At 43.7% G+C, this 142688-nt stretch overlaps 5 protein-coding genes and 3 long non-coding RNA genes across 11 annotated transcripts; 5 read left to right on the top strand and 3 right to left on the bottom strand.

The window, feature by feature from the left end:
* Positions 1-3398: 3398 nt before the first annotated feature.
* LOC109573421 (uncharacterized) lies at positions 3399-5326 on the top strand. Its single transcript, XR_011562241.1, has 3 exons — positions 3399-3543; positions 4101-4249; positions 5082-5326. It is a non-coding gene; the product is annotated as an uncharacterized lncRNA (long non-coding RNA).
* An 11579-nt stretch (positions 5327-16905) lies between these two features.
* LOC109574157 (WAP four-disulfide core domain protein 18-like) lies at positions 16906-18964 on the bottom strand. Its single transcript, XM_019981963.2, has 3 exons — positions 18744-18964; positions 17976-18124; positions 16906-17148 (listed from the first exon to the last, which is right to left on the bottom strand). The coding sequence occupies exons 1-3, from the start codon at positions 18826-18828 to the stop codon at positions 17101-17103; spliced, it is 282 nt and encodes a 93-aa protein (XP_019837522.2). The 5' UTR covers positions 18829-18964; the 3' UTR covers positions 16906-17100.
* Positions 18965-28794: 9830 nt separating this feature from the next.
* Positions 28795-30834, bottom strand: LOC109574155 (WAP four-disulfide core domain protein 18-like). Its single transcript, XM_019981961.2, has 3 exons — positions 30631-30834; positions 29863-30011; positions 28795-29037 (listed from the first exon to the last, which is right to left on the bottom strand). The coding sequence occupies exons 1-3, from the start codon at positions 30713-30715 to the stop codon at positions 28990-28992; spliced, it is 282 nt and encodes a 93-aa protein (XP_019837520.2). The 5' UTR covers positions 30716-30834; the 3' UTR covers positions 28795-28989.
* An 8874-nt stretch (positions 30835-39708) lies between these two features.
* On the top strand, positions 39709-42375 carry LOC109574156 (WAP four-disulfide core domain protein 18-like). The gene is made up of 3 exons (XM_019981962.2): positions 39709-39793; positions 40657-40805; positions 42150-42375. The coding sequence occupies exons 1-3, from the start codon at positions 39709-39711 to the stop codon at positions 42195-42197; spliced, it is 282 nt and encodes a 93-aa protein (XP_019837521.1). The 3' UTR covers positions 42198-42375.
* Positions 42376-51759: 9384 nt separating this feature from the next.
* LOC109574154 (C-C motif chemokine 3-like) lies at positions 51760-88060 on the bottom strand. The gene is made up of 4 exons (XM_019981960.2): positions 87906-88060; positions 81960-82061; positions 52649-52763; positions 51760-52245 (listed from the first exon to the last, which is right to left on the bottom strand). Exons 1-4 carry the CDS (start codon positions 87970-87972, stop codon positions 52155-52157), a joined length of 375 nt encoding a protein of 124 aa, XP_019837519.1. The 5' UTR covers positions 87973-88060; the 3' UTR covers positions 51760-52154.
* LOC139177508 (uncharacterized) lies at positions 76012-77083 on the top strand. The gene is made up of 2 exons (XR_011561918.1): positions 76012-76470; positions 76687-77083. It is a non-coding gene; the product is annotated as an uncharacterized lncRNA (long non-coding RNA).
* LOC139177509 (uncharacterized) lies at positions 86992-91179 on the top strand. The gene is made up of 2 exons (XR_011561919.1): positions 86992-87203; positions 90376-91179. It is a non-coding gene; the product is annotated as an uncharacterized lncRNA (long non-coding RNA).
* A 6036-nt stretch (positions 91180-97215) lies between these two features.
* LOC109574336 (keratin-associated protein 5-1-like) lies at positions 97216-131238 on the top strand. 4 transcript variants are annotated; one of them, XM_019982318.2, is made up of 13 exons: positions 97216-97368; positions 101686-101787; positions 104157-104258; positions 105183-105284; positions 107909-108010; positions 108927-109028; positions 113314-113415; positions 114343-114444; positions 121399-121506; positions 127139-127240; positions 128437-128547; positions 130658-130794; positions 130970-131238. In XM_019982318.2, the coding sequence occupies exons 1-13, from the start codon at positions 97281-97283 to the stop codon at positions 131003-131005; spliced, it is 1296 nt and encodes a 431-aa protein (XP_019837877.2). In that variant the 5' UTR covers positions 97216-97280; the 3' UTR covers positions 131006-131238. The 4 variants fall into 4 exon arrangements, with proteins under 4 accessions (XP_019837877.2, XP_070628741.1, XP_070628744.1 ...); XM_070772640.1 differs by having other exon boundaries at positions 130655-130794; XM_070772643.1 differs by lacking the exons at positions 104157-104258; positions 105183-105284 and having other exon boundaries at positions 130655-130794.
* Positions 131239-142688: the final 11450 nt, after the last annotated feature.

Here is a 142688-nt window from a genome sequence, read left to right as displayed (position 1 = left end):
ACTTGGAGAGGAGCTAAAGCAGAGGATATGGGGGAAGGGTTTGTCTAGGGAAGCCCCCACGGGGTCCTGGCTCAGACACAGGAGGACATCTAGGAATTCCCAAGGTTTCCACTCAGTCTTCTCCTTTAATTGTTCATTTGTGTCTTACAAAGGCTGCAGACACCTGGTCTTTTCAAATGACAATATGTCATGAGAACTTAGCAAATCCCCAAATTTGTGACTGTCACTTGAGTCCTAGAAATCCACTTTTTATAGGAACATCATTTTGTTTTGTTTTCCACAAAGAAATCAAGATTTTAATCAGGTAGGTAAAATGCTCCTCGTTTTCAGGTTCATGAACAGCATCTGGGGAGGTTTTCTGGACCCCACCCTTGGAGATTGCACAGCAGTGAGTCTGGGGTGGGTTTGAAGTGTTCACAAGGCATCATTTCTTTGAGTTTCATTTCTTCATCTGGGACATGGAGATATTGGTGGAAGCAACCCCACAGGCTTGTGAGCCTTCATTGAGATGATGGGTATAAAGTATAAACTCAGGACCTACCAGACAATCATGTGCTTAACAAAGATCAAGTATTGTTATAATTCTTGGAGAAAGTCCCTCCTTCATAACCTTGCAACACCTGTTATTACAATGAGTAGTCAACAAGACATTGTAGACCATGATTATCCTTTGCTTCATACTGGGAACTTGACGTGCTAGAGTAGCAAGCAAATTATATTGTGTTATATAATTTCTGCCAATTAAGTTCTTTTACTGGAGTGAGAATTCTTTGCCTCATATTCCCAATTTGGATATATCCCAAGGGGAGTAAAGGACTACACAGCTTGAGATAGTCCATTAAAAATTTAAGGGAGGAGGGATAAATTAGGAGTTTGATAATTACTATTATATAGAAAATAGATAACAAAGACCTACTGTATAGCACAGGGAACTATGTTCCATATCTTGTAATAACCTATAATGGAAAAGCATTTGAAAAGAACAGATACGTATGTATATGTATAATGGCTTGCCTGATGGCTTAGTGGTAAAGAACCCACCTGCAAATGCAGGAGGCCCAGGTTCAATCCCTGGGTCAGGAAGATACCTGGATAAAGAAATGGCAACCCACTCCTGTAGTCTTTCTTGGGAAATCCCAAGGACAGAGAAGCAGTAGGCTACAATCCATGGGGTCACAAAGAGTTGGACAGCACCTAGAGACTAAAACAACAGCAATGTATAACTGAATCACTTTGCCGTGATTCAGCAAATTCATGCAACATTATAAATCACCTGTACTTAAGCCTTCCCTGATAGCTCAGTTGGTAAAGAATCCGCCTGCAATGCAGGAGACCCCAGTTCAATTCCGGGATAGGGAAGATCCGCTGGAGAAGGGATAGGCTCAGATCAGATCAGATCAGATCAGTCGCCCAGTCCTGTCCAACTCTTTGTGACCCCATGAATTGCAGCACGCCAGGCCTCCCTGTCCATCACCAACTCCTGGAGTTCACTCAGACTCACATCCATCGAGTCAGTGATGCCATCCAGCCATCTCATCCTCTGTTGTCCCCTTCTCCTCCTGCCCCCAATCCCTCCCAGCATGAGTCTTTTCCAATGAGTCAACTCTTCGCATGAGGTGGCCAAAGTACTGGAGTTTCAGCTTTAGCATCATTCCTTCCAAAGAAATCCCAGAGCTGATCTCCTTCAGAATGGACTGGTTGGATCTCCTTGCAGTCCAAGGGACTCTCAAGAGTCTTCTCCAACACCACAGTTCAAAAGCATCAATTCTTCAGCACTCAGCTTTCTTCACAGTCCAACTCTCACATCCATACATGACCATAGGAAAAACCCCAAACCTGCTAAATGTCTTAACAATTAAAGTCTGGCCAAATAAATTATAAACCATTCATAAAATGGAATTTTAGATAGTAGCTATTATTTTTTTTTAAAAGAGAAGATACTAACCTGGAAAGCTCTCCAAGACATCACATTAACTGAATAAAGCAAAATAATGCATATAACTTCATTTCTACAAAAATATTATGTGTTTATATACACACATAAATATATGCAAAAACATAGGAAAAGAGCTTTGAAAAATACAAAGCAAACTGGTAATATTGATTGCTTCCTGGAAGGTTACTCGGGATATATCTGTATTGTTGGAATTATTTACCACAATCGTGTGTTGTGTGAAAATGAACTTTGACAGATGATGTTAACTCAGGGATAGTCATCGTATCTCAGTCACTTTTGGGGAGATATTCTCGGCAAGCCCTCTCCTTGCCAACAGTGCTGCTCCAGAGAATGCTCCTGCAAGCTCTTTGGAGCTGTCCAGCCCTGGCCCCACGATTGAGGCCACAATACGTAGCAGCCTGGGGTCCAGCCAGCCATCATGGGTTTGGATCTGGGCTTGCCCTTTGCTTTGGTCTGTGCTGCGTGGCACCATTGATCTCCACCCTGGACTGAGCTCTCTCTCTAGGGACCCTGGTCCCTCCTTCAGACTAAGGAGTCATTCTTAGCATTCAAAAATGCTTTTGCCCTTTGAGTCTGCAGAGATTCTGAGATGCTAATGTGAGCTCACCGCCTGACATGGACAGGCTGAGCCCCCTCTTGGCTGACTTCGCCTTTCTCTGCCCAGGCCTCACCCACAGGAGGTCTTAAGGTGCTTGTCTGACCTCTGACCACCAAGGACAAAGCAGACTTTCTCTTCACTCCCACTGTCACTGGGGGTGTATCTGCACGCACCTTTCTCAGAGATTTCGTAATTGAGATGGGAAAGTGGGCTAGGCTCCTTACACAAGCCCCTGAGGACCCTTTTGTGTCTTTCTCCTGTAGTTCTGCTCATGTAGGGCACCCACACAACCTTCTCTCCAGAAACTTCTTGGTATGAAGCAGGGTAGCCTCAGAGACCACCAGACACCAAGATCGACCATGCCTCTCCACTCTCAAGGCCCCTGCCCAGCTCGTGGTCTTGAACATCCATCCCCTTAGATGAGTGACTTTTTCACGCTCACTGTGGTTCCACCCTCAGCCATGGGGGCAGCTCCAAAGCACACGTTCACCATCCTTGTGTAACTGGAGCAGCAGGAGACCCCAGATGGGCCCTTACAAACAACACCTAGCTTAAGCTCTTACTCTGATAATATAATGTACAAGGAGAAAATTCTTTTATTTGGCTATGGTTCCTAGAGGCACGGGGGAAATCAGGGCTAAGAAGTAATGGAGCAATGAATGAAGAGCTTAAACATGTTCCCGAGCTTTCCAGTTTAATATTCGCCTCTCCTAGAACCCATTACCTAGCCTGAGAAACCAGTTGTGAAATAGAACAAGGAAATTAGAACAAGGACACTCCCTTGAGAGCTTACATTTTAATACTCTTCCTGCTCTACTGCTTCCCACCCCACCCTCCTTTCTGGTGACAGTGAGAGTATAAATTATAGCTGGGCTCTGCCCCTTCACCACACCAGAAGCCAACATGAAGACAGGCACTATCTTTGTTCTGCTGGCTTTCATCATCATGGGGCTGGAGGTGACCTGGGCTCAGAAGTCTCCTGTCAAAGGTGAGGGTGCTGAGGGGACCCCAGCTGACCGCAGAGAAGGCTCAGAGCCCAGTGCTAAATGTGGGAATGGTTTGGCCTGGAAGCAACCACATCCCCTCATGCATTTCCCTTGATCTAAATGAGAGTTCACCCTGCGTTTCCCATTGTCCTTATCAGATTGGGTTGGGTCTGATTGGAAGTCAAGTGTAGTGTTCTCTCTATTAGGACTTTGCCCAGATGTGGGACTCCACAGGGAGCTATGGGACAAGCACATGTGGACTCACACACATGAACGGGGAGCTGGAGACCTCTGTGAGCAGAGACTTCTCTAAGATCTTCTTATAATCGGGAAAAAGAGGCTTATGACTGGGAAGGTTTCTTGTCCTCTGAGACCGTGCAGACTTTGGAGCAGGGAGAACTTTCTGCTAAGGCCAGACTGTGGGCTGAAGACTGAGAGTGGAGAAGTCAAGGCTGAGGGAGGAGTCTTGCCAGCGATGAGGGCTTCAGGGCTCCAGCAGCCTTTCTCAAGCCTGTCTTGGTGACTATTCCAGACTGCACAAAACCATCCTGTGTTTCAGGACGACAGAGACCTGGATTCTGCCCAGAGGTGCCCAGAGGTATTTTGGGAGCTTGTGTTGAAATGTGCTCCGGTGATGATTCCTGTCCCAGGGGAATGAAATGCTGCAGCCATGGGTGTGGTCATTCCTGCACAACTCCTGTCTTCCGAGTGAGTACAAATCAACCATGCACTGGCCAAGGATGCACATGACTCCCCAGGGCACTTTGCTGGTGAAGAGGGCTGCTCACATGTCCGCTGCATGTGAGAGTCTGGAAGATTCTGGGAGAAAGGGGCTAGAAATATGGCAAAAGGACAGCTGGTTGCACTATCTGAGGTCTTCTCTTAGAAGAGGAGCCCTATCCCAAGACAGCCCTGATGGGTTCAGTTGAGAAAAGTAGCTGTGACCCTAGAAGCACAGGTCACTCTTTACCAGGAGTTTCTCACTTTCCTTCTCCTCCCTCACCAAAGGGGCTTAATGCTTCCTGGAAAATAGGTCATCCTGGGAGGAGGAAGAAAGGGAAAGGGAACCCCAAGTATCTCCTGTGTTGGGTACACATTGTACTGGAATTGAAGTAAAAAGACAAGAACAACATGGGTCAGGAGACAGATCTCGATAAATAATTGCAACCTAGTGTGAGGAGTGCCCCAAAGAGAGTTCGCCTGAGATCTGTGGGATCAAAGAGAGGAGTTATTGACTTTGCCTGGGAGGAGAGAGATTGGGAAAGTTGTCAGAGAGTAGAGAACATCAAGGGAGAGCATAAAGGATGCATGAAGTCAGCAGGAGGAAGGCAGGGCAGCTGAGAGAGTGGGAGGAGTGTCGACCTGCCCCAGTAAGAGAAGAGAAAGCGATGGTGGTAGGAAGGGATTGTAATATCTCAGAGGGTGGTGGAGGGAAATCCATACCAGAGCCCAGAGAGGAATGAGCTTCCTGCTGAAGAGTTTGGTAAATTGCTGGATGCTTCTAAGCACAATTAATGTCATGATCAAATTTGTATTTTAGAAAGGTGGCTCTGGTGGCCATGGGAAAGTTGGACAGAAGGTTTATTGAGCATGCCTGGAGACCAGCCCCAGAAGATTTCTCACGAATCAATGAATTTGATGCTTGTCATAACTACAAGATTTTCACATCCATTCCAGACTCTTTTCTATGCCTGGAATTGTAGCCCTGGAAGATGAAGATCTAAAATGGTGGGATGTCTGCTTTCTAAAGAGCCTGTGTGGAAAATAAACTAAATTTGTGGCATAGTTTGGGCTGTGTCCTTCTTTCCATGTAGGCATTCTGGTGGCCCCTCTGTGGCTTAACAGGACCACATGTGTATACATGCGCCCATGAATACAGGACACTCAGGATACAAATAGACCAGAGGCAAGTCCCCCTCCCGCCACCCCCCACCTAATTTCAGTCCCCTCCCACTTAGTTTCATTCCTCCAGAGGAGCCTGGTGAGCCACAGTCCACAGGGTTGCAGTGAGTTAGTCACGACTGAGCAGCAAACACTTTCACTTTTATCTCTATGTACCTAGACAAGGTAGAAGGTCTGAGAATGTTTTTTCAAGTGCTCTGTGAATGATTTTGGTCGAGCATAAAAAATAAATAACTATGACTATGGAGCACATAGCAGGCCTGTTACAGCAGACTTCATTAAGACAAGACTTGGAAGGGACAGTGTGGGGATACCCTATTCTAAGGCAAGGCGCCAACATCTATCGGGACTTGATGCCTAATTCTAGGAGAGGGAACCTGATCCTTGGCATGTGGAACTTGGGCTGGCATGCGTTGGGAAATGCCAGCTCTTGTCTTGGAGTGATTTGGAGTCAGGATACAGTTATGAGAAAGGCTTTGTGGATGGAGCTTTGGATTCAGATTTTCCCTGAGGAAGAGGATAAAACTTGGTCTCCCAAAGATTCTGGCAAAAATGATAGTCTGGACGGTCTGCTTGTGAGCTTTCTCTCTTCCAGCTCTCTGTTCACTTCTTCCTACTGAATCCCCCTACTTTGCCTGCTCTTCCATATCTGTATGTCCTTGTCACCAACACTGCTCTTGCTTCTCATATAGCACATTGTAGAATCCCAATGCCCCATGGCCTCAGCAGTCTGTGCACCGGAATGAGGGGATATTAGCCCTGAAATCATCTTTCAGTGATGGAATGGCTGGCCATTCCCATTTCAAAGGATTCCATGCCCCTGTCTCCCTTGGTCATTCAGGGAAGTTCATGACCATACCACTAAAATGTTCTCAAACATTTATCTGCCATACTGAATGACCTTCCACTGCAAAGATATTTGAGGATGGCATCCTATAACTTCCTCTTAGGTTTCTCCCTTCCAGGTAGTCCAGATGTCCCTAGAAAGTTTTTTACTTTTTAGTAAACTTCTCATTTTTCTCACCGGCATTTATTTTTTCTTTTTTGGCAGGGGCTGGGGGTGTGTGCTCTGCAGCATGTGAGATCTTAGTTCCCCTACTACGGATTGAGCTTGTTCCTCCTGCACTGCAGGCACGAAGTCTTAACCATGGGACCACAAGGAAAGTCCCTCACCTGCATTTAAACTGCCTTTATATTTAAGAGAAACCCTCTGTTTCTCCCTCTGGAGACTGGCAAGGCCCAGATACTTCCTTCCTACTCCCTGAAAAATAGGGCTTGGAATTGTATTGCTTCTCTCTGATGATGTGGATCTACAGGGAATGGTACTGTGACTTAGGGATCAGTTCAGTTCAGTTCAGCTGCTCAGTCGTGTCTGACTCTTTGTGACCCCATGAATCACAGCACACCAGGGCTCCCTGTCCATCACCAACTCCCGGAGTTCACTCAAACTCATGTTCACTGAGTTGGTGATGCCATCCAGCCATCTCATCCTCTGTCATCCCTTACTCCTCCTGCCCCCAATCCCTCCCAGCAACAGGGTCTTTTCCAATGAGTCAGCTCTTCGCATGAGGTGGCCAAAGTACTGGAGTTTCAGCTTTAGCATCATTCCTTCCAAAGAACACCCAGGGCTGATCTCCTTTAGAATGGACTGGTTGGATCTCCTTGCAGTCCAAGGGACTCTCAAGAGTCTTCTCCAACACCGCAGTTCAGAAGCATTAATTCTTCAGTGCTCAGCTTTCTTCACAGTCCAACTCTCACATCCATACATGACCACTGGAAAAACCATAGCCTTGACTAGACGGACCTTTGTTGGCAAAGTAATGTCTCTGCTTTTCGATATGCTATCTAGGTTGGTCATAACTTTCCTTCCAAGGAGTAAGCGTCTTTTAATTTCATGGCTGCAGTCACCATCTGCAGTGATTTTGGAGCCCAAAAAAATAAAGTCTGACACTGTTTCCACTGTTTCCCCATCTATTTCCCATGAAATGATGGCACCAGATGCCATGATCTTCATTTTCTGAATGTTGAGCTTTAAGCCAACTTTTTCACTCTTCACTTTCACTTTCATCAAGAGGCTTTTTAGTTCCTCTTCACTTTCTGCCATAAGGGTGGTGTCATCTGCATATCTGAGGTTATTGATATTTCTCCTGTCCATCTTGATTCCAGCTTGTGCTTCTTCCAGTCCAGTGTTTCTCATGATGTACTCTGCATATAAGTTAAATAAGCAGGGTGACAATATACAGCCTTGATATACTCCTTTTCATATTTGGAACCAGTCTGTTGTTCCATGTCCAGTTCTAACTGTTGTTTCCTGACCTGCATATAGGTTTCTCAAGAGGCAGTTCAGGTGGTCTGGTGTTCCCATCTCTTTCAGAATTTTCCACAGTTGATTGTGATCCACACAGTCAAAGGCTTTGGCATAGTCAATAAAGCAGAAATAGATGTTTTTCTGGAACTCTCTTGCTTTTTCCATGATCCAGCAGATGTTGACAATTTGATCTCTGGTTCCCCTGCCTTTTCTAAATCCAGCTTGAACATCTGGAAGTTCACAGTTCACGTATTGCTGAAGCCTGGCTTGGAGAATTTTGAGCATTACTTTACTAGCATGTGAGATGAGTGCAATTGTGTGGTAGTTTGAACATTCCTTAGCATTGCCTTTCTTTAGGATTGGAATGAAAACTGACCTTTTCCAGTCCTGTGGCCACTGCTGAGTTTTCCAAATTTGCTGGCATATTGAGTGCAGCACTTTCACAGCATCATCTTTCAGGATTTGAAAGAGCTCAACTGGAATTCCATCACCTCCACTAGCTTTGTTTGTAGTGATGCTTTCGAAGGCCCACTTGACTTCACATTCCAGGATGTCTGGCTCTAGGTGAGTGATCACACCATCGTGACTATCTGGGTCGTGAAGATCTTTTTTGTACAGTTCTTCTGTGTATTTTTGCCATCTCTTCTTAATATCTTCTGCTTCTGTTAGGTCCCTACAATTTCTGTCCTTTATCGAGCCCATCTTTGCATGAAATGTTCCCTTGGTATCTCTAATTTTCTTGAAGAGATCTCTAGTCTTTCCCATTCTGTTGTTTTCCTCTATTTCTTTGCATTGATCACTGAGGAAGGCTTTCTTATCTCTCCTTGCTATTCTTTGGAACTCTGCATTCAGATGCTTATATCTTTCCTTTTCTCCTTTGCTTTTCGCTTCTCTTCTTTTCACAGCTATTTGTGAGGCCTCCTCAGACAGCCATTTTGCTTTTTTGCATTTCTTTTCCATGGGGATGGTCTTGATCCCTGTCTCCTGTACAATGTCATGAACCTCCGTCCATAGTTCATCAGGCACATCTATCAGATCTAGGCCCTTAAATCTATTTCTCACTTCCACTGTATAATCATAAGGGATTTGATTTAGGTCGTACCTGAATGGTCTAGTGGTTTTCCCTACTTTCTTCAATTTAAGTCTGAATTTGGCAATAAGGACTTCATGATCTGAGCCACAATCATCTCACGGTCTTGTTTTTGCTGACTGTATAGAGCTTCTCCATCTTTGGCTGCAAAGAATATAATCAGTCTGATTACTGTGTTGACCATCTAGTGATGTCCATGTGTAGAGTCTTCTCTTGTGTTGTTGGAAGAGGGATTTTGCTATGACCAGTGTGTTCTCTTGGCAAAACTCTATTAGCCTTTGCGCAGCTTCATTCCATATTCCAAGGCCAAATTTGCCTGTTACCCCAGGTGTTTCTTGACTTCCTACTTTTGCATTCCAGTCCCCTATAAAGAAAAGGACATCTTTTTTTGGGTGTTAGTTCTAAAAGGCCTTGTAGCTCTTCATAGAACCGTTCAACTTCAGCTTCTTCAGTGTTACTGGTTGGGGCATAGACTTGGATTACTGTGATATTGAATGGTTTGCCTTGGAAACGAACAGAGATCATTCTGTCTTTTTTGAGATTGCATCCAAGTACTGCATTTTGGACTCTTTTGTTGACCATGATGGCCACTCCATTTCTTCTAAGGGATTCCTGCCCACAGTAGTAGATACAATGGTCATCTGAGTTAAATTCACCCATTCCAGTCCATTTTAGTTCGCTGATTCCTAGAATGTCGACGTTTACTCTTGCCATCTCCTGTTTGACCACTTGATTCATGGACCTGACATTCCAGGTTCCTATGCAATATTGGTCTTTACAGCATCGGACCTTGCTTCTATCACCAGTCACGTCCACAGCTGGGTATTCTTTTTGCTTTGGCTCCATCCCTTCATTCTTTCTGGAGTTATTTCTCCACTGATCCCCAGTAGCATATTGGGCACCTACTGACCTGGGGAGTTCCTCTTTCAGTATCCTATCATTTTGCCTTTTCATACTGTTCATGGGGTTCTCAAGGCAGGAATACTGAAGTGTTTTGCCATTCCCTTCTCCAGTGGACCCCATTCTGTCAGACTTCTTCACCATGACCCACCCATTTTGTGTGGCCCCACATGGCATGGCTTAGTTTCATTGAGTTAGACAAGGCTGTGGTTCTAGTGTGATTAGATTGGCTAGTTTTCTGTGGTTATGGTTTCAGTGTGTCTGCCCTCTCATGCCCTCTCGTAACACCTACCATTTTACTTGGGTTTCTCTTACCTTGGACGAAGGATATCTCCTCACCACTGCCCCTCCCGACCTTGAACGTGGAGTAGCTCCTCTCAGCCTTCCTGCACCCATGCAGCCACTGCTCCTTGGACGTAGGGTTGCTCCTCCTGACTTAGGGATAGTCCAAAACAATTCACAGCAGCAGAAGTGCCAGCAACCAGATTGTGGCTGTGAGCTGAACTTGTTATGTCCTCTGCTACCTGCCTTACACTGTTTCTTAATCCATTCCTAAACCTGATTCACCAGTCTGTTTTTTCTATGAGCTGTGTAATAACAAAATTCCTGTTGTCTCAACTTAGGCAGAATTGCCTTCTTTTGTCTGTATCTAAAAGGGCTTAATGTGGGTGGAAACTGGTGTCAGGAGTGATAGAGGACAACTGTGCTCAGGGAAATGGAAGGAATCTGGGTTTCATGAATTGATCCAGTTAGAAGCCAAAGGCAATGAGAATGTTGTTAGTCTCCTAGGATGGAAATCTGGCATTCGATGATAAAACAGGTAATAACCTCCTATGTTAAATATTTCTAGGTATTTTATTCTTTTGTTTGCTATCGTAGATGGAATTGTTTGCTTAGTTTCTTTTATGGATTTTTCATTGCTGATGAATTGCATTGTGTACTGACCTGAACTTCACTGAATTTATTTTTTGCCTCTTGTAGAATCTTTGTAAATTCTTTATGATTTTCTGTGTATAGAATCATGTCATCTTCAAATAGAGGTAGTTTTACTTCTTTTTTTCCCAACTTTCATACCTTTTATTTCTTTTTCTTGCATGATTTCTGTGGTTAGAAGCTCCAGTTGAATAGCAACAGTGAAAGCAGGAAACCTTGTCTTTTCCTGGTCTTAGAAGGAAAGCTTTTAGTCTTTTACTATTGAATATGATGTTAGCTATGAATTTTTCATGAATTCCATCTATTGCGTTGAGAAAATTCACTTCTATTCCTAGTTTTCTTAGTATTTTTATCATTAAAGAGTGTTAGGTTTTGTCAAATCCTTTTTGTGTATCAGTTTAGATGTTGATGTGTTTTTTTCTTCCTTTATTCTATTAATGTTCTGCATTATATTTATTGATTTTCACCACCAATGCCTTCTTAAGATAAATCCTACCAGGTCATGATGTATAATCCTTTTGCTATGCTATTGAAATCACCTGGCTAGTTTTTTTTTTTTTAGGATTTTTGCACGTATTTTTATAAGGGATATTGGCCTTTAATTTTCTTTTCTTGTAATGTCTTTATCTGGCTTTGATATTAGCATAATATTGACTTCATAGAATGAATTAGGAAGTGTTTCCTCTTCTATTTTCTGGAAGACTCTAAGAATTGTTAAGAATTTTTATTTTTTTGCATTGCAGCTAGATAATATAGTTTATAATATCAGGAATAGGTTTTTAATTTCTTTGTGGCCTAGTACTTGTTTGATTTTTGTGAATGTCCTATAAACACTAAAAAAGAAAAAAAAATTGTCTTCTCTGTTGTTGAGTGTAAAGTTGTCTATTATCCATTAGTTTTGTTAGGTAGGTAGAATAGGGAAAAGGAGTCCAAAATGGCGGTGGCTAAAAGACAAGGAAGGTCAAAGGAAGGTCTGAGGACCAGAGTGAAGACTTCAGGCAGAACAAACAGCACTCCTGGCTAAGCCCAATTTGCATAGGGCAAGCCCAGGTGGAGAAAAAAACATATAAAAGGAGGAGCCAAAGCGCGCGCGCTCTCTCTCTCTCTCACTCCCCGTGCCCCGCCCCGCACCCCCCCCCCCCCCCCCCCCCCCCCCCCCGCTCACTCCTCCACTCTCTTCTCTTCGAGTCCTTGGGCTGGCATGCCCTCACACTTCAAGGATGGATTCTCCTGCTATCTTCTAAATAAAATAGAGCTGTAACACTGATTTGCCTAAGAGCTATAACACAGTTTGTCCAAGACCTGAGAGCTGTGACGTGCCGAGGGCTTTAATGTCCGTTGCTCCAATTCTTTGTTGTGACGAGACAAAGAACTGAGGAACATACACTCACGTGACAGTTTGAATTTGTTAATCTTTATGATTTAATTTGTCTTTTTTTTCATTATTTTTGTCTGTATTATTCATTAATTTCTGAGAGGGATTTGATAAAATGTCCAACTAAAATAATTTATTCATGTATTTCTTTTACTTTTATCAGTTATTTCTTTGTATATATGTCAAGTAATAATTTTAAGAGTATATGTGTTTGTGTTCACAATCATCTTCTTAATTTATCATTCCTTTTAACATTAAATAATATCCTTTTCCCTTTATATATTTGATATTAAAATATTTTTGCTAAATATCAAAATTGATAATTCAGCATTCTTTTAGTTCATATTTGTCTAGTAAAATTTCCATCTCTATAAGACATACTATTAGACCTTTTTCATATATTTCTTAAAGCAGTATTTTGCTTGACTTAAACTCATTTTATTCAGTTTGAGAGGTCTTCTGTATCAGGACCAGCCCAACAATGAACCAACCCGGGGGAGCAGTGCCACAGAAGAATAAGGAAAAATAAGACTCATTCGCAGGCAAAAGCCCGATCCTAATCCTTGCATGCCTTTTATTGCTAACATCTACTTCCTTGAGCTCTAGAGATATCTGTTTTTTACTATCTCAGATCGGGGGATAAAGATATACAATGCACAGTCCTCAATGTCAAACCTTCAGGCCATTCATGATTGTGTTTAGCACTTCAGCTAGTGACAACCTTTCTCAACAACTCCCTCAAGGCTCTGGTTGGAGAACAGTCACTAATGGTTTTCCATCAGTCACATCAGTACTTCAACATCTTGTTTTCAAGATGTTTTTCCACTATGTACTTTTTCCTGCTCCCAGCCCTTCGCCTGGGGGTGATGAGAAAGTCGTTCTTATTTTTCAAAGAAGCCCTGTTAACTATAGAACAGGCCTGTACTTAGCATATTGCCTACATTCTGATCAGAGAGTTTAACCTATTTATGTTTATGGCCCTAACTGTTAAACTAGGATTTATCCTGTCACCATATTTCTTGTTTCTTATTTATCATACTTTCTTACTGCGTTTTCTAGTTTGCTATTCTTTACTCTTTCCATTAACTAGGTTAAATTTTTCATCTAGTACTTTAAAATTCATACTTCTAATTTTATTCTTCAGGAATTTACCCCTGTTGATTTTTTCAGTCAGCCAGTTCAGTCGCTCAGTCGTGTCCGACTCTGAGACCCCATGAATTGCAGCACGCCAGGCCTCCCTGTCCATCACCAACGCCCAGAGTTCACTCAAACTTATGTCCATCGAGTCAGTGATGCCATCCAGCCATCTCATCCTCTGTCGTCCCCTTCTCCTCCTGCCCCCAATCCCTCCCAGCATCAGAGTCTTTTCCAATGAGTCAACTCTTTGCATGAGGTGGCCAAAGTACTGGAGTTTCAGCTTTAGCATCATTCCTTCCAATGAACACCTAGGACTGATCTCCTTTAGAATGGACTGGTTGGATCGCCTTACAGTCCAAGGGACTCTCAAGAGTCTTCTCCAACACCACAGTTCAAAAGCATCAATTCTTCGGTGCTCAGCCTTCTTCACAGTCCAACTCTCACATCCATACATGACCACAGGAAAAACCATAGCCTTGACTAGACGGACTTTGTTGGCAAAGTAGTCTCTGCTTTTGAATATGCGATCTAGGTTGGTCATAACTTTCCTTCCAAGGAGTAAGCGTCTTTTAATTTCATGGCTGCAGTCACCATTTGCAGTGATTTTGGAGCCCAGAAAAATAAAGTCTGACACTGTTTCCACTGTTTCCCCATCTATTTCCCATGAAGTGGTGGGACCGGATGCCATGATCTTCGTTTTCTGAATGTTGAGCTTTAAGCCAACTTTTTCACTCTCCACTTTCACTTTCATCAAGAGGCTTTTTAGTTCCTCTTCACTTTCTGCCATAAGGGTGGTGTCATCTGCATATCTGAGGTTATTGAGATTTCTCCCAGCAATCTTGATTCCAGCTTGTGCTTCTTCCAGCCCAGCATTTCTCATGATGTACTTTGCATATAAGTTAAATAAACAGGGTGACAATATACAGCCTTGACATACTCCTTTTCATATTTGGAACCAGTCTGTTGCTCCATGTCCAGTTCTAACTGTTGCTTCCTGACCTGCATATAGGTTTCTCAAGAGGCAGGTCAGGTGGTCTGGTGTTCCCATCTCTTTGAGAATTTTCCACAGTTTATTGTGATCCACACAGTCAAAGGCTTTGGCATAGTCAATAAAGCAGAAATAGATGCTTTTCTGGAACTCTCGCTTTTTTGATGATCCAGCAGATGTTGACAATTTGATCTCTGGTTCCCCTGCCTTTTCTAAATCCAGCTTGAACATCTGGAAGTTCACAGTTCACGTATTGCTGAAGCCTGGCTTGGAGAATTTTGAGCATTACTTTACTAGCGTATGAGATGAGTGCAACTGTGCAGTAGTTTGAACATTCCTTAGCATTGCCTTTCTTTAGGATTGAAATGAAAACTGACCTTTTCCAGTCCTGTGGCCACTGCTGAGTTTTCCAAATTTGCTGGCATATTGAGTGCAGCACTTTCACAGCATCATCTTTCAGGATTTGAAAGAGCTCAACTGGAATTCCATCACCTCCACTAGCTTTGTTTGTAGTGATGCTTTTGAAGGCCCACTTGACTTCACATTCCAGGATGTCTGGCTCTAGGTGAGTGATCACACCATCATGATTATCTGGGTCGTGAAGATCTTTTTTGTACAGTTCTTCTGTGTTGATTTTTTAAACATTATTAATGTTTGCACCTTTTCCAGAACAAGGGCATTACCTTAGCTTGCCCTCATTTCTCTTTGTGCTTGTGCCCCCAACCCCATCCTACTGAATCACCGTGTAGATAACTATAGAATTTTAGTTCTGGATGTTATGTTTGTACTTTAAAAAAATTTCTGTTTATTAGTACGCTGTAAACAGACTGGTTCCAAATAGGAAAACGAGTTCGTCAAGGCTGTATATTGTCACCCTGTTTATTTAACTTATATGCAGAGTACATCATGAGAAACGCTGGACTGGAAGAAACACAAGCTGGAATCAAGATTGCCGGGAGAAATCTCAATAACCTCAGATATGCAGATGACACCACCCTTATGGCAGAAAGTGAAGAGGAACTAAAAAGCCTCTTGATGAAAGTGAAAGTGGAGAGTGAAAAAGTTGGCTTAAAGCTCAACATTCAGAAAACGAAGATCATGGCATCCAGTCCCATCACTTCATGGGAAATAGATGGGGAAACAGTGGAAACAGTGTCAGACTTTATTTTTCTGGGCTCCAAAATCACTGCAGATGGTGACTGCAGCCATGAAATTAAAAGACGCTTACTCCTTGGAAGGAAAGTTATGACCAACCCAGATAGCATATTCAAAAGCAGAGACATTACTTTGCCAATAAAGGTCAATCTAGTCAAGGCAATGGTTTTTCCTGTGGTCACGTATGGATGTGAGAGTTGGACTGTGTAGAAGGCTGAGCACCGAAGAATTGATGCTTTTGAACTGTGGTGTTGGAGAAGACTCTGGAGAGTCCCTTGGTCCCTGCAAGGAGATCCAACCAGTCCTTTCTGAAGGAGAGCAGCCCTGGGATTTCTTTGGAAGGAATGATGCTAAAGCTGAAACTACAGTACTCTGGCCACCTCATGCGAGGAGTTGACTCATTGGAAAAGACTCTGATGCTGGGAGGGATTGGGGGCAGGAGGAGAAGGGGACAACAGAGGATGAGATGGCTGGTTGGCATCACTGACTCGATGGACCTGAGTCTGAGTGAACTCCGGGAGCTGGTGATGGACAGGGAGGCCTGGCGTGCTGCGATTCATGGGGTCGCAAAGAATCAGACACGACTGAACTGAACTGAACTGAACACTACCTGAAGGGGAGAAACATAAGTGGAAGTTGTAGGAGGCCATCCTCCAGTATCTTTGCCAGGGAAGGTCATACTTTGGCAATCAGAATGGCAGGTAAATGGTGAAATTGATTGGAAACTTTTTAGAGGTATACTCATGAACCAAAGGAGACTGGAAGGGTTTGGGATGAGGATGACCAGACAGTGACAGAAGATTTCAATGCTAATATTCCTTCATTCCTCTGCACAGACAGGTGAGGCCACATGACACTGGGCTTATGAGATGTACAAGAGCAGTGTTGGTGACAGCGAGACACAGATATGGAAGACCACATTTCACACTCATCAGGCTAACTGGAGGAATCTTGATGGAAAGAAGTAAACTGAGAACTCGATTCTCGGGAGAGATAAAGTCAACCCCATCCATCATTTTTGTCAGAATCTTTGGGAGACTAAGATTTAGCTTATGTCTCAGGGAAGTCTCAATGGAAGGTTACATCCTCAGAGTTCATCTCCTAACTGTATCCTAACTTCAAATCACTTGAAGATAGCAGCTGGCACTTTCCAATTCCTGTCACCCACATCCCAGGGAACAGGATGGCTCTCCCGGAGGTAGGCTTCCTGCTAGATGTCGGTGTGCTGCCTTAGAATGGGGTATCCCCACCCTTGCTCACACTCCTACTCCTCTGGAGTCTTGCCCTAATACAAGCCGCTGCAATAGGCCTACTACGTGCTACATACTCATTCATTTTGTTGTTTGACAAAGTCATCTTCACAGGACACTTGAGAAAATATTCTCGAGCCTTCTGCCCTGTCTAGAGACAGAGATGTGGAAAGAGGAAAGGAGCTAGCTGGGAGGAACTTGAGTCTGATCTATTGGTTTTCTGAGTGCCCTGTATTCATGCACCCACTGCAGAGCACACATATGGTCCTGCTAGCCAAAGAAGATCCACCAGAATGCCTAAATGGAAAGACAGACACAGCCCAAACTATGCCACAGATTTAGTTTATTTTGAACACAAGTGTTTTTAGAAAGCAGCCACTGCACCATTTTAGATCTTTATCCTCCAGGGCTACAATTCCAGGCAAAGGAAAGAGCAAGGAATGGATATGGAAGCCTTGTTATGCCAAGCATCGAATTTGTGGATTCATAAAAAATCTTCAGGTGCTGTTCTTCAGGCATGCTCAATCACTGTTCAGTCCAGCTTTCCCAAGGCCACCAGAGCCAACCTTCTAAAAATACAAATTTGATCATGACATTAACTGTGCTTAGAAACATCCAGCAGTTTACCAAACCCTTCATCAGGAGGCTCTCTCTCCTCACTGGACTCTGGCATGGATGGCCCTCCACCATCCCCCTGAGATGCTGCAACCCCTTCCTGCTACCACCACTTCCTCGTCTCCAATGGAAGACCCATACTCCTCCCACCTTCTCAACTGCCCTGCCTTCCTCCTGCTAACTTTCTGCACCCTGTATTCTCTCGCTCAATATGTTCTCTACTCTCTGACAACTTTCCCAATCTCTCTCCCTTGAGGTAAAGCCCATAACCCCTCTCTTTCTCCCACAGATTGTACGAGAAATCTGTACAAGGCACTGGTCACCCTACGTTTAGATTATTTATCTATGTCTGTCTCATTTATCCTGTTGTATCTGTCTTTTTGTTTCAATTCCTGAACAATGCATGCCTGACACAGGAGATACTCAATCCCTAGGGATTCCCTTTCCCTTCCTTCCTCCTCCCGGGGTGTTCCATTTTTCAGGAAGAGTTAAATCCCTTTGGTGAGGAAGGAGAAATAAAGTGAGAAAACCTTGGTTAAGAATGACCTGTGAATCTGTATCATGGATACTTGTCTCAACTGAACCGATCAGCATTGTCCTGGGACAGGGCTCCTCGTTTAGGATGAGGCCTCAGATAATGTGGGCCAGCTGTCTTTTGGCCATGTTTCCAACCCCCTTCTCTGGGAGTTTTCCAGACTCTCCCATGTGGTGGACATGTAAGCACAGTCCACTTGAGAGTTGGGTGCACCCCTTGGCCAGCTCTTGCCTGATTTGTACTCACTCTGAAGACAGCAGTTTTGCAGACATGACCACACCCATTGCTGCAGCATTTCATTCCCTCAGGACAGGAATCATCACCTGAGCACATTTCAACACAAATTCCCACAGTACCTTCGGGCAACTCTGGGCAGAATCCAAGTTCCTGTTGTCCTGAAACACAGGATGGTGTTTGGCGTGTGGCGCAGTCACTAAGACAGGCCTGAGGACAGACGCTGGAGGCCTGATGCCTCCATCACAGGCAGGACTGCTACCTCTTCCGTTGCTTCCTTTGTGCTCTGGACTCCTCCCTGAGCCTCCACTGCTCCTCTCCCATGGAGCCCATAGTCTGGGTCTTAGGAGAATGCTCCCCTTTCTCTGAAGGCTGCACGGGTCTCAGAAGATAAGAAACCTGCACAGTCATAACCCTCTTCCTCCCACTTTATAAGAAGATTCTAGAAAAGCCTCTGTTTACAGAGATCACCATCCCTTGCATCACACACTCGGTTTGTCCCCCAACTTCCTCTGGGGTCCCACTCACAAGGCCCAGGTCCTAACTAGAGAGAAAACGTACCCTTTACCCCCAATTTCTAAGCAGACCCAACCCAGTCTGATAGGGAGAATGGGACACACAGGATGAGTGCTCATTTAGATCAAAGAAAAGGCATCTAATCAATGCCAATCCCCACTCTGCTGTGGGGACCTGGTTGCTTCCAGGCAAAACCACCCTCAGGTCTAACACTGGGCTCTGAGCCTTCTCTGCTATCAGCTGGGGTCCCCTCAGCACCCTCACCTTCGACAAGAGACACCTGAGTCCTGGCCATCTCCAGCCCCATGACGAGGAAAGCCAGCAGAACAAAGACGGTGCCTGTCTTCATGATGGCCTCCGGTGTGGTGCAGGGGCAGAGCCCAGCCCCAATTTATACTCTCAGTGTCACCAGAAAAGAGGGTGATGTGAGAGGCTGTAGAACAGGAAGAGTATTAAAATGTAAGCTCTCCAGGGAGTGTCCCAGGATATTCTAGTTTCTTTGTTCTATTTCACAACTGTTTTCAAGGATTAGGGAATGGTTTCTTGGATATGCAAATACAAAACCGGAGAGTCTGGAAACTTTTTTACCCTTTCTTTCCTTGCTCCATCACAACTTGGCTCTGGTTTCTCTGGTGCCTTTAGGAACCACGGTCAAAGAAAAAAATTCTCTCCATGTAACTTAGAATTTCTCAGTGAGAGCTGAAATTTTGAAGCTAGGCATTATCAGGGCCCTTCTGGGGTCTCCAGCAGGTCCAGTTACACAAGGATGGTAAACGTGTGCTTTGGAGCCTCAGCTAGGCATGAGGGTGGAACCACAATGGTAGTGAAATCAGTCATCTAAGCTGATGGATGTTGCAAGATCACAAGCTGGCTGGAGCCCTGGTCTATCTTGATGACTGGTGGTCTCTGAGGCTACCCTGCTCCATACCAAGAAATTCCTGGAGAGAAGGCTGAGTGGGTGACTTACATGAGCAGAACTACAGGAGAAAGACACGAAAGCCTCCTCAGGGGTCTGTGGAAGGAGCCTGCCCACTTTCCCATCCCAATTACAAAATCTCTGAGAGAGGCATATGCAGGTAAAAGCTGAATGACCGTGGGAATGAAGAGAAAGCGACTTTATCGTTGATGGTCAGAGCTCAGGTAAGCACCTTAGGACCTCCTGTGGGGAAGCCCGCTACCCAAGAGCAGAGAAAGACTAAGCCAGCCAAGAAAGGAGGACTCAGCCTGTCCATCTCAGGCAGAGAGCTCACATTAGCATCTGGGAATCTCAGCATGTCTTTTAATTTCATGGCTGCAATCACAATCTGCAGTGATTTTGGAGACCAAAAAAGTAGTCTGACACTGTTTCCACTGTTTCCCCATCTATGTCCCATGAAGTGATGGGACCAGATGCCATGATCTTCATTTTCTGAATGTTGAGCTTTAAGCCAACTTTTTCACTCTCCGCTTTCACTTTCATCAAGAGGCTTTTGAGTTCCTCTTCACTTTCTGCCATAAGGGTGGTGTGCATATCTGCATAACCTGCATATCTGAGGTTATTGACTTTTCTCCCGGCAATCTTGATTCAAGCTTGTGCTCCTTCCAGCCCAGCTTTTCTCATGATGTACTCTGCATAGAAGTTAAATAAGCAGGGTGACAATATACAGCCTTGACGTACTCCTTTTCCTATTTGGAACCAGTCTGTTGTTCCATGTCCAGTTCTAACTGTTGCTTCCTGACCTGCATATAGGTTTCTCAAGAGGCAGGTCAGGTGGTCTGGTATTCCCATCTCTTTCTGAATTTTCCACAGTTTATTGTGATCCACACAGTCAAAGGCTTTGGCATAGTCAATAAAGCAGAAATAGATGTTTTTCTGGAACTCTCTTGCTTTTTCCATGATCCAGCAGATGTTGACAATTTGATCTCTGGTTCCCCTGCCTTTTCTAAATCCAGCTTGAACATCTGGAAGTTCACAGTTCACGTATTGCTGAAGCCTGGCTTGGAGAATTTTGAGCATTACTTTACTAGCGTGTGAGATGAGTGCAACTGTGCAGTAGTTTGAGCATTCTTTGGCGTTGCCTTTCTTTAGGATTGGAATGAAAACTGACCTTTTCCAGTCCTGTGGCCAGGAGTTTTCCAAATTTGCTGGCATATTGAGTGCAGCACTTTCACAGCATCATCTTTCAGGATTTGAAAGAGCTCAACTGGAATTCCATCACCTCCACTAGCTTTGTTTGTAGTGATGCTTTCGAAGGCCCACTTGACTTCACATTCCAGGATGTCTGGCTCTCGGTAAGTGATCACACCACCATGATTATCTGGGTCGTGAAGATCTTTTTTGTACAGTTCTTCTGTGTTGATTTTTTAAGCATTATTAATGTTTGCACCTTTTCCAGAACAAGGGAACCTTAGCTTGCCCTCATTTCTCTTTGTGCTTGTGCCCCCAACACCATCCTACTCAATCGCCACATAGATAACATATAGAATTTTAGTTCTGGGTTTTATGCTTGTACCTTAAAAAAATTTCCGTTTATTAGTAAGCTGTAAACTCACCCTTACTCCCCATAAATCTGAATCATCCTTCTGACTTTTTCTCCTTTCCTTGCTGAAATATTTATTCCAAGAATGTTTTCAAAAAAGGACTTTTTGGCCTTGGATGCCTGAGGATTATCTTAATTTTGTTTTCACACTTAAGTGATCACTTACCTGGATATAATATTCTATGCATAAATATTTTCTTTATGCTTTGAGAATATATTTTCATTACCTTGATGGTTAGAATTGCTGCTGAGAATTCTGAACTTCATCTGATTCTTTCATAGGCAGTCGTGGTTTTCTCTCTGAAACTTTTAGAACTTACTATTTATTTATTTTTTTTAAAATCATTATTGTATTTCTCTATGTGTGTCCATGTGTGACTATTTATTTTTCATTAATTTATTCTATTGACACTTTATGGACCACCAACCTAAGAAAGATGTACAACTTGAGAGTTGTGAGTTAAGTTTAATTTGGAACATAATAAGGACTGCGGCCTGGGAGACAGCACCTCAGATAGCTCTGAGAAACTGCTCCAGGGAAGTAGAGGGGGAAGGTCAATATATATGATTTTGGCAAAGGGGGCGTTCATGCAATCAAGCACTTACCTTACTTAAGGCTTTCTGCTCGTCACCAGGGGCTGATGTCACCATAAAGAGTGAGGAGATGCAAGGACTGAAATCATAAAATTCGGTTCCTGAAAATATCTAATTATCTAAAGAGCTATTCCACCAGTTTTCCTGGAGTACAAAGTGCTTCATTCCTGTTCTCCACCCTGAACTCCCTTCAGGGCCTGTTGAAGACCAACAGCTGCAGTGGCAGGGGATTCTTTCCCGGAAGAGGCAGTTGGCACATGCCCTTGAGTGTGTGCATATGTGTGCTCAGTCATGTCCAGCTGTTTGCGACCCCAGGGACCGTAGCCTGCCAGGCTCTTCTGTCTGTGGACTTTTCTAGGCAAGAATGTTGGAGTGGGTTGCTATTTTCTACTCCAGGGGATCTTCCTGACCCAAGAATCACACCCATGTCTCTTGAGTCTCCTGCACTGTGAGGCAGGTACTTTACCACCTGTGCTGGTTTGTAGTTGGCAGGACCTTCAAACTATCTTTGGGAGCTCAGCATTATTCCCATCCCCTCACCTCCACCCAAATCCTTGTCCACCCCAAATCCCAGACCTTGAAATGGAAAACCTGTGCTTTTGGAACTAGTCTGTAGACTCGCAAGGAAATCCTGCTGAGGAACTCAGTTGATTTGCTTCTCTAAGCTGAGTCCACCCTCCTGCAAGGCCAGTGAGTCTGGGTTTATGACTGATTGCTTGAGTGAGTGAGTGAATGTTGGCTCAGTCGTGTGTGACTCTCTGTGACCCCATGGAGTATTCTGTCCATGGAATTCTCCAGGCCAGAACACTGGGGTGGGTAGCCGTTCCCTTCTCCAGGGGATCTTTCCAACCCTGGGATCAAAGCCAGGTCTCCCACGTTGCAGGCAGATTCTTTACCAGCTGAGCCACCAGGGAAGCCCAATTGATTGCCAGTTACAAATTGGCACTTGCCAAGAGCATTGCCAGTGACTGAACAACAACAACCAGGGCATTTGCCATCTGCCTCTGCCTCTGAGGAGATGAACCCTGTGCTCCTGCAGCTGTTGACCCTCAATACCCGCTGGGGAAGTTCAGGGTGGAGTGAGGCACTCTGTGCTCCAGGGACTCCGGTGGAACAAATCTTTAGATAGTTAGATATTTTCAGGAACTGATTTCATGATCCCAACATTTGCATCTTTTCATATCTAAGTGCAGTGAAGTCGCTCAGTCGTGTCCGACTCTTTGAGACCCCATGGACTGTAGTCTATCAGGCTCCTCCATCCATGGGATTTTCCAGGCAATAGTACTGGAATGGGTTGCCATTTCCTTCTCCAGGGGATCTTCCCAACCCGGTGATCGAACCCAGGTCTCCCTCATTGTAGACAGATGCTTTACCATCTGAGCCACCTAGAAAAGGAGTAAATCCCTTCATGATGACATCAGCTCCTCGTGACCAGCAGAAAACCTTTTGTAAAATTTTGAGTGCTTAATTGCATTGAACTCCCCCTTCACCAAAATCATATATATTGACCTTCCCCCACTGTCTCTTTGGAGCAGTTTCTCAGAGCTGTCTGAGGTGTACCTCCTGGGCTGCAGTCCTCATTTTGTCCCAAATAAAACCTAACTCGAAACTCTCACACCTTGCATCTTTTTAGTCGACTCAGGGGAATGGGTGTGAGTGTAAGGAAGCAGGGGAAAGAGAGAGAACACCTTGTGAATCCCTCCAAATCAGATCTATTACTCACTAAAGTCGTGCAGAAAGGCAGCAGGCCCACAGGTGTTAAGGAGATGGTCAGGTCTATGACATCTGACATTTTAAAGTTCATTATCTCTAACCTAGTAAGGTCTCATGCTATGAACACTATGTCTTAATGTTCATTCTGGGCTCTTCATAAAACAGGACAAAGATGACAAAGATGCAACATGATCAAGATCTGGGACTAGGGAGCTGAGCAGCAGCTGGATGTTTAAAAGATTTGGCAGGGATGGGAAATGACTCTGGAATATGAAATTCCAGGAATAATTGAGTTTCAGCAAATTTAGGAGTCTGAACATGCAGGCATCTCATATGTCATTCTGGAAAAAAAAATAGGAATAAAACTTTGATGGTTGCAAGTATTGATGGGTGGGTTTTGCAGACTGAGTGTTACCAAACCCAAACTTGAGTCTTCTCCCTCGAATGCGGCCTGGATTGTTGTGAAGGAATGTGTAGTGTTTATTGTAAGGTGCCACACAAAGAATTCTGGGACAGCTAGTGCTCAAAAACCTGAACTTCTTGATGGGTTTCAGCAAAGCCTTTTAAAAGGCAAGGTGAGGAGAGCCCCAGGGTATGTGATTGACTCATGCACATTTCTCTGGTTGATGGTGAGGGTGTCACAGGCTTTAACATTGTCAATCCCAAGGTTCCTGTAGGCCTGGGGACTATTGCTCATGGTCATTAAGTGATCGATCTATTCCCTTTGGAGATGATTTTAGCTTGTGTAAAACAACTCAAGAAAGGTGCATCAGGTACTATCATCTGGGTACTCCATTGTTGTTTAGTCACTAATTTGTATCCAATTCAGAAGAGCTAAAGCAGAGGGGAGGATGGGGGGAAGGTTCTGTACCCAGAAGGCTCCCTAGGATCCTGCTCAATTACAGAACATCTTGGAATTCCCAAGGTCGTTCATTAATGCCTCATGGCTGCATAAATGAGGCATGCTGCTGCTACTAAGTCACTTCAGTCGTGTCCAACTCTGTGCGACCCCATAGACAGCAGCCCACCAGGCTCCCCCATCCCTGGGATTCTCCAGGCAAGAACACTGGAGTGGGTCGCCATTTCCTTCTCCAATGCATGAAAGTGAAAAGTGAAAGTGAAGTCGCTCAGTCGCATCCGACCCTCAGCGACCCCAGGGACTGCAGCCCACCAGGCTCCTCCATCCATGGGATTTTCCAGGCAAGAGTACTGGAATGGGGTGCCATTGCCTTCTCCAAAATGAGGCGTAAATGAACAATTAAATTCACTATCAACAATTAAATGAACTTAATTGTTCATTTATGCCTCATGGCTGCTGCAGACACCTGATGCATTCAAATGATAATATGTCACGAGAATTTAATAGACCCCCACATTTGTGATTGTCACTCCAGTCCCAGAAGTCCACTTTCTATTAGGGCATCATCTTGTTTTGTTTTTCACGAAGAAATAATGTTTTAACCAGACAGTTCAATCGCTCCTCATTTCCAGGTGCTTGAAAAGCATCTTGGGGATTTTTCAGGACCGCACCATTGCAGAAAAGGGGATCCCTTCAGGATCCTGAGAGTGGGCTCCTGTCTAACACTTGGAAATGAATTGAGACATATGCTGACAAAGCAAGAGACTTCATTGGAAAGGGGCACCCAGGTGGAGAACTGCAGGATGAAGAAACCAGAGAACTGCTCTGCCACGTGACTTGCAGTCTCAAATTTTGTGGTGATGGGGTGAGTTTCCAGATTGTCTCTGGCTAATCATTCCAACTCAGGGTGCTTCCTGATAGTGCAGGCATTGCTCAGCCAATGGATTCCAGTGAGGAGGATTTGGGGAGGTTGGCAGGACCTTTGGCCAGGCATCTCCTCCCTCCTTTTGACCTTTCCCGAAATCTTCATGTTGGTGGCAGCTTGTTAGCCCTGAGTTCCTTACCAGGCTCTCTTGTACGATAACTCATGGAAGTGGTTACTGCCTTTCCTGGCCAGGGCGGACGGTTTCAGTCAGTATTTCTCCTAACAACTTCTGCTGAGAGACTTCATACTCCAGATTCTTTCTGGGAATTGGGGTGGAGGTCTCTTTCTTCTAAAATTACTTCCTGCTGAGAATGGGCTTAGACCTGCCTAGCAGGGTAGAAGTCTCTCTCCCGCTGATTCAAAACGAGGTATTCTGGGTCCCAAACGAGCACTCATCCTTGTCGTAACAACGATTTGGCCTGAAACTGTTGGACCCTGTCAGATATTAACCTTGTAAGCAGTTGAAATAGACAAGGGCCCAAACAGGAGGCCTAAAAGGATGATTTTAGCTGGGTTCAGGAAAAGAAGGCAGAATTTGGGGTGAGGACTGCAAGGTGTGTGGGTTTCTTCTGATTGGCTGGCGGTGAGGTAACAGGGTGGTGCTCTAGGAATCTTGCACTCAGCCTGAAGTTATCCTCTTTCTGGTTGAAGGCCTTAGTTCCTGCAGAACTCAGATATTGTTATGGATGCTACCTGAGAAGGAATCGGGACCCTACCTCAAGACTGTACCACCCTTGACTGCTCCTTTCCTGTTTTTCCCCTCCCTTCCCTGATTAGAGAGTGTTTGAATCTGCCCAGTGGAACTCAGAGAACTCAGAGAAGATCAGGGAGGCTGAATGAAGCCTATACCCAACAAAAAACAGGGGACACAGAAAAGACTTGTCCTCTGGACCCCCAGAGAGTTCTGCTCAGTTTCAATTCAGAGTACTGGGAGGAGATGGCTCTGGCCACCTTCTGCTAAAATGGGGCATAGTTGTGCCCCAATTTGGAGAATTGACACTGAATTGGAAATATTGCTGAGTTGCAAATCTGGAATATGCATCTTGCATTATCTGGGCCTTATCAATTTCTATAGGGAGAAATAGAGCTTTCCCTTAGATATAAAGGCAGTTTAAATGCAAGTGAAAAAAATGAGAAGTTTACTAAAAAGCACAAACAACTTTCTAGAGATATGATGCAACCAGTCCATTCTAAAGGAGATCAGCCCTGGGTGTTCTTTGGAAGGTACCGGGGTCCAGCTCCAGTTGGATCCAGTGATTCCCTCAGGAGGACGGCGTTGGCGATTAGAATACCAAAGCAGAGATTTATTAGATGCTCAATAATAACTGGTTTACGCGGGAAATCAATAAAGTTTGTGACACCAAGCTTGCTCTGACCACGGAGGCCGCAGGCCCCCTCTCGAATAGCGGAAGGTGCCCCACCTTAGGCACCTTCTCGGGTGGGTCTTAGAAGCCAGGCAAATAAGTGGTCGCAGGGGACCCCCGCGCTCCAATTATTTTGGCGTGAAGGAAGAACAGAAGAGAAAAGGACGAAAAGGAAACAAGAAAGAACGACACAGGGAGACCAAACTTCGATGAGCAAGGCCAGTAGCTTTATTTTCAACAGGGGCTTTTATACCCTAAGTTGCACATAGAGGACAATAGGGGGTGTGAAATCATGCAAAGTCAGCAGTCTTTGATCCTTATTGAGACCAGGCTTTCTTTTCTGCAAATTTATCCTATACAAATGGTTTAGGTGATTTACATCATCTTCTGGCCAGAAGGCCTGTTAACATTTTATGACTCTGATAAAGGTTTGTCAACCATAAGACTTATTTTCTCTAAGAGTAATTATTTTAGAGTTTGGCTCCATCCTCCGAAGGTGTTAGATAAAGTTGCATTCCTATCGGGTAGAGGTGCAGTGGGCTTACAACAAAGGAAAGAATTTATTACCTTAAGGGTCTAAAGTTGTTAACACCAAGGCCACTACTTATTTTTTCTACATACCAACTATATTAATTAATACACTTCCAAGGATACAATACAGGGGATGTGGAAACTTGGCAGCAAGCATTGGCTCAACAATGAAATCTTCTACCAGTTCTATTCTGACAATTTCTAACTCTCTGAGAGGACAATCGTATGCGTAGCTGTAGGAGTCCGGGTAAACCTGTCAGGCAAATTAGAGAGCCATCTGAGGGGTTTGGATTTAAATACTCCAATTATGCCCAGGAAGCTAATTAGCTAGAGCTCTAAGTTGATTTCCTTCAGAGAAAAGGTGGTCGGGAATAGCTGTCAGAGGAGTTGGTGAAAGTCATGAAGCAGTAAAACAGACAGACTTTGGTTTTGGAGTAGACGCTCAGGCAGGCCCAAAGGGGCACCCCTCGAGTTCTGGCTCGCCTTGCCCACCAGAACTCTCCCACATAACCTTGTTATGGGCGGGGACTCCCATGCTGGCTCCCGGCAGGAAGGAATGATGCTAAAGCTGAAACTCCAGTTTGGCCACCTCATGCGAAGAGTTGACTCATTGGAAAAACTCTGATGCTGGGAGGGATTGGGGGCAGGAGAAAAGGGAACAACAGAGGATGAGATGGCTGGATGGCATCACTGACTCGATGGACATGACTTTGAGTGAACTGTGGGAGTTGGTGATGGACAGGGAGGCCTGGCGTGCTGTGATTCATGGGGTCGCAAAGAGTCGGACATGACTGAGCGACTGAACTGAACTGAACACTACCTGAAGGGGAGAAACATAAGTGGAAGTTGTAGGAGGCCATCCTCCAGTATCTTTCCCAGGGAAGGTCATTCTTTGGCAATCAGAATGGCAGGTAAATGGTGAAATTGATTGGAAACTTTTTAGGGGTATACTCATGGACCAAAGGAGACTGGAAGAGTTTGGGATGAGGATGACCAGACAGTGACAGAAGATTTCAATGCTAATATGCCTTCATTCCTCTGCACAGACAGATGAGGCCACATGACACTGGGCTTATGAGATATACAAGAGCAGTGTTGGTGACATAGTTTGGTGACATAGTTGGTGACAATGAAACACAGATATGGCAGACCACATTTCACACTCATCAGGCTAACTGGAGGAATCTTGATGGAAAGAAGTAAACTGAGAACTCGATTCTCAGGAGAGATAAAGTCAACCCCATCCATCATTTTTGTCAGAATCTTTGGGAGACTAAGATTTAGCTTATGTCTCAGGGAAGTTTCAATGGAAGGTTACATCCTCAGAGTTTATCTCCTAACTGTATCCTAACTTCAAATCACGTCAAGATAGCAGCTGGCACTTTCCAATTCCTGTCACCCACATCCCAGGGAACAGGATGGCTCTCCCGGAGGTAGGCTTCCTGCTAGATGTCGGTGTACTGCCTTAGAATGGGGTATCCCCACCCTTGCTCACACTCCTACTCCTCTGGAGTCTTGCCCTAATACAAGCTGCTGCAATAGGCCTACTACGTGCTACATACTGATTCATTTTGTTGTTTGACAAAGTCATCTTTACAGGACACTTGAGAAAATACTCTTGAGCCTCTGCCCTGTCTAGAGACAGAGATGTGGAAGGAGGAAAGGAGCTAGCTGGGAGGAACTTGAGTCTGATCTATTGGTTTTCTGAGTGCCCTGTATTCATGCACCCACTGCAGAGCACACATATGGTCCTGCTAGCCAAAGAAGATCCACCAGAATGCCTAAATGGAAAGACAGACACAGCCCAAACTATGCCACAGATTTAGTTTATTTTGAACACAAGTGTTTTTAGAAAGCAGCCACTGCACCATTTTAGATCTTTATCCTCCAGGGCTACAATTCCAGGCAAAGGAAAGAGCAAGGAATGGATATGGAAGCCTTGTTATGCCAAGCATTGAATTTGTGGATTCATAAAAAATCTTCAGGTGCTGTTCTTCAGGCATGCTCAATCACTGTTCAGTCCAGCTTTCCCAAGGCCACCAGAGCCAACCTTCTAAAAATACAAATTTGATCATGACATTAACTGTGCTTAGAAACATCCAGCACTTTACCAAACCCTTCAGCAGGAGGCTCTCTCTCCTCACTGGACTCTGGCATGGATGGCCCTCCACCATCCCCCTGAGATGCTGCAACCCCTTCCTGCCACCATCACTTCCTTGTCTCCAATGGAAGACCCATACTCCTCTCACCCTCTCAACTGCCCTGCCTTCCTCCTGCTAACTTTCTGCACCCTGTATTCTCTCACTCAATGTTCTCTACTCTCTGACAACTTTCCCAATCTCTCTCCCTTTAGGTAAAGCCCATAACCACTCTCTTTCTCCCACAGATTGTACGAGAAATCTGTACAAGGCACTGGTCACCCTACGTTTAGATTATTTATCTATGTCTGTCTCATTTATCCTGTTGTATCTGTCTTTTTGTTTCAATTCCTGAACAATGCATGCCTGACACAGGAGATACTCAATCCCTAGGGATTCCCTTTCCCTTCCTTCTTCCTCCCGGGATGTTCCATTTTCCAGGAAGAGTTAAATCCCTTTGGTGAGGAAGGAGAAATAAAGTGAGAAAACCTTGGTTAAGAATGACCTGTGAATCTGTATCATGGATACTTGTCTCAACTGAACCGATCAGCGTTGTCCTGGGACAGGGCTCCTCGTTTAGGATGAGGCCTCAGATAATGTGGGCCAGCTGTCTTTTGGCCATGTTTCCAACCCCCTTCTCTGGGAGTTTTCCAGACTCTCCCATGCGGTGGACATGTGAGCAAAGTCCACTTGAGAGTTGGGTGCACCCCTTGGCCAGCTCTTGCCTGATTTGTACTCACTTTGAAGACAGCAGCTTTGCAGACATGACCACACCCATTGCTGCAGCATTTCGCTCTCCCAGGACAGGAATAATCTCCTGAGCACAGTTCAACACAAATTCCCACAGTACCTTTGGGCACCTCTGGGCAGAATCCAGGTTTCCTTTGTCCTGAAACACAGGATGGTGTTTGGCGTGTGGCGCAGTCACTAAGACAGGCCTGAGGACAGACGCTGGAGGTCTGAAGCCTCCATCACAGGCAGGACTGCTGCCTCTTCTGTTGTTTCCTTTGTGCTCTGGACTCCTCCCCGAGCCTCCACTGCTCCTCTCCCATGGAGCCCACAGTCTGTGCCTTAGGAGAATGCTCCCCTTTCTCTGAAGGCTGCTCGGGTCTCAGAAGATAAGAAACCTGCACAGTCATAACCCTCTTCTTCCCACTTTATAAGAAGATTCTAGAAAAGCCTCTGCTTACAGAGATCACCATTCCCTGCCTCACACATTCCATTTGTCCCCCAACTTCCTCTGGGGTCCCACTCACAAGGCCCAGGTCCTAACTAGAGAGAAAACGTACCCTTTACCCCCAATTTCTAAGCAGACCCAACACAGTCTGATAGGGAGAATGGGACACACAGGATGAGTGCTCATTTAGATCAAAGAAAAGGCATCTAATCAATGCCAATCCCCACTCTGCTGTGGGGACCTGGTTGCTTCCAGGCAAAACCACCCTCAGGTCTAACACTGGGCTCTGAGCCTTCTCTGCTGTCAGCTAGGGTCCCCTCAGCACCCTCACCTTTGACAGGAGACTTCTGAGCCCAGGCCACCTCCAGCCCCATGACGAGGAAAGCCAGCAGAACAAAGACGGTGCCTGTCTTCATGTTGGCCTCTGGTGTGGTGCAGGGGCAGAGCCCAGCCCCAATTTATACTCTCAGTGTCACCAGAAAAGAGGGTGAGGTGAGAGGCAGTAGAACAGGAAGAGTATTAAAATGTAAGCTCTCCAGGGAGTGTCCCAGGATATTCTAGTTTCTTTGTTCTATTTCACAACTGTTTTCAAGGATTAGGGAATGGTTTCTTGGATATGCAAATACAAAACTGGAGAGTCTGGGAACATTTTTTAGCCTTTCTTTCCTTGCTGCATCACAACTTGGCTTTGGTCCCTGGTCCCTTTAGGAACCATGGTCAAAGAAAAGAATTCTCTCCATGTAACTTAGAATTGCACAGTGAGAGCTGAAATTTTGAAGCTAGGCATTGTGAGGGCCCATCTGGGGTCTCCAGCAGGTCCAGTTACACAAGGATGGTAAATGTGTGCTTTGGAGCCTCAGCTAGGCATGAGGGTGGAACCACAATGGTAGTGAAATCAGTCATCTAAGGGGATGGATGTTGCCAAATCACAAGCTGGCTGGAGCCCTTGAGATTTGAGAGACATGGTCTATCTTGATGGCTGGTGGTCTCTGAGGCTACCCTGCTCCATACCAAGAAATTCCTGGAGAGAAGGCTGAGTGGGTGACCTACATGAGCAGAACTACAGGAGAAAGACACGAAAGCCTCCTCAGGGGTCTGTGGAAGGAGCCTGCCCACTTTCCCATCCCAATTACAAAATCTCTGAGAGAGGCATATGCAGGTAAAAGCTGAATGACCGTGGAAATGAAGAGAAAGCGACTTTATCGTTGGTGATCAGAGCTCAGATAAGCACCTTAGGACCTCCTGTGGGGAAGCCTGCTACCCAAGAGCAGAGAAAGACTAAGCCAGCCAAGAAAGGAGGATTCAGCCTGTCCGTCTCAGGCAGAGAGCTCACATTAGCATCTGGGAATCTCAGCATGTTCAAAGGATACAAGCCCCCAGGAATGACTCCTTGGTCTGAAGGAGGGACCAGGGTTCCCAGGGAGCGAGCTCAGTGTGGGGTGGAGATCAATGGCCCCACCCAGCACAGCAAAGGGGAAGCCCTGATCCAAACCCAAGATGGCTGGCTGGACCCCAGGACGCTGTATACTGTAGCCCTGATTGTGGGGCCAGGGCTGGACAGCTCCAGACAGCTTGCAGGAGAGTTTGGAGCTACACTGTTGGCAAGAGAGGACTCTCGAATTCCTCTCAAAAAGTGAGCTGGACTTGATCACTGCCATTGAGTTAACATAATCTGTCAAACTTCCTTTTCACACAGCAAACACCTGATTGTGGTCAATAATTCCAACAATACAGATATATCCTGAGTAACCTTTCAGGAAGCAATCAATATTACCTATTTTAATCAATATTTAATCAATATTACCTATTACCTATCAATATTTGCTATGTATTTTTCCATGCCCTTTTCTTATGCTTTTATGTACACATATATGTATATATACAAATATATACTTTTTTGCAGAAATATTTATATGTATTGTTTTGCTTTATTCATGTAATGTTATGTCTTGGAGCATTTTCTAGGTTAGTAACCTCTTTTTCTTTTAAAAAATTCTGTTATATGAATGGTTTATAATTTATTTAACCAAACTTCAATTTTTGACATTTAGCAGATTTGGAGATTTCTTGGTTATCAAATAATTTGCCGTGAATGTGTATCATATACTTTATAATGCTTCTATATATAATATACAATATGTAAAGATAACTAAGACCACTACATGTAAACAGTGAAAGTGGTTAAGACAGACAATCTTAAGGGTTCTCATCACAAGCAGAAACATTTTCTTATATTTCTTCACTGTTGTATCTCTATGAGATGATAGATGTTCACTCAACTTACGGTGATAATCATTTCACAATGGATGTAAGTCACATCATTGAGTTTTATACCTTTAACATGTACAGTGCTATATGTCAATTATATATCAGTAAAGCTGAAAGGAAAAAAAGAGAGACCATACAATCTACACTTCCTTCCACAGCAAAGGAGACACAGATTTCTCACATACTGATCCAGTGCATTTGTAGCCTTGGTTCCCAAGTTAAATTTTTTAAAAATTTTATTTATTTATGTTTTTCTTGAAGTATAGTTGATTTACAATGCTGTGTTATTTTAGGTGTACAGCAAAGTGATTCAGTTATACGTGTATACAAATGTCTATTCTCTTTCAGTTTCTTTTCTATTATAGGTATTGGCTCAAATGGTAAAGAATCCACCGGCAATGCAGGAGACCAGGGTTTGATCCCTGGGTCAGGAAGGTTCCCTGGAGAAGGGATTAGCCACCCACTTCAGTATTCTTGCCTGGAGAATTCCATGGGCAGAGGAGCCTGGTAGGCTACAGTCCATGGGGTTGCAAAGAGTTGGACACGACTAAGTGACTAATACAGGTATTACAAGGCATGGAATAGAGTTCCCTGTGCTATACTGTAGGTCTTTGTTATTTATCTATTTTATATACAGTAGTGTGTATCTGTTAATCTTAACCTTCTAATTTATCCGTCCCCTCTTAAGTTTTTAATGGACTAGTTGAAGCTTCTAGTCCCATCCTCCCATTGGGATGCATCTGAATTGGGAATATGAGGCAGTGGAATACTCAGCACAGAAAAGGAATTTAACTACAGAAATTGTATAACACAATACAATTGGCTTGTTATTGCAGTACTTTGAGTTTCCAATATGAAGCAAAGCATAATTAAGGCCTGTAATGTCTTGCTGAATAGGCATTGTAAGAACAGATGCTGCAAGATTATTAAAGAGAGACTCTGTACAATAATAATGACAATACTTGACAGAATGACACAATGAAATTGTCTGGCAGGTCCTGTGCTTGTACTTTATATGAATCATCTCACTGAAGGCTCACAAGCCTGTGGAGTTGCTTCCATGGGCATCCCCATGTCACAGAGGAAGAAAGTGAAATTCAAAGAACATCATTCCTTGTAAACACTTCAAACCCAAGACAGAGCCACTCATGTGGCATTTCCAATGGCAGTGTTAGAGGAGCCACCCGATTTGGCCAGGCAAAACAGTAGTCCCTTGCATGAATTATCTTACAACAGGAGGTATTGGTAAGGAACTCAGAACTACAAGCTACCACTAACTGGAAGAATTCAGGAAAGGTCAAAAGGAGAGATGACATGCCAGTCCACATGTCCTGCTTACCTCCCAGAATCCTTTTCACTGGAATCCATCTTGGCTGTGCGAGGCACGCACCGCCAGGAAGGACTCTGAGTCAAAATGATTAGCCAGAGACAACCCAGAAACTAACCCCATTACCATAAAATCTGAGATTGGGAGCCAGTTCCCTGGGTTCCCTTGCCCTTCGGCTCTGTATCTGGGTGTCCTTTTCCAATAAAGACTCTTGCTTTGTCAGCATGTATGTCTCCTCAGATAATCCATTTCTGAATGTTAAATAAGAGCCCACTCTCAGACCCTGGAAGAGGTTTCCCTTCCTGCAACAAAATGGCGACTCTGGTGGGATCTCTTCTTCGCTACAACTGACATCCCGACCACTCGGGGTACTCGGAGACCAGCTCACCCACACTGGTGGACCAGACCCAGGGGCCACAGCTGGGGCCATTTTGTCCCTGGTCTCCTCCTGACGTGGATGGCTGGCCAGAGTGCCTTGACCAGGGAAGGAACAGGAGATTTTATTGACCTCTTTCCCCTTCTCTCTCTCTTCCTCTTTTCAATCCCTCCTATCCTCCTATTTTTTCTTCTGTCTTGGTCCTGGACACAGGAGTCTGGTTGAAGGGCCTCAGCCTGCTCTGAGGGTTGATACCTGATCACCTCTGGTGGGCAGGGAACTCTGACTCTGGTTCAGGTCTGGTATCTGGCCTGTAGTTTCTGGTAGGGTTGGGTTCCCATCCTCCCTTCTTGGAAGCCCAGGGGAAAGTCTCACAACACCTGGGCATCTGCAAGTGACCACCAGGTGTCTGTAAGGGCACCCCTTAGTCCCTCTACCACCCCCCTCTTCTTTCAACCTGGCCTCCTTTCCTCCCTTTCAAATCTTGAAGACCTGAGATATTTCCATATACTCTATTCATACTTGGATCTGAAGTTCATGTCTCTGAAGGAGGTTTCCTGAGAGACTGCAATCTTATATTTTAGGAAATGTTTGATGAGAACATCTGGATCTGTGTGTATTTTATACTTTGAGTTCTGTGTTGTGATTTGTGATAGCCATTCTGCCTTGTGACATGGGGTAACATTGTGTGGTCACCAATTTTGTTTAGACATAAGATAAAGTTGGTTTAGATAAAACTCTTAAAAACTGGTTTCAAAACTAGTTTTTTTTTCGTGCATATACAGTTAGTAAAACCAAGCTTGATCAAACGGCTTTCTGACCCTGAGGGAACAAGTCCTAGTAGATCGAGGAATGAAAAAGTACTAAAAAGAGTTATGTATGATCAGGATTTTCTAAGATTGGATTGAATTTAGCTGGGTAAATGGATTTTGTTAGGAATGGGCTAGAACAAGACTGAATTTGGTGTCTCCCTCCAAAGTATTCTAGAAATGCTGCTTTTGACAACAGATATTGTGTTTATTTGCCTCTGAATGATTTGCTTTGCTTTTGAGATCTCTTGTTACTTTCAATAAGGAATAAGTATTGTCTCACAGGGACTAAAGATCTTATTTGACCACATACTTTGAAAACTTTTTGACAAGTGTCCCAAATACCAAATTTCAATTAAAGTTCTTTCGATTTCCAAGTAAATTTGGGATAATTTAGAAGGCCTCTGAAGTATCTTGCATACAGGGCTGGATGAATCACAAGCAGGAACCAGTATTGCCAGGAAAAATCACTCTAAAGGCAGAAAGTGAAGAGGAACTAAAGAGCCTCTTGATGAGAATCAAAGAGGAGAGTGAAAAAGCTGGCTTGAAACTCAATATTAAAAAAAGTTAAGATCATGGCATCCAGTCTCATTCAGTTCAGTTCAGTTCAGTTCAGTTCAATCACTCAGTTGTGTCTGATTCTTTGCGACCCCATGAATCGCAGCATGCCAGGCCTCCCTGTCCATCACCAACTCCTGGAGTTCACTCAGACTCATGTCCATCGAGTCAGTGATGTCATCCAGCCATCTCATCCTCTGTTGTCCCCTTCTCCTCCTGCCCCCAATCCCTCCCAGCATCAGAGTCTTTTCCAATGAGTCAACTCTTTGCATGAGGTGGCCAAAGTACTGGAGTTTCAGCTTTAGCATCATTCCTTCCAAAGAAATCCCAGGGCTGATCTCCTTCAGAATGGACTGGTTGGATCTCCTTGCAGGGACCAAGGGACTCTCCAGAGTCTTCTCCAACACCACAGTTCAAAAGCATCAAGTCTTCGGTGCTCAGCCTTCTTCACAGTCCAACTCTCACATCCATACATGACCACAGGAAAAACCATAGCCTTGACTAGACGAACCTTTGTTGGCAAAGTAACGTCTCTGCTTTTGAATATGCTATCTAGGTTGGTCATAACTTTCCTTCCAAGGAGTAAGCGTCTTTTAATTTCATGGCTGCAGTCACCATCTGCAGTGATTTTGGAGCTCAAAAAATAAAGTCTGACACTGTTTCCACTGTTTCCCCATCTATTTGCCATGACCTGATGGGACCAGATGCCATGATCTTAGTTTTCTGAATGTTGGGTTTTAAGCCAACTTTTTCACTCTCCTCTTTCAATTTCATCAAGAGGCTTTTGAGTTCCTCTTCACTTTCTGCAATAAGGGTGGTATCATCTGCATATCTGAGGTTATTGATATTTCTCCTGGAAATCTTGATTCCAGCTTGTGCTTCTTCCAGCCCAGCATTTTTCATGATGTACTCTGCATATAAGTTAAATAAGCAGGGTGACAGTATACAGCCTTGATATACTCCTTTTCCTATTTGGAACCAGTCTGTTTTTCTATGTCCAGTTCTGACTGTTGCTTCCTGACCTGCATACAAATTTCTCAAGAGGCAGTTCAGGTGGTCTGGTATTCTCATCTCTTTCAGAATTTTCCACAGTTGATTGTGATCCACACAGTCAAAGGCTTTGGCATAGTCAATAAAGCAGAAATAGATGTTTTTCTGGAACTCTCTTGCTTTTTCCATGATCCAGAGGATGTTGACAATTTGATCTCTGGTTCCTCTGCCTTTTCTAAAACCAGCTTGAACATCTGGAAGTTCACGGTTCATGCATTGCTGAAGCCTGGCTTGGAGAATTTTGAGCATTACTTCACTAGCATGTGAGATGAGTGCAATTGTGCTGTAGTTTGAGCATTCTTTGGCATTGCCTTCCTTTGGGATTGGAATGAAAACCGACCTTTTCCAGTCCTGTGGCCACTGCTGAGTTTTCCAAATTTGCTGGCATATTGAGTGCAGCACTTTCACAGAGTCATCTTTCAGGATTTGAAAGAGCTCAACTGGAATTCCATCACCTCCACTAGCTTTGTTCGTAGTGATGCTTTCTAAGGCCCACTTGACTTCACATTCCAGGATGTCTGGCTCTAGGTGAGTGATCACACCATCATGACTATCTGGGTCGTGAAGATCTTTTTTGTACAGTTCTTCTGTGTATTCTTGCCACCTCTTCTTAATATCTTCTGCTTCTATTAGGTCCATACCATTTCTGTCCTTTATCGGCCCCATCTTTGCATGAAATGTTCCTTTGGTATCTCTAATTTTCTTGAAGAGATCTCTAGTCTTTCCCATTCTGTTGTTTTCCTCTATTTCTTTGCATTGATCGCTGAAGAAGGCTTTCTTATCTCTTCTTGCTATTCTCTGGAACTCTGCATTCAGATGCTTATATCTTTCCTTTTCTCCTTTGCTTTTCACTTCTCTTCTTTTCATAGCTATTTGTAAGGCCTCCCCAGACAGCCATTTTGCTTTTTTGCATCTTTTCCATGGGGATGGTCTTGATCCCTGTCTCCTGTACAATGTCACAAACCTCCATCCATAGTTCATCAGACACTCTATCTATCAGATCTAGGCCCTTAAATCTATTTCTCACTTCCACTGTATAATCATAAGGGATTTGATTTAGGTCATACCTGAATGGTCTAGTGGTTTTCCCTACTTTCTTCAGTTTAAGTCTGAATTTGGCAATAAGGAGTTCATGATCTGAACCACAGTCAGCTCCTGGTCTTGTTTTTATTTACTGTATAGAGCTTCTCCATCTTTGGCTGCAAAGAATATAATCAATCTGATTTTGGTGTTGACCATCTGGTGATGTCCATGTGTAGAGTCTTCTCTTGTGTTGTTGGAAGAGGGTGTTTGCTATGACCAGTGCATTTTCTTGGCAAAACTCTATTAGTCTTTGCCCTGCTTCATTCCGTATTCCAAGGCCAAATTTGCCTGTTACTCCAGGTGTTTCTTGACTTCCTACTTTTGCATTTCAGTCCCCTATAATGAAAAGGACATCTTTTTTGGGTGTTAGTTCTAAAAGGTCTTGTAGGTCTTCATAGAACCATTCAACTTCAGCTTCTTCAGCGTTACTGGTTGGGGCATAGACTTGGATTACTGTGATATTGAATGGCTTGCCTTGGAAATGAACAGAGATCATTCTGTCGTTTTTGAGATTGCATCCAAGAACTGCATTTTGAACTCTTTTGTTGACCATGATGGCCACTCCATTTCTTCTGAGGGATTTCTACCTGCAGTAGTAGATATAATGGTCATCTGAGTTAAATTCACCCATTCCAGTCCATTTTAGTTCACTGATTCCTAGAATGTTGACGTTCACTCTCCTGTTAGCCCTTCTGTTTGGCTCCTGTTTCATCTCTGACAGTTTCAGGCTAAATTGCTATTACTATGAGGATGAATGCTAGTTTTTAGGCAGGACCATACCCATTCTCCAGAGAAGCCAATGGCACCCCACTCCAGTACTCTTGACTGGGAAATCCCATGGATGGAGGAGCCTGGTAGGCTACAGTCCACAGGGTCGCTAAGAGGTGGACACAACTGAGTGACTTCACTTTCAGTTTTCACTTTCATGCATTGGAGAAGGAAATGGCAACGCACTCCAGTGTTCTTGCCTGGAGAATCCCAGGGACAGAGGAGCCTGGTGGGCTGCCTGTATAGGGTCACACAGAGTCGGACACAACTGATGTGACTTAGTGGCAGCAGCAGCAGCAGCATACCCATTCTTAGCTGCAAGTAATTATGGAAGAAAGAAACCTCCACCCCATTTCCCAAGAAGTATCTTGAGTATGAAGTCTTTCAGGGAAGAGTCATTAGGGAAATGTTGACTGAAATCACCCACCCTAGCCAGGCACTATAGTAACCATTGGCATGACTTATTTTATGACAGGAGGTCCTGGTAAGGAACAAGGGACTAACACGCCATCACCAACAGGGAGAATTAGGGAAAAGACAAAAGGAGGCACCACAAGTCCTACGTACTTCCCAGAATCCTCCTCACTGAAATTCATCTTGTGTCACCAGGAAGAAGCTAGAGTCAGAATGATTGGCCAGACCATCTGGAAACTCACCCCATCACCATAGAACCCAGGACTGCGAGTCAAGTGGCAGAGCAGTGATCCCCGGTTCCCGCACCCTCCTGCTCTACATCTGCTCTACATCACTTGCCAATAAAGTCTCTTGCTTTGCCAGCATGTGTGTCTCCTCAGACAATTCATTTTCGAGTATTAGACAAGAGTTCACTTTCGGACCCTGGAAGTGTTCCCCCTTCCTGCAACACTTTGACCACAGTTCCTCAAACTCACCAGGGAAACCAGGGCCAAGTTGTGATGGAGTAATAAATGACGGGTTAAAGTATTCCCAAACTCTCCAGTTTGGTATTTGCATATCCGAGAAACCATTCCCAAGTCCAAGAAACCAGCTGTGAAATAGAACAATATATTAGAATTTCTGAGGGCACTCTCTGGAGAGCTTCTATTTGATACTCTTCCTGTTTTATTGCCTCCAGCTCCACCCTCCTTTCTGATGACACTGAGAGTATAAATTGGGGCTGGGATCTGCCCCTGAACCACACCAGAGGCCAACATGAAAACAGGCACCATCTTCGTTCTGGTGGCTTTCATCATCATGGGGCTGGAGGTGGCCTGTGCTCTGAGACCTCCTATCAAAGGTGAGGGTGCTGAAGTGAATCCTTCCTGACAGCAGAGAAGGCTCAGAGCCCAGGGTTAGACTTGGAGATGGTTTGGCCTGGAAGCAGCTGTGCCCCCACTACAGAGGGGAGAGTCAACATGGATCAGACACATTTCTTTTGATCTAAATGAGCATTTACCCTGTTTCCAATTATCTTTATCAGATTGGGTTGGATCTGATTCCCAACCTCTCTGTTGGTAAAATAGATAAATAGATAGCCAATGGGAATTCGCTCTATGACTCAGGGAATTCAAACCGGGCTCTGTTACAGTCTAGAGGGGTGGGATGGGTAGGGAGGTTCAAGACGGAGGGGGCATAGGTATACCTATTGCTGACTCATGTTGATTTTTGGCAGAAACCAACACAATACTGTAAAGCAATTATCCTTCAATCAAAAAGAAATAATTTAATTTTTAAAAAAGTTGTGGGTAAAGTGTAAGGTTCTCTCTAGTTAGGACACGTGCCTAGAAGCGGGACTCCATAAGGAACCTGCAGAACAAACAGGGTGTGTGAGTGGAGAGACAGAGATCTCTGTAAGCAGGGACTTCTCTAAGATCTTCTTACGAAGCAAGAAAAAGAGAGCTATGACTATACAGGTTTCTTGTCCTCTGAGTCTGTGTAGCTTTGGGAGGAGGAAGACCTCTTTCTGAAGGCACAGACTCTGGCCTTACAAGCGAGAGAGGAGCAGTGGAGGCTGAAGGAGGAGTCCAGAGCACAGAGGAAGCAATGGAAGAGGCAGGAGTCCTGCCAGTGATGAGGGTTTCAGATTCTCAGCCTCAGTTCTCAAACCTGTCTTAGTCTGCATTCCAGGCTCCCCAAAAACTGCCCTGTGTTTTGTTTCAGGACAGCAGAGACCCGGATTCTGCCCAAAGGTGCCCAAAGATTCTCCTGGGATTTGTCTTCATGGATGCTCAGGAGATGATTCCTGTCCCAAGGGAATGAAATGCTGCAGCAATGGCTGTGGCTATGTCTGCAAAAAGCCTGTTTTCAAGGTGAGTACAAATCAGCCAAGAGCTGGCCAAGGCTGCCAACAGCACCCCAGTAGACTTTGCTGGAACAGAGGGCTACCACACATGGGAATCTGGAAAACTCCAAGAGAAAGAGGCTGGAGACAGCAGGCTGCATCACCTAAGGCCTCCTCCTTGAAGAGGAGCCCTATCCCAGGAGAGCCCTGATGAGTTCAGATGAGATAATGTATCGATGATCCTAGATGCACAGGTCATTTTAAAAATATATATTTATTTATTTTGGCTGCATCGAGTCAATTACCACATGTAGGATTTTTGTTGTGGTGTTTGGGCTTCTCTCTCATTGCAGCGTGCCGACTTAGTTTCCCCAGGGCATGTGGGATCTTAGTTCCCCGACCAGGGATCAAACTTTGGTCCCCTCCTTTGGAAGTTGGATTCTTAACCACTGAACCACCAGGGAAGTCCTTCACAGGTTACTCTTAACCAAGGGCATCCCACTTTCCTTCTCACCCCACCCCTGCAAAGGGGCTAAAGTTTTCCTGGAAATGGGTCATCCTTGGAGGAGGAAGGAAGGGAAAGGGAACCGCATGGGATGGAGTATCTCCTGTGTCAGGCAGGTGTGGTGCTAGAGTTGCAACAAAAAGACAAGAACAATAGGGTGAGGGAGACATGGCTAGATAAATAATTACAGCCTAATGTGCAGAGTGCTTTACATATAGTTTTCCTAAGATCTGTGGGAGCAAAGACAGAAGTCATTGGCTTTCCGTGGAGGGAGAGTGATCGGGAAAGTTGTTGGAGAGTGGAGAACATCGAGGGAGCATAAAGGATGCAGAAATTAGCTGGAGGAAGACAGGGCAGTTGAGAGGGTGGAAGGAGTGTGGTCCTCCACTGGAGATGGGGAGGTGATGGTGGTAGAAAAAGGTTGTACATCTCAGGGGGATGGTGGAGGGCCATGCATGCCAGAGTCCAGTGAAGAGAGAGAGCTTCCTGCTCAAGGGTTTGGTAAACTGCTGGATGTTTCTAAGCACAGTTAAGTGAACATGAAAGTTGCTCAGCCGCGACCCCATGGAATAGTCCATGGAATTCTCCAGGCCAGAATAATGGAGGGGGTCACGGTTCACTTCTTCAAGGGATCTTCCCAACCCAGGGATCAAACCCAGGGATCCCACATTGCAGGCAGATTCTTTACCAGCTGAGCCGCCAGGGAAGCCCAAGAATACTGGAGTAGGTAGCCTATCCCTTCTCCAGTGGCTCTTCCCAACCCAGGAATCGAACCGGGGTCTCCTGCACTGCAGGCAGATTCTTTACCAGCTGAGCTCCCAGGGAAGCCTATGCACGGTTAACGTCATGATCAAATCTGTATTTTAGAAGGATGGCTCTGGCGGCCGTGGGAAAGCTGGACTGGAGGTTTATTGAGCATGCCTGGAGACCAGCACCAGAAGATTTCTCATGAATCCATGAATTCGATGCTTGGCATGGCGACAAAACATTCCTGGCTATTTCCTATTCCTGGAATTGGAGCCCTGGAAGATGAAGATCTAAAATGGTGGAATGATTGGTTTCTAAAGAGCTTGTGTCCAAAATAAACTGTTTCTGTGGCATTATTCAGGCTGTGTCGTTCTTTCCATTTAGGCATTCTGGTGGACCTTCTTTGGCTAGCAGGACCATATGTTTACACTACAGTGGGTCCATGAATATAGGACACTTACGAAACCAATAGATCAGAGGCAAATTCCTCCCAGCTAGCTCCTTTCCTCCTTCCATGTCTCTGTCTCTAGACAGGGCAGAAGGCACGAGAATATTTTCTCAAGCGTTCTGTGAATATGATTTTGGTCAAGCAAAAAAATAAATGAATGACTAATGTAGCACATATGAGGCCTGTTGCAGTAGCCTTTATCAGGGCAAGACTCCGGAGGAGCAGGAGCAAGGGTGGGGATACCCCATTCCAAGGCAGCACACAGACATCTAGCAGGACCGGATGCCTAACTCCGGGAGAGTGACCCTGATCCTTGGGATGTGGGTGGCATGAGTTGGGAAATGCCAACGGCTGTCCTGGAATAATGAGCAGTTAGGATACAGTTAGGAGATGGGCTCTGGGGCTGGAACCTTCGATTCAGACTTTCCCTGAGGAAGAGGATAAAACTTGGTCTCTCAAAGATTCTGGCAAACATGATGAACTGGACTTGACTGCTACACGTTGTATCTCTTCTTTCCACTGAGACCCTTGCACTTACTTGCTCAGTCTGGTCCTTAGTATCTGTGTGTCCTGGTCACCAGCACTGCTCTTGTACATTTTATAACCCCAATGTCCTGTGGCCTCACCTGTCCATGCATCAGAATGAGGGCAAAATCGCATTGAAATCCTCTTTCACTGGCTGGTCATCCCCATCCCAGACCATTCCAGGCTCCTGTCTCCCTTGGTCATTTATGCGGGTTCATGAGAGTATCCCTAAAATGTTCTCAATCAGTTTCATCTGTTATCTGCCATTCTGAACGCCAAGGTACGACCTACCCCGGCAAAGATACTTGAAGATGGCATCCTACAACTTCCACGTACGTTTCTGCCCTCCAGACAGTCCAGATGTTCCTAGAAATTGGTTTGCACTTTTTAGTAAACACATTTTTCTCATCTGCATTTACTTTTTCTTTTTTTGTTTGTTTTTGTTTTTTGGCCATACCGCTTGGCATGTGGGATCTTAGTTCCCCAACCAGGGATCAAACCTGTGCCTCCTGCACTGGAAGTGTGGAGTCTCAACCACTGCACCACCAGGAAAGTCCCTCACCTGCATTTAAACTGCTTTTATATTTAAGGAAAAATTCTATTTCTCCCTACGGAAACTGATAAGGCATTTCTTATAAGAAATGCAAATGTATATTAATTTTTGTTCCTATTTATTCTGTTTTGTTTTAAACTCTATTTTTATAGTAACAAAAAGTGAGATTTTGATAGCCAGGGTCTTAGAAGAGTAATGACACAGTTTCTACTGTTGTCTAGTCAGTAAGTCATGCCCAACTCTTTGCGACCCCACTGACTGTAGCCTGTCAGGCTCTTCTGTTCATGGGATTTTCCAGGCAAGAATACTGGAGTGTACCTAGTGTATAATCTATGCTTTAGGTACATTCATTCTTGATATATATTCATGCATTGAAATCTATTTTTCTCCTAAATCATGCTTTCTTAAGAACTATGTATTGTTCTCTAAGTTTTAACAATTTCACTAACAGCAAAGTATCCCCATTTGAGAGAAGCAAAAATGTTAGCTCGGAGAGTTAAAACAACTCATCCACAGTCTTACAGCTAATAAATAATATAACTAAAATGCAAGCTGATATCAGCATTTCTCCAAGCACCCCAGAACCATCTGGTAGAGTTGTTTAAAATGGTCACAACTGAATTTCTTAGGATCTGGGAAATATAGATTTTCCCCCAAATTCCCAAGTGATTTACATGAAGCCAAAAGACCAAAAACCATGGAATCAGTCAATAAGGATTTACCACTCTTCTTGATAAGATCCATGTGGCAATAAACATGATCAGATCAGATCAGATCAGTCGCTCAGTCGTGTCCGACTCTTTGCGACCCCATGAATTGCAGCACGCCAGGCCTCCCTGTCCATCACCAACTCCCGGAGTTCACTCAGACTCACATCCATCGAATCAGTGATGCCATCCAGCCATCTCATGCTCTGTCTTTCCCTTCTCCTCCTTCCCTTCCCAATCCCTCCCAGCATCAGGGTCTTTTCCAATGAATCAACTCTTTGCATGAGGTAGCCAAAGTACTGGAGTTTCAGCTTTAGCATCATTCCTTCCAAAGAAATCCCGGGGCTGATCTCCTTCAGAATGGACTGGTTGGATCTCCTTGCAGTCCAAGGGACTCTCCAGAGTCTTCTCCAACACCACAGTTCAAAAGCATCAATTCTTCGGTGCTCAGCCTTCTTCACAGTCCAATTCTCACATCCATACATGACCATAGGAAAAACCATAGCCTTGACTAGACGAACCTTTGTTGGCAAAGTAATGTCTCTGCTCTTGAATATGCTATCTAGGTTGGTCATAACTTTCCTTCCAAGGAGTAAGCGTCTTTTAATTTCATGGCTGTAGTCACCATCTGCAGTGATTTTGGAGCCCAGAAAAATAAAGTCTGACACTGTGTCCACTGTTTCCCCATCTATTTCCCATGAAGTGATGGGGCCCCATGTCATGATCTTCGTTTTCTGAATGTTGAGCTTTAAGCCAACTTTTTCACTCTCCACTTTCACTTTCATCAAGAGGCTTTTGAGTTCCTCTTCACTTTCTGCCATAAGGGTGGTGCCATCTGCATATCTGAGGTTATTGATATTTCTCCTGGCAATCCTGATTCCAGCTTGTGCTTCTTCCAGTCCAGCATTTCTCATGATGTACTCTGCATATAACTTAAATAAACAGGGTGACAATATACAGCCTTGATGAACTCCTTTTCCTATTTGGAACCAGTCTGTTGTTCCATGTCCAGTTCTAACTGTTGCTTCCTAACCTGCATACAAATTTCTCAAGAGGCAGATCAGGTGGTCTGGTATTCCCATCTCTTTCAGAATTTTCCACAGTTTATTGTGATCCACACAGTCAAAGGCTTTGGCATAGTCAATAAAGCAGAGATAGATGTTTTTCTGGAACTCTCTTGCTTTTTCTATGATCCAGCGGATGTTGGCAATACCTGGATATTATTTTCCTATAATTCATGACTCAGCAAAATCAGTGGCTAACATAGGAGAAGGCAATGGCACCCCACTCCAGTACTCTTGCCTGGAAAATCCCATGGACGGAGGAGCCTGGTAGGCTGCGGTCCCTGGGGTCTCTAGGAGTTGGACATGACTGAGCGACTTCACTTTCCCTTTTCACTTTCATGCATTGGAGAAAGAAATGGCAACCCACTCCAGTGTTCTTGCCTGGAGAGTCCCAGGGACCGGGGAGCCTGGTGGGCTGCCTTCTATGGGGTCGCACAGAGTCGGACACGACTGAAGTGACTTAGCAGCAGCAGTAGCAGCAGAGCAACATTAGAGAAGAAAAAGATAATCAGCCAATACAAGCAATAAGACTTCTATGATGAAGGACAAATGATTTATTAGATCAATTATCTCGATCAGGGTTAGTAAACTACAGTTCTCAGAACAAATCCAGCACAATACTATGACTTCTCTGGTGGTTAAGACTCCAAGCTTTCATTGCAGGGGCCACCGGTTTGCTCCCTGGTTGGGGAACTAAGATCCTAATACATCATGTGGCACCGCCAAAAATTTTTTTAAAAATCCAACACAATTCCTGTAAATAAAATTTTTTTTTGTAAATAAAATTTCAGAGGAACACTTGCCCATTCCACTCCATATGGTATGTCTGTGACTGCTTTCCCATTACTATGGCAGAGTTAAATACTTGCAGCTGAGTCTGTATGAAGGCAAAGCCCGAAACGTTTACTATCCGACCCTTTATGGAGAACTTTCCTGAGTCCTGGCCTAGATTATATTTTTAAGAATAAGAAAGTTAGACTACATCAGAGTTTCTGTTGTAAAACTCAAGAGGGAGAAATTCTACATATGAGAAATGCAAATGTGTATTAATTTTTGTTAAGCCCTACTTACTTTGTTTTGTTTTAAACTCTATTTCCCAGGTGACATTAGTAGTAAAGAACCCACCTGCCAATGCAGGAGACGTAAGAGATGTGGGTTTGATCCCTGGGACAGGAAGATCCCCTGGAAGAGGGCATGGCAATCCACTCCAGTGTTCTTGCTTGGAAAATCCCATGGATAGACGAGCTGTGTGGGCTACATTCCACAGGTTTGCAAAGAGTCGGGTAGGACTGAAGCTACTTAGCACTAGCACTCAATTTTTTTAGTATTAAAAAGTGGAATTTTGATGTTAAGCATTTTTGAAGCGTAATGACAGTTTCTAGCAAATTTTAAAATGTACATACTCTTCAATCTATCTTATTTTGAAAAATTTATTTCAAGAAACACTATGTAAAGTTATAAAGGTGTAGGCACACAGATGTTCTTTGCAGCCCAGCTTGCGAAAACAATGAAAGAAAAAGATTTTCATCAAAAAGAGAGAGAGAGAAAGAGACTAGTTTAAAACATCATTGCATATGCACTTCCCTGGTGGCACAGTGGATAAGAATCTGCTTACCAATGCAGGGGACAAGGGTTCGATCCCTGGTCTGGGAGGACCCCACATGCCAAGGAACAACTAAGCCTGCGAGCCTCAACTCCTGAAAGCCTGTGTGCTGCACCTACTGAAGCCCATACGCTTCACCCATAAGCCTAGAGCCCACGCTCCTCAACCAGAGAAACCACTGCAGTGAGAAGCCTGTGCACCACGATGAAGAGAAGCCCCCGATGGCTCCAACTAGAGAAAGCCTGCTCTCAGCAACAAAGACCCAGCGCAGCCAAAAACAAACTAACAAAAAGCCAGTGCACAAGCGTTCTAAATGTTAAAAATACCATAGTACACCCACATAATACATATGAAACCCCTGAAAAGGAAGAAGTATTGCTATGAATGTGCTGAGATGAAAAGATGTCAATGATATTAATTTAAAACTCTGAATATCAAATATACCTTTCATATGTAGATGTTGCAACTATCTGCATAGACTGCAAGTTCACATTGGTCAGGAATTCCCCAGTGTCCCAGTGGTTGGGATTCAGTTCTTACTGCCAAAAATAAAGGTTCAATTCCTGGTTGGGGAACTAAGATCCTCCTAGCCACCTGGTGTGGCCAAAAAAAAAGTTCACCTTGGACCACCCGCTTTCATCAGTAAACCTCTTGTTGACAGTAACTGGCAGAGATATTAGTGCTCCCTAAATAGTAATAGCCCATGTGTTTCCTTACATGGCAGATGGATTTTGTCTCTTGGGACTAATTCTGAATGGACTGCAAGCAGAGGTGATGTGTGTCCCTTCTGGGCCAGGACAGTTAAAAGCAGTATGGCTTTTCTGTCTCCTTTCTCATTCCAGAATCGATAGCTACAGGATGGAAGCAGCCTGGATTCCTGCGTCACCACCTAGAGGCAAGCTGCTCTGGGGTCAGCACTACTCCAAGTGTGGTTCATGGACCAGCACCATCAGCATCACCGGAAAGCCCATGAGAAAAGCAGAGCTGAGCTGGACCCCAGACACGCAGCATCAGAGTCTCTCGCGTGGGGACCAGGACTCTGTGCTTAGACAGGCCCTCCACTGGCTCTGGTACACACTCAATTTTGAGAACCAGCGACCTGACCTACATCAGATCTGGTGCCAGTGAGAAACTTTTATTTTGTTAATCCACTGAGGGGTTGTTTGTTACTCAGCTATAGCCTGTCCTATCCTGATGCTTACAGAAAATAAACATAAAATGCTGAACTTTTCTCCCACCACTGGTTTCACCTTAACAGCATTTTTGGCAGATCCACAACTTTCTAGTCACATACAGTAATAAAAATTCTTTCAGTTTATAATTTCAGTCTCAAATTTGATCTCATCTCCACTTCTTGCCTCCTCCACACCCCCTACTGCTGCAAATCAGGCTCAGGGGTTTTGCAGGAAGAGGAGGCTTTAGTCCTGGATGCCTTCTCTTCTCTTTTAAAGACCTACTTCTTCTGGGGTCCTGGGGAGAGGGTGGTCTATGTGGCATGATAATGGAGTTAAGAGAACTTTTCTTAACTGCACACAGATGTAGTCCCTGTTTCATTTGGCTTGTTAACTCTGCCTCTTTTTTTTTAATACCAAAAAGCCACTGATGCTCTCTTGGGCAGCACATGCATTTCTTTGCATGGAGGGGATTCTGTGGCTCCTTTCTTTGCCTAGTTCCCTGATGTTGACACCCCAATTTTGCCTGCATCCTTCACCTCTTCCTCCACCCACCCCACTCATAGCACACCTGGGCCTTTGCTAGCCTGAGGACATTAAGAAAAGGCTCCCTCTTGGAGCACATCTGGCCCTGTGTAGGGTGTAAGACTGTAGAGGTGACACGCAGACTGGATTTCAGCATCCTTTGCCCACACAGTCAGGGACCTCTGTGTACGTCAATCCTGAGACCATCTCACCAGCTCCTGCTGTTAGAGACCCTTCAAGCAGTAGACCTACTATTGATAAAATGACCATTTTGAGAGTCCAAGAGGATACTATTATTAATAATATGCTGGCACACTGGCAAAAACTGGGTCTTCCCCAGACAAGGTAGGATATATGATTCCCCAATCTGTGCAGTGTCACTGAGAAGAAGGCTCAAGCTCCAGAACCTTCCACAGGGTGGTCTGGCCACGAGAAAACTCATTCCACGTGGTGAGAACACTGTTGCTCCACACTCCTTTCTCTGCCCTGCCTCTGATCTTGATTGCTTCTCTTTTGCTCAGTCTGGCTCAGAAAGTCGACATCTACAGGAAGAAGAAAGAGTGGCCCACCTGCTGGGTTCCGCCTTTGTGCGGAGAGGTCATTACTTTTTCTCCTGAAACCCCATGAAGGGGTCTCAAGGAGGGTGGGGACTGCAAGCAAGCTGACTCACTCTACAGTAGAAGTCCTAAGATGAAGCTCCCAAATTGAATGGAGATCAAAAATTTATAAAGAAACATGGTTTATGGTGATACTTTATGGACCACAGGATCAATCTTTGCCTGAAGGTAATCCATTTCTTGAAACTTCAATTATGTGAACTAACAAGCTCCCTTTATCAGTTAAGCCAGATTGAGTCAGCTTTTCTGATACAGCAACTCAAAATACCCCGAACTGACATAGACTGCAGTGTTGCAGGCAACAGACCCCGAAAGTGGACTTGGCCAAGGGCAGTAGCTGAGGTCAAAGTCAGGGAGGACACCTCTAACCAGCAGGACAGCTGGTCATCCCCATGGCTTCTTATATATTCTCAGCAAGGCCATCTGCATCACCAAGGTTACATCAAAAAGGAAAATTCAGGGTGTTGAAGAATGATTACTTCTTGCATAAATCAGCAAAGCCCTTTAAGAAAGAGATTAGCTCACCTTGAAATTGGCTCCTCCGATAGCAGAGACGGAAGAAAAATATAGCTTGTTTAAGATAAACCCTTTCTGCTTGCTGGTTGAGAATCAGTCATCTGGAAAAGCAGAATTCTCCCCTCCAAGCTAAGGTTAGTATAAGCAGAAATGACAGGATGGGAGACTAGAAAAGACAAAAAGTGGAATCCATAAACATCCCGGTTCATCCTGTTCTCAGACCCCTCCTTTAAGAAATTCATCCTGTGAACAAAACCAACCCTCCTGTTTCTTGTGAGGAGGTGGGCTGGTGGGATGCGTTTGGAGGCAGAGAGCTGATCAGGGCAACCTCCCCGCCTGTGACATCGTTTCATCAGCAGAGGGCAGTGTGGAGCCCAGAGCCAGTTACATGGGGGAGAGGCGGGTGGTGGCAAAAGCGGAGGCCCAGAGCTCCCAGCACTGTGCTATGAGAGAGGAGGAGTCCTAAATCTCTGTTCTAAAAGTAACAGTAGCTGACAGATTTTCTGCTAATTAACCATCCAACGAACCTGACAAGAAAACCAGATCAGAAGCCTTGAAAAACTGGAAGAGAGTTGTATCACCTCTGAAACCCCAAGACCAGCCAAAAACAGGCTAAGACTACACCCCAACGTTGCTTCTCAAACTAGATGTGCATTATTAACATTTTAAAATTACTGATGTCCAGGTTTCACCTAGATGTCATTAGAGCCTTGACTTTGGAGGTGAGCTCCTGGCAATGAAGTTTTCAAAAAGCTCTCCCAAGTGATTCTGAGGCTTCCCTGGTGACTCAGCAGTAAAGAATCTGCCTGCCATGCAGGAGACGCGGGTTCGCTCGCTGGGTTGGGAAGATCCCAAGGAGAAGGACATGGCCACCCACTCCAGTATTCTTGCCTGGTGAATCCCGTGGACAGAGGAGCCTGCCGGGCTACAGTCCATGGGGTCACAAAGAGTCAGTCACGACTCAGCAACTAAACGACCTCCACCAAGTGATTCTAATGTGAATTCAATGTTGAAAATACTTGCATTCAAGCCAATCCTTAGGTACCCAACTTCAACAGGAAACAGGCAGCCTTAATGAGAGGTGTGTACCCCAAGTAGGGTCACCGGGTAGAATACAGTAATCCCAGTTAAAATTGAACTTCAGATACCCAACAAATAATTTTTGTATAAGTATGTCCCAACAATTGCATGGGACATCCTTATGCTAAAGAATTCTTCATCCCATATTTTTAAATTTAACTCTGGCCACTCTAGCCCCCAAGTCTCAGCTCAGATATAGGCTTGAAGAATATTCCTCAAAAAAGCAGAGTGCCGAGCAATGGAGAAGGTGAACAAGACTCTCCATCAACGGGCGGGTAGGGTATTCTTGTTAGACTGCAGGCAGGGCTGGCTTACCTGTCACCAAGGTGAGCGCTAAGCACAGCACTACTATACACACTGATCATAAAACCTAGCGCTTGATAAGACCTCAACAAGTGTGAGCCATTATTTCGAGGAAATCACATACAAAAATGCAATTGTGTGCACAAATACACACCACCTTGGTTTTCATTTAAGTAGGTAAGTTATGATTTGGTTATAAAATAACATGTCGGGACTTCCCTGGCAGTTCAGTGGTGAAGAATCCACCTTCCAATACAGGGAACACAGGTTCAATCCCTGGTCGGGGAACGAAGACCCCACATGCTATGGAACAAACAAGTCCTTGTGTTGTAACTACTGAGCCCACACACTGCAAGTAAGATCCCGCACAATCAAAAATAAACAAAGAAATATTTTTAAAAAATAAAAATAAATTTTAAAAATTAATGTGCCGGTTTTAACTTTCCTGGACAGTATCTCCAGGGGAATGTCTGGTGTTTTTGTTCTAGGATGTTTTTCCTTACTCGTGGTCGGCCCCTTTTCATATTTCCCTATTCTCCCCTCCTCACCCCGTATTAGTCTCTATCCATGATTCTGGCTGCTGGGAAGACAAAATCAAGAGTCACCACAAGGAAAAGGCTGGTTTACCTTTTATGGAAGAGCCTTCAATATTTTGAATCACAGTCCTGGGCAAAACCACTCAACCAGCATTTGTTGTTTGGCATGTATGATATGAGTGGTGCCAGGAGAGCGCCAATCACACTGATTGATCCAAGTACTGAGAGTGAGGACAGTTACGGAGGAAGGGGGAGGGATGGGTGGGGAAGAGGGGGTCAGAGCAGATATTCAAGACATCATACACTTCCACGGTGGAAATAAATGAGAAAAATTAAATAGGAGACATTAAAGTGAAGTGAGTGGCTGGGGATGGGGTGTGACCCACAGAAGAGGTGCCTTTTGGAGTTCCAGGGTCATTGCCCTGCGTCCCTGACTGTCCATAGAGGGAACATCTTCCCTGCAGCTCCCAGGCCACTCAGGGATTCAGCTCCAGGTCGATGATGTATTCCTGGACCCAGTCCTCACTGGGGTCGGCACAGACCTGCCGGCCTCTTTTGGTCTTGAAGCTGTGGAGAGGAGCAGAAGGGTTACACACTGGTGAGTGCAGCATGGGGGGGATCCTGGGCCCCCAGGGACCCCTCCCTCCTTCTGCCCCGGACATCTCAGGGCCTGTCCACATGCTCAAATCATGTCGCCTTAACCCTGGGGTTCACAGACCTTCCTGGGTCTCCTATGGGGGTCCCCTTGGAAAGCCAGCACCGTTGTTTGGCAAATGAGAAAGAGGACAGCTTCCTGCTGTCACCCCTTCCCTCTCCTCCCTCTGCCCAGGGGCAGACCCTCAGGACCCTCTGCAGGCCCCAAACCAGGTGAGAAAAGATGGCAGGGGCCCCCCTGGTGTCCTGAGCTCTGAGGAGGTGCCTCAGACCCCCAGGCTTCTTCCCCAGGGCAGGCAGGAAGGCTGGCCCTTACATGATGCCGGGCTTGGAGCACTGGCTGCTGGTCTCATAATAGTCGTCCACGAGTTTGCGTGGGATCTGCCGGGAGACGAAGGAGAAGCAGCAGTCGGTCGGGGTGTTGGTACTAACTGTGAGAGAGGGGACAGACCGTGGTAAGTCCTTGTTCACGGGGAGAGGCAGCCAGCGGCCCCTCGAGGGTCAGGAGACCTGCAGGAGGCAGTGCGGGGGGCGGGGGCGGGGGAATCCAGGAGGAAGTGGTGTTATTTCAACTGGATTCCAGAGGAGACCAAAGGCTACACTGGGAGCCCACTGGACACAGATTCCAGCTTTTGTCAGAATCCCACCTGGGCCTCATTTTCCCAGGAATCCATAAAATGGGCTTCCCTGCCACTGTCTCTCAGAGCCAGAGAATAGAATTGCTAAAAACCACCCTGGGAAGGAAAGTTCTGCTCAGGAAATAGTGTCTGAAGTCTCTCTGAAGCTCTCTACTTAAGGGCTCAGGTGAAAGACCCCGGCCAAGAGTTGGGGACAGGCCTCACAGGTGGCAGAGCAGGTGTGGGCAGAGAGGGCCGCGGTGAGCAGCAGGACAGCCAGGGCGGCCCCGGGGATCTCCATGATGCTGGGCGGGTGAGAGAGTCAGGTGGGCCCAGTGGAGCTGGACTCGAGACTTGAAGCTGCAGCCTCCTGCTGGGGTCTGGGCTGTGTCCTCTCTTTATAGGCAGCCTTGGGACACTAGAGGACGGAAACTTGTGGAGACCGAGGCGGGGGGTGTGTGTTTTGTCACGGCGTTGGTATCATGCTGTGAGTGGCAGAAGCCAGCAAAGCTTCGGGTCACCACAAGGGCTCAGCGTATTTGCAGGAGCGCTCGTGTTGCTTACTTGATGGGGAAATGGTTTCCCCAGTGAGAGGAGGTGAGAGGCTGGTGTGACCCTGTGACAAGATTGTGCGGTGCTTTCTCACAAGGGCAGGTCTGTACACCAAGCATCTCCCCACAGAGCTGAACCTTCTGGGACCCACCCCAAGCTGTCCCGACAACACAGCTCTGACCTAGACGATAATACCACAGAGTCTTGAGAAGCCCCCCGAGCCAAGCTAAAAGCACACCCTGGGTGGGGACAGATCTGGGGAATACTCAGCTGCAGAAGGGGCCGGAGTGAGGCTGGCCTTTCAGACTTTGGCTCATTCCTCAAACATTCTACCTTAAGCTTTTGATTGCGAGGCATCCATTTCAAAGATATCCATCTTGAATAAGCACATCCCCCGATACAGAACTAGATGATGGGCCAGGCTGCCCTACACATGGAGTTCCCCTTTTAGAAAGTTCTGGATGACCTAGATAACTGACCATTTGAGTGGCTTCCCTTTTCCCTTCCACACTTTCTCTCTTATCTTTTAAATTCACCAATAAAGAGTGAACCTGTAATACTCTGGTCACCCCACCCTCACCCCAATAAAGGCAGAGCCCCAGGTCTGAGCCCTCTCCCTCTGAGACCTCACTGTGCAGCCGCAGCCGTGCTGTCTACCCTCTGGAACTCCAAGTAACAAACCTTGTCTTTCAAAGTCCCCTGATGGTTGTTGAGGTTCGTCTTACACTAATAATAAGAACCTTAATGGCCCGTCCAGCTTGAACACTGGCTCCAGCTGGGGAAATATCTGTGGGGCCCCCACAAAAAGTACAGTCTGGTCAAATTCCTGCAGACATCACCATCAACAGGCTGATGGACACAGAATAGCTAGTCCCTTGTTTGGAGAAAGAAATGGCAAACCACTTCAACATTCTTGCCTTGAGAACCCCATGAACAGTACGAGAAGGCATAAAGATATGACACTGAAAGGTGAACCCCTTAGGTTGGTAGGTGCCCAAAGTGCTGGAGAAGAGCAGAGAAATAACTCCAGAAGGAATGAAGAGGCTGAGCCAAAGTGGAAACGACACCCAATTGTGGATGTGTCTGATGGTGAAAGTCTGATGCTGTAGAGAACAATATTGCATAGGAACCTGGAATGTTAGGTCCATGAATCAAGGTAAATCAGAAGTGGTCAAACAGTTAGAACTGGACATGGAACAGACTGGTTCCAAATAGGAAAAGGAGTACGTAAAGTCTGTATATTGTCACCCTGCTTATTTAACTTATATGCAGAGTACATCATGAGAAATGCTGGGCGGGAAGAAGCACAAGCTGGAATCAAGATGGCCAGGAGAAATATCAATAACCTCAGATATGCAGATGACACCACCCTTATGGCAGAAAGTGAAGAGGAACTAAAAAGCCTCCTGATGAAAGTGAAAGAGGAGAGTGAAAAAGTTGGCTTAAAGCTCAACATTCAGAAAATGAAGATCATGGCATCTGGTCCCATTATTTCATGGAACATAGATGGGGAAACAGTGGAAATAGTGACTATTTTTCTGGGCTCCTAAATCACTGCAGATGGTGATTGCAGCCATGAAATTAAAAGATGCTTACTCCTTGGAAGGAAAGTTGTGACCAACCTAAACAGCATATTCAAAAGCAGAGACATTACTTTGCCAACAAAGGTCCAACTAGTCAAGGCTATGGTTTTTCCAGTGGTCATGTATGGATGAGAGAGTTGGACTCTGAAGAAAGCTGAGCGCCGAAGAATTGATGCTTTTGAACTGTGGTGTTGGAGAAGACTCTTGAGAGTCCCTTGGACTGCAAGGAGATCCAACCAGTCCATCCTAAAGGATATCAGTCCTGGGTGTTCATTGGAAGGACTGATGCTGAAACTGAAACTCCCATACTTTGGCGACCCCATGTGAAGAGTTGACTCATTGGAAAAGACCCTGATGTTGGGAGGGATTAGGGGCAGGAGGAGAAGGGGACGACACAGGATGAGATGGCTGGATGGCATCACCAACTCGATGGACACGAGTTTGGGTGGACTCTGGGAGTTGGTGATGGACAGGGAGGCCTGGCATGCTGCGATTCATGGGGTCTCAAAGAATCGGACACGACTGAGCTACTGAACTGTACTGAACTGAACTGAAAAAGGAGATGCCAAGAGTGAACATCGACGTTTTAGGAATCAGTAAACTAAAATGGATGGGAATAGGTGAATTTAATTCAGATGATCATTACATCTACCACTGTGGGCAAGAATCCCTGAGAGGAAATGGAGTAGCCCTCATAGTCAACAAAAGAGTCCAAAAGGTAGTACTTGCGTTTCAAAAATGACAGAGTGATCTCGGTTCATTTCCAAAGAAAACCATTCAATATCACAGTAATCCAAGTCTATGTCCCAACCACTAATGCTAAAGAAGCTGAAGTTGAGCAGTTCTATGAAGACCTACAAGACCTTCTAGCTGGGCTAATTGGGAGCTAATATGATGACCCTTAAACTGTTGCTACCCTTTAAACAGAAAAACTCTGCCAGAGATCTATCTTATGGACATAAGCACAATGATGAGGTCATCTGTATAACAGCTTATTTATAACAATTAAAAGATGCTGCTGCTGCTAAGTCGCTTCAGTCGTGTCTGACTCTGTGCGACCCCAGAGATGGCAGCCCACCAGGCTCCCCCATCCCTGGGGTTCTCCAGGCAAGAACACTGGAGTGGGTTGCCATTTCCTTCTCCAATGCATGAAAGTGAAAAGTGAAAGTAAAGTCTCTCAGTCGTGTCCGACTCCTAGCGACCCATGGACTGCAGCCCACCAGGCTCCTCCATCCATGGGATTTTCCAGGCAAGAGTACTGGAGTGGGGTGCCATTGCCTTCTCCAAATTAAAAGATCACTTACAACTAAATATGATAACAAATTCACCTCTTGTAGTAATAATTTGCCCTTAGAAACTGTGGAGGTAAATAAATTTTAGAGGAAGTCCTTGCTATTAAAGAATCCTAGAACATTTCCTGTTTCCTTATTGTAAAGTCAAGGCATTTCCAGGGTTCAATGACATCATTAACGACTCTTCTGAAAATATCTCCCTTCAACAGTTTGTTGGCTTTTCTTCTTTGGGCTTGTCACCTCCTGGTGGGGAAATAGTTGCTGCTATTCAGCCATCACATCTTCTCAAAAAGTCTCATCCACTGCATAAGAGGGAGTCTCACAGGAGTGGAGAGAAAGTAATGTTGCTAGTGTTTTAAATTGCAATTGGGCTTTTTTTAAATCATAATTGGTAATGTTGACTATAGAATACTCTCAAAAGTAGTTAAAGCTGATTTTAAATATATATAAAATGCAGAAAAGAATAGAGAATTGTTTCACTTCTGAAAGTTGGGTAGGCAGCGTGGCAAATGCAAGTGAGGATGTGGAGCTGGGGTTGGGGGTGGTGTTCATCTACATTCTTCCTGTCTTATTCTGGCATAAATGAACTCAGGCACAATCTGAATAAAATGTCTTTCCCTAAAGGTAGGAAAAGTTCTATTATCCAAACCTAATGACTATTAACGGAGAAGACAGTGGCACCCCACTCCAGTACTCTTGCCTGGAAAATCCCATGGATGGAAGAGTCTGGTAGGCTGCAGTCCATGGGGTCACACAGAGTCAGACACGACTGAGCGACTTCACTTTCACTTTTCACTTTCATGCATTGGAGAAGGAAATGGCAACCCACTCCAGTGTTCTTGCCTGGAGAATCCCAGGGATGGGGGAGCCTGGTCGGCTGCCGTCTATGGGGTCGCACAGAGTCGGACACGACTGAAGTGACTTAGCAAATGACTATTAATTTGGCTTATTTCTTTCAAGTGTATTTTCTCCTAGGCTTATGATAGTTCCATTTACTTATTTGCTTTTTATCTCTTTTTACCATGTATGTGGGAAAGGGAAGGGACATAATTGTAGCCATGATATGAATGCAAATTTTTATTTTTCTTATTTACACTTAACAGTACAAGACGTTTCCAACTCATTCCAGTATTTTTAAGAGCTGCCTAATTTCCTCATCCATCAGCCTAGCGTATTAATATTGTCATCCACTACTGTAGCACATTTGGACTGTTTTCAATTTTTAATTGCTATAAATATGCTTCACCAAATATCTATATGCATAAACCTTTTTCAACAAATGAGGTTTTTTCCCCATAGGATATTTTCCTAGCTGTAGACTTTCTGGGCCAAAAAATAAGGACATTTAGGACTCCTGCTTTATAGAGACACCCCATGACTAATGTGCATTCATTTATATACCCAACTGTTAAACAAGATTTTAATGGCATATTGTAGGGACTGGTGAATGTTTGATGAATGAAACAGTGATTTAAAAGCCAGATTTATCTATCACATCAAATCTGTCATGTCCCAGACTTCCCCAATTTCATTCTGTCCATCTGAGTTTTGATCCAACACAGCTCAGGCTACTGAAGACTCTACAGCATCAGTAGATATGTCACAGTCAAAACACCTGTGAAGAACATTAGAAACGTCTGCTCTGAGAAACGCAAAAGGGAATGGTATGATCCATAAAGCTCTGTTCGTGGTAGAAGACCAGCTAAGCTTGGTCCCTTAGTGACGGCAACTCCTGGCTCCCCCACCTCCTTGTTCATGAATCATTTCCTCAGAAGTGGTCTGAGCAACATGATGTCATGGTCCTTTTCACCCAGGATGCGGTTTCCAGTGGGACTTGTGTGCTCGGGGTGCTGTCACATCACCCGTAGGTGTCACCCTCTGTGATCGGAACAGCTGTAGCAGAGCATCAGATCTGCTCTGTGGGAGGAACTATTAATCTGTAGATCTTTCCATGTCCTTACGGCTCTGACACTAACATCATCTCACTGGCCAAAACCTTTCCAGCCGATCAGCCCCAACAAATGAGCAACTGGGCTCTTCTTGGATGCTCTGAACCTCTGTGTGACCCCAGGGACCCCAACATGTGCAACTCATAACAAGACACCATGCAGCAACTTCCCTTCTGATCACGCCCAGCCTCCAGCTTCTCATGCTCTAGAGTTGCCTATAAAGGGACAAGGATACAGGATGGACTCCCGAAGGATGGAGGCAGCAGCACTTGCCCCATTCTATCTTGGCTTTGCCCTCTTCCTGCCTATCACTGATGAGTTCCCATGCTGCTCTGGTCAACCATCTCTTCACTACATCCCTCAGCTCATGAGTTTTGTCTGTATCACAAGACTCTCATCCTTCCTTTCTCTTAGAATTGTTTCTTAATGCTCTGGATGGATGTCTAAACCACATCACTTAAACTCTATGGTTGAGATTTCTCACATGAAAGCAAAGAACTTCACAGAAGGTTTTAAAACATTCTGAGCTATTTCCCAAACTTCTCAGGAAGTTTTAACTATCTTGTCTCTGGATCTGGTAGACCCATTGTTAGTGGGGAAAATTGAGGTCTAACGCATTCACTACTACCACTAAGTCGCTTCAATCGTGTCCGACTCTGTGTGACCCCATAGACGGCAGCCCACCAGGCTTCCCCATCCCTGGGACTCTCCAGGCAAGAACACTGGAGTGGGTTGCCATTTCCTTCTCCGATGCATGAAAGTGAAAAGTGAAAGTGAAGTCGCTCAGTCGTGTCCAACTCTTTGCAACCCCATGGACTGCAGCCTACCAGGCTCCTCCATCCATGGGATTTTCCAGGCAAGAGTACTGGAGTGGGGTGCCATTGCCTTCTCCGGCATTCACTAATAAGATGCAAATGCCAGGTCCAGTTGGTTCCTAGGATGAACAAAATGACAGAGTCCCTTGGCTCTCTCAAGGAGCTCCAGCCTTTGGGTGATGTACAGAAGGTGGCATCTTGCTGGCGATTGTCTCTGTGGACAGGATGAATTTCCCTAAAAGAGATGGAACAAGGGCTCCCTGACCCAATAGCTATATTCGCTGAAGAGGGAGACAGACACTGAGAACAAGATAGGCAGAGATTCAAAACAGTAATTCACGGTCAAGAAGAAATGCTTAATTTACTTGGTTCATTTTGTGCTCTACTCCGCAGCCCTGAGCACTAACATCACCAACTTGTGGCCAGCCACCCTCCAAGGAGGGAAGAAATTGATCTGGCTTTTCTGGGGCTCTTGATTGCCACTTCCTCATGGTTAGGGCAGACACCTCACAGCCTGCTGTTTCTCTCATTTCTCTCCAGATCTGTCAAAAATTTGTCGATGATCATGTGTTCTTATCCTGGTGTAATATCAGAATCATTCCTCCTTCCTAGTGAAAGGCCGGGCTTGTGGAGAAGAGACAGCCCATGGGACATGGGGTGAGGAGTGGATCGGCATATAAAGTAGGTTTATTTCTTTCTGTTTTTCTCTTCTTCCCAGGATTGCATTTTTTGCATCTTGCTTATTCATATGTAATATTAAAAATCAAGTCTTTCCATGTCATTCTATTTGTTTAAGAGGCTGGCATTAGGCTCTTAAACATTAACCACTATGCCAGTCCAGCAATGTAGACTATATAGTTGGCTATCAATTATATGATCATAGATAAACTACCACAAAAAAACCACTGTCCTTAAAATTTTCCCCATTTGTGAGTTAATTTACATAAAATAGGTTCTGAAAAATAGAATTTCTGGATCAAAGAGTATGGCCATTTTTACAGCTGCTGACCCTCCTTAAGCGTTAAATCCAGACTTGTAGGTCTATGGTGAGTATTCAACAAATAGACAAATTACTGGAAAGATAATCTTGAGTTTCACCGTCCTTCTACCTCCAGGCTTTCCAATTCCGTTCTTTCCATCTAGGGCGTGGTTAAGCTTGGCTTATCCTTTTTGGTGTTTTTTGCATGTCCCGTTTATACAGTTAGGACAATTGTGGGAGTCCATCAGGGCGTCCTGCTCTGTGGAAGAAGGCTTTGATCATTCACTTCAGAGAGAAATCTGTCACATGGAAAGGAAATAGCTAAGCCTGATCCCTGCTCTGTGTACTGTGCTTCATTGCTCAGTCGTGTCTGATTCTTTGTGACCCCATGGACTGTAGCCTGCCAGGCTCCACTGTCCATGGGGTCTTCTTGGCAAGATATTGGAGGAACACTTGGTTGCCATGCCCTCCTCCAGGAGATCTTCCCAATCCAGGGATCGAGCCCAGGTCTCCCACACTGCAGGCAAATTCTTTGTCATCTGAACCACCAGGGAAGCCCAAGCTGATCCCTGGGTGATGCCAACTCCTGGCCCCACATCTGGAGAAACAATTTCCTCATAAGTCAGTTCAGCTCAGTTCAGCCTCTCAGTCATGTCCAACTCTTTGCAACCCCATGGACTGCAGCAAGCCAGGCTTCCCTGTCCATCACCAACTCCTGGAGCTTGCTCAAACTCATGTTCTTTGAGTCAGTGATGCCATACAACCATCTCATCCTCTGTCATCCCCTTCTCCTCCTGCCTTCAATCTTTCTAAGCATCAGGGTCTTTTCCAAGGAGTCAGTTCTTTGCATCAGGTGGCCAAAGTATTGGAGCTTCAGCTTCAACATCAGTCCTTCCAATGAATGTTCAGGACTGATTTCCTTTAGGATTGACTGGTTGGATCTCCCTGCAGTCCAAGAGACTCTCAAGAGTCTTCTTTAACACCACAGTTCAAAAGTATCGATTCTTCAGCGCTCAGTTTTCTTTATAGTCCAACTCTCACATCCATACATGACTACTGGAAAAACCATAGCTTTGACTAAACAGATCTTTGTTGGCAAAGTAATGTCTCTGCTTTTTAATATGCTGTCTAGGTTGATCATAGCTTTTCTTCCAAGGAGCAAGTGTCTTTTAATTTCATGGCTGCCATCACCATCTGCAGTGATTTTGGAGCCCAAGAAAATAAAGTCGGTCACTGTTTCCATTGTTTTTCCATCTATTTGCCATGGAGTGATGGGACCAGATGCCGTGATCCTTGTTTTTTGAATGTTGAGTTTTAAGCCAACTCTTTCACTCTTCTCTTTCCTCATAAGGAACTAAGCAAATTGGCAACTGAACAATTCTTATGTGCACCCTAAACCTCTCTGGTAACTAAGGGATTTACATGCATGGTCTATTCTTCAAAATCACTGTGTTGTGTGTACTCTGATTATCTCCCTTTGACAAATGAGAAAACAGAGTTTCAGTGAGATTGTCCAAGGTCACACAATTGGTAATGTTGTGATCCAAACTGCAGACTAGAGCAAGCCCCACACTCTTAATTAAACACTAGTAATTTGTTCCTCAGTGTTCCACATGAAGCAGATTTACCAGGAATGTAGAATTCTCGGTCAAGAGACAACCTACCTCAGCAAGTCAGAAGTAAGGAATTGTTGCTTAAAGACCCCAGAAAGGATGTTCTTGCTGTCAGTCACTAAGTTGTGTCCGACTCTTTGCGACCCCATGGACTGCAGCACGCCAGGCTTCCTTGTCCTTAACTACCTCCCAGAGTTTGCTCAAACCCATGTCCTTCAAGTTGGTGATGCCATCCAACCCTCTCTTCCTCTGTCATCCCCTTTTCCTCTTGCCTTCAATCTGTTCCAGCATCAGGGTCTTTTCCAATGAGTCGGCTCATCACATCAGGAGCTTCAGCATCAGTCCTTCCAATGAATATTGAGAACTGGTTTCCTTTATGATTGAATGGTTTGATCTCCTCGCAGTCCAGGGGACTCTCAAGAGTCTTACCCAGCTCCTCAGTTTAAAAGCATCAATTCTTTGGCCCTCAGCTTTCTTTATAGCTCAACTGTCACATCCATACATGGCTACTGGAAAAACCATAGTTTTGACTATATGGACCTTTGTTGGCAAAGTGATGTCTCTGCTTTTTAGTATGCTATCTAGGTTTGTCATAGCTTTTCTTCCAAGGAGCATGCATCTTTTAATTTTAAGGCTACAGTCACCATCTACAGTGATTTTGGAGCCCAAGTACTGTTTCTACTTTTTATCCATCTATTTGCCATGAAGTGATGGGACTGGATGCCATGATCTTGGTATTTTGAATTTTGAGTTTTAAGTCAGCTTTTCCACTCTCCTCTTTCACCCTCATCAAGAGGCTCTCTCTATCCAGAGATGATAGAAATCCAGAAATTTGAGCCTGGCAGTGCAGTCTCTTCTAGATTGAGGATGTTTGCAATTCAGAAGAGGTGGCTGAGAAGATGAACTGAACCTTTCACAGCCTTTCTCAGCTGGAGGAAAACAAAGTCCAGTGCTGCCCAAGTGAAGGGACTGCAAGAAACCATCCTCTGTCTGGGCTTATAGGAGGGAAAGTAAATGAGAAGAAAACCATTCCTTGAACAAAGTGGAGGCCAGGCCCCATCACCCGGGTGGTTTAGAAAATCTCAAACTCTAAAACATTTTTAAACAAGATCCCAGATGCTGATGCCACAAATGCCTTGAGAAGAAGCTTGAGCTTTTTGGTGAGGAACTGGAAACTACCATGAGTATTGTTGCAAATTTGTAAAAGTAAAAATACAAATTTTGGGTCCAAAAAATGCAAAAACTGAAATAAAACCTCGGAGTAGACTAAACTCAACTGAAGAAATATTGGTCAAGTTCAAACATACCAAAATGAACCAAAGGGAAACATGTGAATGAAAAATACAAAAGAGTGGATAAGAGCACATAGAGAATAGAGCAGGGCATCTATTTGGTTAATTAACCATCTAGTTAATTAGAATCTCAAAATAAGAGGAAAGAGAGAATGAGACAGCAAACAGATCTGAAGAGATAATGGCTAACAGTTTTACAAAATGGTGAGAGATGTAATTCTGAAGATTCAAGGTCAGAGGGCATTATCCCCATTGCTATCAATGGGCCAAGTTTTGTATCAGCCACTCCTACCCTCAGTACTAGCTGGAAAAGGAGAAATACCGCTGATGCTGGTCCCTGTCTCACCAGCCAGTCCTGACGGCTTTGATGAATAATGCGTTTTCTGGAACTTTTCATAGAATATAATCTGGAGGATCTTTCAGCCTCACATGGTTTATCTACTCCGTCATGCCCACTTCCATAGTCATTTTTATCCCTTTCTTCTCCACCTGTCATGGCAATTCAAGTATTTTAACTTCACTCAGCATGAGCCATTGCCTTCTCCGGCATTCTGGAGATTTCCTGGCTGCAAAATCGCACTAACCTCTGCGATCCTTGCCAGGAAGTTATAGCCTATATCCAGAAAGAGTGCCCCCAAGTCAATAAGTTCCTCCTAATCCATTCTTGTGTTCCAGCTTCCTTGATCAGTTTAGTTCAGTTCAGTCGCACAACCGTGTCTGACTTTGTGACGCCATGAATTGTAGCACGCCAGGCGTCCCTATCCATCACCAACTCCTGGAGCTTGCTCAAACTCATGTCCATTGAGTTGGTGATGCCGTCCAACCATTTTGTCCTCTGTCGTCCACTTCTCCTTCTGCCTTCAATTTTTCCCAGCATCAAGGTCTTTTCCAATGAGTCAGTTCTTTGCATCAGGTGGCCAAAGTATTGGAGCTTCAGCTTCAACATCAGTCCTTCTAATGAATGATCAGGACTGATTTCCTTTAGGATTGACTGGTTGGATCTCCTTGCAGTCCAAGGGACTCTCAAGAGTCTTCTCCAACACCACAGTTCAAAAGCATCAATTCTTTGGCACTCAGCTTTTTTTATGGTCCACCTCTCACATCCATATATGACTACTGGAAAAACCATAGCTTTGACTAGACAGACCTTTGTTGGCAAAGTAATATTTCTGCCTTTTAATATGCTGTCTAGGTTGGTCATAGATTTCTTTTAAGGAGCAAGCGTCTTTTAATTTCATGGCTGCCATCACCATCTGCAGTGATTTTGGAGCCCAAGAAAACAAAGTCTGTCACTGTTTCCATTGTTTCCCCATCTATTTGCCATGAAGTGATGGGCCCAGATGCTATGATATTTGCTTTTCAAATGTTGAGTTTTAAACCAGCTTTTTCACTCTCCTCTTTCACTTTCATCAAGGGAGTCTTTACTCCCTCTTTGTTTTCTGCCATAAGGGTGATGTTATCTGCATATCTGAGGTTATTGATATTTATCCTGGCAATCTTGACTCCTGCTTGTGCTTCGTCTTTGATCAAATCACCCTCAAAATCCAGACCCAAGTTTCTCTCCCAGCTCAGGCTGGTACATGCTTGCTAAATTTTGTTGTTTCTTTGGAGTATAGTCTCTTTCGCCCTTATCAGAAATATAATTTACTGACATGAAATATATGGAATATATGAATGGTCTTATATCTATTAAGGAATTATTTCTATTAAGTAATTTAAGTCCTCCTCCCTACCAAAATTCTCATAGCCTTCAAAAGCAAATTCTAGCAAAAATTTATAGAAGGGATAATGGAGAAAGAATAAACTTTTTAAGAAATGGTACCAAAGTAAGTGGACATCTATAAACCAAAAACAAACAAAAAAACAAACAAAACCAAGAAAACTTGACCTTAATTTCATACCTTACCCCCAAAAAATAACTCAAAATACATCATGAACCTAAACTTAAAACAAAAAATGACAAAACTTTTTGGAAAAAAAAAAAATAAGAGCAACATCTTCTAGACCTAAGACGAGGAAAAAAAAGTTCTAAAATTTGATACCCAAAGCACAACCCATAAAAGGAAAAATTGATAAAATTGGAGCACATCAATTTTAAAGTTTTGCTCTTCAAAAGACTTATTTGACAAAGCTCTTGTATTTGGAATATATAAAGAACTTTCAAAATTCAACCTTAAACAAATGAATGAACAATTCAATTAAAAAATGGACCAAACTCATGAACAGATATTTCAGGGAAGAGTACATACAGATGGCCAATAAGCAATGGTACTGTGACTGTATTTTTTTTAATTCTTTTTTTTTTTTTCTTAAGATATAGACTGAAGTAGGCAGAATAACGACCCTTCTCTCAGAGGCCATGTCCTAATCACTGTAACCTGTGAATATGTTACATTACACAGAAAAGAGGGATCAAGATAGACAACTGATTTTGAAATAGGGAGATTATCCTGGATTATCTGCATGACCCAGTGTCATTATCAGGATTCTCATAAGGGTAGCAAGACTGTCAGTGTCTGAGTGATGCAATGTGAGAAAGATTTGACTGTCCATTGCTGGCTACAGATAAGGAATGTGGCACAACCTCTAGAAGTCAAAAAAAAGACAAGAAAATGGATCTTCCCTTAGAGCCTCCAAAAAAGGAAGGCAGATACCTTGATTTCAACCCGGTAGAGACCCATTTCAGACTTCTGACCTCCAGAAAGGTAAGAGAATACATCTGTGTTGTTTTAGGCCATTAAGATTGAGGTTCATTTGTTACAGCAAAAAAAGAAGCTAATACAACTGAAGCACTGTGCTGAACACCTGAAACTTACATGATATTGTAAATCAACTATATTAAATTAAAATTTTTAAATAAATAAAAAATAAGAAGCTTATAGACACATTTACAGATAAAATGATACTATAGTGATTTTAAAACATGGCCATGATTTCTTTGACATTCCTCCCAAGAAGAGGCAGGGATCTAGGTCCCCTCTCCTTGAATCTGATCAGGCTTGTGACAGCTTTGACCAACAGGTTATGATGCAAGAGATACAATAGGACTTCTGTGACTAAGTCATAAAAAGCCAGGCAGATTCTTCCTTATTCACCTGGAACACTCATCTTTGACCCCTAAGACTGCCGTCTAGAAGGGCCATATGTACACAGCTCCAGTGAAATTCCCAGCCCAGGCACCGCATGTGACTGAAGAAGCCATCTTAGAAGTGGATCTGCCAGCCCAGATGGTGAGGGCTATTTCTGACCTGGACCACTGGTGGCATCATCGCTGATATCACATCTGTGTGGTCAGATCAGTTGTGAAAGAACATCAGCACCTTCTGCTCTGTGGGGAGCAGCAGTTAGCACACACTTCACAGATCTATCTGTCCTGGAAGGAAGCCTGCTGCAATACCAGCTCCTGGCCACCCTCTAACTAGGAAATCATTTCTTCAGAAAGACCTCAAAGAACAAGCAATTTCATCAGAAGTATTTCCAACCAATGGAGAAACTGAGATATTCATGCAGATACTCTGAACATCCCTCTGTTAACCAAAGGGTGTTGACAGCCCTGGGTTGTGCAACTGACACCATGACACCAACACTGTGATTAAAATATTCCCCTCCAGTCACCCCCAGTTCCCGTCTTCAATGCTTTTTTGACTTTCCAAAAAAGGAATAGTAAAGAAGATGGATTCCATGAACTTGAGAGGGATCATCCACCCCATCTCGTTAAGGGCAAGATTCTATGTCTAAGCAATTCTTGGTGAGAAATCCTTTGTTGGCACTTTGAAAAGGAAGTGTTCACTGAAAGTCAGCATGGGTGAAGCTAGGGCAAGTGAAACCGGACTAACTCCACTTCCATCTCTGGCAGCAGTGGACATCTGAGGAAATGTGAGCTGGAAAAAGTTGTGAACAAAGGCTCTGATCTCTAGCATTTAACAAAAGTAACCCAGAACCAGCTGGAAAAACAGTAAAGTTCAGGAAACTCACGTACAGTCTATTGTGGGCTGGCATATTATCCTTTGCGCTAGTGTAAAAACAAAAACAGCAACTTTACCCCCTACTTCAAATCTCTTGGAGCCTTAATCCTCCTCAAGACCCCTCTCTTACTCCAACTCTTCTTTTTTAAGTAGATAAGTAGGGTCAGTTATGCAAGAATAAAGCTTGAGGATACGCATGCATGCTGCTTACGAAAGCACGGAAGGCAGATACCTGAGTGTTACCAGGAACTTAGATTCAAGCATCCAGAAGCTGGCACAGGGACGCAAGCGATGAGGTGAATGAATCAGCTTCTCCCCTCCTCCTGCCCACGTGTGTCCCCCACCTCCCCCACATCTGATGCTCTGCTTACCAAGGGACAAAGGCCAGTGTCGGCCACCTGCCCCTTCCTGGTGCACACCCAGGAGCCCACAGTCAGCAGGGAGGACAAAGACAGCCATCAGAGGCATCCACTACATGCACCTCCATCTCTCTGAACTTAAAAAGAACCGGGAGAGGCCCTGCTCCCCGCTGGGCTCTGGTTTGCTGGGAGAAATCAGGCAGCTCAGACCCTCTCCATCCACCTACAGGGGGGAGACTGAAGTCTCAGGGGGAGGAATCCACGGTCTTCTCTTCCTGTTTTCCCTTAAAGCAACTGACAAGAGCTCTTGTTACATCCACCCACTTGTTCTCCAGGATGCAGCTACCTTCAGGGCCCACATGGACGAAAGGGAAAGTAAACTGTCGAGTGACCAGACAGAAAGGACCTGGACAATGGCCCTCACCTCCCTTCTCTTCAGTCACCTGCTCGCCTATTCCTCAAATGTCCCAAACCTATTTCCACCTCTAAGTCTTGGCCTTGCTGTTCGCACTCCCAGGACAAACCTCCCCTGATCTTTGCAAGCCCAGCTCCTCCTCAACAAGCCAGTCCCAGCTGAAACGACAGCCCCCCTGAAGAGGTTCCCCTAACTGGCTTACTAAGTAACCTTCACTCAACCTTCAGGCTCCATCGCAACACCTTGGCTCATTCTCTTCCTAGCTTATATCTCCATCTCCCTCTCCATTGCTTGTCTGATCCCCTCTGGAATTTGAGCACCTGAAGAGCAAAAGCCTTGCTTTTCTTGTCTGCTGCTGTATCCTCAAGTTCTAGAAAGTGCCTGGAACACAGTAGCAGTTCAATAAACATAGGTTAAAAAAATTAAATTAGAAAATAATTTTAAAAATTAAAAATAAAGTAACATTAAAAAAAAAAAAAACTACTGAATGAATGAACCTCAGCCCTAAGGAAGGTCTCAATATGGGCACATAAGGAAAATTTCACTCACTTAGATTGTTAGGGTACATATGCAATGGGGTAGGACCTATGGTTCTTGTCCCCCATATCTTCTACCTGCCATTTGTCTGTGGAAAAACTTTTGCCAAAGAATAAGTTTAAAGAAGTAAGAGCATGCAGAAACAAAGGAAAACAGTCACAGGAGACTATGTGTTCATTAAGCATAGTCAAGGACCTTTAGCTCCTTCTCAAGGACCATAGATAATATTATGATCCATATCCTGTGAGTTGTCTTTTATTAATAGATGCTGAAACTCTCACGAGGTGGGAGACGTGACCTACGTGATGACCAGACTGTAGCTGTGACATAAGCTGCCACAATTCTGAGAACCAGACTCAACCCTGGAACTGAAGATTAACAGTATGTAAAATAATCAAGATGATGCAGGTCAGACCACTGAGGACAATTTCAAAATGACTGTTGGAGCTGCCTGTGCTATTTCTGCATGTATCTGCCTTCCTCTGTCTATAAAAGCTCTTGTTCACTGATTGTCAGTGGTGGGGAGGTGGCCTTTGAACAGACATCCATTCTTGCTGGTTGCTGGCATCCGAAACAAAGCAAATTTTGCTTTCCACCAACCTGGCCTCTTCATTGGCTTTTGAGTGGTGAGCAGCTGGACCTCACTGTCGGTAACACAAACACCTTTCAGTAAGCATGCAAATCTCTAAAAGCTTAACAAAATTACCCAAAAGGTCCCATAGCTTGTAAGTGGTGAATTCCTGGGCTTGAAACAATGCCTCTGACTAGATCAAAAGTTCCTGCTCTTTGCATAAGAACAGGGGGTTGACTTTTTTCCTATTAGTAGGGGACATTTTCTTTGCAAACAAACTGGAACCTTACTATGTAAAACTGATAAAAACACAGATACTTAACACCACGAGATATCACCCCACACCATTAGTATGGCTACTCTCAAAGATACAGAAAATAACAAATGTTAGTGAGAATGTGGAGGAATTGGAACTCTTGTACAATGTTGATGGGGATATAAAATGATGCCATGCCTGTCGAACAGTGTGGTAGTTCCTGAAAAAATTTAAAATGCATTTACCATATGACCCAACAGTCCCAGTTCTGGGTGTATAGGCTAAAAAAATTGAAAACAGGGGGAAGAAGGAGAGAGTGGGATGTATGGAGAGAGTAACATGGAAACTTACATTACCATATGTAAAATAGATAGCCAGTGAGAATTTGCTGTATGACTCAGGGAACTCAAACCAGGGCTCTGTAACAACCTAGAGGGGTGGGATGGGGAGGATGGTGGGAGAGAGGGTCAAGAGGGAGGGGACATATGTATACCTATGGCTGATTCATGTTGATGTTTGGCAGAAACCAACACAGTTCTGTAAAGCAATTATCCTTCAATTAAAAAATGAATAAATTCAAAATTAAAAAAAATTGAAAACAGGATATTAAAGAGATATTTGTATGGCCACATTCATAGCAACATTTATTTACAATAGTTAAAATGTGGAAGCATCCCGTGTCCATGAACAGATGGATGGACATGCAAAACATGGTATATAGACAGTGCAGTAATATTCAGGCTTAGAAAGGAAATTCTGACATGTGCTCCAAAATGGACCACCTTGAAGACACTGTCCTAAGAGAAAAAAAGCCAGTCACCAAGAGACTAACTCTGTATGATTCCACTCATGTGTGAGATACCTAGAATAGTCAAATTCATGGAAACAAAGTAGAATAGTGATTGCCAGTGGCTTGCGGAGGGAGAATGAGAAGTCACTGTTGAATGGAATAGAGTTTCTGTTTTGCAAGATGAAAAAAGTTCTGTGGATGGATGGGGGTAGGCTGCACAACGTATGAATGTACTTAACACCACTGAATGTACACCACTGAACTGTACCCTTAGAAATGTTTATGATGGCAAATTCTACATTACATGTATTGTAATCACAATGAAAAGAAATGGGAAAAAAAACCACACAGGTGCCTGATCTGAATTTGGTGGGATTGGAGGTGGGGACAGTCACCCCTGCCTGACCTCCTAGCAGGATAAGCAATCATCCCTGTGTTAGCATTGAAAGCCCCACATCCCAGGAACCTCCTTGGTCCCAGGCACCCAGGATGGTTGGCACCTTCCATCTCGGTCACTAAATCATCCTGGCATCCTGAGCATGGCCCCTGCAGCACACACTTAGGGTGACAAGACAACAATTGTATTCTGTGGACAACACTGCCCTGCCTCTGGGTCCCCCAGCTCAGTCCAGAAGAAACTGTCCCTCAGTCTTGTCCTGGAGGCTGGCCTGGCTGAGCAGAGAGCCTGGGCCCCTGCCTGGGTAGCTAAGGGTCTGATGAAGCTCCCTGGGCTGGGCAGGGGGGAGGGCCCTTCTGTTCCATGTAGGTGAAGGTTTCCAGTCCACCCTGGCTGGTGAGGCCCAGCCATCCCAGGAACCCCCTGGACCCTGCTCCCCACTAGCCCCCATCAGGCCTGGACCTTGTGCTCGGGATGAACCCTGCATTCACCCCAACATCTGTCTCCAGCATTGGGCTGGAGCTGCTGATCCTGAGACAGTCACCCGGCCTCTAAGCTCATGGTCCACACCTGAGGTCAGGCTCACTGAAGGGGCTTAACCAGGGTTCCAGGGGAGACCGGGAGAGGGAGGGCTGTTTCTGACACAGTTCCTGGTCTCCGGGCCTCCTTGACCACCACCCTCAAGACATCAGCCAAATGTGAAAGCCAGGGTCACTCTCTGCCTTCCTCTTTTCTTTGTCTAAATTGACTGAGTTCTCATATTTTAGGTATGCCATTGGTCACAGGGCTTCCCAGGTGGCACAGTTGGTAAATAATCTGCCTGTTTTCTTTCTTTTACAAGTGGTTGACCAGTTTTCCCAGTTTGACAGTTTGACATGTTAAAGAGATTGTCTTTCCTCCATTGTATATTCTTGCCTCCTTTGTCGAAGATAAGGTGTCCATAGGTGCATGGATTTATCTCTCAGCTTTCTATTTTGTTCCATTGATCTATCAAGATCTATCAGTATGGTACATCAAGACAGTACCATACTGTCTTGATGACTGTAGCTTTGTAGTAGAGCCTGAAGTCAGGCAGGTTGATTCCTCCAGTTTCGTTTTTCTTTCTCAAGATTGCTTTGGCTATTCAAGGTTTTTTGTATTTCCATACAAATTGTGAAATTATTTGTTCTAGTTCTGTGAAAAATACCATTGGTAGCTTGATAGGGATTGCATTGAATCTATAGATTGCTTTGGGTAGTATACTCATTTTTACTATATTGATTCTTCCAATCCATGAACATGGTATATTTCTCCATCTGTTTGTGTCCTCTTTGATTTCTTTTATCAGTGTTTTATAGTTTTCTATACATAGGTCTTTTGTTTCTTTAGGTAGATATATTCCTAAGTATTTTATTCTTTTTGTTGCAGTGGTGAATGGGATTGTTTCCTTAATTTCTCTTTCTGTTTTCTCATTGTTGGTATTCATGTCACTGTATGGCAAAACCACTACAATATTGTAAAGTAATTAGCTTCCAATTAAAATAAAGAAATTTATATTAAAAAGAAAAAGAAAAAAATCCACCTGCCAGTTCAGGAGACATAAGAGATGGTTCAATCCCTGGATCAGGAAGATCCCCTGGTTGAGGAAATGGCAACCCACTCCAGTATTCTTGCCTGGAAGATTCCATGGACAGAGAAGCCTGATGGGCTACAGTCCACGGGGTCACAGAGCACATGCACTGCACAGCAGCATTGATTACAACTCCAAGGAATCAAAACTGCCATGCAATCTCAAATTTTTGTATGTTTTGACTTCCTGAGCAGCAAATAAAGGAGGCTCAGAGCCCAGCTTTCAAGGAGCCAGAAAATCCAGTAGTCCTCAGCCCAGCCTTGTTCCTGTCGCTGGTCAGCACCCAGAACGATGAGGTTCAGCCTGGCCACCCTGGCCTTCCTCCTCACTCTTGCCGTCCTGCACTTGGAGGCTAATTAAGGTGAGACCTGCTACTCTCACTGCTCTGAACAAAGAGAACACAGGGGCTGGAGACTGAAGGTGGGGGTGGGCAGGGTGCGGGGCTGCAGTGAGGAGCTGTGGGTGGTCTAGAAAACATGGTCTGGGGTTCCTGCAAAACAGCATCTTTCCCTAGGGTGTCTCCCTATTTCTGGTTAAGGCTCACTTCTCCCTCCCCTGGGGTGGGGAAAACCTGCCTCTGAAAACAGCCTTCCTGGCCTTTGGTCCCCAGCCTCGAGAAGCTGACCCAGAGCCCTCCAGGTGTCTGCTCAGCTGCCTCCAGGCAGGAGCAGAGTCTGGGCGAGAGGAACCCACAAAGGATCACGCCCTCTTCGTTTGACCATCTTTGGATGGTTGCCAACATTGAAAAACTGGTAACATTAAAAATCCCTATTGCCCATTTCTTTCACAAATATGGAAGACCAAGCAGACATGAGCCCAAGTTTCCACAAGCTCACCTCCAAATGGGACTGAAGTGGAGGTGCTGTCCCCTTAGACAGGGGGCGCTGCCCAGGCCTCAGGGTCCCCACTGCCTGCCACACCCAGCTGTGGTCTGCGTGGTCTCAGGGGACTTTGAGCCTGAGACACGCGGGTCAGCTTCCCTCCTCTCCCTGCAAGACCTGTCCAGTGTGTACACAGCACAGAGCCATGTAGGAGCTCTCGGTAAATACCTGTGCTACAGGAAGAGCAGGCAGGGCTAAACCCCAGTGTCCTGATCCCCAGCTCACTGCCCTCAACAGGCCTGCTTGGCCCTCTGCAGGGGGCTGGAGCCAGGGGAGAAGGCGGCACAGAGGGACCTGGGAGGAGGCTTCCCAGGAAACAACTCTCCTGAGATGAATGTCAACCAAAATCGAAGACTGAACAACACTCCATGCAAGGACTATCATTTGACACCCTACTATGTCAAATGGCATATTTGACAGCTATTTTCCAGGAATTTTGACTGCGAAAGAGCTTTTCACTGCTTTCCAATAATTTCAGTTATTGTCATATGACTTCTCATCTGTAAATGGGATCAGTGATAACTTCTCAAAGGGTGGTTGTGAGGAAGGGAGATGAGCCACCTCAGGAACTAAGCCAGGCACCAGGCCTGTAGTGGAGTCTCAGCGCACATGTTCGTCGACTCACGAGGGGGTTATCTCCCAATAAACGCACCGGAAATGGAAAATACCGGAATTTGAAAATGCATATAATGCACCTAACCTCCCAGCACCGTAGCTTAGCCTCGCCCATCTCAAAGGCACTCAGAACTCACCTTAGCCGACAGTCAGGGAACATCATCCAACACAGGCCTATTTTATGATGGAATGCTGTCTAACACAGGTAATGTTTTTGAACACTGTACTGAAAATGACCCACAGAATGGTTGTCTGGGTACAGAGTGGTGGTAAGTGCGTCAGTGTTGACCTGGTGACCCCATGCCCAACCTGGAGCTGCAGCTGCTCTGCCCAGCAGCATGAGAGAGGACCTATCCCATATATACATAAAAAGATGACTCTGTGCCACTCGCTCAGGCAACACGCTGGAATGCACTGGGGGCAGAAGCAGATCATCTCTCCCCCTGGGAGCCTGGGTCTGGAAACTCTGCTCTGGCCAGCTTGTGACCTTCTGTGTCTTGTCTAGTTTTCCTGACCCACAGCTTCCTCATCTGTTCCGTGGGGATAATAAGGCCTTTATTGCACAAAACAATCATCAGTATAAATATCAGTTTGCACAGTAATTGCCCTAAGGCTACTATTTGCCATTTTAAGGACAAAGGTTCAAAAAGGGTAGGTGTCCTGCCTGGAGTGACAGAGCTTTCAGGAGAAGAAACAAGGACTAATGGAGCTTTCCTGCCTCCTAGCCAAGGCCCTGCTCCTCTGAGCCGAGCAAACCTCCCACTTTTAACAGTCCCCGCCACTGCCAGACCTGTAAAGGAGGGTCCTCTCAGATGCAAGGGAACAGTCCCGCCCTGCTGTGGCCCACCCTAGGCATCCACTAACACCTTCATGTGGGAAATTATATTTCTCAGGAAATTATATGCTTTTTTCTAAATTATAAGTCCCCCCAAAACTCAGTAGAGCAATTGGGAAAATGGGAAAAAGTATTCTAATTTTCTGATAGAATTCGCATGACACTCAACAGAGAGATGTTCCTGACTTAAAGGAATTTGCTGACATCAAGAACAAAAGCGGTAAGTTAAGATTCAAGGTTCAAGGCTAAGATCAGCATGTGGAGCGACTGGGAGCAGTTAGGGGAGAGGTCATCCCCATCCGGTAGCTTGAGACCATTGCACTGGTAAAAGTGTGAGTTCAAAGCTAAGAAATGCTAATGAGTTTGTAAAACTCATATACTTTCACAATCATAGAAGTGGTGTTTCAAGAAAGAACAAGTTGGGAGAAGCAAATTATGTCCTTAACTGGGCAACTCCAGCTGTGATTCTTGCTCAGAGATGTGGATATTATGTTATTTGAATAATAATGTTCACTGACATTGCCCATAACGTTCAATTGCCCAGGGTTTGAATAATTGCTGAAGGTGGTATGATAGTTCTTTATAAATGCTTTGACAGAAGAAATACACAGAGTCAATGTGTAAATGTCACAGAATACTAGGACGTGACAGCAGAAACATTGGCTAACTTTTCTGTAAAATTTAAATTTGCCAAAGCAACACCAATTTGAAAGGAGAAACTAAATTCAGGACAAGCAGACATGTCCATCGTTAAAATAGAAAATTAGATTATATGAAGCATTTAGTATTCAAACTCCAACTTGAAAATGCATTTAGACATTCTTTCAACAATTTGGCTAACCCAATATGGAAAAAATGTTCTATGTCTGAAATATTTGAAGCTAAACAAAGGTAAGTAAAGACTGCAAATAGCTTGCACCTAACGTTTCCTGTGTTTTATTTTGTTTGTTTAGGGTTTTTTGTTTGCTGTATTTATTTGGCTGCAGTAGGTCTTCATTTCAGCATGTGGGATCTATTTCCTTGACTAGGGATCGAACCTGGGCCTCATTGGCAGTGTGGCATCTTAACCACTGAATCACCAGAGAAGTCTCAATGCTTCCTATGTTTAAAATTTTTACTTTTGAATGATAAATTTTAAATCTTTTAAATATCAAATAGTTAAAGCACTTTTTTCAATTTTTAAATGGTTTTCATTAACCCTTTACTTTGTGTTAATGGACCTCCCTTCATGTTTTCTGTTATCAACTGTCTCTATTTGCTAGAGAACATTCAATGTGTTACCAAGTCTATCATCTTGTCACTATATATAGAAACATCATTTATTATTACCTTGGATTTATTTATTTTTACAGAAAACCTCTGAAAGTTAAAAAAAAAACCCTATCAGCAAAAAATGATCCATTGTTTACTATATAGTTACATTATTTTTAAAAACTGAGAATAAAGTGCTGCAAAAAATATACAAACTAACACAACATTGTAAATAAACTATACTTCAAAATAAAATAAAGTTTAAATAAAGTAATTTCAAATAAAGTTAAAAAATTTTAAATTTAAGCATACAGTACACCTAAAATAAATACAATGTTATACATCCACTTATATCTTAATTTTTTAAAAAAGACAAATATGAAATAATTTATGATTTGAGATTTTCTAGGAATTCTGATTTCTTATTTCTGAATCCTGAGGACAATCAGAAATTTGAAACACTAGGACCACAGAGTCTCATCCCAGCCCTGGAAAGGGTCTGGGAGATGAGGCTGGGAGGGGCTGGCAGTGGGAGGGAGGAGATGTCTCAGAGGAGAACAATTTAAGGGCTGGGAGGGGGCTTCCCTGGTGGTCCAGTGGTTAAGACTCGGTCTTGCCAGAGCCACTGGTTCCCCCCCTGGCTGTGGAACTAAGATCCCACATGCCTGGGAGTGCAGCCAGAAGATGTTTTAAAAGGGGGTGGGGTGGGGAGGAGAAAGATCATAACATTTCCTGCCAGATGCTCCTGTCTCATGTTTCCCGCCCTACACTCCCGCTCCCCTCCTCAGGGGCTGTGGGGGTGCATATAGAGGTCTAAGCTTTCTCATGGAGAAGTTTCCAGCATCTTACAGCCCTAGGTGTGGCAGAACCAGCTGATACCTGCTGTTTCTCCTACATGTCAATGGCAATCCCACTCTCTCGTGTGGAAAATTATTGAAGGACCAGTGCCCCCAGCCAGGGATCATGTAAGTACAATGGAAAGGGTGCAATCTCAAGAACCAGTAGGGCTGGGAGAGGGAAGGGGGACAGGACTCTCTAGGAACAGTGACAAGAGCGGGGTGGGGTGGGGGTGACACAGGAGGCGCTGCTGGTGGGGGTCGGAGGAGAGGCTGGGGTGGTGGGACGGACTCTTCTGTGCCTGCTGACTCTCCGTTTCTCATCTTCTCCTTCTTGCTCCTCAGCTTCCAGACCAGAAGTGGGCGATCAATCTGTGCCGACCCAAGCCAGGCCTGGGTGCAGAAGTACATCAAATACCTGGGCCAAACGTCCAAGGGAGCTGGGAACAGTGGGACCTTCACAGTCGAGGGACCATGAGAAGAAGCCACAGAGCTACCTCCCCTCCCCAACCAGCTCCCTCACCCCAGATGGGTCCTGGGCGAGTCCTGGCCCGAATGAAAGCCCGTGCTCGCGTTTCCGTGCTCCTGCTCTGATGGTCTGCGCTCTCCTGAAGCTTTGCCGTGAAGCTCCGCCTTCTGGGGCCAGAGGAGACTGTGGCCCCCAGACAGCATCTGTTGTCCCCTTGCAGGCGCTCAGGTCTTGAAATAAATCCGTGCTGCAGAAAGGGACTGGTGGCTTAAATTGGTTCTCTCACAGACAGCCTGGTCATTTCTTTGATTTTACAGACACTTCTATGGTATTTACTGCGTATCCGGGGCCTTGTAAACATTTCAATAGGAGTATATGTAAATAGTGGAATGATGGAGGCGTAGTTAGGACCAGGAGGAGGACGAACAGTAACCCCAGTTAGGGTCCTTAGACAAGGCGAACAGTGTGAATGCAGACGACCGTGGGGAGACCCTCTGTCTGCATGTGCAGAGCTCAGGTGCACAGCAAACACACCTGGTCACTCCCTCGTCCAAGTGGGCAGAGCGGCTCACCCTTCCTAGAAAGCTCTTCCCCAGGTCTCTGCCATTCAAAACATTTACTTCTCGGTGCACCCCTCTACCGCCTGTAAATAGCGCCCCCTTGTGCTCGCCCATCAAATCTGTTCAGTTCAGTTCAGTTCAGTCGCTCAGTCGTGTCTGACTCTGCGACCCCATGAATCGAAGCATGCCAGGCCTCCTTGTCCATCACCATCTCCCAGAGTTCACTCAAACTCACATCCATCGAGTCGGTGATGCCATTCAGATATCTCATCCTCTGTCGTCCCCTTTTCCTCCTGCCCCCAATCCCTCAATCAGATATGTGCTCTCCCCCAAATACGTGCTCCATCCACAATCCATGCACCCCAACGCTGAAGTCCTACAGTCTCTTTAGATGCTGCCTGACCCTTATCCTTGACACCTGGGGTAAAAGTGATCTTGGAAATGTGGCCATCCTCACCACCTCCTCAACTAAAGACAGAGGCAGGTACAGGGCAGTGCTCTGTGGGCGTGAGGAGGAAAAGGAGGCAGGCAGGGGGCAGAGGCTGATGCCAGTCTGGCCGTGTGTCACTGGACACAGACTGCAGAAGGGCCTCAGGGACACCAGTGTGGCCCAGCAGACGCCCTCCAACTCAGTCCTTGGGGAAGGCATGCCATGGCTGTCGGCCTCAACCCTAAACTCCTGGGCAGGAATGATGCTCTTCGACCCCAGAGGTCAGAGGTCTCTGTCCATCCGTGAGTTTAGTGGGGAGCGGACGACCACCTACTGTCAGGGGCAAAGTCAGGAAAAGAGCACAGTCTGTCCTCGGAGCCCATGGCTGCCCTGGCCAAGGCCATTTCCTCACTGGACGGCCCCCTCCTCTTCCAAACTCCAGTCCTCAGCGCCCCTGTGCTCTTGGGCTCACACAAATCCCATCGGAAAACCAGTTCTCTGCACCTCCATCCACACTAAAATGGGATGGAAGCTCAAATCTCAAAGGCAAAGAGACTAGAATGAGTGAGGAGGTGGGGAGACCTGGGGTCTCCGGGAAGGACGGGCGGGAGTGCAGGGGCGAAGGGTAGGGAGGAGGTGGGCATGGCAGGGGCCACTGACGACCTCTGCAGAACAGGCTCTACAAGTGGCATACAGTGGCCGTTCACCCCCGCTGCCAGGCAGGTCGGCTCTCCTCCTGGGTTACTGGGGTGCTCGGGCCTGCGGGGAGCTGGGTGGATACCGAGCGTCCCCTGAATGTGGAGCTGTAACTACCGCGCCTGCGCTCCTTCTCTGAGCCCCCCTCCTCAGGAATGGAACCTCCATCCTCCAAGCTGCTCAAGATGAAAACAGGAAGTCACCCTTGAAACACTCTCCCTGATCCATCCATCCAATCTATCAACAAATCCTGTCTATCAACAGATCCTGTCAACTCTCTCAAAATCTCTCTCAATTCCAGCCACTTTGGCTTCTCCACCACCACCCTCATCCAGGCTCTCACCCGCCTGACCTCAGGATGTGCCTCAGAAGCGGGTGAGAGCTTGGCCGGTGCGCAGAATCCAACCAGGCACCCGGAGTCAAGGCGGAGCACCAGGAAGACCGCAGGCATTCAGAACTGAATTACGTGGGAAGAAATTGCTGCAGGGCGTCAGCTGTAACCTTAGAAGGAGATGCAAGATTCCACCCACACAGAGCACAGAGAATAAAAGAAGGATCTAAAGGGCTGGTGGATTGGCTTAAAGTGTCCTTAGTGCCAGAGGGGAGGGTAATGAATGTCCTGAAAGAGCTAAGTAAAGTGAAATGAAGTCACTCAGTCGTGTCCAACTCTTTGTGACCCTGTGGACTGTAGCCTACCAGGCTCCTCTGTCCATGGGATTTTCCAGGCAATAGTACTAGAGTGGATTGCCCTTTCCTTCTCCAGGGGATCTTCCAGACCCAGGGATCAAACCCAGGTCTCCCACATTGTAGACAGATGCTTAACCATCTGAGCCACCAGGGAAGTCCTGAAAGAGCTAAAGACAGGAGAAAAGTCTAGCATGGCCGTTAGGAATGTTTGCTACACCCTCAGTGGAGGTGCTGGCTTCTGTCTACTAAGCATCCTCCAGTGCTGGGATGATGAACTGGTGAAGACCGTATAAAATTGGCCCAGTAATCTCAATTTGTGTAAGACAGTAACACTGCACCTTAGTGGGTAAGCCTCACAAAGGTGGTAATTAAACCTAGAAAGATGTGGGGACTTCCCTGATGGTCCAGTGGTTAAGAATCCACTTTGTAATGCAGGGAACGCAGGTTCGATCCCTGGGTGGCAAGCTAAGATTCCACATGCCTTGGAACAACTAAGCCCGCATGACCCAACTAGAGTCTGAGCGCTGAAGGAAAGATCCCATCTGATACAAGGAAGATCCTGTGGACCAACTAAGACTCAACTCAGCCAAATAAGTTAATAAACAATTAATTAATTAATTTTAAAAATATATAAATCAGGTCCAAAATATTAATATTCAGATGCAGAGATTAATTAAAAGGTTTTGGGTTTTTTTGGCAGCTCTATGCTGGTTGCTGGATCTTAGTTCCCCAACCAGGGATTGAACCCAGGCTCCCTGCAATGAAAACGCTGAGCCCTAACTACTGAACCACCAGGGAATTGCCATAAATTTGCAATCACTGGAATCATGTATATAACTTTGAACTTAGAGCACTTACATTTTTTAATGGCCTCTTAGGGTATATAACAGATTATCCTTGTAATTCTAATATAAAATGTGTAATTAAACAATTTATTTTTTGCTTGTGATTTTTGAGTTGAGAGATGTAAGAGAACTTGGCTAAGTTAACAGAGAACATTGACATGTTTAACACAACTTGATTTTTCTATAGCCATAAGTTTAATTTGTTATTACAGGACTGCAGTACTTTGGAAGGTTCTGAGTGTTAGATCGGATGTGGAAAGTACTTTTTAAAATTGAATAAATTAATTAAAGCAGCTTAAATTGTTTATCAAAATTTAATGCACAAAAATTTAAATGGGACTGATTATTTAAGACTGATCTGTTCTACTTGATTAAGCACTCATTAAGGACTTCTTAAATTTTGCTATAAGTAGGCTAAGATGGGTGAAACATGGGAAGCTATATTTTTTCTTCCTTTTTAAAAACTTTTTATTTTATATTGAAGTATAGCCCATTGACCATGTTGTGATAGTTTTAGGAGGTCAGCAAAGGGACTCAGCCATATGTATACAAACACATGTATCCATTCTCCTCCAAACTCCCCTCCCTCCCATCCAGCTTGCCACATACATTGAGCACAATTCCCTGTGCTATACCATAGGTCCTTGTTGGTTACCCTTTTAAAATATAGCAGTATGTACCTATTCATCCAAAACTCCCTAACTATCCCTTTCCCCCTTCCACCCAGAAGCTGTAAGTTCATTCTCTCAGTCTGTGAGGCAATTTCTGTTTTGTAAATAGGCTCATTTGCATCATGTCTTTTTAGATCTCACATCTAAGGGATGCCATATGATGTTTCTGATTCTGTGTCTGACTTACTTCACTCGGTATGACAGACTTTGGGTCCATCTATGTTGGTGCAAATGGTATCATTTCATTCATTTTTAAGACTGAGTAATATTCTGTTGTATATATGTACCACATCTTCTTTATCCACTGGTAAGCTGTATTTTTAATTTGTTTCTTTACTGAATATTCATTTAAAAATTGAAGTAACTGCAATAGATTCCTACACACAAATTTTACCTGCAGACATGAAAAAACTCACGCCAATAGAAATTGTCCTTATCTCCTGCCCTGATGACCACAATACGCTCCACTAGGTCTCTCCACTTCCATTCGTCCCGCATCCCTTCCATTCTCCACTGCAGCCACCTGAAAACCCTCTAAAGCTTCCCATCATACCCAGAATAAAATCCAAAATCCTTGTAGCATGTCCTGCCAAATGCCCCATAATTGGATCCCTGCCTGTCTCCTGAGGCTCAGCCTGCTCCCTTGTTTTGAAGCTCCAGCCACACCAATCTTCTTTTCTCATCTCAAATGTCTGACCCTCATTTTTGCCTCAGCCCTTTGCATATGCTATTCTCTTTCCTAGGGCTTCTATTCCACCCATTCTTAGTTTTCCAACTCCCATCCAGTTCTTCTCTTGCTCTTTTTAAAAAATCTTCTTTCCTTCCTTCCCTTCTTTTTTTCTTCCTGGCTGTGTCTGTTGGTAATTGCAGCATGTGGGATCTTCATTGTGGTGCAAAGGCCTTACCCTCAGAATATATATGTGGAAGGATATAAGCATACACATAACTATGTTTATCTCCCAGTAATATGATTATAGGCACATCTTGCCATCAATTTGTCCCGTACTTACTGACTTTTCTGTAATAAGTAAACATTCCTTGTGCAAAATTAAATGAGATTTTTTTTTTTCAGCATTCCCAGACTTCACAATGTAGGGAGAAAGGGTGCAGTGACCAGTCTTTTGCTCAAAGGGCAAGAACAGAGAGACACCTCAGGCATTCCAGTGTTTCTCTGGGCGACCACACAGTTGTGCAACTTTAGATAACCCCAAGCTCCTAACTCTCGCAGGACAGACGGTGGTGGAGAAAGTCAGGACTCACCTGCTGTAGCTAGAGGCAGGCAGACGTGCTGGCAGCCCACTTGGAGGCATTCTCTTTCTGCCCCGCAGTCCCTGTCTTCTCTGCACTCATTCACACAGGTGCCTGACAAGAGGAAAGATGCAGTTAAAAGCGTTGAAGTCTTGAGTTCGAAAATAAATAATTTAAATGCCTTTACAATAACATTCAAAAAATAAATCTAACCAATTATGTGCAGAAATGTATGTGATACTACTAAGAAAAAAAAAATTAGCTATCTTATAAGTGGAGAGAGACGCCATGTTTATGGATGAAAAGATTGTGTTATAAACATATCATTTCTCCCACCCCAATAAAGTTAGTACTATCCCAGTCAAAATCATAGAAGAATTTTTCACAAAAATGGGTAAGCTTATTCTAAAAGTTTATATGGCTTCCCCTAAACCAACAATAATCAAGAAAATAAGATAATTTTAAGCAAAGCTGCAGAACTGAAATGCAATTGGGTTAACTGGATTGTTTATATATATGTGTATATATATATATATATTTTTTTTTAAAGGAATCTTGTCTCTTACCTCATACCACACAACAAAATCTGTTCCAAATAAGTTATAGACCTAATTAAAAGGTAAAGCAATAAAGCTTCTAGAAGATACTGTAACAGCTTTATGATCTTGGGATAGGCAAGTATTTCTTAAACATCACAGAAGTATTACTGACCATTAAAACAGATAGGCAGATGGAATCTCATTAAAATTAGGAATGTTTCTTCATTGTATGACAGCATTAAGAGAGTGAAAAGAAAGCCACATTAGTAGAAACTGTTTATAATCCAAGCATACAACAGACAACTTGCATCCAGAATTCCTTATAAATCAATAGCACCAACTGATAACATAACAGAAAAATGAGCAAAAGGATCAAGCAGACACTTCATAAAGGCAAAAGAAGTTGTTCAACAAAAATAATGTCAGATTCTGGAAAAATGGTTTTAATTGTGTAGATTGCATACATTTTTGAATTTTCTAAAGTCTCCCCATAAACACACACACAAAGCTATCAAAATAGCAAAATTTAAAACACATAGACGACAAAACTGCGGAATAAGGTATCCCCTCAAACTCCAAAATACGAGTGGATGAAAGGAGACACAACACTAAACTCCCCCAGAGCAGTGAGGTGTCTGCCTCTGTGCAGAAATCTGTGGGAAGCAATGCAGTGACTGATGGAGAAGACTCGGGACATCGTTCCCATGGGAACTTCCTGAGGAATCTACTAAGAATGGATTGTCAGCTAACCCAAGTACTGGAGAGATAGCAAAATGAGGACTAGTAAGGCATGGCAACTCTCTCCAGTATTCTTGCCTGGAGAATCCCACGGACAGAGGAGCCTGGCAGGTTACAGCGCATAGGATCGCACGGAGTGGGACACGAATGAAGAGGCTTAGCATGCAGGGTAGTGGGTAGTACTCAAAGAACTTAGTATAAGGTAACTGTTTGAACTATTCGGGTGTGTGTGTGTTAAGCAGTTGGAAGGCTGGGCGGGACCAGGCATATTCCTGTGGAGCTGAGGAATTCGGGCAGGGCACTCAGCCTTGCTTGCGGGGCTGGTGAGCACACGTGGCCACAGCCATTGCTGACGCACTTCTCTCCTGCCGTGCCGTCCCGGTCTTCTTGGCACTGCCCCACACAGACACCTTCACGATCAGAAAAGACTGGGTTGAGACACTTAAATACCATGATTATTTATGTTGTGAATGACCATGTCCTAATAGACTCAGGATACACTTTGATCTAGGACTTCACTGTGTAAACACGAGCTCCAATAGAACCTCATCTGACCCTTCCAGTAAATAAGATCTGGGTTATTCAGATCTGAATTCAGGGTTATTTACCATTAACGCACATGTCCCTTGTGTTACGCAACTCAGTGAAATTAACCTTGAATACAGAGTTGAGCTCCCAGAGGTCAAGAAACTATTTTTTTTAATATTTATTTTTAATTGAAGGTTAATTGCTTTACAATATTGTGTTTCTGCCATACATCAACAAAGAAACTATTTCTGATAGAAGCACTTATTGGATTTTAGTCTTGATACTCATAGAGATAGAGTTTAAAGATGGAGGCAGATCCTCAAAGCTGCTTCAAAGTCTTGGGCAAAAGAACATCTCAACCAACAAGCACATCACCACCTACAAGAGGATTCTCACTGTGGGTCTTACCAGTGGCTGACCTGCTTCTGCCACCCTCACTATGAATCTCATTCAGTTTCCCTGTTATCGTCTGTAAATGGGGGTTGTCTGGTGTGTGGCTTGAGCAAGTAAAGAGAGGTTGGACTAGATGAGTGACTCTCAAATGTGGCTGATGATCAGAATCATCTGGGAGCTTTCAAATGAACTACAGAGAGTAGGTCTTGGTCCAGACTTGATTACTCAGGTTCTCCAGGGTTGATCCTATACGTGTATATTTTAATGAGGGCTCCAGATGACGCTGATGAGTCCAGATGAGCTGGACTAGAGATTCTCCCAGAGACAGCATGTCTCTGACATTTTAGGATTTCATAAGCTGTTGCCAATTTGTGGAGGAAGGCTGGGGATCATAACCCTTTGTTAACGTTCAGCCATTCATTCATTCGTTCATAGTTTATTTACTCATTCATTCCCTTGTTTCTAATTCATCAACTTATTCCTTAAAAAATACCTACTGTATGTAAAGAACAGGGACTCGATATTTGAGGAAATAGAGGTATGAGTCAGGTTTCACATCAGCAAGGCAGAAATAATCAGGGTGGGAAATCAAAGTTTGCTCTCAACAGACTGTCATTCACAACATTAAACCTTTGATAGAAAGTGGCGTGAAAGAGGTACAGAAAAGAGTGGAGAGAAGTGGTTTAACCATTACTGTGCTAGAGAATTAGCTGGGATTTAAACACACACACACACACACACACAGACAAAGACCATTCAATGTGGAAAGAATGGGATTTTTTTTTTTCAACAAATGATGCTGGGACAAATGGACATCCACATGCAAAAAAATAAATTTGGATTACTACCTCAAACCATAAATGCATGCATACATAGTATATACCTACATACACAAAAATTCACTCAAAATGGATCAAAGACCTAACTATAAGAGCTAAAACTATAAAACTCTTAGAAGGAACCATCAGTGTGAATCTTTGTGACCTTGAATTGGGCAATGATTTCTTAGAAATGACACCCAAAACACAAGCAACAAAAGAGGTAAAGAAATTGCACTTCATAAAATTAATGACTTTTTTTTCCGTTAAAGAACACTACCGAGTAAATGAAAGGACAAATCATAGAATAGGAGAAAATCTTTGCAAATCATATATCTAATAACAGTCTAATATTCAGAATATATCATGAATTCCTACAACTCAGCAAGAAAAGGACAAATACTTCTATTTTGCAAAAGGAGGACTTGATTCATTTTGATATTTGGCAAAACTAATACAATTATGTAAAGTTTAAAAATAAAATAAAATTGGAAGAATAAAAAAAAAAAAAAGGAGGACTTGACTAGCTATTTCTTGAATACATCATATGCAAATGATCATTAAGCATATGAAAAAGTGTCCAACATCATTAGTCACTGGGGAAATGTGAATTGAAGCCACAGTGGGATACCACTTCACAATCACTATGATGGCTATAATCAAACGTCAGGTGTCAAGTGTTGGCAAGGATATGGGAGCAATTGGAACTCTCGCTGGTTGATCGCGGTTAAATTGGTGCAGGCTTTGTGAAAAACAGCTTGGCAGTGCCTCAAAAAATTAAACATAGACTTGCTATGGGACTATGTCCACTCCTAGCAATTTTTTGTCCTCTCCTAGCAATTTTACCCTACAGAATTGAAAATATGTTCACACAAACATTTGCACACAAATGCTCGTAGTAGCATTAACTTCATACTAGCCACAAAGTAGAAATAACCCAAGTGTCCATCAACTGATGAATATATAAATCATATCTGGTAGATCCACATAATCCAACCATGAAAAGGAGTGGAGTACTGATAGATGCTACAACTTAAATGAACCTTGAAAATAGTGAAAGAAGCCAGACACAAAAGATCACATTATTAAATGACTTCCTTTATATGGAATATCTAGAATAGAAAAATGCTTAGAGATGGGAAGTAGGTTAGAGGTTGTCAGGGGTGGGGGAAGTTCAGAACAGGGAGTTGGATAATGGTATGGGATCTCTTTTGAGGGTGATGAAAATGAGCTACAGCTAGATGACAGCTAGATGGCTGCCCAACAATGTGAATATATCAAAACCACTGAGTGGTACACCTTAAAATGGTAAATTTTATCTCAGTAAGCACACACACCCCACACAGAGAAAGCTAGAGACCTCAGAGAGCCTGAGCAGAGGATGTTGGCATTGGTTTCTTTTAACAAGCTTTTTGGGGTGATTCAAAATTGCTGGCAGAGTCTCTTCTACTTAAAATGTGGTCTGTTGGCAGGATTATTAGCATCACCATGAAGCTTAATAACAATTCGTAATCTTGGGCCCCACTCCAGACCTGAATCACAGTCTGCAATTTAACAGGCTCCTTGGATGATTCTTGTCATATTAAACTTTGAGAACTACTGCCCTAATCTAGAAGGAATGAGTATGTCCATTATGCTTATGGTGGAGATAGACAGTACAGTGGGGCTTTTAAGGATTAAGGAGATTTCCACAGGCAGGAGTTGGGGAGGTTGTCACATAAGAGAACACATTTGCATTTTGAGGAAATCAGTCACCTGATTAGAGCTGCACTTTGGGAAGAACAATCTCACATTCATGCATAGAGCTGGCTGGAATTCAACACACAATATGTGTTTTGGATGAGAGAGAGTTCCAAGAGTATTGCAAGGGTCCAGGCATGTAACTAGCGTGGTACAGGTCAGTTTGGAAAGGCTGTAAGAGAAGTTGTGAAAGAAGATTTCACAAAGACTGGTCATTGATTACATCGGAGTGGGAGGAGCAGGCTTCCCAGATGGCGCAATAGTGAAGAAACCACCTGCCAATGCAGGAGACATGGATTTGATCCCTAGGTCAGGAAGATCCACTGGAGGAGGAAATGGCAACCCACTCCAGTATTCTTGCCTGGAAAATCCCATGGACAGAGGAGCGTGGTGGGCTACAGTCCATGGAGTCTCAAAGAGTGGGATTGGAATTCTCACTGGTTGACTTAGTGACTGAGCTCAAGGCAGGAGCAAGGCAACCAGAGAAATCATGTTTAACTGTGAGTCTATAAGGGTGGGGTGGGGGGGCGGTATTGGTAGAAAGAAAAGAAAGCCAAAGGCACAGGAAAGGAAGAGCAAAGAGAGAAGCCGTCAGAGAGCAAAGAGAGAGTTTTGGACTGAAAAGATCCTGAACAATGTCAGTTCTGCAGAGATACCAAGGAGATTGACAACTGAGAAAAATTATTAGATTGTCAATCAAGAAGGTATTGGTGCCTTTGGAGAGTGGAGTGTGGGGGAGGGGGCTTGGTATCAGTGGTGACTGTAGTGGTGGTGGTTGAAGATCTATTGGAAGGGCTCAGGGGTCAGTGGTTTGGAAGAAAGAGAAAGAGAAGACAGAAGAGGGTTCAGAAAAATGTTGTCTCAACAATACAGGAATTTATATGCTTGTAGGTAGAATCAAATGGAGAGAAGAAGGTTAGAAATACTGGGAACAGACCCAGAAGCTGTTCAGAGGAGGAGGTGAGGGCAGTGCAAATGGAGAGGTTGGCCTTTGGAGAAAGAGAAAGAGGAGGTCGGCAGACACAGAGGGATGCTGGCATGGGGACTCGTGGGGAAAATTAAAATGTGCCCCAGTGTCTCCTTATGTGGACTGTTCTCCATGTTTACCCATCCCCGCTCCATCCCCTCTTTGGACTGCACAGGACAGTCCTAGATTCCCCACTTCCTGACTCTCTTGTTCTGAAAGGTGGGACGAGACTTACCAATTGCCTGGAGCCTTGTGTTGAGGGTGAGGAGACTGGCCAGGAGGAAGAGACCACCCAACTTCATGTTGCTAGTTGAGGCCTTTGTGTGCTGATAATGGAGCAAGACCCAAGCAGCTGAGATTTATACCCTCCTAAACAGAGGCTGGGCCAGAGTTCATGGCCACCGTCAACATTTAGGTAACTTGAATCCTGGACTTTGTCAAGCAGTGAACTTTTCTGGGAAAAAACAAACTCACAAACTTTGTGGTGCTGGGCAATGTTTGTTTTCCAAACCAGTTTTTGAGACAAGGGAACTATATCTCCTTAGTAATAAATAAATATATCATATGAGAGAAAGTAAGAGAGGGAGAAAGGGAAAGACAATGAGAGAGGAAAAGATAGATAGATGATATATAGGAGATGTAACCCAACAACCTCTGTGTGCAAAATGCTTTCCTCTTTAAGCATCACGACTGAGGTATGACAAGATTAAATAGCTTGCTTGAGGTTGTTGTTCAGTCACTAAGCTGTGTCCAGTTCTTTGTGACCCCATGGACTGCAGCACACCAGGCTTCCCTGTCCTTCACTGTCTCCTGAAGTATGCTCAGATTCGTGTCCACTGAGTCAGTGATGCCATCCGACCATCTCATCATCTGTCCCCCCCATCTCTTCCTGTCCTCAGTCTTTCCCAGCATCAGGGTCTTTTCCAGTAAGTCTTATTGTGTCAAGTGGCCAAAATATTGGAACTTCAGCTTCAGCATCAGTCCTTCCAATGAATATTCAGGGTTGATTTCCTTTAGGATTGACTGGTTTGATCTCCTTACAATCCAATGGACTCTCAAGAGTCTTCTCCAGCATCACGATTCCAAAGCATCAATTCTTTGGCGCTGAATCTTCTTTATGGTCCAGGTCTCACATCTGTACATGACTACTGGAAAAACCATAGTTATGATTAGATGAACTTTGTTGGCAAAGTGACGTCTCTGCTTTTTAATAGGCTGTCTAGGTTGGTCATAGCTTTTCTTCCAAGGAGCCAGTATCTTTTAATTTCATGGCTGCAGTCACCATCCACAGTGATTTTGGAGCCCAAGAAAATAAAACCTGTCACTGATTCCATTTTTTCCCCATGTATTTGCCATGAAGTGATGGGACTGGTTGCCAACCAAACTCAACTGGTTGAATGTTGAGTTTTAAGCCAACTTTTTCACTCCCCTCTTTCACCCTCATCAAGAAGCTCTCTAGTTTCTCTTCACTCTTTGCCGTTAGAAGGGTATCATCTGTATATCTGAGGTTGTTGATATTTCTCCCAGAAATCTTGATTCCAGTTTGTGACTCATTCAGCCTGGCATTTCTCATGATGTACTCTTCATATAAGTTAAATAAGCAGGGTGACAATATGCAGCCTTAACATACTCTTTTCCCAATTTTGAATAACTCAGTTGTTCCATGTCTGGTCCTGACTGTTGCTTCTTGAGCCCTATACGGGTTTCTCAGGAGACAGGTAAGGTGGTCTGGTATCCCCAACTCTTTTGTTTGAGGTTACAAAGCTACTAAATGGGGTTCAGGCTCAGATATTATTGGCTTCATATTTCATGACTCCTTTCCTGTAACCCTCTGTCTCTGCATCAGCACTTGGGTCTAAATATTGTATTGCATCATATGATACTGTTAGGGGTCACATTTGTTCTCTCTCTTTCCTAAGGCGGTGCTAAATATTTGTGCATCTATAAGCATGTAGCAGAAAAATTCTGGAACAATAACCTCTCAAGTAGTAACACCACTTACTACCTCTTAGGAATAACTGAGTGAGTTGGGGGCTTTAGGTAATCAAGAGGTCTTTAATTTCAACTGAAATAAGACTAAGGTAAGGAAGAGACATTCATATATCACTTGCACAATTAACAGTTAATGATAAAAGAGAGAAAAACTCCCTAAAATATGGAAACTAGGTTGAAGAGTTGCACAATTAGGGTCAGGAAGTGCAGTTCAGTTCAGTTCAGTTGCTCAGTCGTGTCCGATTCTTTGTGACCCCATGAATTGCAGCATGCCAGGCCTCCCTGTCCATCACCAACTCCCGAGTTCACTCAAACTCACGTCCATCGAGTCAGTGATGCCATCCAGCCATCTCATCCTCTGTCGTCCCCTTCTCCTCCTGCCCCCAATCCCTCCCAGCATCAAAGTCTTTTCCAATGAGTCAATTCTTCGCATGAGTTGCCCAAAGTATTGGAATTTCAGCTTTAGCTTCAGTCCTTCCAAAGAACACCCAGGACTGATCTCCTTTAGAGTGGACTGTTGGATCTCCTTGCAGTCCAAGGGACTCTCCAGAGTCTTCTCCAACACCACAGTTCAAAAGCATCAGTTCTTTGTGCTCAGCTTAGGAGGGCTTATTAAATTTATTGTATTGCAATATAGAGAAACATATCTATCCAATCTGTCTCTCATACCCCTGACTTGCCCTTAACTCTCTGATACTGTGTTTACCCTACAGGACTTATGAATCCATCAACTGGTACTCCTTTCGTTGCTGGGAGAGAGATGAAAAAACCTGTCCCTGAATGGCAGCCCTCTTTCTGCAGTCTGGGTGCCACTTAAAGGCACTTACTCACTCTTCCAAGCTTCACTGGAATTCTTCTTGTGCAATCAGTCAAAAAAATATCTATGTCAGCTCTCATGTGTAAACAAGTTTTGGCTTTCCTTCCCTGCCCCAGCTCTCCTGCACAGAATGTACCACAGTGGGGTTAGAATGCCCAAACTTTCACTTTCTCTGGGAAGACAAGGCTCTGGGGTGATGAATTAAAACTCAGATGTTCATTCAAGTAAATCATGTGGTTGAAAATCAATGTAAACTCTTCTCTGCTTTCTATTTCTCTTTCTAACCTCTTTACCTTGAAGTTGCCTAACTCTGGCCTCTGTCAATAGCACCTATTGGCCAAACCCCACTGTTGGAGACCCCTAACTGTTGGGAAGCGTAGTACAAAATAGCCGTAAAAGGAGAAAGTCCTTGGGAAAATGGCGAAGGGACAGAAGTACGCAGCTTTGCGCTACGGACAGAAAGACATCTCCTGCCTTTGGTTATGCTCAGCGCCAAGAGTTAATAATAAATAGAGATGTTACTTGTGAGAGCGGGTTGTGGGAGAAGCCCATGAGTCATTTAGAGCGCGCTGTCCTTGAAATGTTTCTACTGATTATGTGTTAACTCCGTATGCGCTCTGCTGGCCGCATACTTTAAGCTCTTTGTTCCTGCTTCTATAAAAAAGCTTGACTGCAGAAATAAACTTGTCAGTCCTTGCAAGAGACTGTCCAAGTGTCCTTCTTTCAGGTTCGTCGCTTCCAAGTCCTGGGGGAGAAAAACCCCGACACTAACTATGGACTTTATGATTCCCTGCACCAAAGTACCACCCAGCAGGGATGGATTCCATCATAAATTCATAATCAACAGCTTCACATAAGACTTCAACTTTGCCCTGCAATTTTAGTACAATTTCAACACAAACTCTCACTCTTGCAAAGGACTATTGAAAATTTTGTCTGTGTTTCTCAAACATCAATCTCTTTCAGTCCCTCACACTTGCCTCCCCCTTTACAGAAAAAAAAAAAAAAAAACATTTAAGCTACTGGTACAATTTTCAAAGAAATATAGGGCTATCAGGTTATTTAGTTCTTCTTGAGTTAGCTTTGGTAGGGTACCAATCTGGATTCAACCAGGAGAAAGGGACCATTCAGTCACTTGAACAGAGTAACTTTAATATAAAGAATGACTAACTGCAAGAGGGATTAGAGTAACAAAGGATTTACTTTGTTGTTGTTCAGACACTAAGTTGTGTCCAACTCTTTGCGACCCCATGGATTGCAACACGCCAGGCTCCTCTGTCTTCCACTTTATCCCTCCAAGAGTTTGCTCAAATTCATGTCCATTGAGTCAGTGATGCTATCTAATCATCTCCTCCTTTGCTGCCCACTTCTCTTTCTACCCTCAATATTTCCCAGCATCAGGGTCTTTTCCAATGAGTCAGTTCTTCCCCTCAGGTGGCCAAAGTATTGGAGCTTCAGCTTCAGCATCAGCTCTTCCAACGAGTATTGAGGATTGATACATTTTAATATTGACTAGTTTGATCTCCTTGAAGTCCAAGGGACTCTCAAGAGTCTTCTCTAATGCCACATTTTGAAAGCATCAATTCTTTGGTACTTAGCATTCTTTATAGTCCAACTCTCACATTCATACATGACTACTGGAAAAACCATAGTCCATCCTAAAGGAAATCAGTCCTGAATATTCATTGGAAGGACTGATGCTGAACCTGAAACTCCAATACATTGGCCACCTGAGGCAAAGAACTGACTCATTTGAAAAGACCCTGATCCTGGGAAAGATTGAGGGCAGAAGGAGGAGGGGACAACAGAGGATGAGATGGATGAGTTGGCATCACCAACTCGATGGACATGAGTTTGAGTAAACTCTGGGAGTTGGTGATGGAGAGGGAAGCCTGGCGTGCTGCAGTCCATGGGGTCTCAGAGTCAGACACAACTGAGCAACTGAACTGAACTTGACTATATGAACCTTTCTGGGCAGTGATATGTCTGCTTTTTAGTATGCTGTCTAGGTTCATCATAGGCTTCCTTCCAAGGAGCAAGCATCTTTTAATTTCCTGGCTGCAGTTACCATACACAGTGATTTTGGAGCCCAGGAAAATAAAACATGTCACTGTTTCCACTTTTCCCCTTCTATTTGCCATGAAGTGATGGGACTAGATGCCATGATTTTAGTTTTCTTTTTAATATTGAATTTCAAGCCAGATTTTTCACTCTCCTATTTCACCCTCGTCAAGAGGCTTTTTAGTGCCTCTTCACTTTCTGCCATTAGAGTGGTATCAACTGCGTATCAGAGGTTGTTGATATTTCTCCCAGCAATCTTGATTCTAACTTGTGATTCATCCAGCACAGCATTTTGCATGCTGTACTCTTCATATAAGTTAAATAAGCAGGGTGACAATATACAGTCTTGATGTACTCCTTTCCCAATTTTGAACCAGTCATTTAGTTGTTCCATGTCTCGTTCTGACTGTTGCTTCTTGAGCCCCATACAAGTTTCTCATGAGACACTTCCATCTCTTTAAAGAATTTTACAGTTTGTTGTGATCCACACAGTCAAAGGATCCAGTGTAGTAAATGAAGCAGAAGTAGATGTTTTTCTGGAATTTCCTTGCTTTCTCCATGATCCAACAAATTTTGACAATTTGATCTCTGGTCCCTCTACACTTGACTTCAAAGGCCCACTTGACTTCACACTGCAGGATGTTTGGTTCTAGGTGAGTGACCACACCATTGAGTTTATCTGGCTCATTAAGACCTTTCTTGTATAGTTGTTCTGAATATTTTTGCCACCTTTACTTAATCTCTTCTGCTTCTGTTAGGTCCTAAACCCACCTTGTACATATGAATGGTCTCAGTTCATGTCCTGCTAAAGCCTAGCTAGAAGGATTTTGAGCATTACCTTGTTAGCATTAAAATGAGAAAAATTATATGGTAGTTTGAATAGTCTTTGACATTGCCTTTCTTTGGAATTGGAATGAAAACTGAACTTTCCCAGTTGTGGCTACTGCTGAGTTTTCCAAATTTGCTGACTTATTGAGTGCAGCACATTAACAGCATCATCTTTTAGAATTTTAAATAGCTCAGCTGGAATTTCATCACTTCCATTAGCTCTGTTTGTAGCAGTACTTCCAAAGGCCCACTTGACTTCACACTGCAGGATGTCTGGTTCTAGGTGAGTGACCACACCATTGAGTTTATCTGGGTCATTAAGATCTTTCTTGTACAGTTGTTCTGAATATTTTTGCCACCTCTTCTTAATCTCTTCTGCTTCTGTTAGGTCCTTACCTTTTCTGTCCTTTATTGTGCCCATCCTTATATGAAATGTTCCCTTGATATCTCCAATTTCTTGAAGAGATCTCTGGTCTTTCCCATTCTATTTTTTTCCTCTATTTGTTTGCATTATTCACTTAGAAAGGCTTTCTTATCTCTCCTTGCTATTCTCTGGATCTTCACATTCAGTTGGGTATATCTTTCCCTTTTTTCCTTGCCTTTCACTTCTCTTTCCTCAATTATTTGTAAAGCCTACTCAGACAAACACTTCACCTTCTTGTACATCTTTTCTTTGAGATGGTTTTGGTCACTGCCTCCTGTACAATGTTATGAACCTCAGGCCACAGTTCTTCAGACATTCTGTCTATCAGATCTAATCTTTTGAATCTATTCATCACCTCCACTGCATATCATAAGGGATTTAATTTAGATCACACCTGAACGGCCTAGTGGTTTTCCCTACTTTCTTCAAGTTAAGCCTGAATTTTGCAATAAGGAAATGATGATCTGAGCCACAGTTAGCTCCAGGTCTTGTATTTATTCATTGTGTGGAGTTTCTCCGTCTTTGACTACAAAGAAGATAGTCGATCTGATTTTCATGTTGACCAGATATCTGGTGAGGTGCATACGTAGAGTCATCTCTTGTGTTGTTGGAAAATTGTGTTTGGTATGATCATCATGGTCTCTTGACAAAACTGTTGGCCTTTGCCCTGCTTCATTTTGTACTCCAAGGCAAAACTTGCCTGTTATCCCAGGTATCTCTTGACTTCCTACTTTTGCATTCCAATCTCCTGAGATGAAAAGGACATTTTTTGTGTGTGTGTGTGTTAGTTCTAGAAGGTGTTGTAGGTCTTCATAGCACTGGTCAATGTCAGCTTCTTTGGCATCAGTAGTTGAGGCATTGACTTAGGTTACTCTGATGTTGAATGGTTTGCCTGGAAACAAACCGATATCATTCTGTTGTTTTTGAGACTGCACCCAAGTACTGCATTTTGGCCTCTTTTGTTGACTAAGGGATTGACTAGCAGGAGTAAAGAGAATTCTAAAGAGTATGAGGGTGGCAGATATAAGAAACAGCCACTAAATCTAGGATTAAGATAGAGTGCCCAAGGCATCCTTACCCCCAGAGATGAGATGTGGACCTTCTTGGAGAAGTCAAGACCAGATTCATGGGATCATGGTCAGTTTGGTGCTGCACCCACAGAACCTGCAGAAATCCACCCTATAAGGATGGGGAAATTGTTCACCAAAAGGTATCTTAACAGAGGCACTTTGCTACTAAGAGTCCTATGTCTCTTAAAGAAATTGATTTAGTAGTTTAAATTTTTTTCCTGTAAAGGAGGAGTCAAGGTCAACTTCTGAGTATGAAGGACTGGAAGAGACTGAGGTTTGAGAACCATAGACAAGATTTTCAATAATCCTGATAAAGAATGGGTTTCCCTTGTGGCTCAGCTGGTAAGGAATCCACCTGCAATGCAGGAGACCTGGGTTCAATCCCTGGGTTGGGAAGATCCCCTGGAGAAGGGAAAGGCTACCCTCTCTAGTATTCTGATCTGGAGAATTCCATGGACTATATAGTCCATGGGGTCACAAAGAGTCGGACACGACTGAGTGACTTTCACTTCACTTCACTTTATGAAGAGTGGGAGCTTGTGTTGAAATTGTACTAAAATTGCAGGGCATCGTTGAAGCTGTTGATCATGAGTTTATGGTGGAACCCATCCCTGCTGGGTGGTACTTTGGTGCAGGGAAGCATAAAGTCCACAGGTGTCTCCAACAATGCAGGTTTTGCCAGTAGATGCTATTGACAGAGATCAGAGTGAGGGTACTTCAAGGTATTGAAGGGGTTAGAAAGAGAAATCGAAAGCGGAGAGGAGTTTGCACTGCTTTACAACCATGTGATTTACTAGAACGAGCATCTGGGTTTTCATCTCCCCAGTGTCCCATCTTCCCAGATAAAGAAAGCAAAAGCTGAGGCATCTGACCCTATCGTGGTACTTTCTGTGCAGGACAGCTGGGGCAAGAGGGGAGAGCCAAAACTTGTTTATGCGTGAGACTTGGCTCAGCTATTTTTTCAACTGATTGCACAAGAAGGATTCCAATTTTATTTCTTCAGAATTTGTGAAGGTGAGAAGAGAGAGTAAATGCCTTTCAGTGGCACCCAGATGAAGAAAAAGGGCTTGGCAACCAGGGACAAGTTTGCTCATCTCTCTCCCAGCATCACTAAGAGCACTAATTGGTGGATTCTTAAGTCCTGTAGGGTAAACACAGTATCAAAGAGTTTAGGGGAAGTCAGGGGTATGGGAGACAGATTGGATAGATATGTTTCTCTATGTTGCAATATGATATGTTTAATAAGCCCTCCTAACAGCACTTCCTGACACTAGTCCTGCAACTCTCCAATCTAGTCTTCCTATTTTAGGGAGTTTTTCTTTCTTCCATCTTTCATTGTTAATTGTACAAGTAATATGTCAAGGTATCCTCCTTACCTTAGTCTTATTTCAGTTGACACTAAAGACCTCTTGAGTACCCAAATCCCCCAATTCATTCTGTTATTCCTAAGAGGAGGTGAGTGCCTGTACTACTTGAGAGGTTATTGTTCCAGAATTTTCTGCACTCTCATGCATCTATCAATCCACATCCACATACATCTACAAGCATACAGATGCACAAATATTTAGCACCACCTTTAGGGAAGAAGGAGAAAGATGGGTCCCTTAACAGTATCATATGATGCAATACAGTATTTAGACCCAGGTGCTGATGCAGAGACAGAGGGGGTTATAGGAAAGGAGTCATGAAATATGAACCCAATAATATCTGAGTCTGAACCCCATTTAGTAGCTCTGTAACCTCAAGCAAGCTTGAGGTTTAACCTTGTGGTACCTCAGTTGTGATGCTTAAAGAGGAAAGCACCTTGCACACAGAGGTTGTTGAGTTACCTCTTCTATCTATGAGCTTCCGTCGTGGCTCATATGCTAAAGAATCTGCTTGCAGTGCATGAGACTCTGGTTCCATCCCTGCATTGGGAAGATCTCTTGGAGGAGAAAACGGCTACCCACTACAGTATTCTCGCATGGAGAATCCCATGGACAGAGGGGCCTGGTGGGCTACAGTCCATGGGGCAGCAAAGAGTCAGACACAACTGAAGCCACTTGGCATGGCGTGGCTTCTATATATCTGTCTATCTGTCTATGTATATTCATCTATCTTTTATCACTGTCTTCTTCACCCGCCCTCACATCTCTTGCTTTCTCATCTGATAGATTTTTTTTTTTTTTTTAATTACACTAAGAACCATGTCTCAAAGAACTTGCTTGGAAAACAAACATTGCCCAACACCACACAGAGTTTGTGAGGTTTTTTTTTTTTTTTTGGTTCTTTTTTTCCCAGCAAAGTCAGCTGCTTGGCAGAGGTCCAAGTTTCAAGTTTCCTAAATGCTGATGGTGGCCTTGAATGCAGGCCAGGCTCTCTGTCCAGCAGCTTATAAATCTCAGCTGCCTGAGCCTTACACATGTGCCTCGTCTGCACATGATGTCCTCAACTAGCAACATGAAGTTGGGCGGTCTCTTCCTCCTGGCCAGTCTCCTCACCCTCAACACAAGACTCCAGGCAATTGGTAAGTCTCGTCCCACCTCTCAGAACAAGAGAGTCAGAAAGTGGAAAATCTAGGACTGTCCGGTGCAATCTAAAGAGGGGATGGAGTGGGGATGGGTAAACTTGGAGAACAGTCCACATGAGGAGACGCTGGGGCACACCTTAATTTTCCCCACAAATCCCCATGCCAGCATCCCTCTGTGTCCGCCAACCTCCTCTCTCCCTTTCTCCAAAGGCCAACCTCTCCATTTGCACTGCCTTCACCTCCTCCTCTGACTCTGCTCCATCAGCTTCTGTGTCTGTTCCCAGCATCTCCACCCTCTTCTCTCCATTTGCTTCTACCTACAAGCAAATACATTTCTGCATTGTTGAGAAACTTGCTTCTGAACCCACTTCTGTTTTCTGTCTTTCTTGACAGTTACCAATCACACCTGAGCCCTTCTAATATCGCTTCAACCACCACCACCACTACAATCACCAACAACAACCCCCCTCCATCAATTATCCCCCAACTTCACTCTCCCAAAGCATCAATATCTTCCTGGTTGACAATCTAATAATTTTCTTCAATAGTCAACCTCCTTGGTATTTCTGCAGAATCTGACATTGTTCACGATTTTTCAATCTGAAACCCTCTTCCACGGCTTCTCTTTGCTCTTCCTTTTCTTGCTTTTGGCTTTCTTTTCCTACACTTCCACAGCCAAAGATGATTTCTCTGGCTGTCTTTCTCCCCCCGTATCATCAATGACCAGACTTTGTCAAATCTTCTTTCACAGTTTCTTTTATGGCCTTTGCGATCTGATCACCACCACCCTAGTTACATACCTGGACCCTTGCAATACTCTTGAAACTCTTTCTCCTCTAAAACGCATGTTGTGTGTTGAATTCCAGCCAACTCTATGCTTGAGTGTGAGATTGTTCTTCCCAAAGTGCAGCTCTAATCAGGCGACTGATTTCCTCAAAATGTAAATATGTTCTTTTATGTGACAACCTCCCCGACCCCAGACTGTGGAAATCTCCTTAATCCTTGAAAGCCCCAGTGTACTATTTCCATCATAAACATAACGGACACACTCAGTTCTTCTAGACTAGTGCAGTAGTTCTCAAACTTTAATATGACAGGACTTACCCAAGGATCCTGTTAAACTGCAGACTGTGATTCAGGTCTGGGATGGGGTCCAAAATTCTGCATTCTTAACAAGCTTCTAAGTGATGCTGATGACGCTGGCCTACAGACCACATTTTGGGTAGGAAGAGGCTCTGCCAATACTTTAGAATCACCCCAGAAGTGTATTAAAAAGACCAGTGCCAAGACCCTCGGCTGGACCAATTAAATCAGGCTCTCTGAGGTCTCAAGCTCTGTGTTTGCTTGTGTGTGTTTACTGAGGTAAAATTTACCATTTTAAGGTGTACCACTCAGTGGTTTTTAATATATTCACAACTTTGTGCAGCCATCACCACCATCTAATTGCAGACCATTCATCACCCCCTAAAGAAAGCCCATATCCATTGCCAAACTCCCTGTTCTTTCCTCCCTATCCCCACCCCCTTCTAATCCACTTTCCATTTTTGAAGCATTTTTCTATTCTAGATATTTCATATCTAGAAATATGATATGATATAATCTAGAAATATTATATGATATTTCATATCATATACTTTCTAAAAGAAATTATATAACAATGTGGGCTTTTGTGTCTGGCTTCTTCAACATTTTCAAAGTTTATCTAAATTGTAGCATCTATCAGTACTCCATTCCTTTTTATGGCTGGATCATATAGCTCTGCCAGGTATGATTTATACATTCATCAATTGATGGACATTTGTGTTATTTCTACTTGGTGGCTAATAAGCAAGTTATGCTGCCATGAGCATTTGTGTATAAATTTTTGTGTGAACATGCTTTCAGTTCCCTCGGGTGGATTTGCAAGGAGTAGAATTGCTGAGTCATGTGGCAAGTCTGTGATTAATTTCTTGAGGAACTGCCAAGCTCTGTTTTCCACAGAGCCTGCACCAGTTTACCCGACATCAATCTGTGAGAGTTCTCATCCCTCCCACATCCTTTCCAACACTTGTTGACACCTGACTGTTAATTATAGCCATCATTGTGATTGTGGGATATCTTACTGTGATACCTCACTGTGGTCTCAATTTGCATTTCGCTAGTGATTAATGATATTGGGTGCTTTTTCATATGCTTAATGTTCATTTGTATGTAATCTGTTCAAGAAATGTCTATTCAAGCCCTCCCTTTGCAAGATGGGAGGGTTTTTCCTTTTCTTGCTGAGTTGTAGGAATTCATTATATATTCTGGATTGCTGTCATTGTTTAGTTGCTAAGATGTGTCCGACCCTTTTGAAACCGCATGGACTATAGCCCACCAGGCTCCACTGTTCATGGAATTTCCCAGGCAAGAGTACTAGGGTGGATTGCCATTTCCTTCTCCAGGGGATCTACCTAACCCAGGGAACCAACCCATGTCTCCTGCACTGTAGTCAGATTGCTCACCACTGAGACCCCTCAGAAGCATGTTTTAGATATTTGACCCTTATCAGACATACGATTTGTAAATATTTTCTCCCACTCTGTTGATTTTCTTTCTGTTTTCTTGACAATGTTCTTTAATGCACAAGAGATTTTAATTTTTTGAGGGCCAACTTATATGCCTCTTTTTTTGCTTTTGTTTTGGGTGTCATATTTAAGAAACCATTGCCCAATCCAAGGTCACAAAGATTTTTACCTATGTTTCCTCCTATGAGTTTTATAGTTTTAACTCTTACATTTAGGTCTTTGATCCATTTTGAGTGAATTTGTGTATATGTGTGTGTATATTGTATGGGTGTGTGTTACTCAGTTGTGTCTGACTGTTTGCAACCCCATGAACTATAGTCCAACAGGCTCCTCTGTCCATGGAATTCTCCAGGCAAGAATACTGGAATGGGTAGCCACTCCCTTCTCCAGGGGATCTTCCTGACCCAGGAATTGAGTCCAGGTCTCTCAAATTGCAGGTAGATTCTTTACTGTCTGAGCCACCAGGGAAGCCCATACTATATATACGTATGTATACATATGATTTGAGGCAGTAATCCCAATTTGTTCTTTTGCGTGTGGACGTCCATTTTCTCAGCACCATTTATTGAAAAGACCATTCTTTCCCCATTGGATGGTCTTTGTCAATGTGTGTGACTGTATTTGTGAGTTCAAATCCCAGCTAATTCTCTAGCGCAGTAATCACTAAACCACTCCTATCTAGTCTTTGCGGTCCCTTTCTCTTGTCACTTACTATTAAACATGCATAGTGCTATGAACTGTTGTTATTTCAAAGCAAACTTGATTTCCCATCCCAGTTTTAATCTGCCTTCCTGAAACATCTAGTCCTGTTCCTTACACAGAGTTGATATTTTTCTTAGAATAAGCTAATGAATTAGAAACAAGGGAATGAATGAATAAGTAAATGAACCATGAGCAAATGAATGAACGGTTGGATATTGACGAAGAGTTGTGGTCCCCAACCTTCCTCCACAAATTGGCAAAAGCTGATGAAATCCTAAAATGTCAGACATACTGGCTCTGGAAGAATCTCTAGTCCATCTCAGCATCAGCTGGAGCCCTCATTAAAATGTACATATATAGGCTCACCCCTGGAGAAGCTGAGTAATTAGGCCTGAACAGGCCCTACTATCTGTAGTTCATTGTAAAGATGATTGTTATCATCAGCCACATTTGGGAGTCACTCATCTAGTCTAGCCTCTCTTCACTTGCTCAAACTACAACACCAGACAACCTCCATTTACAGAGTATAAAAGTGAGATTGGAAGAGATTCATAATGTGGATGGCAGAGGCAGGTCAACCCTGTGGTAGGAACCACAGTGAGAATTCTCTCGGTGGTGGTGATATGATTCATGATGGAGGTGTTATTCTTTTGCCGAAGTCTTTGATCAGCTTCCAGGGCTGCCTCCGTCTTTAAACTCTGTCTCTAGGAGTATCAAAGAGCCACACTGAGACTTTTTCAGGGATCTGAATCCAATAAATTCTCATCTGAAATAATTTCTTGACCTTTAGGGGCTTTACTCTGTATTCAAGGTTAATTTCACTGACTTGTATAGCAAAAGGGACATATGCTTTAAAAGGAATGTCCCTGAATTTAAATCCAAATATTCCTGCAAATTCTTCACATATTATTCGATGAAAGGGTCAGATGAGGTTCTCTATGGGTTCATGTTAAAACAATGAAGACCTAGATCAAAGTGTATCCTGATGTTATTAGGTCATGGTCATTTACAACATAAATATCCATGGTATTTAAGTGTCTCAACCCAGTCTTTTCTGACCGTGAAGGTGTCTGTGTGGAGCAGTGCCGAGAAGACCAGGACTGCGTGGCAGGAGAGAAGTGCATCAGCAATGGCTGTGGCCATGTGTGCTCACCAGCCCCGCAAGCAAGTAAGGCTGAGCGCCCTGTCCGAATTCCTGGGCTTAAAAGGACTATGTACTTGGTCCTTCCCAACCTTTCAACAAATGTTCAATAGTAATTTATCTTGAGTATGGTTTTGAATGTTTTCAACATAAAACATTCAAAGGATGGGGTGTTCTTTGAACTCCTTCCTCACAGCACTGTGCATTTAGTCCTCAATTTTTTCCAGCACAGTCACTTTACCACTCCCCAAATATGTATCTGTGGTTGGAAAGTAAGACTACAACCAAAGCTATAGAAACAAATAAATGGTACCCACACTCCCTTTGCCCAGAGAAACATCACTGTTGATCATTCCACACTTACTCTGTCCATGTGTATGGACATGTTGGTGATTGCACATTTTTAACTCATTAAGATATTTAGCGTTCCTTCAGCGCATTTCAGTTTTAACTTTTTATTATGGAAAATCTATGTACAAAGCAGACAGATTGGAATGATACACCATAAACCCGTCACCCAACCATTATCAACCTATGGTCATTCTTCTTCCATGTCTAATCCCACCCACTTCCCCCATCCCTGTTATTTTCAGATTCCAGGCATTATTTTATCACATTCTACATGTATTCTACATGTAGCTCTAAAAGAGATGTATAAGGTTTATCTTATCTGTTTGGTTGTTATTTTATTTACTATTGTAGATGTATTTGTTAGACACATAGTCTTTCATTAAATAACCTATTTTATTTCTGCAACCTGTCTATCCCTTTCCCTCTCTCTTATTATATGTTTTGCATTTAGAAAGCTTTATGTTTTTTGTTCTAATAGTTACCTTATATTAAGACCTTAGACTACTAGCCATGGTGCCCACCCTTTTTTATTATTGCCTATAGATTTCTTACTATAGTAAAAAATTCTTACTGAGCAATAGTCATAATAAAATTAGTTCATTTCCTTCTTTCCTTCCTCCCCACTTCCCTATCCCCAGCAGTTAAGTTTAAGCAATATCCTTGCATTTGCACTGGATCTTGTTAAGCTTGTTAAGCTTACTCTGCTTTTCATATGTTCTTTCCTTTGTCCTTCCTGATATTTAATAGGTACATTGTCGCAGCAAATACATAGTTCATAGACTCTCTTCATGAACATTATTGAGTCTTAATTCTTCTGTAAGTATGTATTTAATGACCCTACTAGTCCCAATTTTCATGTCTCTCCAGTACTTTGGTTGGCTGACAGTCAACCTCTAGTGGGTTCCTTAGGAAGCTCTCGTAGGAATGATGTCCCCAGTCTTCTCCATCACTCACCTCATCACTTTCCTCGGATTTCTGCACAGATGCAGACACCTCATTGGTCTGGTGGAAGATGGTTTTTGTCTCCTTCCACCCACTCACATTTTGGAGGTTGAGGGGATATCTTGTTCTACAGATCTGTTGTCTATGTGTTTTGAATTGTGCTATTTTGATTGCTCTGTTTTTAAGGGGAGATTGTAGAAGGTCAAAAATTATGCCAACCTGCACAATAAAAACCACCTTCTCAGAATCTGACATTATTTTTGACTCACAACTTCCAAATATCTCCTTTATGAAGTGTATACTCAATTCTTTCCCCCATTTTTCTCTTAGGATATGAATTCTTACTATTGACTTGTAAGCAATTCCAGATCCAAATTGTTTGTTGTATACATGTATTATAAACATTTTCTCTCAATGAGGCTTGTCTTTTCTCTGTCTTAATGTTGTCATTCAATTAAGAAAAGTTCATAATTTAAATGAGATTCCATCTACCTACCTATTTTCACGCTCAGTAATATTTCTGTAAAATTTAAGAAATATTTGCCTATCCCCAGGTCCTGAAGCTATCTTTTATAGCATTTTCTAGAAGCTTTATTGCTTTACCTTTCCCATAGATCTATAACTCACTTAAACAGATTTGTTGTGTGGTGTGAGGTAGGAGACAAGGTTTCTTTTTTTTTCATACAGAGAGCCCAGTTCATTCAACCACATTTCAGTCCTGCAAGTTTGCTAAACTTATCTTGATTCTTATCTTGATAATTGTTGGTTGGGGTGAACTTTCATATAAAATTTCAGAGTCAGCTTGTCTATTTTTGTGACAAATCCTTCTACAATTTTGACTGAGACTGTATTAAATTTCAATTTGGGAAAGAAACTGATATCTCTAAAACACCCTGTCTTTTCATCCAAGAACATGGCATCTCTCTGCATTTATAAGATAGTTAATTTTTTTTTCTTGTCGTATCATGTACCTTTCTGCACATAATTGGATAGATGTATTTCTAGGGCATTGGTGGGTTTTGAATGATATTGTAAAGGCATTTTAAGTATTTATTTTGAGATTATAAGAGAAGAGCTTTTCACTGCATATTTCCGCTCATCAGCCATCTGCAGCCTCGAGTGCAGTGAAGACAGGGATTGCGGGAGAGGAAAACAGTGTGTCCAGGATGGCTGTCAGCGAGTCTGCTCCCCGCTGATGAGTGTAGGTGAGTCCTGACTCTCTGCACCCTGCTCTGTCCTGGAAGAGCTAAGGGCAGGACGTGATCTGATCTGGCACAATTGTGTGCTCATCCAGAGAAACACACCGGAATGCCTGAGGTGTTTATGGTAATCACTGTGTCTGGAGTCTCTTGTCTAGTCCAGCCTCTCTTCACTTGGCCAGGCCATACATCAGTCACCCAGTTACAGGTGATAAAAGTGAGCTGGAAAGAGATGAATCGTGAGGTGGGCAGAAGCAGGTCAACCCTGCAGCAGGACCCACAGTGAGAATTCTCTTGGTGGTGGCGATGTGATTGTTGGTTGAGACGTTGTTCTTTTGCCAAAGGTTTTAATGCAGCTTCCAAGGCTGCCTCCATCTTTAAATTCTGTCTCTATGAGTATCAGAAAGTCACACTGAGACCTTCTTTAGGGATTAGAATCCAGTAAATCCTCTACTTGCATCAGAAATAATTTCTGGACCTTTAGGGGCTCAACTCTATATTCAAGGTTAATTTCACTGAATTGTATAGAAAAAGGCACATGTGCTTTAAAGGCAAAGAACTGGAATTGCCTTGAAGTTAATTGGGACTTCAAGTCCCAACTCTGCCATGGACCAGCCAATCTCTCAATGGCCTCATCTATAAGATACCAAAAATAAAACCTACTGGTTAAAGATCATTGGGGTTGCCATTAACCCGCTTTCCTTGCATCTTTCTTTCCTACAAAGACTTCAGTCCTAAGGAATTACTCCAAATACCCCTGCAAATACCTCAGCTATTACTTGCTGGAAGGGTCAGATGAGGTTCTATGTGAGATCACATTTAAGCAGCGAAGTCCTAGATCAAAGTATACGCAGCTATTGTTATGTCATGGTCATTTATAAGCATTTCTTTAGTTTAAGTGTCTCAACCCAGTCTTTTCTGACCATGAAGGTATCTGTGTGGAGCAGTGCCGAGAAGACCAGGACTGTGCGGCAGGAGAGAAATGCATCAGCAACGGCTGTGGCCACGTGTGCTCACCAGTCCCGCAAGCAAGTAAGGCTGAGCGCCCTGCCCGAATTCCCAGGCTTAAAAGAACTACGTACTTGGTCCTTCCCAACCTTTCAACAAATGTTCAATAGTAATTTATCTTGAGCATGGTTTTGAATGTTTTCAACATAAAACATTCAAAGGATGGGGTGTTCTTTGAACTCCTTCCTCATGGTACCGTGCATTTAGTCCTTCTCAATTTTTTCCAGCACAGTCACTTTACCACTCCCCAAATATATATCTATGGTTGGAAAGTAAGACTCTACAACCAAAGCTATAGAAACAAATAATGGTACCCACACTCCCTTTGCCCAGAGAAACACCATTGTTGGTCATTCCACACTTACTCTGTCCGTGTGTATGGACATGTGGGTGATTGCATATTTTTAACTCATTAAGATATTTAGCCTTCCCTCAGCGCATTTCAGTTTCAACTTTTTATTATGGGACATCTATGTACAAAGCAGACAGATTGGTAGAACAATACACCATGTACCCATCACCCAATCATTGTCAACATGTGGTCTTTCTTCCTCCATCTCTAACCCCACCCACTTCCCCCATCCCTGGTATTTTCAGATTCCAGGCATTATTTTATAGCATATAAATTCTACATATATCTCTAAAAGAGATGTATAAGGTTTATGTTACCTGTTTGGTTGTTATTTTATTTACTCTTGTAGATGTATTTATCCAACACATAGTTTTTCCTTATATAACCTATTTTATTTCTGCAACCTGTCTATCCCTTTCCCTCTCTCTTATTATATGTTCTGCATTTAGAAAACTTCATGTTTTTTGTTCTAATAGATACCTTATATCAAGACCTTAGAGTACTAACCATGGTCCCCACCTTTTATTTATTATTGCCTATAGATTTCTTACTATGAGTAATAGTCATAATATAATTAGCTCATTTCCTTCTTTCCTTCCTCCCCACTACCCTATCCCCAGCCGTTAAGTTTAAGCAATATCCTTGCATTTGCACTGAATCACGTTAAGGTACTGATCAAGCTTACTCTGCTTTTCGTGTGTTCTTTCCTTTGTCCTTCTTGATATTTAATAGGTACATTGTCACAGCATATAGAGGGTTCATAGACTCTCTTCATATTATTGAGTCTTAATTCTTCTGTAAGTATTTAATGACCTTACTAGTCCCAATTTTCATATCTCTCCAGTACTTTGGTTGGCTGACAGTCAACCTCTAGTGGGTTCCTTAGGAAGCTCTCGTAGGAATGATGTCCCCAGTCTTCTCCACCAGTCACCTCATCGCTTTCCTCGGATTTCTGCACAGATGCAGACACCTCATTGGTCTGGCGGAAGATGGTGTCTTGTCTCCTTCCACCCACTCACATTTTGGAGGTTGAGGGGATATCTTGTTCTACAGATCTGTTGTCTATGTGTTTTGAATTATGCTATTTTGATTGCTGTGTTTTTATAGGGAGATTCTAGAAGGTTCAAAAACTATGCTAACCTGCACAATAAAAACCACCTTCTCAGAATCTGACATTATTTTTGTCTCACAACTTCCAATTATCTCCTTTATGAAGTGTCTGCTGAATCCTTTCCCCCATTTTTCTCTTAGTTTATGAATTGTTATTACTGACTTGTAGGGAACTCCGGATCCAAATTGTTTGTTGTATATGTGTATTATAAACATTTTCTCTCAATGAGGCTTGTCTTTTCTCTATCTTAATGTTGTCATTCAATGAAGATTGAATAAGATTTCATTTAAATGAGATTCCATCTACCTATCTATTTTCATGGTCAATAATATTTCTGTAAAATTTAAGAAATATTTACCTATCCCAAGGTCTTGAAGCTATCTTTTATAGCATTTTCTAGAAGCTTTATTGCTTTACCTTTCCCTTGGAGAAGGCAATGGCACCCCACTCCAGTGCTCTTGCCTGGAAAATCCCATGGACGGAGGAGCCTGGTGGGCTGCAGTCCATGGGGTCGCTAAGAGTCGGACACAACTGAGCGACTTCACTTTCACTTTTCACTTTCATGCATTGGAGAAGGAAATGGCAACCCACTCCAGTGTTCTTGCCTGGAGAATCCCAGGGACGGAGGAGCCTGGTGGGCTACCGTCTATGGGGTCACACAGAGTTGGACACGACTGAAGTGACTTAGCAGTAGGAGTAGATCTATAACTTACTTGAACAGATTTGTTGTGTGGTGTGAGGTAGGAGACAAGATTTCTATTTTTTCATACAGAGAGCCCAGTTCATCCAACCACATTTCAGTCCTGCAAGTTTGCTAAACTTATCTCGATTCCTATCTTGATAATTGTTGATTTTGGTGAACTTTCGTATAAAATTTCAGAGTCAGCTTATGCATTTTTGTGACAAATCCTTCTACAATTTTGACTGAGACTGTATTAAATTTCAATTTGGTAAGAAACTGATATCTTTAAAACACTGTATCTTTTTATCCATGAACATGACATCTGTCTGCATTTATGAGAGTTAATTTTTTTTCTTTGTCGTATCGTGTAGTTTTCTGCACATAACTGAATAGATGTAGTTCTAGGGAATTGATGGGGTTTGAATGATATTGTAAAGGCATTTGAAGTATTTATTTTGAGATTGTAAGAGAAGAGCTTTTCACTGCATATTTCCGCTCATCAGCCATCTGCAGCCTCGAGTGCAGTGAAGACAGGGATTGCGGGAGAGGAAAACAGTGCGTCCAGGATGGCTGTCAGCGAGTCTGCTCCCCGCTGATGAGTGTAGGTGAGTCCTGACTCTCTGCACCCTGCTCTGTCCTGGAAGAGTTAAGTGCAGGGCGTGATCTGATCTGGCACAATTGTGTGCTCATCCAGAGAAACACACCGGAATGCCTGAGGTGTTTATGGTAATCACTGTGTCTGGAGTCTCTTGTCTAGTCCAGCCTCTCTTCACTTGGCCAGGCCATACATCAGTCACCCAGTTACAGGTGATAAAAGTGAAGAGATGAATTGTGAGGTGGGCAGAAGCAGGTCAACCCTGCAGCAGGACCCACAGTGAGAATTCTCTTGGTGGTGGTGATGTGATTGTTGGTTGAGACATTGTTCTTTTGCCAAAGGTTTTGATGCGGCTTCCAGGGCTGCCTCCATCTTTAAATTCTGTCTCTATGACTATCAAAAAGTCACATTGAGACCTTCTTTAGGGATTAGAATCCAGTAAATCCTCTACTTGCATCAGAAATAATTTCTGGACCTTTAGGGCCTCAACTCTATATTCAAGGTTAATTTCACTGAATTGTATAGAAAAAGGGACATGTGCTTTAGAGGCAAAGAACCCAGAATTTAAGTCCCAACTCTGCCATGACAATCTCCAGACAATCTGCCATGACCACACAATCTCTCAAAGGCCTCATCTATAAAATACTAAAAATAAAACCTACTGGTTAAAGATCATTGGGGTTACTGTTAACCTGCTTTCCTTGCATCTTTCTTTCCTACAAAGACTTCAGTCCTAAGGAATTACTCCAAATACCCCTGGCAAACCTCAGCTATTATTTGCTGTTAGGGTCAGATGAGGTTCTATGTTAGATCATACTTAAACAGCGAAGTCCTAGATCCAAGTGTATGCTGCTGTTGTTATGCCATGGTCATTTATAAATATTTATAATTTAAGTGTCTCAGCCCAGTCTTTTCTGACCGTGAAGGTGTCTGTGTGGAGCAGTGCCGAGAAGACCAGGACTGCGCGGCAGGAGAGAAGTGCGTCAGCAATGGCTGTGGCCACGTGTGCTCACCAGTCCCGCAAGCAAGTAAGGCTGAGCACCCTGCCCAAATTCCTGGGCTTAAAAGGACTATGCACTTGGTCCTGCCCAACCTTTCAACAAATGTTCTATAGTAATTTATCTTGAGCATGGTTTTGAATGTTTTCAACATAAAACATTCAAAGGATGGGGTGTTCTTTGAACTCCTTCCTCACGGTACCGTGCATTTAGTCCTTCTCAATTTTTTCCAGCACAGTCACTTTACCACTCCCCAAATCCATATCTATGGTTGGAAAGTAAGACTCTACAACCAAAGCTATAGAAACAAATAAATGGTACCCACACTCCCTTTGGCATAATCAGTAAAGCAGAAATAGATGTTTTTCTGGAACTCTCTTGCTTTTTCAATGATCCAGCGGATGTTGGCAATTTGGTCTCTGGTTCCTCTGCCTTTTCTAAAACCACCTGAACAACTGGAAGTTCACGGTTCACGTATTCCTGAAGCCTAGCTTGGAGAATTTTGAGCATTACTTTACTAGCATGTGAGATGAGTGCAATTGTGCGGTGGTTTGAGCATTCTTTGGCATTGCCTTTCTTTGGGATTGGAATGAAAACTGACCTTTTCCAGTCCTGTGGCCACTGCTGAGTTTTCCAAATTTGCTGGCATATTGAGTGCAGCACTTTCACAGCATCATCTTTCAGGATTTGAAAGAGTTCAACTGGAATTCCATCACCTCCACTAGCTTTGTTCGTAGTGATGCTTTCTAAGGCCCACTTGACTTCACATTCCAGGATGTCTGGCTCTAGGTGAGTGATCACACCATCGTGATTATCTGGGTCATGAAGATCTTTTTTGTACAGTTCTGTGTATTCTTGCCACCTCTTCTTAATATCTTCTGCTTCTGTTAGGTCCATACCTTTTCTGTCCTTTATCGAGCCCATCTTTGCATGAAATGTTCCCTTGGTATCTCTAATTTTCTTGAAGAGATCTCTAGTCTTTCCCATTCTGTTGTTTTCCTCTATTTCTTTGCATTGATCGCTGAGGAAGGCTTTCTTATCTTTTCTTGCTATTCTCTGGAACTCTGCATTCAGATGCTTATATCTTTCCTTTTCTCCTTTGCTTTTCGCTTCTCTTCTTTTCACAGCTATTTGTAAGGCCTCCCCAGAGAGCCATTTTGCTTTTTTGCATTTCTTTTCCATGGGGATGGTATTGATTCCTGTCTCCTGTACAATGTCATGAACCTGTGGAAAATCCTGAAAGAGATGGGAATACCAGACCACCTGACCTGCCTCTTGAGAAACCTATATGCAGATGAGGAAGCAACAGTTAGAACTGGACATGGAACAACAGAATGGTTCCAAATAGGAAAAGGAGTACATCAAGGCTGTATATTGTCACCTTGCTTATTTAACTTATGTGCAGAGTATATCATGAGAAACGCTGGGCTAGAAGAAGCACAAGCTGGAATCAAGATTTCCAGGAGAAATATCAATAACCTCAGATACGCAGATGACACCACCCTTATGGCAGAAAGTGAAGAGGAACTAAAAAGCCTCTTGATGAAGGTGAAAGAGGAGAGTGAAAAAGTTGGCTTAAAACTCAACATTCAGAAAATGAAGATTATGGCATCTGGTCCCCTCACTTCATAGGAAATAGATGGGGAAACAGTGGAAATAGTGTCAGACTTTATTTTTTTGGGCTCCAAAATCACTGCAGATGGTGACTGCAGCCATGAAATTAAAAGACGCTTACTCCTTGGAAGAAAAGTTATGACCAACCTAGATAGCATATTCAAAAGCAGAGACATTGCTTTGCCAACAAAGGTCTGTCTAGTCAAGGCTATGGTTTTTCCAGTGGTCACGTATGGATGTGAGAGCGGGACTGTGAAGAAACCTGAGCGCCAAAGAATTGATGCTTTTGAACAGTGGTGTTGGAGAAGACTCTTGAGAGTCCCTTGGACTGCAAGGAGATCCAACCAGTCCATTCTAAAGGAGATCAGCCCTGGGATTTCTTTGGAAGGAATGATGCTAAAGCTGAAACTCCAGTACTTTGGCCACCTCATGTGAAGAGTTGACTCATTGGAAAAGACTCTGATGCTGGGAGGGATTGGGGGCAGGAGGAGAAGGGGACGACAGAGGATGAGATGGCTGGATGGCATCACTGACTCGATGGACGTGAATCTGGGTGAACTCCGGGAGTTGGTGATGGACAGGAAGGCCTGGCGTGCTGCGATTCATGGGGTTGCAAAGAGTCGGACACGACTGAATGACTGAATTGAACTGAACTGAACACTCCTTTTGCCCAGAGAAACACCATTGTTGGTCATTCCACACTTACTCTGTCCGTGTGTATGGACATTTTGGTGATTGCACATTTTTAACTCATTAAGATATTTAGCCTTCCCTCAGCACATTTCAGTTTTAACTTTTTATTATGGGAAATCTATGTACAAAGCAGACAGATTCGTATGATGATACACCATGTACTCGTCACCCAACCATTATCAACCTGTGGTCATTCTTCCTCCATCTCTAATCCCACCCACTTCCCCCATCCCTGTTATTTTCAGATTCCAGGCATTATTTTATCAAATTCTACATGTATTCTACATGTATCTCTAAAAGAGATGTATAAGGTTTATCTTACCTGTTTGGTTGTTGTTTTATTTACTGTTGTAGATGTATTTGTTAGACACATAGTCTTTCATTAAATAACCTATTTTATTTCTGCAACCTGTCTATCCCTTTCCCTCTCTCTTATTATATGTTCTGCATCTAAAAAGCTTTATGTTTTTTGCTCTAATAGTTACCTTATATCAAGACCTTAGACTACTAGCCATGGTCCCCACCCTTTTTTATTATTGCCTATAGATTTCTTACTATGAGTAATAGTCATAATATAATTAGCTCATTTCCTTCTTTCCTTCCTCCCCACTTCCCTATCCCCAGCAGTTAAGTTTAAGCAATATCCTTGCATTTGCACTGAATCATGTTAAGGTACTGATCAAGCTTACTCTGCTTTTCGTGTGTTCTTTCCTTTGTCCTTCCTGATATATAATAGGTCTATTGTCACAGCATATAGAGGGTTCATAGACTCTCTTCATGAACATTATTGAGTCTTAATTCTTCTGTAAGTATGTATTTAATGACCTTACTAGTCCCAATATTCACATCTCTCCACTACTTTGGTTGGCTGTCAACCTCTAGTGGGTTCCTTAGGAAGTTCTCATAGAAATGATGTCCCCAGCTTTCTCCACCAGTCACCTCATTGCTTTCCTCGGATTTCTACACAAATGCAGACACCTCATTGGTCTGGTGGAAGATGGTGTTTTGTCTCCTTCCACCCACTCACATTTTGGAGTTGAGGGGATATCTTGTTCTACGGATCTGTTGTCTATGTGTTTTGAATTGTGCTATTTTGATGGCTCTGTTTGCATGGGGAGATTCTAGAAGGTCAAAAACTATGCCAATCTGCACAATTAAAACCAAGTTCCCAGAATCTGACATTATTTTTGTCTCACAACTTCTAATTATTTCCTTTATGAAGTGTCTACTCAATCCTTTATGAATTGTTACTATTGATTTGTAAGGAATTCTGGATCCAAATTGTTTGTTTTATATGTGTATTATAAACATTTGCTCTCAATCAGGCTTTTTTTTCCTCTGTCTTAATGTTGTCATTCAGTGAAGAAAAGTTCATAATTTTAATGAGATTCCATCTACCTATCTATTTTAATGGCCAGTAACATTTCTGTAAAATTTAAGAAATATTTGCCTATCCAAAGGTCCTGAAGCTATCTTTTATAGCATTTTCTAGAAGGTTTATAGCTATACCTTTCTCTTAAATCTATTAACTCACTTGAACAGATTTGTTGTGTGGTGTGAGGTAGGAGACAATGTGTCTTTTTATCGTACAGAGAGCCCAGTTCATCCAATCACAATTTCAGTCCTGCAAGTTTGCTAAACTGATCTCGATTCTTATCTTGATAATTGTTGATTTTGGTGAACTTTCGTATAAAATTTCAGAGTCAGCTTATGCATTTTTGTGACAAATCTTTCTACAATTTTGACTGAGACTGTATTAAATTTCAATTTGGGAAAGAAATTGATATCTCTAAAACACCCTATCTTTTCATCCAAGAACATGGCATCTCTCTGCATTTTTAAGATAATTAATTTTTTTTCTTGTCATATCATGTACCTTTCTGCACATAATTGGATAGATGTATTTCTAGGGAATTGATGGGTTTTGAATGATATTGTAAAGGCATTTGAAGTATTTATTTTGAGATTATAAGAGAAGAGCTTTTCACTGCATATTTCCCCTCATCAGCCATCTGCAGCCGCGAGTGCAGTGAAGACAGGGATTGCGGGAGAGGAAAACAGTGCGTCCAGGACGGCTGTCGGCGAGTCTGCTCCCCGCTGATGAGTGTAGGTGAGTCCTGACTCTCTGCACCCTGCTCTGTCCTGGAAGAGTTAAGTGCAGGGCGCGATCTGATCTGGCACAATTGTGTGCTCATCCAGAGAAACACACCGGAATGCCTGAGGTGTCTATGGTAATCACTGTGTCTGGAGTCTCTTGTCTAGTCCAGCCTCTCTTCACTTGGCCAGGCCATACATCAGTCACCCAGTTACAGGTGATAAAAGTGAGCTGGAAAGAGATGAATCGTGAGGGGGGCAGAAGCAGGTCAACCCTGTGGCAGGACCCACAGTGAGAATTCTCTTGGTGGTGGCGATGTGATTGTTGGTTGAGACATTGTTCTTTTGCCAAAAATTTTAATGCAGCTTCCAGGGCTGCCTCCATCTTTAAATTCTGTCTCTATGAGTATCAAAAAGTCACACTGAGACCTTCTTTAGGGATTAGAATCCAGTAAATCCTCTACTTGCATCAGAAATAATTTCTGGACCTTTAGGGGCTCAACTCTATATTCAAGGTTAATTTCACTGAATTGTATAGAAAAAGGCACATGTGCTTTAAAGGCAAAGAACCGGACTTGAAGTCCGGTTGAACTTCAACCGGACTTCAAGTCCCAACTCTGCCATGGACCAGACAATCTCTCAATGGCCTCATCTATAAAACACCAAAAATAAAACCTACTGGTTAAAGATCATTGGGGTTACCATTAACCTGCTTTCCTTGCATCTTTCTTTCCTAAGACTTCAGTCCTACGGCATTTCTCCAAATACCCCTGCAAATACCTCAGCTATTATTTGCTGTTAGGGTCAGATGAGGTTCTATGTGAGGTCATATCTAAACAGCAAAGTCCTAGATCTAAGTATACGCAGCTGTTCTTATGCTATGGTCATTTATAAGTATTTATTTAGCTTAAGAGTCTCAACCCAGTCTTTTCTGATCGTCAAGGTGTCTGTGTGGAGCAGTGCCGAGAAGACCGGGACTGCGCAGCAGGAGAGAAGTGCGTCAGCAACGGCTGTGGCCACGTGTGCTCACCAGCCCCGCAAGCAAGTAAGGCTGAGCACCCTGCCCGATGTCCTGGTCCCAGCAGGAATATATGCTTTGTTCTGCCCAACTTTTCAGCAATTGTTCAATAGCAATTAACTCTTGAGTATGGTTTTGAACGCTTTCATCATAAAATATGTTTAAAAAGGAGATCTTTTAGAGTCTTCAATCACGATCTCATTGCATTCCGTAATTCTCAACTTTTTTCAGCCTGGGCACTTCTTTTTAAGAACAACTCTTCTTTTTATCCCTCCCCCCCCCAAATATATATATTTATGGTTGCAAAACAAGACTCTACATCTAAAACTATGTAACCATATAAATGACACCAACAATATTATCACCCAGAGAAACATCATTGTTCATCTTTCCACACTTACTCTCTCTGTCTGTGTATGGACATGTTAGTGATTGCACATTTTTTTTACTCATTAAGGTGTTTTGAATGTTCCTAAGCAGATTTCAGTGTCAGTTTTTATTTTGGGAAATTCTTCACACAAAGCAGACACATTGTGGAATGATGGACCGTGTACCCATCACCCAGCTTCAACCATTATCAACATGCAGTCATCCTTCTTTCAAATCTAATCCCACCCGCCTCCCCTCATCCCCTGATATTTTCAAGCAAATTCCAGACATCATTTTATTACATATTATTTCTATATACATCTCTGAAAGAGATACATGAGGTTTATCTTACCTTTTTTGGTTGCTATTTTATTTACTGTTGTGAATGTATTTATCAGGTGTATAGTCATTGATTGTATAGCCTATTTTATTTGTGTCATCTGTCTCTCCTTTTCCCTGTCTCTTACTGCATGCCTTGCATTTAGAAAGCTTCATGGGTTTTGTTCTGATAGTTACCTTATACCAAGACCTTAGAGTACTACGTTTGCTATTGTTCAGTTGCTGAGTTGTGTCCGACTCTTTGCAACCCCATGGACTGCAGCACGCCAGGCTTCCCTGTTCTTCACTATCTCCCTGAGTTTACTCAAACTCATGTCCCTTGAGTCAGTGATGCCATCCAACCATCTCATCCTCTGTCACCCCCTTCTCCTCTTGCCCTCAATCTTTCCCAGACTCAGGGTCTTTTCTAATGAGTTGACTCTTCACATCGGGTACCCAAAGTGTTGGAACTTCAGCTTCAGCATCAGTCCTTCCAATGAATATTCAGGGTTGATTTCCTTTAGTATTGACTGGTTTGATCTCCTTGCAGTCCAAGGGACTCTCAAGAATCTTCTCTTTGGCCCCCCTCTTTTTTTAATTATCATCTATAGGTTTCTTACTATGAGTTACAGACATAATAAAATTAGCTAATTTCCTCCTTTCCTTCCTCTCCACTCCTCTGCCCCCAGCAGCTGATTTTAAGCAACATCCTTTCATTTCCCCTGAATCAAGTTAAGTTACTTACCAAGCTTACTCTGCTTTTCATATGTTCTTTCCTTTGTCCTCCCTGATTTTTAATAGGTGGATTGTCAAAGCATATAGCAATTTCATAGACTCTCCATAGACCACTACTGAATCTTAATTTTTCACGTGAAATACACACTTACTGCAGAAAAGGCAGGAACTACAGAACAAATTGTGCTTCCCAGGTGGTGCTAGTAGTAAAGAACCCCCCCCCCCCCCCCACCAGTGCAGGAGACATGAGAGACATAGGTTCAATCCCTGGATTGGGAAGATACCCTGGAGGCGGCATTCTTGCCTGGAGAATCCCACAGACAGAGGAGCCAGGCAGGCTACAGTCCATAGGGTCGTGAAGAGCAGGACAGGCTGCAGCAACTTAGCATGTCTGCACAGAACAAACTGGTGAAAGGTGTGCCTATACTCCTATTACCCGGAGATAAACAGAGTGACGTGTACATTCATATTCTTCCACATATATATTCAGGGGGTATGGTGCCAAATAATCATGGCATCACCCTCCACAAATATATTTTTTAAATTTCCTTTATCTTTTAACACTCAGTAATATGTGGTGAATAGTTTGCCACAAGTGTGGACATGTGTTATACAACTTTATTTTTTTTAAAGACTTCAAAGCATTTTTATTGTAAATATACCACATTTTGTTTACTAATCCTTAATCATTGGGCTTTTCAACTTCTCTAATACTTTTCTATCAAAGGATCCCCTTGGAACTAAATCTTGACGTGTATAACTTGATTCTTTCCTTAGGAAACATTCCTAGAAGTGATATTGCTGACTCAAAGGGCACGTATGTTGGCTTGTTTTTTTTAATTCAAACATACTTGGCTAATTTGCTTTTCCAAGGATTGTATTGTTTAGGTCAAAAAGTTTCATGGATAAATGAAATGCTGCATATAGTTTTAAGTTTTCACTGTTTGACAATGATAATAATTTCATATGAGTTTATTGTTTTAAACTACATGCAATTTTATTTTTTATGACTTTTTTTTTTAATACATATTTATTGCCTGTGCTGGGTCTTAGTTGCAGCATGTGGGATCTAGTTCCCTGACCAGGAAACGAACCTGGGTCCCTTGCATTGGGAGCATGGAGTCTTAACCACTGAACCATCAAGGAAGTCCCTACATGCAATTGAGATACGGTTCTTAGGGATTATTTCAATGATCCTTTGCAATGAGTTGGCATCCCAAAGAATAGGAAAAAAAGGGAAAACCCATATTTGGCAACCCCTCTGTGTCAGGTCTTTTCAAAGTTCATTCTTTTGTTTAATCTTGAGAACTTTAGGTATGAAAGATGTAGGTATTCATCTCACCTCCATTTTCCAGATGAGGAAACTTAAAAATGAACCAAATATATTTTGTTCCTCTTTCTCGTTTTACCGTGATTTGTGCCCACCCTCTTCTTTAAGTCACCTGGCTCACACTGCAGACAGGGAGACCAAGGGGTGCCTTAACAGCGCCCCCAGCTGTCGCGCTTCAGGAAGGGCGATTCCGGGGCGCCTGGCACAGGAGCTAGGTCTGTAGAGTGAGCTACCGTGGCGCCATCTGCTGGCTGCCACTGACCATTGCATAACCTCCCCAGTCATAACATGGTGCTGGCTAAGGCGGATAAGGTAGAAATGTCTGTAGACCTCATCTTTGCATTTTATCTTCATTACACCTTCAAGAAGCAAATCTTATTACCCGCATTTCAAGTGCTTGGAAACTAGGCCTCAAGGACAGTATGTGCTCCTCCTATATCAGGCAGTTAATAAACGGCAGCGGCGGTCTCTTCATATCCAATGCCATTGTACTTCCCAGCTGATCACCCAAAGTAATAAGGATGGGACATTATCCTCATGGCCTGTATTTTCCTCCACATTCACACTATAAGGAAAAAAACCACCCTGCATCTTTGCATGAAGTGGCCACAAGTGTGTGTCCCTGGCGTGGCAGCTGCTGGCCACACTCTGGCTCATTCTCATGGCCTCACTGCCCGCTTAATCTCCTTCCTGCTCAGATCTTCTTGTCCTGTTCTCTGCAAGGTGAACTGGAGCAGCTGCCTCTGTCCCAGGGCGGGTATTTCCCCAGGTCTGGCTGATTGATGGGACTTCCCCTGGGACTCCCCTCCTGACCCACACAGCCCCATTCTGCGGAGCTAGGACAGGAGGCCCTGGGGCTTCTGATGGGGAAGGCTAGTCCTGGGGCTGACATCATTGTCCCAGCTCACATGAGAACATGGCTGCTAGCTCCAGAGAGCCTTCACAGCAGTAGAGGGTAAGAGGAGGCTTGCAGTCACACAGACGGCATTCAAACCCTGGCCCCTCCTTTTCCCAGCTCTGAGATGGCTGCTAGTTACTCATGCTAAAACAAGGATAATAGTCCTATCTCACAGGGTCATTCTAAGGATTAAGTGAGACTGTGCTAAATATGCAGCCAGGTGCCTGGCACTTAGTGCTCAATAAATGGTAGCCCAGAAACAAGTGAAGGGTGAGTGCCAGATATATGCCTTCCCCGAGGCTCCCTTGGTCAGGAGGGAGCATTCGCACAGACAGACATCTGCTTGGCTTTTGGCTGGGCCACTAAGGATGGATGGAAATCACCACAAGCTCAAATGTCACCTCTGGGAGAATGAGAAAAAGGCCTCTTACGGTGGTCAGAGTCCAGTGGGTGCTCAGTTTGGTGACCAAATACCTTTATCCATGTGGAAAAATTGCCCTTCTCTCTGGGTGGAGGCAGTGCCCAGGTGGAAGGCTTCAGGATGAAGATGGGATGGATTATAGTTCCGCTCATCCTGTCACCAGACATAGTTGTGCAGTGCACAACCTGTAAAACCATACATGGCAGCCCTGGGTGGAGTGGATGAGGGGGAAGTGTGAGTGCCTTGATTCCTCGTAACATCTTTTTAAGCTGTTGTGTCACACTCATTTCCTAGACATAGAAGTTTGAGGTCAGTAAAGTTATGTGACTTGTTAATACATGGCAAAGCTGGTGTCCTCTACTTGAAAAACCCTGAACACTTTTCAACAGCCTCCCTGCAAGAGGAACTCTTCAAGAGTCACCACTTCTGTCTCTTTCTTCATTTCCTCAAGGCACAGAACGCTGAATAGAAAGGACCCGCATCTGTCATATGGTGTGTTCTGTTCTTTTCTCAAGTCCCAACTGCAGCAAGCGAGCCCTGTCCCGGTGGGACTTCCCCACGTCTTGCTGGCTGCCTGCCTTCCTCCACAGCTCCCCTCCCTTCCCTTAGTCAGGATCCACAGCGTCATCCTGAGAAGGTCTTCTGATAGAAGCAGCTTTCTGGGGCTGTCCTCCCATCCTGGTTCGTGGGTGAACACAGATGTTAGTGCTACAGAGAGGTGGCAGCGGTAACGAGGAAGCTTGTCTTCAAATCTTTATTTTGAAAGATTCGTGTGTCTCAGATTCTGTGTCTGCTTTTTTCTAGCTCTGGGGTCTTGTGGAAGTTACTCAAGCTCCCAGAGTCTCGGTTTCTGTACATTGAGATTAAGAAGGCCCATCTCCTAGTGATCTTGTGACAAATAAATGAGATCACAGATGTGAGTCACTTGCCTAGAACTGGCACAATAACAAGGGCTCACTAAATGGTAGAAAAAGACCCTGGCAGCATGGGAGCCGCATATGTGCCGTTTCAGAAGATGCCCTTCATGGAAAGGGAGCATCACTCTCATGTGATTGTGGAAAACCAGGATATCCGGAGTCCAAAAATCTCCAATGAAATCCCAGCCTTGCCATGGGCCCTCCCCTGTTTTCACCTTGGTCTCTGTTTGGAGGACAATTAACAAGCCTTCAGTCCAACCTAGAGACCTGAACACTTTAAAGTGTTTGGATTCACATGTTCAAAATCGCCCCATGAGGACACTGTAATTATGTAAAAAGTGTCAGGCAGTCCACATGGTGGTTGATTATCCAGTTGACTCAGTGATGCTATTAAACTGTTTAGTAATTTATTGAGTACAGTAGTTTCCACGTGTGTTTGAAAACTTGCAGCGTCTACTATTTGACGATACTTGGTGTCTGGAAGGACTTACCAACCTCATGCATTAACTGATTCCTTGACAGATACATAGTCACTGTGGGAAGAAACATCAAATTCTGAGTTCCTGCTATTTTCCAGGCATGTTCTGAGATTGTTCTGAGATTTTAAAAAATCTCAGAAGTAGTAACGGATATTTTTAAACAAATGAGGGAACCAAGGCTTACAGTAGTGAAAAGACTTACCTGTAGCCACATAGACAATGAGAGAGAGCCTGGGTCATCTGTGAACCATACTGAAATTAGTATAAGCCCTCTATTGTGGCCTCCAGTTGCATAAATTAGCATATATCCTATTCTCTTGTATTAAGTATCCTATCATGCATGACATATGTGCTGTGCTATGCTTAGTCGCTCAGTTGTGTCTGATTCTTCACAACTGTAGCCCGCCAGGCTCCTCTGTCCATGGGGATTCTCCAGGCAAGAATACTGGAGTGTGTTACCCTGCCCTCCTCCAGGGGATCTTCCCAACCCAGGGATCGAACCCACATTGCAGGCAGATTCTTTACCATCTGAGCCACCAGGGAAGCCCTGCATGAATATATGTCTTTTACAATTTAACATGAGTTGTGGACATTTTCCCATGTCCACACAGACAGATTTCATAATTTTAGGATTATATGATGACTAGTGAATACATTTACTTTAATTCATTTAACCAGTTACCATTTGATGGTCATTTTATTTGCTTGACATTTTTTTTGCTATTGCCCAGGATGGTATAATGAACGTGATTTTATAGTTTTGTTCATCAGTGGAAATGTTTCCTGTAGAATATATTTCTTAGGAGTGAAACAAAAAGGTCAAGTTTATGTTTGTTTCCATAAATATTCTCTCCCCTTCTCCTCCTCTTTCTCCCTTCCTCTCTTTCTGCCTTCCCACTCTCTCCTTCCTTTCTGATACCCACTTCCTTACCCTCTCTTCCTCATTGACCAGAAGGACTTTCCTATTTTCTATGGGATGAGAACTCACATAATCTCCAGTGTCTTCTTTCTGCTCAGATTTCTAAGCCTTGTATAAGCAAAGAGGCGCTTCTGAAATTTAGAAAATCTTTTCTCTCTCAGCAGAGCCTGTTGTCTAATTCAACAAAACCTAATTCAAAACTCACTGCCAGGTCCTGGCCTTTTTATTTCAGGCTGGTGTGCCTTCCCCACAAAGCAGGGGTTGCCATTGACTCCATGAGGTGGTGGTTGTGGGTGGGGATTGGAAAGCCAGAAACTAGGAAGAATCAGGAACAAAAAGATACATGGGATCAGCATCTCTGAATAATATCATCTCTGTTATGTCATGTACATTGTGAAAGCAGTCTTTAAGCTGAAAAGTTCTATATAGATTGTGAACTTTTTTGCAATAGTAGACATTTTGTAAATTACACAATTTGTTAAAGTGATAAAACACAGATGCTGCCTCTTAAGAAGGGTTCCCTTTATTCTCTGCTGCAGCCCCTTCCTAGTACCTGCTTCTGAGACTTAAGTTTCTGATGCATCTTCCCTCGCAGGCATTTGTGAGTTCCAGTGCTTCAGAGATCGGGACTGTGGAGCCGGAAGACAGTGCGTCAGCGAAGGCTGTAACCGGGTCTGCTCCCCCGCACCCGAAGCATCAATAGGTAAGATGAAGAGCCCTGCCTGGTTCCCTAACCAGGTGTGCCAGGGCCAGCCCTGCCTGGCCTTTTCAAAACTGTGCTGCTGATCAGAAATGAGACAGAAACCCATCAACGTTCTTGGGGCCCCTTCCTCCACTCTTACCCTTATAGGGGGAAAACAGGTCAGAGGGCCAGGTGCCCGGCATCTCATCAATAAAGATCCCTTAAAAAGACCTTTAATCATTTCCTTTTTTTTTACAAGTCATACTCATTATATAAAAATAAGAAACTAATGATGAGCCTATATATGTGTGCGTGCATATGTATATACACACTATGATTATGATATAATTTTTTTACATACATATATATATATGTATGGTATGCTTTTATGACTTCCCTGGTGTCTCAGTAGTTAAGAGTCTGCCTCCCAATGCAGAATACACAGGTTTGATCCCTGGTCTGGGAGAAACCCCTGGAGAAGGAAATGGCAACCCACTCCACTATTCTTACCTGGGAAATCCCAGGACAGAGGAGCCTGGCGGACTACAGTCCATGGAGTCAAAAAGAGTTGGACATGACTTAGTGACTGAACAATTGATAGCTTATGGTGAACGGTGTCGGATTTGTGACGTCCATAGGAGAGAATTTCGATCCAGCGCCAGAGACAAGGCTTGATCACTCAGCTTTTGCGTAGAGAGTGAAGTCGCTCAGTCGTGTCCGACTCTTTGCCACCCCATGGACTGTAGGCCACCAGGCTCCTCACTCCATGGAATTCTCCAGGCAAGAGTACTGGAGTGGGTTGCCATTTCCTTCTCCAGCTTTTGTGTAGCAGAGCTTTACTACAGTGAAAAAGTGATAGGGAAATCTTCTGACATAGACATCAGAAGCGGGTAGAGAGTGTCCCGCTTACTAGTTTGGGTGGGGCTTTATATGCTTTTTTGCATTGATTACTAACAATAGAAAGGTCTTACCAGACTCACTCCCACAACAGGCATCTTAAGAGAACAGGATCAGTCAGAAGGTTTTGATAAGAAGGAGAAACATGTCCTCAAGCAAGATGCATTGTTTTACATAATCATTAGTACAGAGCTTAAGAAAAAACATACCCTTGAGCCAGATGTTCTGTTGTGTTGTGTAACCTTTCTGTTCAGTCGCTCAGTTGTGTCCGACTCTTTGCGACCCCTTGGACTAGAGCATGCCAGGCCTCTCTGTCCATCACCAACTCCCAGAGTTTATTCAAACTCATGTCCATCAAGTCAGTTATGCCATCCAACCATCTCATCCTCTGTCATTCCCTTCTCCTCCTGCCCTCAATCTTTCCCAGCATCAGGGTCTTTTCAAATGAGTCAGCTCTTCGTATCAGGTGGTCAAAGTATTGGAGTTTCAGCTTCAACATCAGTCCTTCCAATGAACACTTAGGACTGATCTCCTTTAGGATGGACGGGTTGGATCTCCTTGCAGTCTAAGGACTCTCAAGAGTCTTCTCCAGCACCACAGTTCAAAAGCATCAATTCTTTGGCACTCAGCTTTCTTTATGGTCCAACTCTCACATCCATACATGACTATTGGAAAATCTATAGCTTTGACTAGATAGACCTTTGTTGGCAAAGTAATGTCTCTGCTTTTTAATAGGCTGCCTAGGTTGGTCATAACTTTTCTTCCAAGGAATAAGCATCTTTTAATTTCATGGCTGCAGTCACCATCTGCAGTGATTTTGGAGCCCCCAAAAAAGCCATTAGCTCTGGGCTTAATAAAAGATAGTCTTAGGAGAAATAGAGGAAAAATAACATCTTAGAGGTTAAGAAAAAACATCTTATGTGACTAAGACACAGAAATGTTAAAAAAAAAAAAAATAGTTTGTCCTCTTCTCCTGCTGGAGAGCCCTGAACTCCTTATCAATCTACCTAAGAACAAGCTCTCTCACAATGCTTATATAATCATAATATTTTGACTGCCTAGAAAATAATGAACATTTCTACATCATTATACTTATTATTTGCATTTATTAATTATTAATAATATTTACCATTATTATATTTTTAACCCCCAAAAGTCACCCCATACTTTTCTGTCACTCAAGTTTTATGGGAGCATCTTTCACTGTCAACACTTAATATAGTTAATTTTACTTTATTTCACATATTTAATTATTAAATTCAATAAATTTATTTATTTAACTAAATTTCCTCTATCCCACCATATAAAATATACTACATCACCTCAGTAAATCTCCTTCTAGTGGGCATTTCAGGTGGGATTTTGTTTACTGTTGCTATTCTAAGCAATACTTCAATGCTGTTTCTTCTCACTAGATTTTACATACCTCCTTATTATACTGGATGAAGAAACTGAAGTTTCTTGGGTCTAAGTGACCGTGAATTGCTCATGGTTATAAAGCCAGTGAGTGGCTGAGTCAGGATTGACCCCAGGTCTGTTCTTGGCATAGAAGGAGGTGGAGGGCAAGGCTCCAGAAACTTCAAATTCTACCTCTGCAGCTCACCAATGTGGGGTTCGGAGCAAGTTGCTTAACTTCAAGTTCCTCTGCTGTTGTGTGGGTCAACACCTATGTCAGAGGATATGGTGATGGCTCAATGAGCTAATGTAGATCTGTATTTGGTCCTGACCATAGCACATACTTTCTTAAAACAAAACGTAACAATAGGAAAAGAATGGAGTAACAGGAAACACTGTCAGTAAGAAGCAACACATCATGCAATTAGGAATTTATTTCAAAATGTTGTTCTGGGGACACGCGGGAAAGGTATGTAATTTTTTTTAAAAATTTGTTTATTTATTCATTTTATTTTTGACTGCCCTGGGTCTCCCTGGCTTTGCACGGGCTTCCTCCAGCTGTGGTGTGTGGGCTTGTTGGCGTGGCTGCTCTTGTTGCAGAGCAGGGGCTCTCGGTGCTCAGGCTTCGGTAGCTGCAGCACACCGGTGCATTAGTGGTGGCTCTTGGGCTGTAGAGCACAGACCCAGCAGCTGTGGCGCATGGGCTTAGTTTTCCATGGCATGTGGGATCTTCCTCAACCAGGGATAAGAACCCATAGCTCATGCTTTGACAGGCAGACGCCCATCCACTGCACCACCAGAGAAGCCCGTATGTAATATTTTATTACCCTCAGTTCCACATCAAGGAAACCCAGTAAATGATATCTCTGTTACTGCACAGTGTGAGGACTAAACGAAATATATGAATTTATACAGTATTGTCAGCCTTTTACAAGAAAATGGTAAACAATTCAGCCAGCAAAATCAAGTTTTTTTGAGAATAGCAGAGGATTTAGAATTAGAAACAAGAAAAGTGTGGTAACTAGGGGCAAGTCAGGAGAGCGAAGGACAGCAGCATTTTTATAGAGGACAGGAGAAAGTTGGGAAGGGTTGTTTTGAACAGAAGTTCATTGGAGGACAGTGAGAGTCTGAAGTGGTGGTGGCTTCTCATTGGCTGCAGGCAAGAGCGGCTCCCAGTTGCCAGCAAACAGGAAATCTTCCTCTTTCCTGCTGAAGAATACAAGCTGCCTTGAGTGGTACCTGTGTGCGAGCCCTCCCTTCGTGGTTTCCTCACTCTATTTGTTTTCTGAACTTTTTATTTCATATTAGAGTATAGCTGATTGGAATCCCAGGTGGCTCAAACAGTAAAGAATCTGCCTGCAATGTGGAGACCTGGGTTCGATCCCTGGGTTGGAAAGATCTCCTGGAGGAGGGCATGGCAACCCACTCCAGTATTCTTGCCTGGAGAATCCCATGGACAGAGGAGCCTGAAGGACTATAGTCCGTGGAGTTGCAAAGAGTCAGACAGGACAGAGCAACTAACACAACACAATAGCTGATTAGCAATGTTACGGTAGACAGCAAAGGGACTTGGCCACACACATACATGTATTCATTCCCCCCCAAACTCTCGTCCCATCCCCACTCCGATTTTGAGTTAGGTTTCCTTAACACATTTTCACAGTATAAACTTCTGGCAAAGCATATGTGCTCAGATAACCAGTGACTCCTTGCATGGGGCCACCCTGTGCCTGAACTCATGGGAGCTGGGACAAGTGAAAAGAATCTTAGTGTTCACTCCACTTATACATTTTATCCCTCTGCTGCTGCTGCTGCTGTTGCTAAGTAGCTTCAGTCATGTCCGACTCTGTGCAACCCCATAGACGGCAGCCCACCAGGCCCCCCGATCCCTGGGATTCTCTAAACCTGGCTAATTTAATTCGGGTCACCCAGAAGAGGGAAATGGAATAAAAACTGGAAAGGAACAGATGAGACTCAGCTTTGACACATAGTCTGTTGGATACGGATCAGCCTCTACTCTCAGATGACTTTCTTTGTGTAAGAAACTCCACATCTTAGATGACAAGTCTATCCTGGATAATAAGTAGATGCTACAGGAAGCTGGTGTGAGCACACAGGCTCAACTTGCAGAGCTTTCGCAGGGATTACTTATTCTTCTCTTCCCTTAATGGCAAAGCTCTGGAAATCTTATAGGAGATGAGCTCATTCATGGAACAGTCCCACCAGACCAGAGAATTAGGATGTGCAGGTTAGACCATCCTCGAGACAGGAGCCAGGAGCTGGAAACCTGGGACCTGAACTCTCCTCCCGTCGGGCCTGGGGGCCTCTGTCCAGAACCCCAAGCCAAGGTCTCCCAGCCAAACTCACTGGCAGTGAGCTGCTGCCCACATCAGATTGGTTTCTCAAAGCCACAAGGGTGCCAGTCTCACTGTTGATCAGAGATGTCCATTTCTCTGCAAGCTGCTAGGACTTGACATTTCCTCCTCTTGCCTTCTATTTCTGGGACCCCATTCCCCGTCCCCTAAAAAGGCTTTGGTTGCATATTCCTTTTAATTTGGCTCACTCTTTCATGGCATCCTATCCCACCCCCCGCCATCTCCCTAGCAACCATTCTGCTCAATTCTCTGCACAGCTGGATCAGAAGAAAACTTGAGAGGTCCCTTAACAAGTTACATCCCCAATTGTTCCCCCACTTTGCCCTCAAGAAAGATCCCTAGATCAAATCTTTGTTCCTCTGAATGATTTTCTTTCTTTTTTAAATTATTTTTTAAAAGATTTTTTAAAAATGTGGACCATTTTTACAGTCTTTATTGAATTTGTTATAACATTGCTTCTGTTTTATGTTGGGTTATTTTGGCCAGAAGGTGTGTGGGATCTTAGTTCCTTGCCGCTACTGCTAAGTCACTTCAGTCATGTCCAACTCTGTGCGACCCCATAGACGGCAGCCCACCAGGCTGCCCCGTCCCTGGGATTCTCCAGGCAAGAACACTGGAGTGGGTTGCCATTTCCTTCTCCAATGCATGAAAGTGAAAAGTGAAAGTGAAGTCGCTCAGTTGCGTCTGACTCCTCGAGACCCCATGGACTGCGGCCTACCAGGCTCTTCCGTCCGTGGGACTTTCCAGGCAAGAGTAAACCGGGGATCAAACCCGTGTCTCTTGCATCTCCTGCACTGGCAGGAGGATTCTTTACCACTGAGCCACGTGACTCTAGAAGCACAAGCAGCAAATTTAGTCAAGTCGCTTAAAGAGGAGACATTCCTTTGAACCAAAGGCCACTGGATACAGTGACCTCCATCCTGTTCTCCACAGTGGCTGTACCAATTTACATTCCCACCAACTCACTGATCCTTTTCTGACGTTAGGAATCTGTGTGCAACGCTGCCGAGGACACTGGGACTGTGGGGCTGGAGAACGATGTATCAGGAGGGGATGCAGTCGCATCTGCTCTCCAGTCCGCACAGCAGGTAATAACACCCAGCCCTGCCCAGGTCCCCAGACCCCACACAACCCAGGGAGACTGTGTGCTTAGCTCTGCCCCGACTTCCCTCCTTAGATGGTTAATTCCCATGGTCTCCACATTCAGGCTTGTCCTTCCGGAGGGAAAAGCATGTCACAGAGCTGTGTCCTAATTTTTTGAAACTCCTTTTATTTTGTTATACAGCTTATAATGTTCATTATAAAAAAAAAAAAACACTCAGAAATACTACTAGTTAGAAAGATACATGTTCCATGATCCCGTTACTCAGATAACCGTGTTAGCATTTACAATAAAAGCTTCCATATTTCATACGCACACAGATATATTTTTTCAGATTTCACAGGGAATAGACGTTGATTTTTGTGGTTACTGCATGCCTGGGACTGTGCTGAGCGCTGGGAGATAGCAAAGCAGAGATCTCCATCTTTAAAGACCTCATAGTAGCAGAGACAGATGTACAAACAAATCAACAAAAATCCAGGATATATGATTTTTACAAAGGTGTCTTAGACCACCCCTAATCAATAAACACAATTCTATCACACATTTTTAAAAGCTTCATTGTTTCCCAGTATGTGGATATGCCTTATTTCCATACCCTCTTCTACTATTGAAGAATTAGATAATCTATCGTTTTGAGTTACTTTTTAATAACAAGTACAAGATAAATGTCCTTGAGTTAAATCACATTTCATAGGATAAATTCCCAAACATGGAATGGGCAAATTACATTTGAAAGCTTTTGATATACATTGCTAAATTGCCTAGTGAAGACATCTTTCAATACCAAAAATATATATAGTCTCATGCCACATATTTGTAATTTAATAGATAAACATCTCCTTGCATTGTGTGTGTACATCTGTGCATTATTGGTGTGTTTGCCTTTATCTTTGTAAAAGCACAGAGAAGATTCCAGAAGGAGCTACAGGAAATAGGAGATAACTCCTGGGAAATGGGCTGAATGGGCTGGGGGAAAGAGAGACTTTCTTTTTACTTTATATAGTTGAGAACTTTTTGTTTTAAAACTTTTGAAATGTACTACTTTCATGATCATGCAAAATATGTAGATAGCTTGTCTATATTTTTTGAATTTAATAAATTTTAAAACAAGCAAGGCTTCTCACAGCCCTTCCCTGCTATCCTGCCAGTCTTAACAGTTTTCCACTGAATTTTCTTTAGGGGTAGGTATCTGCTTGGACCAATGCCAAGGACACCGGGACTGCCCGGCAGGAAGCCGATGTGTCAGCAATGGATGTGGCCGTGTCTGCTCACCCACCCAGGACCGGCAAGGTAAGAGCTGCAAGGCTTCCATGTCCCTGACCCACTGAATGCTCAGCCTTGCTAGGACAGTGGCTATCAGACCCACTGCACATAGAGAGAGGAGGCTGCTATAATGGGGCCAAAAGAGCCTCCGACAGAGTAGGAAAAGATGCCCCGTGTCCCAAGTCTAGAAGACCATGAAGACGGATTGATAATATCTTGCTTTAGAAGTATTGGAAAACTTGAAAAGGCTGGAAATACTCTTAACACAAAAGTGAAATAATGTTCAGGTACCAAATTATTCTTCCACAAGGGCTGAAAAGAACACAGTTACGAACAAGTTAGCCGATGTCTCATACTCAAACACATCGGTGTGACACTCAGGTCCATTCATTCAGTCCACTGGTATGTACACCTGCCTAGGCTGATTCTCTCTCTCTCTCTTTTTTTTTTTTTTTAACATTTTTCTATATTTGCTTCATATCTTTATTTTAGATAGATAAACATTTCAAAGACACTTGAAACCACTTGAACAAGTGTCTTTTTTCCTATTCCGTTCTTCCCTTCCCAGAGGTCATAATGAACTTGATTTGGTTTTTAATCTCTTCTTGCTTGTTTTTATAAGTTTATACATATATGAGATTTCATGAGCATGATAGAGTTACACATTCTGTCATATAAATATTACACCACATGTATTATTCTGCAACTTTTGATTTTTCTCAACTTGGCTATTTTAACATTTTTCTATTTTAATACATCTTGATGACGAAAGCTTATCCTAAACTACTCTGTGCACTCTCCCATTTACCTCATGATCCAGGCTGATACTTGCCAGCAGTGGCGGGCAGGTGCGCTTTCCCCGCAGAAGCTTCAGTTCCCTTACTTTCCTGACTGAAGGCTAGGGTCGAGCACCGCTGCTATAATTTTGGTGGGTGAATCAAAGTGGCCTGAGAGGGACTTCCCTGGTTGTCCAGTGGTTAAGACTCTGAGCTTCCAATGCAGAGGGGCACGGGTTCAATCACTGGCCAGGGAACTAAGATCCCATATGCTGTGCAGCACAACCAACAAACAGATAAAGTGGCCTGGGAACTAGGGAGGCTGTAGAGTTAAGACTGCATGTGTAATCCAAAGAACAGCTTGCTAACACACCTCTCCATTGTCTTGGGCTCAAGGACCACACTTAGATGTTTTTTAGCGGGGTCTGTGTGTGATGGAGGAGTATGTCAGGGAATCCCACAGATCAAGGAGGTCTCTGCCCAACACGGAGTAAAGGGAATTGTCGACCCCCATTTCACCTGATGCACAAAAGTAATATCCAGCCTGCATTTTCCATGCCCCCAACTCAATAGGGTAAACTGTTTGGGGGGATGATATACAGCAGTTTCTCCAATATCTACATGTGTAAGAATAACCTGGGTGGAAGACTTGTTAAATCCAGATTGCTCTGCCCCAACCCTAGAGTTTCAGTAGGTCTGGGGTGGGGCCCAAGAATCGAATTTCTAACAAGCTCTTAAGGAATGCTGATCCTGCCGGGTCATGGGACCCAGTGTGAGTAGCACTGGATACTGGACTGGGGATCTTAGTTCCCCGAGCAAGGATTGAAGCCAGGCCATGGCAGTGATAGTTCCGAGTCCTAACCACTGGACTGCCAGGGAGCTCCCTTTTAAAAACTTGAAACCTGGCCTTTTGTCTTTCATCTGCTATTTCTTTCCAAACATAGTCATCAGAACCCTGTACTAGAATGGTGCTGCTGATGGCCTGATGATTTTTCTCACTGTGGGACTCAGTGTTCGTTGGCACCTGGAGGCGTGTAGAATCTGTGGGAAGCTGACGCTGTTTGTGATCTGGGATTTAATTATCTAGTTTCAACTGGAACCAAAAGAAGGGGGTGAGTGGCAAGGCTCTCTTCTCTTCTCCCAAGACGCTACAGCAGTTGGTCATCAGTGTGTTTTCCCATAGACAAAGCAGCCCTGTGTGCCTCCAAAGTTGAAAAAGGTGGGTGATGGGGACATCAAGAAGGGAAGAGGCTAGAGGTCCCTCAGGAAGTGAGACTCTTAAGCTATCTCTCAGCACTGGGTCCCACTCCCTTCTATAGAGCCAGCCTGGGTTATGGAAAGTCTGTTTTGTCTTTCAGCAGAACAGAGACCTGGAACATGTCCAAGGGTGCCAGAAGGAATGTTTGGAACTTGTGCTGAAAGGTGCACAGGAGATGGATCCTGTCCCCCGGGCCAAAAATGCTGCAGCAATGGCTGTGGAAAATCTTGCCAAGTCCCTGTGAGTATAGCGGAGCTACTTACAGGGAGGCTGAGTCCCTGCTGGCCTTTGCCAGCCCAGAAGGGACTCCAGCTGCCGCTCTGCTTGTGGGAGTCTGGGTGGCACGTGGAGAAAGCTGGTTGGTAGCCAAGAGCAGGAATTTCTGGAAAGTAACATAATTATCTTTGTGTTTTAGGATCTGGACTTCACTATCTCTTTGGATGATAAATGAACCTTGGCCTCCTTCAGTAATTGTTTCCAAATGTATCTTTATTCTGAGGTCTGTGTTTTCTTACTGTCTTTTCCGGAACCCCAGGATCACAGGATGTGGAATAACTCAATAACTCAATAACAAAATAACTCAGTTTTAAGTGTTGAATTCTGGCAATTGTTTGATGATTCATGGCGTGACTGCTTCTAAAATTATCTTGTTTTCTGAATAAAATGATTTCTGTGGAATTATCATTCTATGTAAGTCATTCTTTCTATGTAAGATTTCTAGTTCACTTACATTAAGACCTCCACCGCAAACGAGTATTTAACCGCAATCCACAGACCTTCTCTCTTTTTCATTATCCATCACAATTCATGGCCTGTTTCCTCCTCATCCTTTTTCCTGGAACCAGCCCAGGCACTCAATACTGCCTGGATATCTATCCACACTTTCTCCCAAGAAAATTCACTCTCCCAACCACCAAGATGACAATGTCACACTTCTCTTTCTTCAAACACCCATGTCATCTACCTCTCACTCCAACCTCCACCATTCCAGTCTCACCATCTTTCTCGCCACATCTTTCATTAAGAAAAGAGCTGTAGGACTTTGTTGGTGATCTGGTGGTTAAGAATCTGCCTTCCAATGTGAGGAATATGGGTTCAGTTCCTGGTCAGAGAACTAAGGTCCCGCATGCCACCCTGGAGCTTACATGCTTCAACTAGAGAGACGCCCACCAACTGCAACAAAGACCCAAGAGCCACGACCAAGGCCTGATGGAGCCAAAAGTAAATCAATATCTTTTAGAAAGAAAAAAGTGGCAAGTTTGCAACTTGTAATAGAATTTCCCTCCTTTTCTATCCCTGTATATTTGTTCTCATTTACTCTGCTTTTTGGGCTTTCCTGCTTTCCTGGTGGCTCAGTGGTAAAGAACCTGCCTGCCAAGCAGGAGATGGGGGTCTGATCCCTGGATCAGGAAGATCCTCTGGAGAAGGAAGTGGCAACCCACTCCAGTATTCTTGCCTGGAGAATCCCATGGACAGAGGAGCCTGGCGGCTATAGTCCACGATGTCGCAAAGAGTCAGTCACGACTAAAGCTTAACTGGCCTCCTCATACAGTCTGGCTACCACCCCTTCTTATGCATCAGAGACTTCTCTAATTGTTATCTCCAGTGGGTACAAGTCTCCCTTGCTACTGAATCTCTCTACTTGTCACGCAACTATACCTTGACTTCATATTTCCTTTTTTGTTTTTTTTTTTTTAAGATTTTTTGATGTGGACACTTTTTTAAAGTCTTTATTGAATTTGTTACAATATTGCTTCTGTTTTATGTTTTGGTTTTTTGGCCCCAACGCATGTTGGATCTTAGTTCCCTGACCAGGGATCCACAATGTACCACCTGCCTTGGAAGGCAAAATCTTAACCACTGGACCACCAGGCAAGTCCTATGACTCCCTGTTTCAATCCAGCTGCCATCCACCCTGGCTGGCATTGATGAAATCCCGGCTCCCATTGTCTGTCTGTGTTTACTTCTTTACCTCCTGGCCACCGTCCCCTCCCACTTTCTCTCCTCAAAGTGCATGCCTCCTGCTTCCTTGGGATTGGCTCCAAGCCCCACCTCACCTCACTTTGGGACTCCAACCAAAGTTCCTACGGTCTACCACACACACTGAAGCTTGGATGAGGCCAGTCGTGTTGTCTAAATAGCACTTCCCACAGGGACCCTCTGACCTTCCCACACGAAATGGAAAGCTAGCACACTCCAAAACACATGATCTCTGGAGATGGTAGAGTAGCTGAGGGCCTTGTTGGACTTCTGGTCTGGAGGAGGATGCCCAAAGTAGTGACTGACAACTAAATTCTTTTCTTTTTCTTTTAATGGGTAAAATTAACATTTAGCTCAACATTCACATGTTGTCAGTGCAAAAAAAAAATTAGTGAGAGAGTTTGCTTTCTTTTTTTTACACTAAATCTTTGAAGTCCAGTGTGTATTTTCCATTTATAGTGTATCTCAATCTGGGCTTTGAATTTTCATCAAAAATTCTTGACCTGTGTTTAGATTTCATAAAATGTTCAGTTGAAAAAGAAGATTCAAGTACCAAATTTGTTCCAAACATGCTTAAATGTTTCCAATGACTCAGCTGAATATCTGCTTCTAAAAGTAAACAGAAATGACTTAACAGCTGACTAAATAAAGGTAAAACCCTCCTGCTCCTTGGTTGCACAAGCCACATTTCAAGTGCTCACTTGCCACGGGTGGCTAATGGCCGCCATATTGGATATCCAAGCCCAGATCCTCAGGGCAGCTCTCAAGCCTGTGGTTCTTTTCATGGTAACACATGCTCCAGAGAGGTTGCAAAGGATGGCCTCTTGCCTTTAGGAGTTTAAAATCCAACTGAGGGTAAGGAAACATTTAGAGGAGAAGGGAAATATTTTATTTGGTATATTACTCATGTCAGATACTTCCCCGATGTTATTTCCTTATCCTTACAACAACCCCATGAGTTGTGTATGCTGAGCCTCTAACTCTTGATGGAGAAGCATGGAGAGATTGTCAGGGTCATACAGCCAGGATGTGGTAGAACATGCATTTAAATTGGATTTTAGTGGCTCCAAGACTCCTTCTTTTTCGTATATTATGTGCTGTGCGGTGCTTGCTTAGTCGCTCAGTCGTGTCCAACTTTTTGCAACCCCAGGCTCCTCTGTCCATGGGGATTCTCACTATACTACATTCAAAAATGCAGGATGCATGTGCGTGCTAAGTGACTTCAGTTGAGTCCGACTCTGTGCGACGCTATGGACTGCAGCCTGCCAGTCTCCCCTGTCAATCTGGAAATTTAATTCCAGCCAACCACTTTGAAAGCTATGGTACTTACCACGCTCCTACAGCGGGAAGCACTCATAGTGCTTGAGGCCTTAGGAACTGACACAGCAGGGTGTCATAACACTTGGTTACTGACTTGCTACAGGATCTGTGCTACCATTTGGGCCACCAAGAGCTTGAAACGTGAAAGTCGCTCAGTTGCGTCCAACTCTTTGCCACCCCAAGGACTATACAATCCATGGAATTCTCCAGTCCAGAATACTGGAGTGAATAGCTCTTCCCTTCTCCAGGGGATCTTCCCAACCCAGGGATCGAAACCAGTCTCCCACATTGCAGGTGGATTCTTTCCCAGCTGAGCCACAAGGGAAGCCCAAGAATACTGGAGTGGGTAGCCTATCCCTTCTCCAGGAAATCTACCCAACCCAGGAGTCTAACCAAGGTCTCCTACATTGCAGGTGGATTCTTTACCAACTGAGCTATCAGGGAAGCCATCAGAGCTTGAAAGACCTGGAGCAATTATGTAGTCTCAGGGCCAAGATAACCAAACAGTCCCTAACAGAGAGGGTATGGGTACTGGGTCCTCCTGAAACTTTGAGAGATAAAGAGGGAACCTCTGGGACTTCCCTGGCAGTCCAGGGGTTAAGACTCCATGCTTCGAGTGCTTCCACTGCAGGGATTGCTGGTCCATCCCTGGTCTGGGAACTAAGATCCCACATGCTGCATGATGCGGGGAGGGGAGGGAGAGGGAACCTCCAACATTGGGTTGTGAGAATAGCACCATCTCAGTTGACAGTGGATTGCAATGTCCCTGGAGCCTAAAGCCTACGTGATGCTACCTGGAGAAGCAGCTGCTTGCTGGCTGGCACAGTTGGATTTGTGCAATGGAAAGTCACTGGTAGCCCAGAAATCTGTACTTATTTCCAGCTGGTCCAGTTCCAAAATATTTGTCTACCTTACCCTTTTCTCCCCTTCACTGAGCTTCACTTTCTCAACCTCAAGCTGAAATCCCAGGGCTCACAAATACTCCCTGTCCTAGGCCAATAAAATTCACAATGGGGTCAGGTGGAAAAACTAGGTCCACGTCACTGAGAACCTGTGGTAAAAGGGGGCATGAGGATTCTGTACAAGGCAGAAGGAGGGAAAACAGCTATTATACTCAGATGGGGTTTTCCTTTCACCTGAGCATGGCATGAAACTTAATTTACCGAAGGGAATTTCTCCTTGTTAGCAGTTCAGGTTATGTGACTCAGGAAGGAATTCTAGAGTTCCATGGAGGTTGGGGGAAACGAGAGGGTGCCAGCACCCACTCTTAGGTCAAGACTTGAGCCCTGTAGAATTAATATTTGGGTCTAGAATCTGCTGCTGCTAAGTCACTTCAGTTGTGTCCAACTCTGTGCGACCCCATAGACGGCAGCCCACCAGGCTCCCCCATCCCTGGGATTCTCCAGGCAAGAACACTGGAGTGGGTTGCCATTTCCTCCTCCAATGCATGAAAGTGAAAAGTGAAAGTGAAGTCACTCAGTCGTGTCCAACTCTTAGCGACCCCATGGACCGCAGTCCACCAGGCTCCTCCCTCCATGGGATTTTCCAGGCAAGAGTACTGGAGTGGGGTGCCATTGCCTTCTCCAGGGTCTAGAATCTGGTGAGTGGCAATATGTAAGGAAAAGGCAGAAACAGTGTCAGGTGGAGGAGAGAGCTTGGGATTTGAAGTCAGAAAGACTTGGGTAATTAAGAAGTTGTGTGAATCTGGAGGAGTGATTATCTCCCCGTGTGTGAAATGGAGATAACCCTTGAGAGAGTATTTTTGATCTTGAAAAGGAGTGAAAATAATGTGTGTGTGTATATATAAATTATATGTACATGTAATTATATATATATTGGAGCTTCCCAGGTGGTGTGGTGTTAAAGAATCTGCCTGCCAATGCAAGAGATGCAGGTTTGATCCCTGGACTGGGAAGATCCCCAGGCATAGGAAATGGCAACCCACTCCAGTATTCTTGCCTGGAAAATTCCATGGACAGAGGAGCCTGGCAGGCCCCAGTCAATGAGGTTGCAAAGAGTCAGACGTGACTGATCGGCTGAGCACATACACACAGTTATATATATTTAAAATACTGGAACGCATGTATACCTGTGGGGGATTCATGTCAATGTATGGCAAAACCAATACAATATTGTAAAGTAATTAGCCTCCCAAAAAAATAAATAAATAAAATACATATATGTATCAGTGTGTGTCTGTTTATAAAATCTGGCACATAGAAGTGCCTAGTGTATACCAGGTCCCTTTCTTCCCACCTCCTTTTCCTCTGTCACTCAAAGTGGCCTCCATTCTTTAGTAGTGTCGATGATCAGGCAGTACAAGCTATTTCTTTTGGCTCAGAGGGCTTATTTGAAAGAACAACATTACTCAATGCTGAACCCAGATCTGATTAATCCAGAAAGGTCAGCTGCCTATCAGGGATCACACTTGCAGTTACCTGTGTTCTGATCCAGGTTCCATGACGCAGAGCTCAGAGAGAATGAGTATAACGCACAGCCCATTGCTGCCCATGAGCATTGTCCACAAAGCAGAGTCCGCTCAGCAGCATGATGTGAATGCAGGGGTTCGATCATCCTTCCCACTGTCAACACAGAGCTGTAGGGCCTGCCCTCAAAACTCGCAAGGTGATTGGGGCGTCCTGGCAGTGAAACTGTTTACCTCAGACTGGGACTTGAACTGGTGCGCTGGGACTCAAACCCAGCCAAAGTCCTGTTTGGCACGTGAACCCGTGTGGCCGGTGTAGGGAATATGCTATGCACAGGCCTGTACTATAATTAACAGGACTTCTTTGAAAAATAAGAACGACTTTCTCATCACCTCCAGTCAAAGGGCTGGGAGCAGTAAAATGTACATCGTGGAAAGACATCTTGAAAACAATTTGTTGAAGTACTGATGTGACTGATAGAAAACCATTGAGCCTTGAGGGAGTTGCTGAGAAATGACATTGAGGACTGTGCATTGTCTATCTTTATCTCTGATCTGAGATTGTAAACAACAGATATCTCTAGAGCACTAACAAGGAAGTAGATGTTAGCAATAAAAGGCATGCAAGGATTAGGATCTGGGCTTTTGCCTGTGAATGGCATCAGCCCCCTGGTCCCCACTTTTATTTCTGAGTCTTATTTTTCCTTATTCTTCTGTGGCACCGTTCCTTCAGGTCGGTTCACTGTTGGGCTGGTTCCAACAGCCAGGACTTGAACCCGGCCAAAATCCTGCTTGGGACTTGAACCCACGTGGCTGGGACTCAAACCCAGCCAAAACCCTGCCCGGTTCCTAGTTTCAAGACCTAAAGAAGCTCAAGTATTTGATGTCTCATTGCAGAATGAATTCAGTGAGAGACAAAGTGATAAGTAAGTAGTTGCTTTATTCAGATTTAGAGAGGAGCACACTCCACAGACAGAGTGTGGGTCATTGCAGAGGGTGAGTGTGGCAGGTTAGTTTTTATAGGCTGCGTGATTTCATATGCTAATGAGTGGGAGATTACCCCAGCCATTTTTGGGAAGGGGTGGAGATTTCCACCCAAAAAATTGGGCCACTGCCCACTCCTTGGCCTTTTGACAGTGCCTTGGAACTGTCATGGTGCCTCTGGATGTGTCATTTAGCTTTCTGATTGAGGATCAAGGTCTAACCAAAGTCCACTTGTCTGCCATCTTGGACCCATTTGATTCTAATCAGTGTATGTTGTGTCCTTCAGTCAGTTCAGTTCAGTCACTCAGTCGTGTCTGACTTTTTGCAACTCCATGGGCTGCAGCACGCCAGGCTTCCCTGTTCATCACCAATCCCCAAGCTTGCCCAAACTCATGTCCATTGAGTCAGTGATGCTATCCAATCAACTCAGCCTCTGTCATCCTTTCTTCTCCTGCCTTCAATTTTTCCCAGCATCAGGGTCTTTTCCAATGAGTCAGTTCTTGGCATCAGGTGGCCAAAATACTGGAGTTTCAGCTTCAGCATCAGTTCTTCCAATGAATATTCAGGACTGATTTCCTTTAGGATTGACAGTTTAATCTCTCTGAAGTCCAAAGGATTCTCAAGAGTCTTCTCCAACACTACAGTTCAAAAGCATCAATTCTTCTGCGCTCAGCCTTCTTTATGGTCCAATTCTCACATCCATACATGACTACCGGAAAAACCATAGCTTTGCCTAGACAGACCTTTGCCAGCAAAGTAATGTCTCTGCTTTTTAGTATGCTGTCTAGGTTTGTCATAACTTTTCCTCCAAGGAGCAAGCGTCTTTTAATTTCATGGCTGCAGTCACCATCTGCAGTGATTTTGGAGCCCAAGAAAATAAAGTCTGACACTGTTTCCACTGTTTCCCCATCTATTTGCCATGAAGTGATGGGACCAGATGCCATGATCTTCGTTTTTTGCATGTTGAGTTTTAAGCCAACTTTTCATTCTCCTCTTTCACTTTCATCAAGAGGCTCTTTAGTTCTTCTTCACTTTCTGCCTTAAGGGTGGTGTCATATGCGTATCTGAGGTTATTGATATTTCTCCCAGCAATCTTGATTCCAGCTTGTGCTTCATCCAGCCTGGCATTTCACATGAAGAAGTCTGCATATAAGTTAAATAAGCAGGGTGACCGTATACAGCCTTGACGTACTCCTTTCCCAATTTGGAACCAGTTTCTTGCTCCATGTCCAGTTCTAAGTGTCGCTTCTTGACCTGCATACAGATTTTTCAGAAGGCAGATAAGGTGGGCTGGTATTTCCATCTCTTTCAGAATTTTCCACATTTTGTTGTGATGCACACGGTCAAAGGCCTTGGTGTAGTCAAAAAGCAGAAGATGATGTTTTCTGGAAACTCTCTTACTTTTTCTATGATCCAAAGAATGTTGGCAATTTGATCTCTGGTTCCTCTGCCTTTTCTAAAACCAGCTTGAACATCTGGAGGTCCTTGGTTTATGTACTGTTGAAACCTAGCTTTGAGAATTTCTAGCCTATGAGATGTGTGCAATTGTGCAGTAGTTTGAACATTCTTTGGCACTGCCTTTTTTTTGGTATTGGAATAAAAACTGACCTTTTCCAGTCCTGTGGCCACTGCTGAGCTTTCAAAATTTGCTGGCATATTGAGTGCAGCACGTTAACATCATTGTCTTTTAGGATTTGAAATAGCGCAACTGGAATTCCATCACCTCCACTAGCTTTGTTCGTAGTGATGCTTCCTAAGGCCCACTTGACTTCGCATTCCAGGATGACTGGCTCTAGGTGAGTGATCACACCATCGTGGCTCTCTGAGTCATGAAGATCTTTTTTGTATAGTTCTTCTGTTCTGTGTATTCTTGCCACCTCTTCTTAATATTTTCTGCTTCTGTTAGTTCCATACCAATTCTGTCCTCTATTGTGCCCATCTTTGCATGAAATGTTCCCTTGGTATATCTAATTTTCTTGAAGAGATCTCTAGTCTTTTCCACTCAACTGTTTTCCTCTATTTCTTTGCACTGATCACTGGGAAAGGCTTTCTTATCTTTTCTCGCTATTCTTTGGAACTCTGCATTCAAATGGGTATATCTTTCCTCTTCTCCTTTGCTTTACTCTTCTCTTCTTTTCACACATAAAAGGCCTCCTCAGACAGCCATTTTGCTTTTTTGCATTTCTTTTTCCTGAGGATGGCCTTGATCCCTGTCTCCTGTACAATGTCACGAACCTCCATCCATAGTTTATCAGGCACCCTGTCTATCAGATCTAGTCCCTTAAATCTATTTGTCACTTCCATTGTATAATCATAAGGGATTTGATTTAGGTCATACCTGAATGGTTGAGTGGTTTTCCCCCACTTTCTTCAATTTAAGTCTGAATCTGGCAATAAGGAGTTCATGATCTGAGCCATAGTCGGCTCCTGGTCTTGTTTTTGCTGACTATATAGAGCTTCTCCATCTTTGGCTGCAAAGAATATAATCAATCTGATTCGGGTATTGACCATCTGGTGATGTCCATGTGTAGAGTCTTCTCTTGTGTTGTTGGAAGGGAGTTGCTATGGTTGCTATGACCAGTGCGTTCTCTTGGCAAAACTCTGTTAGCCTTTGTCCTGCTTCATTTTGTACTCCAAGGCCAAATGTGCCTGTTACTCCTACTTTTGCACTCCAGTCCCCTATGATGAAAAGGACATCTTTTTTTGGTATTATTTCTAGAAGGTCTTGTAGGTCTTCTTAGAACCATTCAACTTCAGCTTCTTCGGCATTAGTGCCTGGGGCACAGGCTTGGATTATTGTGATATTGAATGGTTTGCCTTGGAAACAAACAGAGATCATTCTGTCGTTTTTGAGATTATACCCAAGCAGTGCATTTTAGACTCTTTTGTTGACCATGAGAGCTACTCTGTTTCTCCTAAGGGATTCTTGACCACAGCAGTAGATGTAATGGTCATCTGAATTAAATTCACCCATTTCAGTCGATTTCAGTTCATTGATTCCTAGAATGCAAATGTTCCCTCTTGCCATCTGCTGTTTGACCTAACTTATGGACCTAACTTATGGACCTAACATTCCAGGTTCCTATGCAATATTGTTCTTCACAACATCAGACTTTACTTCAGTCATCAGTCATATCCACAACTGGGCGTTTTTTTAGCTTTGGCTCTGTCGCTTCATTCTTTCTGGAGTTATTTCTCCACTGATCTCCAGTAGCTTATTGGGCACCTACCGACCTGGGGAATTCATCTTTCAGTGTCATATCTTTTTGCCTTTTCATACTGTTGTGTCCTTGGGCTGTGTCATTCTTTCAAAAGTTGTGCCATGCCCCTTTCCCTCCTGTTACAGCAGCAACTATCTATTACCATCAGGAGGAGGAAGTCAGGGACCCAGGACAAGGGCAAGAAGGGGAAAGGAGTGGGAAAATCAAGGGGCACATTGTATAGGAAGAAAAAGTGCAGGGGGACATCTCAAGTGCCACCTCTGCATCTGCTCACACACTTGCCCTCCAAATGCACTCCTCACCCTTCCTACAAGCCTCCTTTGCTGCTGCACATATCTGTATTCACCAAGCTGTCTTGCTGGGCCCAAAATGAATGCCCAATAATACCAATAACACAGAGTTCCTTTCATTTAAAGGAGAAGCATCCTTTAAAAGGAAAAACTGCTGGGGACTTCCCTGGTGATCCAGTGGTTAAGATGCCATGCTTCCAGTACAGGGGGCACAGGTTCAGTCCCTGATCAGGAACTGAGATCCTACATACCATGAGGCCAAAATTGAAAAAATAAATGAAAAAATAAACAGAAAGGCTCTCACATTTGTGGAGGTTTAAACTAACAACCTTCTTAGAGATGAGGAATCTTGAGCCTTAGAGAAGGCATGACTTAACCAAGGTCACACAGTGGTAACTCTGACAATTAAGCCTGTGTTCCTTGGGTTACAAGCAAGATTCCTTTTTAAAATAAAACTCTCTTGAATCCTGGAAAACAGCAACATTTAATGGGTGTTTGCTATCTTCCAGGCACTGTTCCGAATATAATTATTCAATTGAATTCTCACTCCAACAGTGTAGGGTAGGTACTATTCTTAAGCTAATAATTGCAGAACACAGGGAAAAACAGATCTGGTATGTGGAGCAGTCATTGCTGATAAGAAGCTGCTATTGTTGCTGATCATAATGTTACGAAAAATCTTATGGGGATCGGGAACTCTTTGGGTGGGGACAAATCTTTCCAGACACTGGCCAGGCTTTGAGCATCTTTTGGAAAAATGATGATTGTCTGTGACTTAACTGATCCTCCTCTAGCTAATGACTCTTTAGACAGAAATTGGTCACCTGCTAAGCTTCCTGACCTCCATACCAGAATCATGAACTCACAGATAGTCACTGAGTTGACAGTAATACCAGCTTAAGCCCTGGAGTCTCTTCATGATTCAGTCTATAATTTCCAGCAGAATAAAATATGGAAAGTTCCTGATTCCTCTTTCTTTAGTGGTATTTCCTTAATGAACTGATACACTTTGGCCTGAGTTGTCTGCAGGTGCCCTAATACAGGAAATAGAAAGGCATACATTCTCTTTCGCAGAAATTAATAATAGTAGCTGCCAGTTCTGAGGCCTGTATACATATACATCTATATACATCAATCTGTCCAACAACCGTACGAGGAGTTGCTGCCTATGCCTGCTTATCAGATGAGGAAGAAAACCCAGAAAAGGAAGGCAATTTCCCCAAGGTCACACAGCTCGCAAGTAGTGGAGCCACATGTAAATTGGATCTGTTATACTCTAGAGTCCTCTTTCTTACCTACAGTACTATATAGCATTGGTCTTATTTCCACAACCTAGGAATGACTGAGTGAAGAGCCAGGAATAAGGGCCATCTGTTGTTCCTTAACTCCTAAAATCAAAGTTACAGTTTTAGGTGGATGAACCCTCCCTTTGATCTGACTGTGTGCTCAGAATCTTCTCTAGCTCAGAGCTGCTGTGCTCCGCTAATGAAAGCTTGACAATTAGTGCCCGCTAGGTGAAGTAGAATTCTGTGTCCTCAAAAGCTTATGTGTGCCACATAAAAGAAATTTTCTAAGAATTTGGACTTAACCTGATGGTAATGAGTTCTAGAGAAGAGCGCTGTCTTTGGAGTTTAAGCTTGGTTCTGCATTGAAATGCTGTTTGGGGGATGTTACTAAACCTCTCTGTGACTTAGTTTGCTCATCTGTAAAATGGCAATAATCCTGTCTGTATTGGAAACCATATTGTGTGTCTTCCTAATTACAATGTCTCCCTGAATCTCCCTCCAACACACACACACACACAGACACACACAGACACACACACACACACACACACACTAACTCACACACACAAACACACACAGAGCCCTCAGCAGCTTTGTGTTGTTAGTTTGAGGGGATGGAGGTGACACC

This window comes from Bos indicus, chromosome 19 (assembly GCF_029378745.1).
Source record: "Bos indicus isolate NIAB-ARS_2022 breed Sahiwal x Tharparkar chromosome 19, NIAB-ARS_B.indTharparkar_mat_pri_1.0, whole genome shotgun sequence".
In the NCBI taxonomy this organism is placed as follows: Eukaryota; Metazoa; Chordata; class Mammalia; order Artiodactyla; family Bovidae; genus Bos; species Bos indicus.
The sequence above is the reverse complement of the archived record's forward strand: the minus strand, read 5'-3'. Positions and strand labels throughout refer to the sequence as shown.

Excerpts from the sequence above, each read along its gene's own strand:
- LOC109574336 (XM_070772640.1), top strand. The coding sequence starts at position 97,281 with ATGATGTCCTCAACTAGCAACATGAAGTTGGGCGGTCTCTTCCTCCTG. Across the intron at positions 97,369-101,685 it reads CACAAGACTCCAGGCAATTG|GTGTCTGTGTGGAGCAGTGC; the intron begins GTAAGTCTCGTC and ends CTGACCGTGAAG. Across the intron at positions 104,259-105,182 it reads CTCCCCGCTGATGAGTGTAG|GTATCTGTGTGGAGCAGTGC; the intron begins GTGAGTCCTGAC and ends CTGACCATGAAG.
- LOC109574156 (XM_019981962.2), top strand. The coding sequence starts at position 39,709 with ATGAAAACAGGCACCATCTTCGTTCTGGTGGCTTTCATCATCATGGGG. Across the intron at positions 39,794-40,656 it reads TCTGAGACCTCCTATCAAAG|GACAGCAGAGACCCGGATTC; the intron begins GTGAGGGTGCTG and ends GTTTTGTTTCAG. Across the intron at positions 40,806-42,149 it reads GCAAAAAGCCTGTTTTCAAG|AAGGATGGCTCTGGCGGCCG; the intron begins GTGAGTACAAAT and ends TCTGTATTTTAG.
- LOC109574154 (XM_019981960.2), bottom strand. The coding sequence starts at position 87,972 with ATGAAGTTGGGTGGTCTCTTCCTCCTGGCCAGTCTCCTCACCCTCAAC. Across the intron at positions 82,062-87,905 it reads CACAAGGCTCCAGGCAATTG|GCACCTGTGTGAATGAGTGC; the intron begins GTAAGTCTCGTC and ends TCCTCTTGTCAG. Across the intron at positions 52,246-52,648 it reads TGCTCCAAGCCCGGCATCAT|CTTCAAGACCAAAAGAGGCC; the intron begins GTAAGGGCCAGC and ends TCCTCTCCACAG.
- LOC109574155 (XM_019981961.2), bottom strand. The coding sequence starts at position 30,715 with ATGAAGACAGGCACCGTCTTTGTTCTGCTGGCTTTCCTCGTCATGGGG. Across the intron at positions 30,012-30,630 it reads TCAGAAGTCTCCTGTCAAAG|GACAAAGGAAACCTGGATTC; the intron begins GTGAGGGTGCTG and ends CCTGTGTTTCAG. Across the intron at positions 29,038-29,862 it reads GCAAAGCTGCTGTCTTCAAA|AAGGTTGGCTCTGGTGGCCT; the intron begins GTGAGTACAAAT and ends TTGTATTTTTAG.
- LOC109574157 (XM_019981963.2), bottom strand. The coding sequence starts at position 18,828 with ATGAAGACAGGCACCGTCTTTGTTCTGCTGGCTTTCCTCGTCATGGGG. Across the intron at positions 18,125-18,743 it reads TCAGGTGTCTCTTGTCGAAG|GACAACAGGAACTTGGATTC; the intron begins GTGAGGGTGCTG and ends CCTGTGTTTCAG. Across the intron at positions 17,149-17,975 it reads GCAAAACTGCTGTCTTCAGA|AAGGTTGGCTCTGGTGGCCT; the intron begins GTGAGTACAAAT and ends TTGTATTTTTAG.